The following is a 144,179-nucleotide window of genomic DNA, read 5'->3' on the forward strand; positions in this document are numbered from 1 at the left end:
ATTCCAAGAGTCTAGTGAAACAATCACATCATCCAATACACCCTCCATATTGATTTTAGATCTATCTGCTAATTCCAAAATGATGGGTGTATGGTGGAGGTAAAACAATTGTAATTTCTTCATGGTATGTCTAGTAATAACATTGATTGTGACCCACAGATCAATTAAAACATTAGGGACATGAGTGTCATTGATACAGAGAGAAACAATTGGATGACCATAGTTTGTATATTTTTCTACAAGGGCTCATCTTGTCATCAAATCAACTATTTTTCCAATGAATTAAATAGTTTGTGGTATTTCTCTCTTCCTCCTTGGTTTCTTTATGCATAGTTCCCTAATGGTTTTAGTGTAAATACAAATATACTTTACAACTTGTAGTAGGGGGACTTTAATACAAATGTTTCTAAGATCATAAACTAGGTCAAATTTAGGGTGTGGGTTAGATTTCTCCAAAGTTAACGTCTTTGAATAGGGAGGTGTACTATAAGATGGTAAAGGCTCTAAATTTCTAGAAGTGTGTTTTATTGCAACATCATTGTGTGTATTATCATTCATTTCCTTCATCATTTCCTCCTTGATGATGATAAAGGAATTTTTCTATTTTTCAAGAACCCTTCCCAATCTTAGTTGGTTCTCCTACAACCCAATTGGCATGAGTAGATATGTAGGAAAGGGAAACATATCAGCATTAAAAATATATTGAGTTTCCTTATTCTTAGAGTTGGGAACCAGTTGGGTAGGCAATTGTGTGGGTCTATGAGGTTTAGTAGGTAGTAGTTGAGATGGTGAGGGCTGCATTTGTTAAGGCAAAGAAATAGGTTGGGATTTTTGAATTTGTGAGTATAATGGATATCAAATGGGGTATAATTGGTGCGGTGGTATAGGGTAGGAAAAGGTTGGAATGTTTCCATAATTAGGTCTTGACCACCATTTTTCCCAAGGGTGACTCTGGACCTACTAATGAGGATATCCCTGCCAAGACATAGAGTAATTCCAATATTGAAAAGAATTTTACAGTCCAAGAAAATTAGAAGAATGAAGTGTAGTATTAGATTATATACCTCATCCCCCAGGCTAACAAGGCTTCTATATCCCATTGCACACAACTTCTCTGGTATTTGAATTTCTCCTTGGTATATTTCTTTCATGCTAGGCAATGATGGAGAATGCTCCATTTTATGATTCTCTACACAAATGACATACACATTACTTACATTTATAGGACATTCTCATAAGGGATTTTTTGGTCTACATTTAGGATAGAAATTAGAAAGCACTACAATATCTTCCTCTTGCTTCTTTTTAAATTTCAACACATCTAACTTCAATTTAAGGTTTTCAATAAATTCCCTCTTAGATATTTCTAATAAATGTCCTAATTCATTTTTAGTTACACCACTAATCATAGACATGGAATTTTTAGGGAGAACATCCCTACCTCCTTTGCCAGATGTTTCTTGACTACAAGAGTATGTCTTGCACAAATCACAAATATGATCAAAAGGTAATTGAGAAACAACATCAAATCCTAAAAGATTTAACACATTAATAGATTCATCTAAATGACCTCGCAGAAAAATAGTCCTAATAGTATCAAGGTCGGGTTTATGCTATTTGGATCTTTGAAGATTATACAAAAACCTTTTGATATAGTCTTCAAGACTCTCATCTTCTTCCTGTGTCATTTTAAAGATATCTTCTCTCAAAACTTAGGCTTTGTAATACTCTTGATATTTCTTAAGGAATATTCTACACATTCCATCATGTCAGGATAGTGTTCCTTCCCAACCCCATGACCCAGCACAATGTTGCGTCCTTAAGGTTAGAAGGAAAAAATAAGCTTTTGAGAATCAATCGACTAATCATAACTCTTTAAATAAAAAAAATTCAAGTAATAATGCATTAGGGTCCTCATGAACCTTACCATAAAAATGTAATAGGATGGATGGGGGAATGTTTTTCATCTGTGTTAATGCATCAGGATCTACGATAGGGAATCCGAAAGTTGTTTCCTATTCCACAATTTTTTCTCCTTATCCTTAACGATATCCTTCATTGAGCACTTCCTCTTCCTCTACCATCTTGTTGTATCTAAGCAAGCTGAAATCTATCTCCAAAGGTGGTGCCTGCATATGATCAAATTTTTCCCCTAGATTTGTCTTCCCTGCCAAATCATACAAGGAAAAAGAGTCGGTAGAGCCCACCCCTTTATCAACTGTAGATTTATATGCTCTAGAGGTGGCCTCCTTAGACTCCAAATGTAGGCTTGTGGCTCCATTTGTTGGGGTCTGCTTGGAGAATTTACCTACAACTAATCCAACATTAGAAAAAGGGATTTCAAAAATATCTGATTCACCCTTACCCTTAGCTTTACGCTTAGGACCTTTTCCCCTATTCATACATATTTGAAAAAAGAAAAAATTACAATAAGGAAAACAAGGTAAAAGAAGTAAACCAAGTTGTGAGTTTCTGTCGTTACTTTAGTTTTGCCTCTTCACCTAGTAAGCTCAACAAGAAAAACCTCACTTTCAAGAATAAAGAAAAATATGCATACCAACACGACATGGGTTTGTGGGGCTCACTAGAGGTGATTGCATAGGTTCTTACCGCCCCTCATCCTCTAAGACTTCAATGTTGGGGAATCAAATCAAAAAAGTCATATCACCAATGCTCTATATCTCGAGCTCCTTCTTGGCAATGGCACAAAAATTTTGGGTGGAATAATTGACAAACAAATACCCAACCTTAATTGTCAATCCATGATTGTACACTTTGAGACACTAGATTTTTTTATGCATATATTAAAAACTAGGGACTTAACCCACTGCCTAAAGAAAGTCTCACACAAGGAAAAGCATAAAAAACTTGCATTACCCTAGGCTTCTATTTCATAGTCATAACATGGAACAATCTCCAACTTCACTAGACATCACACATGAGACTTAAATAAATTATAATACCTTCAGTGATAGAATAACTCACATGACTAAATCAAGAAACCTATCTAAGAGACCACCCGATTCTTGTAACTAAGCCCTCCTAGATTGATTGACATAAATGTTCCCTCAAATTTCAGGTAGTCACAAAGCTCAAGAACTCACTATGAATTCAACACCAATCTACATGAATGGAGATTAAGGCATTGCAAAAATACAAGATCTATCACCTATGTAGTGCTTCCTATCGCACAATTAAAGGAAAACGATTAAGCCTAAATTTTCCCAAGGGTATAAAACTATTATCTACTCATCTTGTGATTTAAATGCAAGGTAAATAAAATCAATTGTGAGTTCTGCAACTATGGAATTAAACCCTATTTAAAAGTACTAATAATACTAATCAGATCTACATGTCATTCCTCTTTAAGCCAAATAAATATAACTAAAATTATTTTAATAAAAGAAACAATATTTTCATTCCTTAACCTTAAATCCTAAGTTAAATCAAGCTCACAACATGCAAACAACACATAAGCTTTAATGATTAGACACATACACAAGACATAAACAGATTTAATGCACACAAGCTGAGAGTTATCTTAATAAGAATAAATCATTTACATCAATATATGTAAGGAACAACTCGTGAATATGAAAGAAGTATTGTGAACCTACTCATTTTGACTTGCTTATATAATATAGGTTTATGATTGATCAATGAAATTGAAAAGTGGTAAACAAAATTAAGATACAACCCTGCAATCAATCATAGAGATAGTGATGTGCTCACAAACCCAACAATCCCCATATCAAATCACAATGGAATAAGGACTAAACTGAATGCGTGAGTGTTATATGTATTTTTTTCGCATACAAACAAATGGCCCTGAACCCAGATATATCGTCATCCATTGAAACATTGCATTCATCCCCTACAAAGCCAAAAACATCCTCTTTCCAAAATTTGCAAGAATCTTGGATTACATTGCTTAAAAACCTTAATTTTGTGGGTCATAATACTTATCTTTAGGACAAACTGCGTTGACCCAGGTTGTACACATAGAGACTACATTGTCCAACATAGGTTTCTTTCCCAAAAAGTGTGATGATAGCTGGAAATGAGTAAAAAAAAATTAAAAAAAAAATCAAAGTTTTTCTTTCTAGAAGCTTCAGAAGTGGTTTCAACCATTTAGTGTTGGATCACATATCGAATTGCTTCTATTGAGATATTATCCCTTATCTCCTAGAACTTACCTCTCTCTAATGTGGATTTAAGCCCTAGAATGGTAAATCCAAAACCATCTATTTTACCCTATACATTCACTGCCTCCCATAGAGTTTAGGTTGGCTTTTGGAGACTCTAAATAATGCCCTTATGCTCCTCATTTGTGTCTATAGGTCCATAATCCATCCATGTGCTTGAGGTGCGATTGAAGGCTTACTATTGTGGCAAAGCAAGGACAAGATAGCTGGGAGAGATCTACAAGGGCAAGGATTACAAGGGTTTAAATATTTTATTTCTTTTATTAATACAAAAATGCATTATTTTTCCTATACATTATGTCCCATTTATGCATATGTAGAACAATGTATCCTTGACTTCTTGTTTAGAGTTTTTTGTATTTTTTTGCTCTCTTGCTTGTTTTAGATGATTTTCAGGTTCCACTTATAGAAATTGGAGCTGGAGCTAACAAGCCAAGAGGAGGAAGCTTACATCAGATTCCAAGTAGGTATTCCTTCCATATTTCAAACATCTATAAGGAAAGCATTACAATTTTGTCTTGTCTGTCTCTAGATTAAGCCACTAGATCTAGGGAGATTTCTTATGTCCACAGAAGAAATTTATCCACAAAACAATGGGATTCGATATCAAATATGTCACAATAACATAGATATACACCAAATCCAAACCAAAGACATTCAACCAATCCCTGATCTGTTGATTTCAATCAAAATAAAGCAACTTATATACAAATAATTCATATATTAATCAATAAACCACACGACTTGTTCTATAAATGAATGGATCTACCAGAACATAGAATTACTATAATATCCAGCCAACACAATAAGTTAACATTAAATCACACAGAGATGGAGGGGAAATGAGATGAGTTGGTGGGCCCAGACCAACCAACAACATTTCCTCTTAAAAACGAACTAGATCACAAAAAGATTAAACACAATGGATATAACCTTGGCATCAACAATTTATATTGATAAATCCAGAACTTACATAGGAATAGTATAAAGAGGTTTGACCTAGTGGCCACACTATTCAATAGAAATATAGTTTTGAAACAAAATGTAACCTACTACCTTGTTGCTAACTTGGCCCAATGCTAGAGTTTGGTTTTTATGGAAAATGTAATACATAACAATATTGATACATACCATATTCAGATCTTATTTTGAGAAGATACTTGATAGATCTAATGGTCTCTCTAGATCTCGGATCAAAGAAACAATTAGAGCATATAAAATAAGAGTAATAAAGTATGATTCAGTTCAAGAAACTCAAACAAAAGAACCATAAATCTTAGCCTTAACACTGAATTTACTACTAGAGTGGAAAACCAACCAAGCACATAATGTTGTCTAGATATCAACTCTAATGGGTGATGGGGCATGTTGATGTTGTGTTCTGGAGAACCCATGTGTTTCTTTTCTATTGGAGGATTTTCACATAAACCAAACTTGGACTTCAAGTGCAAGACCATTTGAGGTTTGTAGGATCTGCATTACCTTCATTAGTTAACCCTAAGAATGATAATCAAGCCTAATAATGCATCCAAAACATATATTTTCAACATAAATTCAAGATGTACCTTATAAACCTCTAATTATCTTGATTCATCATGTTATCGCTTTGTTGTGTATGAAAGAGGTATGTATGAGGGTAAAAATTAGGGTTTGGAATGGGTCAAAAACAAGTATTTGACAACAAAAATCTCTTCAATTCCTAGCCTCATCACTAAGATTAAAAATATTATTATGCATATGATTTGATACCATAAAATACCATGTTTTAATGTGCATAACCTAAACCTCTGTAGATATGATTTTCTTACAAATTGAGCAAATATTTAATTATCTTGGCACTCAAAGGACTAGCATAAAAATGAATGTGCCTTTGAGACAAGTTAAAAATCAGTATTAGACACTATTTATCGACTTTATATTTGTGGATAGTTACTTCTTTAGTTTCTTTATAAAACAAATTTATTTTCCTCAATGGAACAATAGATAGGAAGAGAGAATAATCATTTACTTAGTCACTTGGATACTGTTTACATCAATGCACACTGTAAAAAAGTGGAAGAAAGCAACTAATAAAGAGTGATATTGTTATTGTTGTTTGTGCATCTCATGTACAATCTCTTTAGTGAGGTATTTTTGCTTCAAGTTGTATCCAAACTCATGTCTTTGTGTTTGAGATAATTTTATATGGCTTTAGAGAGCATATATTGGAAGTTGTACAAGGATTCTCTCAAATTTATAACAAGATGCCACCAAAAACAATGAAAGAAGAAATAGAAAAAGTCAGTCATTGAGGACTAAGGTTGCTTCTAGGTATGGGTTTTTGTATTGGATTACTAAGACCTTAGAGTTGATTAAAATATACTTGTTGCTATTAAATGTTCTTCTAAGATATTTTATTTTATAGCTTCCAACAAACATGGAGCTTTATTCCAAATTCTAAAACTCTTCTTAAAATAAGTTATATGTAGTCCCTTGATCTATCACCTCTAAAAAATGTACCAAATTTTGAGCTACATTTGGTAAATTTTGTGGTACACGTCTCCAATTAAACATTGCTTATCATTGTCAAATTTTTGGTAAAGAGAATAGGTGAATAAGTCAATTGGGACTGTCTCATAGTGTTTGGTCAAACATCAACCAAGAAAATGGGACTCAATCCTTTCTTGTGCTTCTATTTCACTAAACATTTAAGGATAAAGGGGATAAAGATGGTTTTGGAGACAACTGAAGGGACCCCCAAAATTCAAGGATGATCTAAGGGACAAAAATAAGAGACTCTAACAAGTATTATGATTTTCTCTTCCATGCCTTGAGGGATTTGGATGGGTGGAGTGTTTTAATGGGATAGGTTGGATTCAATAAAAAAATAAGTTTAAAATATAAATTATTTTTTTAATGTTGTCTTTCTTTCACTAGGGTTTAAGTCTTTCCAATGAAATTCCCATACTTGTATGTACATCTATGCTTGCAAAAACGAGTAAAACCTAAAAATCCTTAAATAATATGGTAGTATAGATATCCCTACTAGTAGCCTCTTAATAAAAGAAGCTTACTCATGTTGATTGTAAGTGCTCAGATATTGAACCACTTTTTGGAGATGCCCCATTATCCACATTTGGCAAGGACAAACCCTTGTCATTTTCGATGTCCCCTAGAAAATCCTCCATCATAGGGGGTATATCCAAGGAACTCTTAACAATAAATTCCACAAAGGATGACCCATTATTATAACCCTATTTTCCACTTCATTTCAGTGGGAGAGACGCTACTTCAACGTACGTCAGTTTCTAGCTAGAATGTTTTCAGAACCCTTTTTGTTACCCCTCTTCTAAATGTCAATGTGTATATTAATTCATGTAAATAATCTAGAAATGAAGGAAGACATATACCTTAGGGTTAAATCTTGTTGGCAAGGTTCTGAGGATCTTTCAGACAACAATTTTCGTTTCAATAGGTTCTCCCAGACATTCCAATGTATTTGTTGTTTCATAAAAAGGCTGAAAGTATGCAACAATATCTTCATCTTCCCTCATTTTTAGTTTCTCCAAATTTTCCCTGAAAAATTGAAGCTTTGCTTCTTTCACCTTTGAGTCACCTGCATATATATTTTCAAGCTTGAATATGTTGGCACAAAGGAAAAAATTTCTGACATCTTTACCAAATAATTACCTCATGAAGCATTTGAGTATCTTTTCCAAAAGCTTGGGATTCTCCCAAGTTCTCATTAGAATCTTTCTCTTATCTGACTAAGTAGAAAGGGGTAGCGGAGGTGTGTGCAGGTCTGTAGGATGACAATTTGTCAGGGGGAGTTACCCTTTTCCATTGATGACAAAGGGGGAGAGAACGTAGTAGGAAGATGTTTCATGATCATAGGGGGTGTACCTGTGTTTCCATCAATGCCAAAGGGGGAGATTGTTGATTAATGGTTGTTATTGATGTCAACCCAAGAGGAACCAGGGGCTACCCTGATATTGCATGGGAATTTTGACTTGATAATTGACTCTACTCTAAGTCAAGGATATTCTATATGGATTCTACTCGTCGATATGTTTCCGTTGATATATGGCACACCACGTAATTCTTAACGGTTTGAGAGATATTTGCGTTTAAAGTTAGTAACCCTAGTTAGTTGGCTAAAACCCTATGAGGATGTGGCATGAAACTCATAATTGGTTGTGGTAATTGAATAGTCAATAATTAATAATATTTTTTTTTCTCCTAAAATCCCTCCAATGTTCACTTGTTTAGGACCCTCTCAACTCAAGGCATTCATATAAATAGTGACCCTCATATCCCCCTCTAGTAGGGATTTTGTGGCTTCAAATAGGTCATCGTGGAATTTGTGCTATCAAAAAACTTTTTGCGAAGCTTCAGAAGTTGAAATTAACACCCATTGGATCTGAAATCTTGATGAAACTTGTGACTGAATTTCAGATCTTGGTTCTCTATATTTGCGGAGATATGATCTGAGGAAGTTAGGGTTTGTTTAGACTCCTGAATTCCATGTCAAACAGGTGACGTTGGGAAAATAGTCATAACTTTCTCTCTGAGAATTGGATTCAAATTTAGTAAAGAGTGACAAAAATAGGACGGACTGTAGTTTGTTTTGTATCTTTTTGAGGGGAGAAGGTTGAAACAGTAACACGTGGAACTTAGTACAAGTTCCCTCTACTAAACTAGTCTATAATCAGGTCATCGTGGGAGATTGGGCATAACTCTTTCTTGAAGAATCTAATAATGATCAGACCTATGAGGTTGGAAAGAAGACTCAGAGGACTACCACAGAACAAAATTTCCGACCTTGGAAATCCAAAATTACATAGATATAATAGATTCAATATCGAGCTCCTAGAAGCCAAGAAAAAGCATGCATTCAAGGATCATTGTAGTAAGGACCACACATCAATAGTCAAGGGTAAGTCTCCTATAGCAAGGTATGTATGATTAGTATTTACATTTGAATTTTTAGTATCATCTCTGACATATGTTTTTGCAGGACAACGTAAGTATATACAAGATCTCGATTATATCTCTATGTCTCTATATGTCATAGTTATTTTTGATACCACATTTCATATGTCCTATTCTTGATACTACACATTTGATGCTACATATTCTTGATGCTACACCAAGTTTGCTAAATCTATATGATGTTGTAATTTCACGTTATTTGTCTTGTCATAGTTGATAGAATGGTCTCTGTTTTTGTACTTAGAACTTGGTCCAACACAAGTCTAGGGCCTCTCATCAATTTTTATTGTATATATCTTTAGGTCAATTTTGGATATAGTCTTGCATAGAGTCCAGGCCTATATCAAGAGTTGGAGTTGTTGTCTACTGCTGCAACAAGTCAACAACAAAAGTGACAAGCACACTTTAGGTACGCATTGTAATTTTAATTTGTATTTATTCATTATTATGTACTTACATGTGTTTTGCAGGCATAGGTAAGTTGAAGGGTATTTTGTTTTGTTTTGGGATTGGTTTCGCCGAGCAAATTTTTCATGCAGGTAGAAGAAGATTCAAGTGCAACATGAAGCAAGAATTTAAGAGCATAAGTATCAAATCAAAGGAAGCATTGCAGCGGGACATCCTTGAACACATGACTACCATCCAGATATCGTGAAGTATTGTTAAGGCCAAGAGTCATCATTGTAAAGTCGTAAAAGAGTCATTTGTAAAAGAGTCATCATTATAAAGTTGTAAAAGAGTCATCATTGTAAATATTGTAAAACAGTCATTTGTGAAAGAGTCATTTTGCCTAGAGTTGAAGAGGTAATGTTGGGAGGTATAGGAGTTATTGTTGGGTTGATGTCATGGTTGGGTTTCAGGTCATAGAGTGATTGTGTATCTGGTCAAGTACACGAAAATAATTATTGTATCATGGATTGTTTTCCCTGGTTTGGGAATCCATAGTCTTGTCTTATTTCAATCATTATAGGGTGGCAGGGAGGTGCTAGGCAGGTGTATGAAGTCGCCTACAGGTTGGGGCCTATGAACACTTCAGGGTGGTAGGGTGGTGCTAGGGAAAGTTGTGGATCGCTAGGGTGTTGGGGCATCCATTCAGTTGATTACTAAAGAAACCAAAGCATTGGGGAGTCCTTCCAGTGGGAGATGGAGAAGAATGCTTTTCTAGAATTCTAGGAATTTTTTTCTTTCATTTCAATTGGGGCTGAAGATTAAAGAATTTATTAGAAAAGCGTTCGGTGGTTTTTGACCTGAAGGGGGTTTTCCATCTAAAATTCTTGTGCCTACTATGTTATTTTATTTATTTTTATTATTACATAAAGATTAACTAATGCTCTGAAAATATTTAAAAGTGATAATTGCTAAGGAATACTAATTTACCCCCCCCCCCCCCCTCAGTATTTCCAATAGTTCGTATGGTCAAAACACAAGAGGTAGGTAACTAGGCTGGCAACAAAATAGATTGATAGGAAGGAGAATGGGACACAATATGCTTAGATGTGTGTTACATAGTAATTTGTCACTGCCTTCATACCAGTCTTCCTAATGTGTCATGAGTCCAAATCATTTGTGCTCATGCTCTCTGATGTTGCCAAATGACCCACTTTGCTAAAGTTTTTCCATCATCGCGACTGTTGTAAAAATAAATGCGCTGATGAGCACTCCAAAATAGACCGAACGTGCTGCCATCACGGAAGTACACGTGATTTCCGCGATGGTCTAATTTCATGAGACAGCGTGACTGTTGCTTATATTTGATCGCGCTGACATGACTTTCTCCGTTATGCAGTAGCGATGTCAGCGCTCCAGTACAGTTATGCACCTGCGATGATCCAGTCTGGGCGAGTTTGTTCTAACAGCCGGCCTTCCAGATGACTCCAGACCTGGTTGTTGGCCTTGTACATGTCGCTCTCCCTTCTCTGGCATGTCTGTTTCGTCATTTGAGCCACCTTCCTTGGAGATAAGCTCATCTTCCCACCATTCATGGAGACTCCTTCTCTTATTTAAGCCTCCACCATTGCTATGAGCTGCTAGTTTGGAATTCATAGTGTTTGGAGTGTTGCTGATAGTGTGTGAGCTTGATAGGTAGCTGGTGTGACAAGTGTGGGATTGTTAGAGAGATTAAGGAAGGTTGTGAAGTGTTTTGATCTTGTGTAAACTTGTGAGTGAGAGAGTTTTGTCTTGGGAGATCTACCTTCAAGGGTGAATGCTTGAGGAACTTGCTCACTGGACCCTCTTGAGAAGGATTTGACATCAGAACTACGGTTGTATTCTTATTTTTTTATCAATAATAGACGACTATCATTATGGTTCCACTCTTATCGTCTTTATGATGGTGTTTGAGTTATATCCTTTTTGACTGATATATAGTTGCATCTATTGGATTTTATGCTTGTGTTTGTATCGTTCTTTGCATGTGCAGGTGTCTGTGCACGAGGATCATGGGGACTGTGACCAGCTGGAGCAAAGGAATGGGAGCGTCGACTCTTCTACAAGTACTAGCGTTGGAATCCAGGTAGGCCTTCATCATTGGTCTTTAATTTTCAATTAGGAACCTGCGTGCTAGCGTTGTTTGATTGTTGCTAGACCCTATTTGGACTATTAGGGATCGCCTCTATCCGCAGAGGGGATTTACCTCCACAACAATGTGAAAATGGGAAGTGCAAGGGAGCTCATAGAAGAGAAGGTCGATGCAAAGATCAGGGAATGTAGGAGTACATAGAGGATCATGGCATTAAGAGAAGACAAGAAAAGAGTAAGTGGATATAATTTGTGCTCTAGATTCCTATAGTGTTTGGCAGGTGGAGACACTATGTGCTCTAGATTCCTATAGTGCTTAGCAGGTGGAGATACCATGTGATCTAGATTCTTGTAGTGCTTAGTAGGTGTAGACAATGTGTGCTCTGGACTCCTTTGGTTCTTAGCAGGTGGAGACACTCTATGTTCTGTATTACTGTAGTGGTTAGCAGGTGGAGACATTGTGTTCTCTGGATTCCTATAGTGCTTAGTAGGTGGAGACATTATGTGCTTGAAATTCATCTTGTGGTTAGTAGGTGGAGACACTGTGTGCTCTAGATTCCTGTAGCAGTTAGCATGTGGAGACACTGTGTGCTTTGGATTCCTATAGTGGTTAGCAGGTGGAGACACTGTGTGCTTTAGATTATTGTAGTAATTGGCAGGTGGAGACACTGTGTGCTCTAGATTCCTGTTGTGTTTAGCAAGTGGAGACACTTTGTGCTTTGGATTCTTGTATTTCTTAGTGGGTAGAGACATTGTGTGCTTTGGATTCCTATGTGATTTGGTTGACTTGTATTAGTGTGAATTTACCTTGAGTACTTAAATCATTGGACTCTTAATCTAGCTCAGGGGTGGTTAGCTGCAAGAAAGATTGCAGTGTAGGTAGGCTATGGCTAGGTGGAGAGTTAAAGTCGCTCATTGAGTTCTTTGTCATTCAAGTTATATAGATAAGTGTATTTTCTTACATATGTGTTAGACAATGAATGATGAATACTATTTGATATATGTTATAGCAGTGAATGTGTCAGCATTGAAGGAATGTGATATTCCTATTTGTTTATGATGAGATGCTTTATATGTATGTTATCATGGTTATGAGGGGATTTGAGGCCTTTGTGTTTCATGATATGTCCATGAAGTGTAAATCTATATATATGGTCATGTGAGACTACAGGATGTGCCTAACTAAATTGTTATAGATTGTGATTTCATTTTCTAAAAAGTTGTGAATAACATGTTTGTGTGATTGTTTAAATAATTTGATTATCTTTCTTGAGAAAACACTATGTTTGGGGCAATAAATGATATATCAATAGATCTCAAAGCGTTTGTTTGGGACCCATTCTATGGTTTAATATGATTCTAATATATTCGAATGCACATAGTAGTGTTAGTTATGGCTTAACCTCTTTTAGTGCCTGATAGAGGGCATGTTGATAGGTCCATTGATTATATTATGGCTATGCATAATATTTGGTATTTTTAGTGTTTGAATAAAAATTTAATCTCTGTAAATGGGTGTTCTGAGAAATTCCTTGATTCAATAAGAATCTTGGTAAAGTACCTTAAAGATATAAAATTTTATAAATCTAAGTGTTATGAAAGTTGGATTTTATATCCAGGGCCGAATGAGTTATTGGCAGATTTTGTATTTGGGGTTGGATGTGTTTCTAGGGTTCGACACTTAGGTGCATACATATATAAAAAATGGTCAGATACTTAAAGGTATTACATATGTATCTAGGATCTAGAGTATCTGGGACTTTGCACTTGGGAAAAAAGTTGGCAAAGCTAGATTTTTGGAGAGGTCAGAATTTTTATGGAAATCTTGTTAGGACAAGATATGTGATGACCCAAATTTTGAAGCGGTACCATTTGGTGTATTATTGTTGCGAGGTTGTATTAACTTGTGAGTGAAATTTATATCCAGGCCATCTGGGGGTAAGGCATGGTCATGCTTACGAAAACCATAGATGGTGGGCTAGGAGTGGATATCCTTTGGAGTTGTGGTGATACAAAGTTCTAGGGGTTTGGGGGTGTCCCAAAGTGAAAAATCATGTACACCCAAATTTCCCCTAGAGTCAGATATAACATGAAAACATTGATTTGCATGAATGGGAAAGATTTAGTGAGGCCTGTAAATTAAGATGAGGTGGAAAGCACCACGAAGGTACGACTATGGTCACTTAGGTGCCATGATGGATCCATAAGTTACATGGAATATTTAGGGTGACATGGTAGAGCCATGTGGTCACACGTAGATGCCATGTGGCAGTTTCTTACTAATATGGAAAGATTTAATTGGGATAAACTTCAAATGGGTATAACTTTCAAGTTTGGAGTTGGATTGCGATAAAATTTACATTGTCAGAAATCTCTCGAAGAGTTGAACATGATGGTGGTGTTTATTTTGGCTTTTGAAAAGGTCAGAAAAGAGGATTTTTCTAACCCCGTATTCATAACATACCTTTATGGTGGGTTTATTTATAAAGTAACACATTCTGTAGCCCAAGGGAGAACAAGGGGGTCGGAGGGAGAATTATAGTGTGGTATCAAAGCACCCAGGTTCAACACTGGGATTGAATGGGCTTAGTGTTGGAATAAGGACTTACTGAGAGTGCGCGGGGGGGGTGAATCAGTAATAGTGAAGTTCTTTCAAATTTTAAGTATAAGTATTTAAGACTTTTCACCAAAGTCAGTTACTTGTGAGAGCTTTCATACACAATACAAATTATCAGCAAGATAAGGAATTCACATGTACATACAATCCATCACATGAGCAACATACACATATTGACACAGGTATTTTTACATGGAAACCCAAAGGCAAAAAACCACCAATTTGTTTGTTGTTATGATGTTAATTAAGCTCCTACTTAATTACAACAATTTTTTTTTAGCACCCGCTCACAGGAGGCACCAAACCCCTTAAGATAACAAGCACCTACTTTCTAAGAGGCACAAACCTCTTATGAATGCAGACCACCACCTGCTCTAGCTATTGTTCTACATTTCATACAATTTTCAAACTGAAAACAGGGGAAAATACAAATACAGGGAAGTAAAAATATGATCTACCACATTTCTCCTCTTAATTGTGCTCCTTGCTTCTCCCTCATCTCTTAATCAAAACTCTCTGCAACACTCTACCTCAGTTCAACACTTGGGCCATTTTCTCAACTTTCACATACTATGCTCCTCTCTCTTAAGCTTGCACAACAATACTGTATTCCCCACTTTGCTCAATTGTGATCCTCTGTTTTGTTGCACTATAGTGCTAGGAATGATTCTCTCTTTGTTGACTAATAACCTACCATTCACGTTCCCAAGAGCACTCTTCCATGGTTTTCCATGTTTCTATTGCATCAAAATTCTTGATGTCTTCAGCCACATTAAACATCGGGAATGGGCTCATGATATTTTTGATGTTGAGAAATAAATCCTCAGCCCACTTGCACACTCCAACGAGGCTCTCCATGCTTATTCATTTGATCGCAAAGATCAAAATGTACTCCAACCTGGATTTTTTCTTTTTGTAATCAATCTCTTGTCCCCAAGCGTATGGTCTTCATTCAATTCAATGAAGCGTGCATGAGGAGACCAAAGGTGGCTTACTTCTCAGCTCATAACATGATCCATTTAAATCATCCTTCACAATCATGGTCCTTGTCTCCTTGACCCAATTATCTATGTCTCTGTCTCCATTACTCCAGCCACCAACTCTTCTATATGCAGTTACTTCTTAGTTGTCAACTCATACCTCTTTCATACTCCTCTGTATTGCAATATTGGAGCTCCACATATCGTAACTTTTATTATTTTGATGTTACAAAAACACGAAATTTTGATCTTGGCCTTTAGCCCCTTCTGCTTCACCTCTTATTATTTTTCCTCCATAGGACCAAGTGTTATGACCGACAGCTTCATACACCACTGTATTGGAATTTTAGAGCTCCCACATATTTTAAATTTTTATTAATGTGAGCTTACAATATTACGAGATCCTGAAATCCTGAGCCTAGCCCTTAGTCCCTTTTTCTTAGCTCCTTATCGCATTTCCTCCATGGGATTGGGTGTTGTGACCGAAAACCACTTAGGTGCTAAGGCCTTCAGGATCCTACTGGGGACCTATATCCTTGTGTATTTTCTCTCCACCCTTGGTTCTCTTAGCTTCCGCGACCAAACTCCAACACATTAGAGCTACCTGGTATCAAAACTTTCTTCAAAGTTCAATTACAGAGGAGTTACAAAATATTCAGCCTTCGATACATGTGGCATATCCACAGTGCTGACTCGTGTCACCAGGATTTACCCCATTAGGCCACCCAATAATGTTGAATTTGACTGCCACGTGTCCTTCGTACTTCCATGTCATGATGAAATCATCTACCACCATCAACTCCTAAGCACTAATCAGTTGTTTCCATGTGTCTTGTCAGAGGAGAGAGAAAGGGTCCCTTGGTACTTGGTTTTGCAATTATTTCCTTTGTAATTCTAGCTCCTCGCAACCCTTGGTGCTTTTCAAAGAAATGAATTTATAATAAGTTATGAGGTTCTGAAAACTTGAAGTTTTGAACCTTTGAGGTTTTGATATGCTCACCTCTCAATATTTTAACCTTTCAAAATTTGGGGTTCTAATGTTCCACCTGCTCCCCGATATTATGCATGCTCTGATATTCTCCCTTTCGATATCTGACGTTCTGACAATCGACTCCCTGTTATCAGATCCAAACATTCTCAAAAGGAAATTATAGTGAGGTTATGAAATCTTTGATCTCCAATATTTTGACCTCCGAAAGTTCCCGAGACTCTGACGCTTTGAAATTTGGGATTATGAAATCTGGCCTGCTTCCTTGGTTCTGAATTTCGGCCTTCTCCTAAAGACTTCAAGATCCTTACCTCGGCTATCAATAACTTTTGATCCTGAGATATATTTATGGACTTCCACATACCATTGGAAATATTTTTCAAAGCAGTTTCCAGTGGAGAAGTTCCATTGCAATCCTTGAGCCCATTTGATACCTGAAATATGGCTGCAAACCCTCTTCCTAGAATCTGCCTCAATGCTAGTCTGGTTGACATCAATGTCAACATACCAAGTGCCACCAATCAACTAGACAATGTCAATTGTCCAACACCTAGGAGGATAATTTTAAAAGCTCTGTTACAATGTGTGACATCAGATGAAGAGTTCAATACTAAATCCTTGGGAAAATAAATTTGGTTTCTATTACAACATGGTATAAATCATAGAGTGTGATATATGAAGGATGATTGTGTGTCATATGCATATTTGTGTTGATATCATAATTGTGAAATGATAAAATGACTGACATGTTAGATTTTGATATGTTATCCTACTTCCTAATTGACATACTAACCTGAGATTTGATGTTTCAAGTAACCTCACATCAATATGCTTATTGCAAATATGCCAAGGTGATGGGTAAATATGTTTAATTATATATTTGGTTGTCTAACAATTATGTGTGTGTATTAACACATAAGAAGACACCAAGTGTAACCCACCCCTCCCTCATTTACCTAATTTCACCAGTCTGCCAGGGTAAACATGAGACAAAGAGTTACTATGACATGACCCAAACTCCTAGTTCGAGTTAAGGATGTGGGGCCTACAACTAACCACCAAATGATAGCTCAACACATCCCTCAGGGCTACATGACACTCAAGGGCCAAAGAACCACCCCAAGTGATGAAAACCTAAGTTGGGGCTCATTTTCTCAAAAATTAACCCCCAACCACATGCATGACAAGGCTTGGGTGTGTTTGAAGGTCTACAACCGCACACATAATATTGCCTGAGTGCGGTTGTGACCCAAAATGTCTAGTTAAGAGGGTGTGGTCTTGAGATTTGAGCCACAATTCCAGGTCAGCCTCCAGACAACTTCCCATAACTTCCTAAGACTTCTCATAATCATTAATGACATACCAACAAAGCTAACCAATCAAACTTAGAGGTAGAACTTGACCTATATTTCCTAGAACATGATAGACATTCTGTCAAACACATGGAAAACATGTAAGCTATAGGTCATGAATTCATATCTGATCATAGTTATCTGATATTCATCTGAGAATCACTAAGAAGGCTCTATTCCCTCTCCACATAGCTGCAATAACACTTATTAGTCCATATATTCACCAACCATTCAATAACTAGGCAGTTCAATGCAAGAGCCATAGATGATACACATCATATAAGCATCATATAACCATAAAATAACCAACATAGAAACCATGGAAAATCAATCATAATATCACCAATATAATCACTACAAGTATACATGAATCAAAGTAGAGAAATATATCTTATTAACATATGGAAATAACAAGCAAGTTAGGGACTTCCACATACCACCTGGCCATAGATTGTGTTGAACCAAATATCTCTTTTAGCCAATCATTCCCACGACATATTCCAAGCATGAATGTGGGATCTCATGGAATAACCAAACAAACCAAACCATGTCTTCCAGAGGCCAAACCAAATCAACCTTCAACCACTTATTTCACCTCATGGTTAGAGATCACTAACACTAAACAGAACGGTCTCTACCCAAGTCATCTAGGGCTCTAGGAACTAGTACTCAACCCACAACCTTCCAGGGCTCTAGAGCATTTGTCCAACCCAGCTCCAAGGACTAGTAACTCAACCCACCAAGGTCTCCATAGCGTTTGTCTCAACCTAGGATCTGGGACTAGCAACTCAACCGAAGTTGTACTGGGAATTCTAGAGCTTTTGTTCCAACCCACATCCTTAAGGAATTATGGGCACCAATCAGAAAACAATCAAGTGGAAAAAAAACCCACAACACCATGGCTATCTAGGAAATGGAAAGGCAAGGATAAAACGACTGTCAATCCAGGACACTCTCCATGCCAATGAAAACACAACCAACAAATCACATGCATCTAGAAATTATCAAGGAAATCACACATGCAACCTGTTAACTGCAAAGAAATCCAACTGTAGATGTTGATCCACCTATTCCCTTACACTTTCCTACTTTCCTTTTCCTTCTTTCTCCAAATCCAATGTATGCCAAATTTCTCGAAGAATGCTCCAAGAATACTCTAAGTGTTCAAGAGTATGAGAGAATGAGAGAATAGAAGAGAGATTCAAAACTGAATTGATAAAAGTCTATCCAACAAAAAGTTCTGAACCGATCCTCAGAAGCCTTTTTATCATTGATGCCTCCATTTTCTTCAATTTTATTCATTTTTCCTTCAATTTCCCTTTCGTGCAAATATGTGACCCTTCACCTTCCTTTTCTCTATTTCCTTCATTTTCATAAATAAATGCCAATAATACCACTTTCCCTTTGCCAATGCCTTTTCCAATATCCTTAGCCATAATTAATCACCAGTGATACCCATCACTTTGTTTTTCCCAACATTTAGCTTGGAATACGTGTCCCATGTAGGAATTTACAAGGTCAGATCCTCAGATAGAACACCAAAGGACACCGCTCACAAACAAGTCACAGATCAATACACCAGTATTCTTGACGTGGTTAAAACCCTCAAAGAGGGAAACAGTCCACGGCCTAAGCCAACGCAGCCACTTCAGGCAATTTATTAATGTAAAATAAAGAAAATTTACATAAGCTTCTCTCATGAACGGTCACCCTACAAATGACCCTCCATGCTCTTTAAATAGAGATCATGGACCAATCGGGTGTTAAGCCATGGATCATGTTTCAGTAATACCGAGGAGAGAATGAACCGTCAGGTCACTTCATGTCTAGAACATATCGTGACCATTAGATTGTAAGTTACAAAAGTACATAGTAAAGAAACACACTTTACCTAACTCTACACTAGACAAAGTTATACTTAACTATTTCCTATGTGTACAAATATGACACAATAGGAGAAGGAAGGAGGCATTAGAACCTATCCCCCCTTAGTGACAACTTCCTGAACTCCATCCATAAATCAAAGTTTAGTAAACTTCACCTCTGTGAGAGCCTTTATAAAGATGTCTGCAACTTGATCATCTGTTGAACAATATTGCACTTCAAGAACATAGTCATGAATGAGCTTTCTAATGAAGTGCATGTGTAGTTCAATGTGTTTACTGCTCTGATGTTGGACTGGATCTTTTCATAGTTGAATGGCACTTTGACTATCACACCAAAGTGTAGTCCGATGCTGCTGGTTAAAGCCAAACTCTAACAGGATCTCACGAAGCTACAAGACTTCCTTACTAGCTTCTACAACACCACGATACTCTGCTTTTGCTGAAGAAAGAGAAATGGCACTTTGTTTCTTGCAAGCCCATGTAATAGGTCCAGAATCAAAAGTGAAGATATAACCGGCAGTAGACTTCCGATCATCAGGGTTACCAGCGCAATCGGAATCAGTGAAACCAACCAATAGAGGAGATGCTTCTACACTATAATGAATCCCAAACTAAATTGTACCTCAAACATAACGAAGTATTCTTTTAGCTGCTTTCCAATGGATTTCATGTGGGCTTTGCATAAACCAAGCAATAAGGCCAACAACAAAGGAAATGTTAGGATGGGTATGGGTCAGACACAAAAGTTTTCCTACAAGATTACAGTATAAGGTAGCATCAACTTCAAGGCAAGTACAAGTGACTGAAAGTTTGGCTCCAGACTGAATGGAAGAAAGGGATGGCTTATAGTATTCCATGTGAAAGTGGCATAGAAGATCACAAGCATACTTGGATTGGGAAAGGGAAATACCTTCCTTGGATTGCAAGACTTGAAGACCAAGAAAATAATGTGAGTGTCCTAAGTCTGTCATTTCAAACTTTTTTTTAAGGCTCGACTTCACATGGTTTATAAGGTTGGGATCACTACCAGTAAGGATAAGATCATCAACAAAAAGAACAAGAATGATAAGAGACTTACCCACTTTATTGGTGTAGACAGTATTGTCAGAATGACACCTAGAAGAGCCAGTATCTAAAAGAAAGCTATCCATTTTGGCATACCAAGCCTGAGGGGCTTGCTTGAGACCATAACGGGATTTCTTAAGCTGACATACAAGGCTAGAGTCTATTTGTATAAAGCCAGGAGGTTGTTCCATATATATTTCTTCATGCAAGTCCCCATGCAAGAAGGTAGATTTAACATCCATATGATGGACTTCCCATTTGAAAGAGGTGGCAAGGGAAATAACAAGGCAGATAGAGTTCATTTTAGTAACAGGGGAGATGGTTTTAGTATAGTCAATGCCTTCAACTTGTGAAAAGACCTTAGCAACAAGACGATATTTATGTTTATCAACTTTTCCATTTGGTCCAAAATTGGTTCTAAAAATCCATTTACATCTAACAAGTTTTCGTCCCTTTGGAAGAGGAACAAGATCCCATGTATCATTCGCCAATAATGAACGATATTCTTCATTCATAGTTGCGTCCCAATCTAGATGGCATGAAGCTTCTACAAAGGTGTCAAGATCATAATTCACCGAAGCTTGAGCAAGTAAAGAAGAAGCTATATCAAACTGAGAATGTGTACGCCGTTGATCTGTAGGATCACTTGTAAGAGAACCCGTTGCATCGTGAGTAGCACGGACCCATTTTGGAAGCTGAGGAGCTAAAGGAGGATCCTGAGAAGGTGGGGGACAATTGTCATCCTCACTATCATCATCTGAAGAAGATATATTTTCAGAAGTAGAAGGGATAGAGAGAGGTGGCACATCTGCCGAACTAGGTTCGTAGGCCAATATATTTTCAGCAAACTTTACATCTCTTCTAATGATTACATTTTTGGACTTAAGTGTAATAAGTCTATATCCTTTGACATCTTCAGAATATCCAACAAAAATACATGTTTCACTCTTAGGTTCTAAAGCTTTATGTTTCTCATCTGGAATATGGGCCCATGCTTCACTTCCAAAAACACGAAAGTGACTTACATCTGGTTTAATTGAGCCCCATGCTTCTTCTGGAGTGATTTTCTTTAAAACCTTAGTAGGAGTGCGATTTACTATCTAATTTGCACATTTAATTGCTTATGCCAAAAAATTAAGACTAAGTCCTCTAGATTGAAGCATACAATTATCCATTTCCTTTAAGGTGCAATTCTTCCTTTTAGCTACACCATTTTGTTGTGGAGTATATGGAACAATATGTTGCATTTGAATTCCATGTTCAGTGCAAAAGTTGATGAATTTTTTGTTAACATATTCTCTACCATTATCAGATCTTGGCTTAATAATTTGATGTCCAGATTGTTTCTCAACAAAGGCCTTAAAGGCCAAGAACATGTTAAATACTTCACTCTTGAGTTTTAAGAAGTATACCCAAGTGCGTCTAGAGAAATCATCAATGAATGTTAAGAAATAATTGTAGCCAGAGAATGAAAAAACTGGAAGTGGACCACATAAATCACTATGCACAAGTTGTAAAGGGGTTGAGGCGTGCCAAGAGGCACGTTTTTCAAAACTACCCTGATGATGTTTTCCGAGTACACATCCGGAACTAACACCATCTCTGGAAGATACTATAGGAAGACCTGTCACCATATTTTTTTTACATAGATTTTGAAGGGAGCGATAGTTTAAGTGACCAAATCGCTCATGCCAAAGTTTGCTCACTTCATCATTATCAGCAACAAATATTGAGAGAAGAGTTGATGACCCAAAGTTGTTAAACTTATACAACCTTGTAGAATCATCAACAATGCCAGTAGCTAAAATCTGTCTAAGATCTCTTAGGTCCTTAATTACAACATCGTGAGGTGAAAATTCAACGGTTTTACCTTCACCTGAATGAGTTATTTGATATACAGATGGAAGGTTGCAGGATAAGTTTGGAACACATAATACATCATTAAATTGACCATTGTCTAGATGAACAGTTCCAGTCCCTACAACACTAAGAGATCTATCATCACCAACATATATATTTTTGGTGTTACAACCATTTAAAGAAGAAAACATGGCTTTGTTTTTGGCCATGTGATAAGAAGCTCCAGAATCAATGAAACACTCATGAGAATGAGAAAAAGAAGATACATTTAGTGCATAACTAGAGCTAGATGCTTGACAACCACATGCAGAAAGTGTTATCCCTGAAGATGAAGTTGAAGTTGAAGAGTGCTCCAAATGGATGTTATGCTTCTTTATTGCTACTTCCAAGGCTTCCATCTTCTTAAAGCATTTGGATTTTAAGTGGCCATCTTGATTACAAAGGTTGCAATGTCTATCAGTGTTCTTCCCTTTGTTTTTATTTTCCTTGTCATTTTGTTGAATTGATTTTTCATTTTGAAACTAAAATTACTTAGGACCCTTGTTTGATTTATGACCATTCTTTTTAGGATACTACTTCTTAGGATTCTATGAATGTGGTTGTTGTTGGACGGCTAAGGCTTTCATAGAAGAGTTTCCAAGATTAAGAAGACCAAGATGTAAGAGTTTTTCTTGTTCTCTTATTAAAGAATCACAAAAGGCATCAAAAGAGGGAGACTTGTAGTCTTGTCCTTTAGAAATAAAGGCTTCTCTAGTAGAATGGAAGGTGGAAACAAACAAAGAGTAGGTTGGTCCCAACTTAGTAAGAATGGAATAGAAAAGGCTACCATATTCTTTCTTAACCTTAACACCTTCCAAGAGAAGTCTAAGGGTTTCAAACTTGGACAAAAAAATCCAATGGAAGAAAAATTATTGGGGCCCAACATAAGCAACTCATTTTCGAGTTGATGGGCTCTAATCTCATTTTTAATTTCAAAGACTTTAGTGAGCTATTTCATTGCTTCATTAAGGGTATGAAGGTCTGTGATATGAAATCTGAGGTCTGGAAAGATAGACATCCCTATCAACCCATGTGCTTGATCTTGCCTATTTTTCCATTTGGTTTCATCTTCATCTTTTGGTTTAGTTTCTTGTCCTGAGACTATTCTGTAAAGAGCTTTACTTCTAAGTAAATCCACAATGTAGGGCCACCATTGGAAGTAGTTGGTGCTGTCAAGAATAACTTGGCATGAAATTTCCATTTTAACAGAAACTGAAGCTGTAGATGTTGAAACTAAGTGTCCCAGTGGAAATATCTCGAAAAATTAGGCCGATTAAAAAAAAACAGCTCAGAAAACGGCTTCCAGATGAAGAAGTTATGGCTTTTTGAAGAAAAAATGTTGAAGATGCCGACAAAGAGTGTGAATGTGCGGAAGTGAATGATAATGTTATATTTTAAAAAAAAATCACCCCCTTTCCAAAATTAATCTAATTAGCACAAAAAAAAATTATGTGACCCACTTTTATAAATAAGTGAAAGTCACTTTTACAACGGTACTTTATGAGCTACCCACTAAATTGTAAGTTAAATAAAAGATAAAGAGACTTTAGAATTATAAGTGACTCATTTTTTATAATGGGTGAGAAAACTTTTACATAAAGTAATTTTAAAACATAAGTTACATGTGCTTTTTGAAAAAGTAACTCAACAAAAAGGAAGACTTGAACTCAAGGCTTCTATTCTCATAAAGTAACGTTGGACCAAGTGAGCTAGTTTAAAAGGTTAGTAATTTTTAGAAAAGAGGAAGGGGTTTTTTTTTTTTTTTAGTCACTGAAGCTTTGGAGTGCATGCTTACTTGAAAACACTCTTTTTTCTTACAAAACAAAAAGCCACACAACCCAACACAGACATACAAAAAAAACCAAACCTTATGTCTTGAAGTTAGCTTTCGCCAAAAACTAAATATTTTCCTCAATGTTTCTGATTTTCCGAGATCACACTAAGGCGCAGTACAAAAGAGCATACGCAAGAGAAAAATCCTTCCTTTCTATTTCTAATTTTCCCAGTTCGCACAGAGTCATGGGACAAAGAGCATATGCAGAAATGAAAGGTATAGATCTACTAATAAAAAAAACAAAGAGATAAATAACTATAACTGCAAATAAAGATTGTATACCTCCAGATCTTAAGAATGACGTAGCTAGGGCTACCAGAAACCTTTTTGCATGAAATGAAAGGGGTTCCTCACTGCAACTAATGCTCCTAACACAATAGAGCAGTCCCCTCGGCTTGAAAGCAATCAGAAAAATAGATCTAGGAAACGACATTCAAATGCAATTGTATCAGCGTCCGATTTGGATCACCAATGGATGCAGCCCTCAAATAGCTTTGATACCATGTAAGAATTTACAGGGTAAGTTCCTCAGATAGAACACCAAAGGACACCGCTCACAAACAGATCACATATCAATACACCAGTATTATTGACGTGGTTAAAACCCTCAAAGAGGGAAACAGTGCACGGCCTAAGCCAACGCGGCCAATTTAGGAAATTTATTAATGTAAAAGAAAGAAAATTTACATAAGCTTCTTTCATGAACGGTAACCCTACAATGACCCTCCATGCTCTTTAAATAGATATTATGGACCAATCGGGTGTTAAGCCATGGATCAAGTTTCGGTAATACCGAGGAGAGAATAAATCGTCGGATCACTTCATGTATAGAACATATCATGACCTTCGGATTGTAAGTTACAAAAGTATATAGTAAATAAACACACTTTACCTAACTCTACACTAGACCAAGTGTTGGAATATCCTAAAATCCCATGACCTTGGTCTTAATTTTATTTACATAGGAAATCAATTAGGGGTTGTTACAAACCCCGCCTCCTTGGGGGAACACTGTCCTCGATGTTCAATGACACATAAACTAGCAAAAACACATGTTTCGCATGGAGCTTTATAACACACCTCAATGTAGTATTTACATCATATCATATGACCATCATACCATGAACACCATACCACTTATTGGAGCTTTATAACATAGCTTGATACAGTATTTACATACATATGCATATATATAGAACCAAAACACAACATCAAATACATATATCAAAGTGCATCTTCTCAACTAACGAATAAAAAAGGATACATATACTGCATCTGATCAACCATCTCCCATATAGCTTCATCGGGCATAAAGTGCTTCCACTGCACTTTAACCTCATCAATTGATTTACTCTGAAGCATGAGTTTTTTTCACTGCTATATTCATTGTGGTTCTGGCTCGAATTCTCCCTCTGGTTCCACCTACAATACAGATTAGTCAATCACATGATCAACATTCTTCACGTATATTTTAATAAATGAAACATAGAAAACATCATGGACTTTCATTGTCAGAGGCAGTGCAACTCTATTGGCCATTGGTCTAATCCTCTCAAGGATCTTGAAAGGTCCACAATACCGAGGTGCCAACTTGGCACATGATCCAATCCTCAAGGAGCTCCTCTTGGGCTTGATGTGCAAGTACACATGCTCCCCAACCTGAAGCCCCTTAAATGCCTTGTGTTGATCTGCATAGCTCTTGTTTCTGGGAATGTGCTTCCTTTAAATTCATTTTGATAATGTATTTCCTGTTCCATCTCTGCCAACATATCCGGTCCAATCAATACCATGTTCACTGGATCACTCCAACTAATAGGAGTATTACAACTCCGCCCATAAAGTGCCTCAAAGAGACTTATCTTCAAGGACTCCTGATATCTATTATTATAAGCAAACTTTACTAGTGGAAGATACTCTTCCTACTTCCTTTGCTGATGCATGGCATACATCCTCAACATGTCCTCAAGAATCATGTTGACCTTCTTTGTTTATCCATTTGTCTGTAGATGATAAGTTGTACTAAAAGATAACTCTATCCCCAAACCTGCAAACAACTCTTTCCAAAACCTAGAAGTGAAATTTTCATCTCTATCTGACACAATCTTCGTAGGAATACTATGCAACTTTATTATCTCCCTGATGAAAATCTGAGCTATGTCACTAGCTGAGTTCATTGACTTAATTGTAATGAAGTTCACTACCTTAGTCAATTTGTAAACCATAACCATAATAGAATCATGTTGCTTCGATGTCCTCGACAAACCTATGATAAATTCCATGGAAATGACCTTCCATTTCCACTCAAGAATCGTTATCGGTTGTAATAAACCACTTGGACGCTTACACCCTTCTTTTCCCTGCTGACAATCCAAACATTTTGCAACATACTAGCCACCTCTTTCTTCAAGTCCGTCTAGTGATAGAATTTTTTTAAATGTTGTCAATGTCTTTTGATATCCCGAGTGACCTGAATACAACTTGACATGAAATTCCCTCAAGATATGTTTCTTGAGCTTGTTGTTTTCCAACACATAAATCTTGTCACTAAATATCACCAAACATCAATCGTGAGATGATAATCCACATCTTGATCACCTGCACCCTGTTGTTGTAACCTGTGCTTAAGATGTTGGTAATTGTCATCTTGTTGTCTTGCCTATAAGACCTGCTCCTGCAGGTCTATCTTATAAGAACCCATTATTGTGATGTGATTCGCATGTACTCTTCTACTAAGAGCATTTGTGACCCTATTCAGCGATGCAAAAGGTGGGGTTATATGGACATGAAATGTTTGGCTCACCAGCATGGTTTTAACACTATATATATAATGTGCACAACGTGAAGTTGGTCTATTGAAAATAGGGAATATATGTTAGACATGCCACATAGGAAAGGGTCCCTAGGACAGTAGTCGAGTGTCATGCCACGTAGGTGTCACATGGCAGAAAAAATAAATGATAATTTAAAAATAAACAAAACTTTAAAGGAGTGTAACTTAAGAACCAGAAGCCCAAATTGAGTAAAATTTTATATCACCGGGGTGTGATGGTAACATTTATTTTAAGTTTTGAGGACTCGAAAGAAAGGTAATTTATTATTATTATTATTATACTAGGGAAGTTGGGTTAATATAGTGAGCACTTCACCAAGGAAAGGGTGAAGTGTTTACAAAATTTATCTCAAAGATAGTTATGCTCTTTTTACTTTTCAATTTAATTAAAAATTTGTTATAAAAATAAATTAAAATAAAATATTTGTAGTATGATATAAGTTATGATTTTTTAAACCAATAATAATAGTAACCCATAATATTGTCATAAACTCTATTTATAAATTAGAGATACTCCATAACCAAGTAGGAAAATTAGAAAATAATTTTCAAACTTGAAAATCTTGTTTTATATATAAAATTAATATATTAATTTCTTTTATAATTAATAAAAATAATAATTTAAAATAAAATTATAGCTCAATTAATTTTTATTGCTTTTTAAATTTTAACAAGTGTAATATGTAGAGTTGCTACTTAGCACCTGCCTCTTATGCAAAAAAGTATTAAGTTATTAAAACTAAGATAAAACTAATCCTATGATAGGAAAAAATAATATTATTATTTTTAAAACTTATTGGTCTCATAAGGATATTGGATGAGTTAAGAAAACATTAAAAATGTTTGTATTTTGTTGATTACTTGTAGTTTAAGGGTTGTCCTAGTTGTCAATTCCCTTAACTCACACATACAATAATGTTTAATAAGATTAAATTTGTTAAACAAAGTATTTTGGTAGAAATCACATGAGAGAATTTTTTGGCCGATGCGTTTCGAACCAACAAGTGTGGTTCATCATTAGGACCAGATGAAGAGGAAGACCATGTCAAAGGCTTAAATAGAGAGCAATGTAGAGATATAATTTCAAGTAACGGCTATATTTGAAGAATAATGTTTAAATTATAATATTAATTTATTAATATATTAAAAACAAATATTATTAAGTAATGGCTATATTAAACGGCTAGTTTTTGCAAAAAATATTTAAATAATGATATTATTTCATTAATTTATGAAAAATATTAATAGGTAACGGCTATATTAAACGGCTAGTTTTTGAAAAGTAATATTTAAATTAATTTATTAAAACCAAATATTACTAGTTCTTGAAAAATAATATTTAAATAATGATATTAGTTTATTAATTTATTAAAATATTAATATGTAACGGTTAGTTTATTAATTTATTAAAATATTAATATAGCTATTACATATTAATATTTTAATCAATTAACCCAAATGCAGGTGACAATCCAGGTATTTATAATGATTAGACTCATGGGCGGCGAGAGGATGGGCCACATGGTCGTCTGCGTTCCCTCCCATGCTAGCCTGAGCCAAATTCATGACGGCCTGCAAGCTTCATTTAATGGGTACTCTGGCCGAGAATTACCCATTATGCGCACAGGAATGGACTCCTCTCGCCATAATGCTGCTCTTACCCCCTGCTCCATTGCATTTTTCCGCCTCAGGTTGTTGAACCCTGTTCTCGCACTGTCATCGGGAGCCGTTGTTGGTTAGTAAGTTGTATAGACCTTGGCAATGGGTATCACTTCTCCCAAACCAGGTTTTGCAACTTGACTTCAGCCTAGCCTTCCCTTGCTCATCCTTTGCTCAATTCATCAGCCAACTCCCCCACTGATAGCACGGCTTGGCATTCTGCCATGGCATGCATTCATCACCAAATGCGAAGCCGAAGAGGAGGATGTCATGGTGGTAGTGTCCACCCTCCTGCGACGCCAAGCCCTAACTCCGCATCCCCCTCCCCTCCCCCTGACATTCCCAACTAATACGGTTCCTTCTCTGGTAGGCATCCTGATACCCGCAGTGCCCATGGATGCGTACAACTTCAAGGTGTGAGACGAAGAGATGCTGCGGTCCACACAGCCAACTTTCCTCTCCCCCCTCACCCGGCTCCCCACTCGACCCAATTTTGCTTCCGCAGCACTCTAAATAGACTTGTCATTACAGCCACCATCACCATCGTTTTCTCTGAAGAAAACAATCCACAGGATGCCCCGTCAGGGAGCACTAGAACACAGCAACAGGAGGCACACAGGCTCAGGAGTGATCGTGATTTAGGCAAGCAACCGATGGACGAGGAGATGGTCACCCTACATGGCAAGGCTCTGGGTGGTGGTCAGCATGCTGCATAAGGAAAATCTAGAGACACGTAACCACCTGATGGCAGAACGGTTGCCGCGACAAGACTGCATGTAGCTACTGGCAGCTCTGGTGGCGTTCAATCTTCTCGTGGGCCACATATCAGCGTTGCAGAGGAGGAGGATGAATGGTATCAGTATGCATGCCTCATCGAAGAGGAGCCCGCCCCGAATGACCTCAAGTGAAGACACGTGGTAGCCAAGTGTCACCCTTATGACAACTGGGGTCTCCTCTGCTAACTGGCTCTTTTCTATTATGTTTGTTCTGTTGAAACCTCTCTGGGATTATTACCATGTTTTGATATTTCCTACTTTTAAGACTGATAGCCTACATGTGGGTATTTTTTGCATTTGCGGACTGGTTTCCCCATCGATGTGGCAGTCAATTTATTTTTGGATAGATGATGTTCAGTACTGCTAAGGCCTGTGCCTCATTGTAAACATATTTTGTTTCATATTAATAGATTAAATTTACTTAGAAAAAAAAATTATTTTAATAAATTAATAAACTAACCGTTACATATTAATATTTTAATAAATTAATAAACTAATATCATTATTTAAATCTTATTTTTCAAGAACTAGTAATATTTGGTTTTAATAAATTAATTTAAATATTATTTTTCAAAAACTAGTCGCTTAATATAGCCGTTACCTATTAATATTTTTAATAAATTAATGAAATAATATCATTACTTAAATATTTTTTCAAAAACTAGCCGTTTAATATAGTCGTTACCTATTAATATTTTTAATAAAATATGAAATAGTATCATTACTTAAATATTTTTTCAAAAACTAGCCGTTTAATATAGCCGTTACATATTAATATTTTAATATTTTAATAAATTAATAAACTAATATCATTATTTAAATATTATTTTTCAAAAACTTTAATATAGCCGTTACCTATTAATATTTTTAATAAATTAATGAAATAATATCATTATTTAATTTATTTTTTTCAAAAACTAGCTGTTTAATATAGTCGTTACTTAATAATATTTGTTTTTAATATATTAATAAATTAATATTATAATTTAAACATTATTCTTCAAATATAGTTGTTACTTGAAATTATGTCTCTACATTGCTCTCTATTTAAGCCTTTACCATGATCTGCCTCTTCATCTAGTCCTGATGATGAACCACACTTGTTGGTTCGAAACCCGTCGGCCAAAAAATTCTCTCATGTGATTTCTACCGAAAGACTTTGTTTAATTCATTATGGATCACAGAAGCTTGAATACAAAGATTAAATTTGGTTGATGGAATTTTTAAAAAGGTAAAAAAATTGCTTGATTTGCTTTAATTTCTAACATACACTTTTAAATTGGTTGATTTGATTTTTTTTAATAAATCTAATCATAAATCATTTTGATTTTTTATGAGCTTAGAGGTTTAGAAGTTGGTATTGTAACAAATATTTTTGAATTATGATTTTGGCCCTTTTAGAGGTGCATTTGGCGATCAATTTTATCATATATCCAACAGGGAATTGTAATCAAAATAACATAAAAGATGTTATTTTAATTCCATTGGAAATATCAACAAGTGAATTTGATCAACCAACTTAATATACGATTGAGTACTTAATAATGTAATTAATCTTTATTATATTAAAAATAATTTTTGAAAAAGATCATAAAAGAGATCACATTCATTTGTAATAACAACTTTCTATATACTTACTAATTATATAATTCATATAATTCTATTTATTTTGATGATTAAAATATTTTACAAATAATTTTTTATTTTTTTAAAATTAGATTTTGAGATATAGTAATAATTAATTATGAAAATTTTAATTTTTAATATTATTTTAAATAATTATACTTTATGAAAATATTTTTTGATATTGATATAAAAAATAATTAATTATAAAATTAAAACATAGTCGTATATAAAATATAAAATGAAAAAATATTAACCTTTAATTACTTAATTAATTAAAAAAAGTATTTACATATTTGTATATTTTTTAAATAAATACATATAAGTTTAACCAAATGTATAAGTTTAAGGAAAACGATAAAATGAAAAAGTTAATATTAAGTATCTTAGAAATTAAAATAAAATAAATTTTACCATTGAAATGATAAATTTTATATATACTCAACAATGAAAGTGTATGTTAGAAATTAAAATCCTTTGAAAACCTTATAAAGGTATTTAGCCTTGTCTCTTTTTTAAAAAATTTGTGTTGGTATATAATATTAATAAATTATATACATAGTACCTAGAAATCAAAATCCTTTGACAAACTTATAAAGACATTAACCCGCCATGCATAATATTAATAAAATATATATACTAAAGAAATATATGTAGGCATCATATGGTCCTTTTTGTTAAGTGATAAAGCGTCCCTCTTGTGGAAATTGAGTGACAAGGCTTTTATCTTGCTTCCACTTGATGTTTAGGTTGAAACATGTGTAAAATTAAAATATTATTTGGCAATTCGACCATTTCAATGGGTGTCTAAGTCAAGTAATTTTGTGTAAATTTAATATTCTTTAGGGTTTCTTCTTCACAAAGATCAAAAGTTATTTTCACAAATGTGTTAGTGAAACTAGTAGACTACCCTCTTGTTTACACATCAATGCATGATGGATCAAAGTTAAAATGGATTTACATTAATTCTTAGTATGTGAGTCTAAACATGGGCAAGTGCATATGCACACATGTCAACCCCTTGTTAACCATGATAAAATGTATTCCTCACTTATGTTAAAAATGCACCAAGTCTATTTCATATTGATTTGTAGAAAATACATTTTGACCGAAAAAACATAAACAAAATTATTTTAACTACAAAATAGTTTAATAATAACATGTCAAATCAAAAAAAGTTGTTTATGACATTTTAATTATAAAATATGTTAATGATAATATGTCAAATCAAATATTCACAACTCATAAGATTTGATTGAAATTTGGTCATAAATATTGACAGGAGCCCCTGCTTAAAATTGGTGCCAAAAGGCATTAGGTTCCTTTGAGCAGCATTCTTCTTCTAATTGTTTGTCCAAAGCTCTGTATTCCCTCAGAAGTATATAGTGACCTTTCAGCTTTCCATTTGATAGCCGCTACTAGAATAAGCATTAAAGAGTCTATAAGCCAAATTCAGGAGAATTCAGATAATATACAGACTATATCTATGTTAAAACCTAAAGAATTACAGGCAGAGGCAAAGAAATTAAAGAAAAACTATTTGCACTTAGGATGCATTTGAGTAGGGATCAATGCCTTAACCCATAAAGGCCTAAATACTTTTGTGCTTGCTACTGTTAGGATATGACGCACAATAAGTATACAGATTCTCTAATAGGCGGGATTGTTGCTCCCCTCTCTGATGGCCCAGTCTATTTCTACTGTTACCCAAATTTCTCTATTTATACCTTTGACGAAACCATAGACCAGATTCTGCAACTCCAAATTCATACTACTGGTTTTGATATGAAAAATAAGAGAAATAATATCGCCATCCAGACCAAAGGTTGTTTCCGTCACACCAATACCCTTTGGCCAGCCATCCGCCATACACCCAATAGACACTCAAAGTCAAGCATAGTTGTCCTCACAAATGCCAAAAACTAGAAGATTCAGCATCAGACCATCCGTTGCGAAGACTTGATGTTTCTAGAACACTAGGTTGTAAATAATCCTAAGCCTCTCATTCTGAAGAATATTACCTCCGCTGATATTACAGAAAATATGTCTTCTGCAGTTATATCATTCCCCAGAAGATCTACCATTGACAGACGAGGTATAGAGTTAGCCTGTAATCAATCTAAGTATTACAGAGATCCTTCCACTATAGATACAACTTGTTCTACTTCATCTTCTTGTAGACATAATTCTTTGTATGAATTAGCCCAACTTGTAAATTATTGTTCTTTAGAGGTCAAATGCCCAGACTGTCAAGAACATGTAAATTTGCTTACTCTGGTAGAATCTGACATCCATGCAAATCATAATCCAAGGACTGGTACAGCCCCACCTTCCACATCTATAAATTCATGCCCAAATCCCAAATGCTCAGACATCCCTTTCCCGCATGAACCAGATGCTGATCATGTACTCATGATGCATGAAATTGTTACTGTAGAAGGAGAACATCCAAGGATGACTAAAATGATGTGTTCAATGAGACCAGCCAAGCCCAGATATGGATTGGGATACCTTGAGCAGGCACATGGCCTAATTTGAGATTGCAGATTTCGCCCTGTTCTTTCTGACTGTAAAAAGCCTGCAGTAATGGAAATATATAAATTCTTCTCTCTTATGGATGGATGCTTGAAATCCGAGATTAGTGCCCAATGGATGAAAGCTGTGTTAAATTGGGATCTATACACTAATCCTCAGGCTGATGAGTTTGATCAAAATTATACCCCCATAGAGAAGAAATAGTTTGCTGAAGATTGGAAGCGTTATATGGAGATGAATAACACTTGGATATCTTTCTATTCATGGAAAGATAATATTGCTCCATTAAATGTTCTTACTGGTTCTACTAGCACTTCAACAAGCAAACATGCTTGGACTGCACTAGATGGATCTAAAGTTGAAACCCCTACGACCTTTCCTCCTTACAAAGTAATTGTCATAGGAGAAAATCAAAATGTAGCCAAAGCTATCCCTTTAGTCCAAAAAGATGACAATGCTTTAGGCATTGATGGCCAGATACAGAAAGCTAGTGAACAGCTAAACTGGACAAATACTGCAGTAAAAGGCTTAGAAATGAATGTTGCAAAATCTGTAGAAGTCAAGGAACAAATTGATACTGTTCAAGTATCAATTAATGATGTGAATAAATGTTTAAACAATGTACAGTTTGAATCTAGTATGATTCGTTCTTATGCAAGAGATTCTTTGAATAAAATAGAAGGAGTCGAAGAAAAGTTGGTTGATCATTTGGATACAACTAAACAGCTTATAACTGGTTTAACAGACAAAGTTGAAAAGTTGAATCTGTCTAAAACTGAGAAACCAGTTCCAAATTCCTTTCTTGTAAAAAGAAGCATAAGAATCCAGGATCCTGTGAAATCTGTAGATAAGTTTCCTGCTTTATTTCCTAAAGAGGTAGCCATGTCATCTTCTGATACTGAGGCTACAAATAAAATCACAATAGCATCCTTATTCAAGGATGAAGAACCAGAAAAAGGGAAAGAACACAAAGACCAGGATACACAAATCTTTCCTATATATGAACCACTTGAACATAGGTTCACCAGATATCCAGCACCTGACATAGAAGGAAAAGGAAAACTTCCTGAAGCACACACATTCTTTGCAGATTCCCACAGAGAGTGGAATATAGATAACATGAGTGTTGGCCAAATACGCCAAATGATTGACATGATGTATACAGAATATAAACTCATGTGTCTTAGGGGCAAATCTGAAATAGATGCTTGCAGGACCATTATTCAGTGTTTTACAGGGACACTCCTCAGGTGGTGGGAGACAGAGTCATCTCCGAAGCTCATAGAAACAATGGAAGCAGAAGTTCTTAAAGATGAGAAAGGAGATGTAATACATAATTCTGATGGCTCAGTTATCAGCAACATGATAGGGGCATTAACTTCAATGATTCTGGAACATTGGTGTGGAAGTGAAACAGAAATTTCTGATAAAAATGAAGTTATTTTGATGAATTTAAAGTGCCATAAAATGTCTCAATATGATGACTTCCATAGGGATTGGATGCAGAGGATATATGAAGTAAAAGACTCAAAGAACCTGTTATGGAAACAAGTATATCTTGCAGCTCTGCCATCTAAATTTGTTGATTATATAAGAATGCAGGAAGTCTTTCAATTACCTTTTGAGTCATATACATGGGGAGAGATTTATGCTCTCATTACAAAGACACTGGTTAGTCTTTGTACTAGCTCAAAGGTAAATAAGTCTCTGGAAAAACATTCCAGATTGCCTGACAGAAAATCCATATGCAGCAAGTATGGATTAACATTAGATGATCCTTTGGTAAAAGGAAGGAAGGCTAAGAAAAGAGCCAAAAGAGAGTTTAAAGAAACTTTCTACAAAAATCGAAGAAATTATCAAAAAACAAAAAGAAGATATTCAAAGCCGAGGCAAAGTCAAGCCTCCAGACCAAAAAGAGGGTATTATGAATACATTCCCATGACACATTATTATAATCCCTTAGATATTCACTTGCACACCACTAAGAAGGAAAAATGGAACAAAATTACTTGATGGCTATGTGGGAAAACTGGACACACTTCCTCCTGATGTCCAGAGGGTGAAGAGACAAAGCTAAACAAGGGAAAGAAATCCCAAATCTTTTCCCAAAGAAACAAACAAGTAAAATAGGAAGGAAGAAGACCAATCGTGTGCATGAAATGTGTTTCTCATGCTCACAGCACAGAACACTGCCCGAATGTCACAATCAGAGATATAGCTCAGCAGCACCAAATAGAGGAGAATCTTCTTATGATTCTTTCAGTTCTTCATCTGCGGAAGAACTCCATGCTTATATGGAAAAATATTCATACTCTGGTTCTTTAGATTGTTTATGTTCTGACTCTGAAGAATGTGCTTGTCAAATTCAATATAATTCTGATTCTGAATATTTCAGTGAATCCAGTTATGAAGAAGGGGAAAAGCCTAAGCCCCAAAAATAAAAAGTCCTTATGGCCGCGATGGAAGAAGAAGAATTGAAGATTCTGTCACAGATCCGTGCCATGGAGGATGGAGAGATGAAAAATCGCCTGACAGAAGCTTTTATGGATCAGCTCAAAGCAAAAGCTTCAAATAGTTCAGGTAAGAAATCTTTGTTTGTTGATGCTTCATTTGAACGTAACACAAAATCATTTCAAAGGCATCAACAGAAACTTGATAGAGTAAGATCACTTACTCTAGGAGAAGTCAGTCGAGAAATTCATAATCTCAAGATAGAAATTTTTGCATTAAAAACACAAATTGCAGAAATGAGAAGAGAAAAACAAGTAGCAAAAGGAGAAGATGATGATCAGCCATTGAATACTGCTTCATACAACAATAATCAAGAAGTTCAAATTGCTGAAGGTATGAAGGATCCAAATTTTGGATTCAAGGATATGAGATTGTTAACTTTCTCATACCAACAGCACCATGTTCTGATAAATATCTACATAAAAGGGAAAATGTTTGAAATGATTGCTCTCATTGACTCAGGAGCAGATATTAACATTCTAAATATGAAAAATATTCCGGCAAAATATTGGGTGACTGTAGAAAGAGAAGTGGTAGGTTTGGGTAATAAAAACTCAGATATGAAGTACCCAAAGCATCTGTTTGTTTTGACAACCACTATATTTATTTCAAATTTGCAGTAGCGGACATTCCAGTAGACTGCATACTTGGTAATGTCTTTCTCGCAGCAATAGAACCTCACGGGTCACTCAGACTCAAAGGAGGAAAAGTTGGATATTTTATTTCTGTCCCCACTTCCAAAGGGACAAGAAAGAAAATTGAACTTCCATATATCTCCAATCCTAGAATTTCTACAATGGTACACACTGTGCAAGATCTGGATAGAGCCGAAGCCAGACTAACAGATCTAAAAGATCTGAAATCAACTCTAAGAGTAGAAGAATAGCTTAAATCGCCCCAGGTCAAGACCAGAATTGGAGAATTGAAGAAACAATTAGAAGAAGAATGCTGCTCAGAGGAACCTAATGCCTTTTGGCATAGGAAGCAGCACACAGTCGAACTCCCTTACAAGGAATGATATGCTGGTAAGCCTTGTAAGAGTAGAGCTATCCCAATGAGCCAAGAATACAGAAATCTCTACGAGAAAGAAATTCAGCAGCTCCTCAGCAGAAGATTGATCAAAGAATCTGACAGTCCTTGGAACTGTTATGGGTTCTATGTGAACAAAAGAGCTGAACAAATCAGAGGCATCCCAAGGTTAGTCATCAATTATAAGCCCCTAAATTCAGTCTTAGCTGATGACACCTATCCAATACCACACAAAGGAGATCTAATCAGAAGGATAGCTGGAGCTAAGATCTTCTCAAAGTTCGACCTGAAAGCAGGATTTTGGCAAGTAGCCATTGCTGAAAAAGATAAATTCAAAACTGCCTTCAGTATACCAGCAGGACATTATGAATGGAATGTTATGCCTTTTGGGCTTAAGAATGCACCATGAAAATTTCAAAAGGTAATGGACAGTGTTTTCAGGCCATACTTTGACTGGCTGATTGTATATATTGATGATGTATTAATATTTTCCAAAAATATTCAAGAACATTTTAAACATGTAAATATATTTAAGAATTTAGTTAAGCACAATGGCTTGGTGCTTAGCAAGAAGAAGATAGAGGTCTTTCAGACCACTATCAAATTTTTGGGTCATACAATCTGCAATGGGCAGATATCTCTGTAGAAACATGCTTTAGAGTTTGCAAACAAGTTTCCAGATGTCATAATAGATAAGAACCAACTGCAAAGGTTCTTAGGCTACCTCAACTATGTTAGCAATTTTTACCAGGACTGTGCCAGTGATAGAAGGATATTGAACAAAAGGCTAAAGAAGAATCCTCCAGAATGGACAGAAGTCCATACAAGAGCATTCCAGAACATCAAAGCAAAGGTAAAATCCTTGCCTATCTTGTATGTTGCTGATGATCTTGCTTACAAAATTGTTGAATCAGATGCAAGTAATATTGGATGGGGTGGAGTCTTGAAGCAAAAAGTTGGAAAAGATGAACAAGTTTTTCAGTTTGCTTCTAGAGTATGGAACCCAGCCGAATTAAATTACTCCACAATAGAGAAAGAGGTCAAGGCAGCATGGAACTGCATCAGTAAGTTTTAAGTTTATCTTATTAATAAACCTTTTTTATTAAGGACTGATGCATCTGCTCTGCAAAAGGTGTTAACAAAAGACATCAAGAAGGCTGGAGAAGCCAAGTTTGCTAGATGGCAAGCTTTATTTGCAAACTTTGATTTTCAGGTAGAGCATATCAAAGGTAAAGACAATAATCTCCCTGACTTTTTAAGCAGAGAATACATTGAACCAAGAGATCATGTCATGATGATCATCACTGAGTGGGACCAACACCAGAAACAAGAAGTCTTAAGGACTATCCCAGATGACCAAGACTGGGAGACCTATAAGAGAAACTGGAGACCCACTTGGCAGCTGAGAAACACAAAAGTCTTGGACGCCAACTTGCAGCCTCATACTGACATTCAACACTTTGTCCCAGAAAGAAAAGTGTACCCTAAAGGAGGCAAGTGGATTCATGATATGATATATGACAAAGCAAGACGAGATGCTGACATTGCACAACGGGCATTGGAACAAAACTTTCATGAAATTTCCACTATTTGGTACCATGGTGGACCCAGCGCAAGAATTCATGAAAGATATGTCTGCATATACAGGACAAGAGATCTCTTGAATGAGCCAGGACATATCAGAACACAACCTACTACTAGATGGCCAAGAAATGATCCCAAGATCATTTTTCTAGACACGGTGTACAATTTTGCAGAATACAAGCAGCTCTGGTGGGATTTCCTGAATGTCGATGATAAGGTAGGAACCCACTACACCAAATTAAAATTCAGTACCATTGGCCATTATCAAGGATATCAACAATGTAAGTGGTTCAGAGACTGGTGGACTGATTATGGTGTAAGTAGGACCGCAATGGACCCAGTATGGCATGAAAAATATTGTAAGACCCATTGTAATATATGTAATCATCAAAATACAAAATGTATGCATCCTGCTTACAATACTATCAAAGAAATGACAGAAAGAGAATGGACGACCTACAGGTCATCTCCCTATAATAAATCCCTAGAAGAATATATGAGAGAACATATGGAGTGGCTTGTATTAACTAAAGTCCAATACCAGATTGTACTAGGGAAACCGATGATTGTCTGCAGGATTTACACAAAAGCTTGGGACGAAATGTTGCATAAAAGAGGTAGATTCCCTGATTTAACAGTATTTTGATGGTTCTCATGGGCTTTCCGATAAACGTATCCATATTGTAAACACAAGTACCAGTCACAACGGCTTAATTGTGACCAGATTTCTCGTGGGCTTTGCTATACTAAAGCTTCCACTATGTAAATAATTCATGCATTATTTTCCCGTGGGCTTTTACGAAAAGCATCCACTTTGTCTTGTCGGGTCTATCTTTTCTCATGGGCTTTGGATGCCAAGGCCATTGTTAGGCGAGGAAGCCGTTGTTGAGGCCATAAGAGCGTGAAAGTTCAGAGTAGGTTCACCACTGGTTCACCACTGGTTCACAAGGAGTTGGCTATCAGAGCCGAACGAAGAGACGCAGCAAGTAGCAAGCTCGTGACAGGAGCCCCTGCTTAAAATTGGTATCAGAGCCAGTAACGTCTGGTTCATAAGGTCGGTATTCAAATCCTTATACTCATATAGAATGGAATCTTTCCGGAAATCTGTGTCTTTCCGAGAATTAGAAGAAAGAGATTCTAAGGCTGAAGAAAACCCTTTACGGGATATGTTTGCTACTAGTTCCAGTAGAGTTTTAAATTCTGCTGAACTTTCATATGAAGAACCCCAGCCTTCGGCCCGATGGGAACTACCAGCTATAGCTCCCTCAGAAGTATATAGTGACCTTTCAGCTTTCCATTTGATAGCCGCTACTAGAATAAGCATCAAAGAGTCTGTAAGCCAAATTCAGGAGAATTCAGATAATATACAGACTATATCTCTGTTGAAACCTAAAGAATTACAAACAGAGGAAAAGAAACTAAAGACAAACTATTTGCACCTAGGATGCATTCGAGTAGGGATCAATGCCTTAACCCATAAAGGCCTAAATACTTTTGTGCTTGCTACTGTCAGGGATATGACGCACAATAAGTATACAAATTCTCTAATAGGCGGGATTGTTGCTCCTCTCTCTAATGGCCTAGTCTATTTCGACTGTTACCCAAATATCTTTTTTTATACCTTTGACGAAACCATAGATTAGCGTTTGCAACTCCAAATTCAGACTACTGGTTTTGATATGAAAAAGAAGAGAAATAATATCGCCATCCAGACCAAAGGTTGTTTCCATCACACCAATACCCTTTGGCCAGCCATCTGCCATACACCCAACAGAGACTCAAAGTCAAGCATAGTTGTCCTCACAGATGCAAAAAACCAGAAGGTTGAGCATCAGACCATCCATTGGCAAAACTTGACGTTTCCAGAACACTGGGTTGTAAATAATCCTAAGCCTCTCATTTTGAAGAATATTACCTCCGCTGATATTACAGAAAATATGTCTTCTGCAGTTATATCATTCCCCAGAAGATCTACCATTGACAGACGAGGTATAGAGTTATCCTGTAATCAATCTAAGTATTACAGAGATCCTTCCACTATAGATACAACTTGTTCTACTTCATCTTCTTGTAGACACAATTCTTTGTATGAATTAGCCCAACTTGTAAATTATTGTTCTTTAGAGGTCAAATGCCCAGATTGTCAAGAACATGTAAATTTTCTTACTCTGATAGAATCTGACATCCATGCAAATCATAATCCAAGGACTGGTACAGCCCCACCTTCCACATCTATAAATTCATGCCCAAATCCCAAATGCTCAGACATCCCTTTCCCGCATGAACCGGATGCTGATCATGTACTCATGATGCATGAAATTGTTACTGTAGAAGGAGAACATCCAAGGATGACTGAAATGATGTGTTCAATGAGACCAGCCAAGCCCAGATATGGATTGGGATACCTTGAGCAGGCACATGGCCTGATTCCAGATTGCAGATTTCGCCCTGTTCCTTCTGACTGTAAAAAGCCTGCAGTAATGGAAATACATAAATTTTTCTCTCTTATGGATGGATGCTTGAAATCCGAGATTAGTGCCCAATGGATGAAAGCTATGTTAAATTGGGATCTATACACTAATCCTCAGGCTGATGAGTTTGATCAAAATTATACACCCATAGAGAAGAAATAGTTTGCTGAAGATTGGAAGCATTATATGGAGATGAATAACACTTGGATATCTTTCTATTCATGGAAAGATAATATTGCTCCATTAAATGTTTTTACTGGTTCTACTAGCACTTCAACAAGCAAACATGCTTGGATTGCACTAGATGGATCTAAAGTTGAAACCCCTACGACATTTCCTCCTTACAAAGGAATTGTCATAGGAGAAAATCAAAATGCAACCAAAGCTATCCCTTTAGTTCAGAAAGACGACAATGCTTTAGGAATTGATGGCCGGATACAGAAAGCTAGTGAACAGCTGAACTGGACAAATACTACAGTAAAAGGCTTAGAAATGAATGTTTGAAAATCTATAGAAGTCAAGGAACAAATTGATACTGTTCAAGTATCAATTAATGATGTGAATAAATGTTTAAACAATGTACAGTTTGAATCTAGTACGATTCGTTCTTATGCAACTGATTACCTGAATAAAATAGAAGGAGTCGAAGAAAAGTTGGTTGATCATTTGGATACAACTAAACAGCTTATAACTGGTTTAACAGACAATGTTGAAAAGTTGAATCTATCTAAAACTGAGAAACCAGTTCCAAATTCCTTTCTTGTAAAAAGAAGCATAAGAATTCAGGATCCTGTGAAATCTGTAGATAAGTTTCCTGCTTTATTTCCTAAAGAAGTAGCCACGTCATCTTCTGATACTGAGGCTACAAAAAAAATTACAATAGCATCCTTATTCAAGGATGAAGAACCAGAAAAAGGGAAAGAACACAAAGACTAGGATACACAAATCTTTCCTATATATGAACCACTTGAACATAGGTTCACCAGATATCCAGCACCTGACATAGAAGGAAAAGGAAAACTTCCTGAAGCACACACATTCTTTGCAGATTCCCATAGAGAGTGGAATATAGATAACATGAGTGTTGGCCAAATACGCCAAATGATTGACATGATGTATACAGAATATAAACTCATGTGTCTCAGGGGAAAATCTGAAATAGATGCTTGCAGGACCATTATTCAGTGTTTTACAGGGACACTCCTCAAGTCGTGGGAGAGAGTCATCTCCGAAGCTCATAGAAACAGTGGAAGCAGAAGTTCTTAAAGATGAGAAAGGAGATGTAATACATAATTCTGATGGCTCAGTTATCAGCAACATGATAGGGGCATTAACATCAATGATTCTGGAACATTGGTGTGGAAGTGAAACAGAAATTGCTGATAAAAATGAAGTTATTTTGATGAATTTAAAGTGCTATAAAATGTCTCAATATGATGACTTCCATAGGGATTGGATACAGAGGATATATGAAGTAAAAGACTCAAAGAACCTGTTATGGAAACAAGTATATATTGCAGCTCTTCCATCTAAATTTTTTGATTATATGAGAATGCAATGAGTCTTTCAATTACCTTTTGAGTCATATACATGGGGAGAGATTTATGCTCTCATTACAAAGACACTGGTTAGTCTTTTTACTAGCTCAAAGCTAAATAAGTCTCTGAAAAAACTTTCTAGATTGTCTGACAGAAAATCCATATGCAGCAAGTATGGATTAACATTGGATGATCCTTTGGTAAAAAGAAGGAAGGCTAAGAAAAGAGCCAAAAGAGAGTTTAAAGAAACTTTCTACAAAAACCGAAGAAATTATCCAAAAACCAAAAGAAGATATTCAAAGTCGAGGCAAAGTCAAGCCTCCAGACCAAAAAGATGGTATTATAAATGCATTCCCAGAACACATTATTATAATCCCTCAGATATTAACTTGCACAGCACTAAGCAGGAAAAATGGAACAAAATTACTTGTTGGCTATGTGGGAAAACTGGACACACTTCCTCTCGATGTCCAGAGGGTGAAGAGTCAAAGCTAAACAAGGGAAAGAAATCCAAAATCTTTGCCCAAAGAAACAAACAAGTAAAACAGGAAGGAAGAAGACCAATCGTGTGCATGAAATGTGGTTCTCATGCTCACAGCACAGAACTCTGCCCGAATGTCACAATCAGAGATATATCTCAGCAGCACAAAATAGAAGAATCTTCTTATGATTCTTTCATATGTTCATCTGCAGAAGAACTCCATGCTTATATGGAAAAATATTCAGACTCTAGTTCTTCAAATTGTTTATGTTTTGACTGTGAAGAATGTGCTTGTCAAATTCAATATAATTTTGATTCTGAATATTTCAGTGAATCCAGTTATGAAGAAGGGGAAAAGCCTAAACCCCAAAAATAAAAATTCCTTATGGTCGCGACAGAAGAATAAGAATTGAAGATTCTGTCATAGATCCGTGCCATGGAGGATGGAGAGATGAAAAATCGCCTGACAGAAGCTTTTATGGATCAGCTTAAAGCAAAAGCTTCAAATAGTTCAGGTAAGAAATCTTTGTTTGTTGATGCTTCATTTGAACGTAACACAAAATCATTTCAAAGGCATCAACAGAAACCTGATAGAGTAAGATCACTTACTCTAGGAGAAGTCAGTCGAGAAATTCGTAATCTCAAGACATAAATTTTTGCAATAAAAACTCAAATTGCAGAAATGAGAATAGAAAAACATGTAGCAAAAGGAGAAGATGATGATCAGCCATGGAATACTACTTCATACAACAGTAATCAAGAATTTCAAATTGCTGAAGGTATGAAGGATCCAAATTTTGGATTCAGGGATATGAGATTGTTAACTATCTCATACCAACAGCACCATGTTCTGATAAATATATGCATAAAAGGGCAAATGTTTGAAATGATTGCTTTCATTGACTTAGGAGCAGATATTAACATTCTAAATATGAAAAATATTCCAGCAAAATATTGGGTGACTGCAGAAAGAGAAGTGGTAGGTTTGGGTAATAAAAAACTCAGATATGAAGTACCCAAAGCATTTGTTTGTTTTTACAGCCACTGTATTTATTTGAAATATGCAGTAGCTGACATTCCAGTAGACTGCATACTTGGTAATGTCTTTCTTGTAGCAGTAGAACCTCATGGGTCACTCATACTCAAAGGAGGCAAAGTTGGATATTTTATTTCTGCCCCCACTTCCAAAGGGACAAGAAAGAAAATTGAACTTCCATATATCTCCAATCCCAGAATTTCTACAATAGTACACACTGTACAAGATCTGGATAGATTCAAAGCCAGACTAACCGATCTAAAAGATCTGAAATCAACTTTAAGAGTAGAAGAAAATATTAAATCGCCCCAGGTCAAGACCAGAATTGGAGAATTGAAGAAACAATTAGAATAAGAATGCTGCTCAGAGGAACCTAATGCCTTTTGGCACAGGAAGTAGCACACAGTCGAACTCCTTACAAGGAAGGATATGCTGGTAAGCCTTGTAAGAGCAGAGCTATCCCAATGAACCAAGAATACAGAAATCTCTGCGAGAAAGAAATTCAGCAGCTCCTCAGCAGAAGATTGATCAGAGAATCTGACAGTCCTTGGAACTGTTATGGGTTCTATGTGAACAAAAGAGTTGAATAAATCAGAGGCATCCCAAGGTTAGTCACCAATTATAAGCCCTTAAATTTAGTCTTAGCTGATGACACCTATCCAATACCACACAAAGGATATCTAATCAGAAGGATAGTTGGAGCTAAGATCTTCTCAAAGTTCGACCTGAAAGCAGGATTTTGGCAAGTATACTAGCAGGACATTATGAATGGAATGTTATGCCTTTTGGGCTCAAAAACACACCATCAAAATTTCAAAAGGTAATGGACAGTATTTTCAAGCCATACTTTGACTGGCTGATTGTATATATTGATGATGTATTATTATTTTCCAAGAATATTCAGGAACATTTTAAACATGTAAATATATTTAAGAATTTAGTTAAGCACAATGGCCTGGTGCTTAGCAAGAAGAAGATAGAGGTCTTTCAGACCACTATCAAATTTTTGGGTCATATAATCTGCAATGGGTAGATATCTCTACTGAAACATACTTTAGAGTTTGCAGACAAGTTTCCAGATGTCATAACAGATAAGAACCAACTGCAAATTTTCTTAGGCTGCCTCAACTATGTTAGCAATTTTTACTAGGACTGTGCCAGTGACAGAAGGATACTGAACAAAAGGCTAAAGAAGAATCCTCCAGAATGGACAGAAGTCCATACAAGAGCAGTCCAAAACATCAAAGCAAAGGTAAAATCCTTGCCTATCTTGTATGTTGTTGATGATCTTGCTTACAAAATTGTTGAATCAGATGCAAGTAATATTGGATGGGGTGGAGTCTTGAAGCAAAAAGTTGGAAAAGATGAACAAGTTGTTCAGTTTGCTTCTGGAGTATGGAACCCAGCCGAATTAAATTACTCCACAATAGAGAAAGAGGTCAAGGCAGCATGGAACTGCATCAGTAAGTTTGAAGTTTATCTTATTAATAAACCTTTTTTATTAAGGACTGATGCATCTGCTCTACAGAAGGTGTTAACAAAAGACATCAAGAAGGCTGGAGAAGCCAAGTTTGCCAGATGGCAAGCTTTATTTGCAAACTTTGATTTTCAGGTAGAGCATATCAAAGGTAAAGACAATAATCTCCCTGACTTTTTAAGCAGAGAATACATTGAACCAAGAGATCATGTCATGATGATCATCACTGAGTGGGACCAGCACCAGAAACAAGAAGTCTTAAGGACTATCCCAGATGACCAAGACTGGGAGACCTATAAGAGAAATTGGAGACCCACTTGGCAGCTGAGAAACACAAAAGTCTTGGATGCCAACTTGCAGCCTCATACTGACATTCAACACTTTGTCCCAGAAAGAAAAGTGCACCCTAAAGAAAGTAGGTGGATTCATGATATGATATATGATAAAGCAAGACGAGATGCTGACATTGCACAATGGGCATTGGAACAAAACTTTCATGACATTGCCACTATTTGGTACCATGGTGGACCCAGCGCAGGAATTCATGAAAGATACATCTACATATACAGGACAAGAGATCTCTGGAATGAGCGAGGACATATCAGAACACAACCTACTGCTAGATGGCCAAGAAATGATCCCAAGATCATTTTTCCAGACACGGTGTACAATTTTTCAGAATACAAGCAGCTCTGGTGGGATTTCCTGAATGTCGATGATAAGGTAGGAACCCACTACACATAATTAAAATTCAATACCATTGGCCATTATCAAGGATATCAACAATGTAAGTGGTTCAGAGACTGGTGGACTAATTATGGAGTAAGTAGGACCGCAATGGACCCAATATGGCATGAAAAATATTGTAAGACCCATTGTCATATATGTAATCATCAAAATACAGAATGTATGCATCCTGCTTACAATACTATCAAAGAAATGACAGAAAGAGAATGGACGACCTATAGGTCATCTCCCTATAATAAATCCCTAGAAGAATATATGAGAGAACATATGGAGTGGCTTGTATTAACTAAAGTCCAATACCAGATTGTACTAGGGAAACCGATGATTGTCCGCAGGATTTACATAAAAGCTTGGGACGAAATGTTGTATAAAAGAGGTAGATTCCCTGATTTAACAGTATTTTGACGGTCCTCATGGGCTTTCCGATAAAAGTATCCATATTGTAAACACAAGTACCTGTCACAAGGGCTTATTTGTGACTAGATTTCTCGTGGGCTTTGTTGTGCTAAAGCCTCCACTATGTAAATAATTCATGCATTATTTTCCCATGGGATTTTATGAAAAAAATCCACTTTGTCTTGTCGAGTCTATATTTTCTCGTGGGCTTTGTTAAAAGTATCCACTGTGTTCTGTCAAAATTATTTTCCATAAGATTTACTTTTCGGATGAGAATCTATATTCAGATGATGCTCTGGCATTACCCGAAAGCAATCATTCCATCCATTGGATTGGAATATTTGTGCGGACATTGCCTTAGCACTATCCGAAAAGAAATGATTCCACCATCCATTTTTAGGATCTTTCACGGATGACCTACAGTAATGCTTGTCCCCCCCTCATTTCCTATAAAAGGAGGGTAAGGCTCATGACTAAGGCATTCACATTTTGAGTCAGTAAGAGTTTTTGTGTGTTTGGAGTCGAGTGCCTCTCCTGTTCTGCATCTGCGGACATTCTGTATGATCTGCTTGCAACACAAGAAGAACTCAAGTCCTTAGGTGATTTGGGAGCCTGCGCATCAGTGTGTTCAGCACTGGTGAGAACCTAAAGTGGCCAAATCATTTAGAGAGTCGTCCAGTCTATAAATGAGTTGTGTCATATTCTGAGGCAGAGCCTATCTATCGCCAGGTAGCCTTCGGTAATGCTTGTTCCTTGAATGGCTTAAATTCTGATAAATGCGAAGATAGTCTATCTCTGTATAAAATCTCTTTGTAATCAGTTTATCCATTCTGAAATAAAATGAGTACACCATTCTGCATCTGAATACCTTGTATGCGCTTTAGCATTGTTTGTTGCAGTAGTAGTTGTCTCTGTGCTTTCATCCAAAGTTCGCAAGAAGTTCGCAGGAAGTTCGCCAAAGGAACGAAGGGACGCCAAGGCCGTTGTTAGGCGAGGAAGTCGTTGTTGAGGCCGTAAGAGCGTGAAAGTTCTGAGTAGGTTCACCACTGGTTCACAAGGAGTTGGCTATCAGAGCCGAACGAAGAGACGCAGCAAGTAGCAAGCTCGTGACAGGAGCCCCTGCTTAAAATTGAGTCATCCAGTCTATAAATGAGTTGTGTCATATTCTGAGGCAGAGCCTATCTATCGCTAGGTAGCCTTCGGTAATGCTTGTTCCTTGAGAACGGCATAAATTCCGATAAATGCGAAGATAGTCTATCTCTATAAAGAATCTCTTTGTAATCAGTTTATCCATTCTGAAATAAAATGAGTACACTATTCTGCATCTGAATACCTTCTCTGCACTTTAGCATTGTCTGCTACGGTAGTAGTTGTCTCTGTGCTTTCATCCGAAGTTCGCAGGAAGTTCACAGGGAGTTTGCCAAAGGAATGAAGGGATGCCAAGGCCATTGTTAGGCGAGGAAGCCGTTGTTGAGGCCATAAGAGCGTGAAAGTTCTGAGTAGGCTCACCACTGGTTCATAAGGAGTTGGCTATCAGAGCCGAATGAAGAGACGCAGCAAGTAGCAAGCTCATGACAGGATCCCCTACTTAAAATTGGTATCAGAGACAGTAACGTCTTGTTCATAAGGTTGGTATTCAAATCCTTATACTCATATAGAATGGAACCTTTCCGGAAATCTGTGTCTTTTCGAGAATTAGAAGAAAGAGATTCTAAGGCTGAAGAAAACCCTTTACGGGATATGTTTGCTATTAGTTCCAGTAGAATTTTAAATTATGCTGAACTTTCATATGAAGAACTCCAGCCTTCGGCCCGATGGGAACTACTAGCTATAGCTCCCTCAGAAGTATATAGTGACCTTTCAGCTTTCCATTTGATAGCCGCTACTAGAATAAGCATCAAAGAGTCTGTAAGCCAAATTCAGGAGAATTCAGATAATATACAGACTATATCTCTGTTGAAACCTAAAGAATTGCAGGCAATGGCAAAGAAACTAAAGACAAACTATTTGCACTTAGGATGCATTCAAGTAGGGATCAATGCCTTAAACCATAAAGGCCTAAATACTTTTGTGCTTGCTACTGTGAGGGATATGACACACAATAAGTATACAGATTCCCTAATAGGCGGGATTGTTGCTCCTCTCTCTGATGGCCCAGTCTATTTTGACTGTTACCCAAATTTCTCTGTTTATACCTTTGACAAAACCATAGACTAGATTCTGCAACTCCAAATTCAGACTACTGGTTTCGATATGAAAAAGAAGAGAAATAATATCGCCATCTAGACCAAAGGTTGTTTCTGTCACACCAATACCCTTTGGCCAGCGATCTACCATACACCTAGCAGAGACTCAAAGTCAAGCATAGTTGTCCTCACAGATGCCAAAAACCAGAAGATTGAGCATCAGACCATCCATTGGGAAGACTTGACGTTTCTAGAACATTGGGTTGTAAATAATCCTAAGCCTCTCATTCCGAAGAATATTACCTACGCTGATATTACAGAAAATATGTCTTATGCAGTTATATCATTCCCCAGAAGATCTGCCATTGACAGATGAGGTATAGAGTTAGCCTATAAACAATCTAACTATTACAGAGATCCTTCCACTGTAGATACAGCTTGTTCTACTTCATTTTCTTGTAGACATAATTCTTTGTATGAATTAGCCCAGCTTGTAAATTACTGTTCTTTAGAGGTCAAATGCCCGGATTGTCAAGAACATGTAAATATGCTTACTCTGGTAGAATCTGACATCCATGCAAATCATAATCCAAGGACTGGTATAGCCCCACCTTCCACATCTGTAAATTCATGCCCAAATCCCAAATGCTCAGACATCCCTTTCCTGCATGAACCGGATGCTGATCATGTACTCATGATGCATGAAATTGTTATTGTAGAAGCAGAACATCCAAGGATGACTAAAATGATGCGTTCAATGAGACCAGCCAAGCGCAGATATGGATTGGGATACCTTGAGCAGGCACATGGCCTGATTCCATACTGCAGATTTCGCCCTGTTCCTTCTGACTGTAAAAAGCCTACAATAATGCAAATACATAAATTCTTCTCTCTTATGGATGGATGCTTGAAATCCGATATTAGTGCCCAATGGATAAAAGCTATGTTAAATTGGGATCTATACACTAATCCTCAAGCTAATGAGTTTGATCAAAATTATACTCCCATAGAGAAGAAACAATTTGCTGGAGATTGGAAGCATTATATGGAGATGAATAACACTTGGATATCTTTCTATTCATGGAAAGATAATATTGCTCCATTAAATGTTCTTACTGGTTCTATTAGCACTTCAGCAAGCAAACATGCTTGGACTGCACTAGATGGATCTAAAGTAGAAACCCCTACGACCTTTCCTCCTTACAAAGGAATTGCCATAGGATAAAATCAAAATGCAGCCAAAGCCATCCCTTTAGTCCAGAAAGATGACAATGCTTTAGGCATTGATGGCCAGATACAGAAAGCTAGTGAACAACTGATATGGACAAATACTGCAGTAAAAGGCTTAGAAAAAAATGAAAAAAATGAAAAAAACAGAGATACAATCTAAGGTCAAATGAAAAAAATGTCAAGGAGAATCCTGCCCAAAGAGCTGCTGTCCAAATAGGGTCACAGAATATCAGGCAGAGAAGACCAGCAACTAACCCAGTCATCCTCAAAGCTCCAGTTCAAGAGGTAAGAGGTTCTGATAAGTTACCTCCCTCTTTCAGCTTTGATTCAGAGGTCCAGAAGTTAAAAATATCTGTAACTCTAATAGAGTTGATAAAGAGTGAAGTATTTAGAAAGCCTATCCTTGAAGCCTTTGAGTTGGAAACCACACAAACCTCCACTGATTCCGTCAATTTGCAAGATGATAAGCCTGCTATTGTGCTTAGCCCCATGATTGAACCTGTTGATAATCATTCTCCATCTTTTTATCTCTCCTTGACTATTCATGACAAAATCCTCCACAATTGCCTGCTAGACACTGGGGCCAGCCACAATTTGATGCCTAAAGCTGTCATGGAAGAGTTAGGCCTTGATATCACTAGACTATATCATGATTTATTCTTATTTGATTCAAGGAAAGTTAAATGCCTAGGATTGATCAAAGATTTAGCTATTACCCTAACTCAGCTGCCCATGAAGAGTATGATGATGGATATTGTGGTAGCAGATGTCCCTCCCAAGTTTGGCATGTTGTTGTCCAGAGGATGGATTAAGAGACTAGGTGGTACATTACAGAATGATCTATCTTATGCCACTGTCCTAGTTTTTGGAGGAGAGAGCAGGAGATTGTACAGAGAAGCACAACTGGCATACATAATCAGTGATGAGAAGAATCCTACTAATCATCCCATATATGCTATGGACACTGATTTTGGAGCATGTATCCTCCAAATAGAAGAATCTCAGAAGGCCTCAATGTAGCTCAGGAAACCAACAGTTCAGGCCGAAGAAGAGCAAGGTAGTCAGGTTTTGGAGATGTTCTTTGATGGAGCATGTTCTAGGGAGACTGCAGGAGCAGGGGTGGTGCCTCCCAGACTAGTTTATGAAGTGAAAATGAAATATAGACCATCATTGCCTGACAATGTCCAGCATTGGAAAGTTTTCGATGATGATGATGAAATAAATAGGTTTCTGCAAGTTATTGATAAGTTTTCTGAAATGCAAATTGACCAAGAAAACATAGTCTTGGAAGAAAAACCCTAGTCCCAGCTCAGAAATAAAATTGGCAAAGATAGCATTGTCCAGCTTCCTAGCAATCATATTCCTAAGGGTTTAATTCCTCTAGAAATATTTTTTGACCAGAATGATGTGCCTTACAAGGCTGCCCAGAAAGAAGAACAATATTCAGTCTGTAAGCATGACATAGGAAGTCTAGATCAGCCTAGATATGTAAATTTGTCTTCCCATCTGTCTGCTGACCAAAGTTCTGAGTACTGCAAATTAATGAAGCAATTTGCTGATGTGTTTGCCTAGGAGTATAGTGATTTGAAAACGTATGATAAGAACATAATACAGCATCAAATCCCTCTGGAGAAAGACACCATACCTTTCAAACAGAAGCTGAGACCAATAAACCCTATGCTCCTTCCTCTAATTGAAAAGAAATTCAAAAGTTGTTGGATACCAAAATCATAGTCCCTCTCAGATATTCAAAATGGGTAGGCAATTTGGTGGTAGTGAGGAAGAAAAGTGGAGAAATTAGACTGTGTGTTGATTTCAGAAACTTAAACAAATGCTCTAAGAAAGACAACTATCCTCTACCCAAGATGGAGCATTTGTTGCAGACGGTCTCAGGAGCCAAAGTAATGTCTTTGCTGGATGGATTTTCAGGCTTTAATCAGATTGCTGTGAATCGAGATGACCAAGAGAAAACTGCATTCACCACTCCTTGGGGCACTTTTATGTATGCCAAGATGCCTTTTGGGTTGATGAATGCTGGAGCCACCTTTCAGAGAGCTATGGATGTAGCATTCGTGGGAGAGGAGGATAAATTCATCCTTATCTACCTTGATGACATAACAGTATACTCCACTAGCCATCAAGATCATTTGCAGCATTTGGAAAAAGTGTTTCTGAAGTGCAGGAGGTTTGGGATTTCAGTCAATCCTAAAAAATCTCAATTTGCTTTAAAAGAAGGCAAGATGTTGGGACATGTTTTTTCTACTGCAGGTGTCCGAGTTGACCTAGAAAGAGTAAAAGCAATATAGAATTTGTCTATCCTGAGATCAAAGAAGGATATTTAGTCCTTTCTGGGCAAAATTAATTTTGTGAGGAGGTTTATACCAAATTTTGCAGAACTGGTGAAGCATGTTACCTCCATGTTGAAGAAAGGATCAGAGGTCAGATGGACTAATGCAGCAAGAAAATCATTTGAGTCTATTAAAAAGGCCATTATGAATCTCCCACTCTAAGCAGCCCAGATTACAGTAAGGAGTTCCATATATTTTCATTTGCCTCTGAAGACACCATTGCAGCAGTTTTATTGCAAACAGATGAAGAAGGCTCAGAGCGTCCAGTGGCATTTTTCAGCAAAAACTTAAGGGATGTTGAACTAAGGTATGACATTATGGAAAAACAAGCATATGCTCTTATCAAATCCTTGAAAGCTTTCAGAGTTTACATTTTGCATTCCAAGATAATTGCATATGTACCCTCTGTTGCAGTAAAAGATGTTTTAACGCAACCTGACGCTGATGGAAGAAGGGCTAAATGGATTGCAAAGTTGATTGAATTTAATATAGAACTGAAGCCCACCAAACTTGTCAGAGGTCAAGGTCTTGCCAGATTGTTAGCTGAAGAAAATTGCAGGTCATTGGATATAGATTTCCTATGCACAATTGCGGAAATTGGTTAGACAGATGAAAAAGAGGAAGCAATTAAACCAAAGAGAAAGCAGTCAGTGGCAGAAAATCTAGCTTCTTGTGATTGGTATTTTGCAATAATTTATTTCTTGTTGAAGCTAGAGATCCCTCCAGGCTTAAGCATAAGTCAAACTAGAACTATAAAGCTTAGGGTAGCTAAATATTGCATTAATGAAAATCTGCTCTACTAGAGGGATCCATCTGGAGTGCTTTTGAAGTGTCTGGACAAAGAAAAGTCAGTAGAAGTTATGCACCAGCTTCACTCCAACATGTGTGGAGGACACCATTATTGGAAGACTACAGCCCATAAAATCCTCAGAGCTGAATATTGCTGGCCCTCCTTATTTTCTGATGTATTTTCATTTGTTAAATCTTGTGACAGGTGCTAAAGATTTGAAGGAAAATAGCAGTTGAAGTCCCCGCCCTTAAAACCAATACATGCAAAAGGACCTTTTCAGTAGTGGGGCTTGATTTTATTGGAGAAATCAATCCATGTTCCAGTGGCCAGCACAAATGGATATTAGTAGCCACTGATTATTTTACTAAGTGGATTGAAGCAATCCCTATCAGGAAGGCTGATCATAATGTGGTCATGAAGTTTTTAATTGAAAATATCTTTACCAGATTTGGGTGTCCACATAAATTAGTCACAGACAATGCAGCAGCCTTCAGAGCAAAAGAATTGGTGGAAATGTGTTACTCAATGGACATCAAACTAGTTCATTCCACCTCATATTACCCTCAAGGAAATGGTCTAGCAGAATCCTCTAACAAAAGTCTAATAAGGATAATAAAAAAGTTGTTGGAGGACAACAAAAAGAATTGGGATTCTAAGCTCAAATATGCACTGTGGGCTCACAAAGTAACCATTAAGAAATCCACACGAGTTTCTCCTTTCAGGCTAGTATATGGCACTGAAGTTGTATTCCCAATTCAGTTAACTCTCCCTGTGGCAAAATTTCTTCAAGAAGAAAAGAATGAGGAAGAAGACATGGCAAAAAGGATCACTGATTTAGCAGAGGTACATCAGATTAGAGAACAGCTGGTTGAAAAAGCTGTAGCACATCAGAAAAATATCAAGGAAGCCTTTAACAAGAAGGCAAAAATAGATAATTTTCAGGTTGGAGACTTGGTTCTGAAGTGGGATGCATTGAAGGAAAAGAAGGGCAATCATGGGAAGTTTGATGCTTTTTGGACATGTCCTTTCATCATTTCTCATATTCAAGGGAACAACACCTTCATACTGAAAAGTATGGAAGGAGAAGTAGTTTTTTATGGCCCAGTTAATGGATGTTTTCTGAAAATTTATGTGATTTAATGTTTCTGGCCTCAAAAGTTGTAAATATTTTGTTTTATCAGTTTTAGTGTAGGTTTAGTCAGACTCCATGCCCAATGGAACACCAGGAATTTTGGCTAATTTGTTTTCATCAGAAAGGCAATGGTCTGCAGGTTCTTGAAACCTCACAGGAAGGATCTCATCCCCAGAAGGAGCCAGTGTTAGCTCTGCTATGCGCTTGTGCATTTGAAGAACCAAATTACTACCGTGGCTGTGTGTTTTTGCAAGAAGAGAGCTCGCAGCATTCTATTTCATCCTTCCCCTTTCATTTGCTTTATACCCTTATAACCCTATTATCCATGTTTTCCTCCCAAAACCCTCTATAAAGCCATTTTCCCCAGGCCCCTATGCGCTAATGGCGTTAAATCCATATAACTACGCCTTCACAAAAAGCGCTACCCGCGGCTGTCGCTATCACATCACTCCCACCAAATGTGTGCATTTAGTCCGCATCATCCAATCAACCCCTGCCGCGATCAGACGGCATTCGCAGCTTCTGCTCCAGTAACCTACACGCTTGTTAGCCAGCGGAGAAAGTGGTTTCCCACGAGTCACATCCGCCACGCGTCGTCTCTTGAATGGAATCATTCCCCCCACTGTTATAGACATTTTTGGGCACTACAACCCCAAGCATGAAATGTCCATAAACCAAGGGCTCCTAAGTCCCTAAAAGTGTTGTTCTAACCCCTAAAGGAACAAGGTCAACTGATTACAGCTTCTCCCAGAATTTCTCCATGAAAAACTGCTCAGAACTGGTCAAAACAGGATCATTTCAGCTGCCCCATAGGAAAAGTGCGTTGCATCTCACCTAAATACACTGTGTGGGTGCGTTGCATTTCAAAAATCCCTTCTATGGGGTGCGATGAGTGAGAAGTGACAAATGGCAGTGTAATTCCGCGAGGTGGAGAGGCATGGAAACTTCCAGAAACTTCTCCTGTGACACTTGCCTCTCTGAATTCGACCAAGGATGAGTAAGAGATCATCAATCTCCAAGTGGAAGCAAGAACTATCAGAGGGAAGACACTAATCAAGTCACAAGCTGACTCATCTCCCTTACAAATATCTATATATGGATCCCTCATCCCAGAGATCCAGAGGCTGGAATTTTGCATATTGTAAGGAGTTGTTGTTGGTTTCTTGAGACAACATCAGATTGTTGGGTGATCTAAGCTTTGTATGAGGTGAAGAGGGGCTTCCTTGTTGAGAGGATGATGCTGGGTCAGAACAACTGGTTGTAACTCCCTTGGCTCTTTCTTGTTTATCAATAAAAGCTATTCAAGTTTTCCTCCATACTCTTGTGTAATTTATGTTTTATGCATTTGTATGGTCAATTTACATCTGATCCTAGATTGTTTATGATTATAGATCCATGTTCTTGTATAGTGCTATGCTACTATGATCTTACAGGTACTCTGTGAAGCTGGGCGTGCAAGGGAACAAGCAGCGAAAGACTATCAAGAGAGAGAGGAATCGAACTAGGAGATTAGCGCAAGACAGAGGTTGGTCTTCTTTGTTCTTCTCTCATCTATACCTCATAAAGGAAAAACAAAAGTAGCTTTACTTTGTTTGTTTCTAAGGTAGCTATCACACCTTAGTGGGATAAGCAGTTATGTGTAGACACTTTTCCTTGTAACAAAATGGCGACTCCACTGGGGACGAATTAGTTTGGTTGTTTATCTTCCTTGTTGTCTGTTTTATAAACTTACAGACGGAGCCTGAAGTTGAGCCAGGTAGCTTTCGAACTGCATTTGCTATGCAAATGCAAAGTAGATAAATGTCGCTTCAGTCAATCTCCAGGATTTGTTTATAAATTAAACAACTGATTTACAAACTCTCTTATTGCCCTTGTGATAGCTCTTAGATCCTCCTTAGATCTACCCCTGATTGTTGCATTACTGATTATCATTTGCTCGGCCAAAACCCATGAACTGAACTGCAAACAGTGACTGGAACCCAAGAAAAGTCTTGTCTCTGGCCCAGTGCAGGTACTGTTCTGTGAATCTGAAATTCAGCGCACTTCCCGAGTGTAGTAGGTGCGCTGCATTTCAAATTCCCTGTGTTACAGGTGCGTTGATCAGACTAGGCATTGTTCAGTTTTGGTTTCTGTGATTCATTCTTTCCAGTTATATTCATGAATTTTGCTGCCTGTGATCAGTATATCTCTGTTTGAAACCCCTTTTCCTTGTTGTTATTCCGCCTCCTTTGTACAAAAGAACTGTAAATGTTTTTGTGTATTTGTTGAGTCATTTTCAGTTCTCCTTTGCAAAAGTAACGTAATCGTACTGTCGTCCTTTGATTTGAAAGCGTCGCAAGTGTCATTTTCAGCCATAGGAAAGAGTTTGGTTGCTGTAGATAGTCGATTATCCTGTTACTATTGTATTTGGTCTGAATTTGTAATTTTTCTAGTGTCGAAAGCAAGTATTCATTTCCAAATAGTAAAGTGTTGTGATTGTCTCCATTTTTGATTTCGAAAAGAAACTTGTTGGTAATTGTCGCTTGAAAAGTAATTCAGATTTGTGCATTAGCTTTCTTTTCTCCATTCACATACTAAGAAAGCCGAAAAAAAATACATGCATGTGCATTTGCATTTAGACTGTTTGATTGGTTTGATTTAGGAAAGTGCATCTATAGTGTGCTCTTTGCTCTTTGTGAAAGAATATTGTCTCTATTTCCTTAGTAGCTAGGATTTTCATTGCACAAAGAAGATAAAAGACTGTTTATCATCTTAGATTGCATTTTAGGAATTACACATCTACATCTCGCGGTGAACCTGAAAGGCAAACTTCATAAACAAGATTAACTATAAAATAAATTCAATGAATCTAAGAACGCTTTGGAACCTAACACACAACATTTAGAAGTCTAGGCTAGAGACATATTCTGGCGTCGTAAAGCCAGGTAACTGTTGTTCTCACTGATGGTTGGGTGATTCCTCCAGTTTGAGACGATAAGTGCTAGTACGGACTTGTGCTCCCACGTACCGTCGAGTATATTTTGGGAGACCACAATAGGCTTAATCCTTTATCCATAGGAAGCCGTGTCTGCCACCCTATCAATCACAATGCACTAAACAGAGCATTCGGGAAGATTGACTGCCGTACCGTAAAAAGTATTCTGCAGTTTTGCGATTGGTTTGGTAATCCCTCTACCTAGATTTCAGAGCAGTCCCTTTTGTTCCTTTTCAGACTCCTTAACGGAAAAGGTCCATCTTGTTATCACTCAGGTTGTCCTTAAGCTCTGGAAAAGGATACGACCGAAGTAACCACAGACCAACTTTGGACTACAGGTTCTAGCCAACCTGCAATCAGAGAGGGCTCTCTCTTTAAGATTTAGCTTTGTTGAAAAGGAGTTTAGGCTAGGTCTCGAGTTCAGAGGGTTTTTGTTTTGTTTTTGGTGGGAAAATTGATGTTTTCAGACAGAGAGGTAAGGCATAGTCTGGAAGTTTCAAACCATTGGGCGTGGAGTCAAGGAGGAGAACTGCTGGTGCGTTTCTTTGGTCACAAGAGAGGGAAAGTGGAGCAAGATAGTTGTGCATGAAACAATATCTCAGGTTAAAATGATGGGAAAAATGCTAAGTGATGAGAGGCAGTTAAGAATCTCTCAATCAGCTTAACAGAGGAGGTAACAGAGCGCTACCTAGGGGCAGTAAAGAATCCCTAGATAATTGGCAAACACAGGTGAATTGGGGTAAACATGAGCCAGGAGGAATTCATATTCATAACCAATTCAATCAGAGGAAAACATAAAGAAATAGCAGAAATTGAGCATAGAGAGTATTTAAACTAATTCTAGGCTATTCTTTCTTTCTGCTATTTAGATAGTGGTAAACAATAAACAGAGGTAAGATGCACTTATTGCTTCAGGCTGCAGCACAAGAATTCCATCTTCATATCTCCAAAAACATTCATTTACAACAGTCAGTTTGCTCTCCAAGCTTTCAACAATCTTTGATTATAGAAAAAACTCAGGTATACAATGCGAGTCTCTAGTGAAAATTCTCAATCAACCAACCCTTGAAACAATGTAGAGGGCGGTATATATAGGGCAAAACTATCTACAGAGTTCCTTTATTACATCTTGACCTAATCAGGTCTGAAAGAAAAATGATTACTTAACCTAATCCTATCCAGAAATAAATGCAAAAATATCTCGAGCTGCGCTCAGGGCCGCCGTATCAAAATTGAATAAATGATGTTGTCCTTGGTGGCTTGCTGCAGTGTTTTCTGAAATAAATGTGTATGGGTTTCTGCATCTCTGCTGTCTGTCTGCATTTAAAGCTTTAACTGTGATTTGAGGGCAAGGATAGGCTTACGCTTCTTGATTTGACTTTCTGGGGGGGGCTCATCAATGTTCAGGTGCTTCGAGCCCCTAAAAAATCTTGACTGACACTCTTTGGTTCTTCTTCTTCCTCTGATACTCTTTGGCAATAAATTGATGTTGTTCTGACGTGATTTGGGTCTTATTCACAAATTAATGGCCGTTGTTCGGCCTCTGTTTCCTTCAAAACTTTTTTCTGCTCCTTCCGGCAAGCTTCGCGAAGAAAAATGGGTCATTCGGCGCCTTTCGGGTCTGCTAGGGGCCGCAGAATAAAAAGATTCCCTAAAGATTCCCCATTCAGGCCCAAAATCATCAAAACCTGCCTCAGAATTTGATTCTGGGGCTCCGAAGTGTGATTTTTTTCCCTTCGCGCCAAAAAGTGCTGATGACGTCAGCATGATGTCAGCATGACGTGACGTTGTACGGCGGGTGATGTGAGCGATGATGTGGCGGGATGACGTCAGCATGACATAATCATGTACGGACGGTGACGTGGCATGACACGTGGCAAGGGGCCACGTAGGCAGATGACTCGACATGTGACTGGGCAGAGGGGGGTGACGTAAGCAGTGACTGTGCAGGGGGTGACGTAAGCAGTGACGTCACCGGACAGGAGGCGGTAAGTGGTTTGTGGCGCACCACCTTTGGGGGGGGAGCGGTTTTGTCAGAGGGGGCTCCGGCACAGCCCAGGAGTTGACGCGTGGCGGGAGGTACGGCGGTAATACCGCCCATCTCTCGGACGCTAAAGCTCGGGCGTTTTGGAGATGGGACGGCCCGCCCACCGTCGATCTGCAGGGCGGACGATCGGACGGCTGGCGGGAAGGACGAGGCGACGGCTGGTTAGGGCGGGGAATATGCGCAGAATATTCCCTTTTAAATATAGCGCGTGGTGGGTTTAAAACTTAGGTTTATGTGGGTTATGGGGGTTATATGGGTTTAATATGCGCGGGTAAATGTATTTGTGCACAAAACTTTGGTTTAGGGGCGGAAAAGGGGGTTTTTGAGGCTTTAGGGCTAGGGGAGAGGTTATTAATCTAGCCAGGTGTCGGATTAATCCCTTTTAAGACACGGATGGGCTAAAAACAGCCCCGGATGGACCGTTTTTTCCCGAACTTATAAAAATATGGCTATATTGCCAGGGAGGGGATATTCACATAGGGGAATTTTATATACAAAGTTTTAATAGGGGAAAGGGAAAAACTGATATGGAGCTATATAATACTGTTAGTAGTTAATATGAAGGTGACCAGCAAGCACTAAGGTCAGGGATCTTAGGCTAAATTTGGGGAAAAGAACTTGTAGAGAACTGAGATCCTTGAGTGAAGCAGATCTTCACCAAGGCAACTGATATGGAGTATGATGAGACTAAGAGGCTCAAGCAGATCTTGACCTCTTTGGGGAGTTAGTAAGTGACTTTGGGGAATTAGAAGAAGGGGGAGTTAGTGATGTCCAACTCTGAGCTCTTCTGAATGAAAAACTGCCTGCACTGTGATCTGTAAAAATATAACACTTTGCACCACAAAATTGATCATAAATTATCATTCTGCAACCACACAGCTACCTACCCAACCTACTCTCCTAACATTTTTTCTTCTTTTTGGTTTGGGTGCACTTAGACTTGCAGACCCAGATTTACCATTTTTCTTTTTGAATCTTTCCTATCTAAATCTACACTTATTTCTGCCAGGGCCCAGATTAAACAGTTGGTTCCCTTTGATTCTCTACCTATCTACAAATCTGCCAAGATTAAACTGTTTGGACAGATATCATTCTCTATATTCTAAAACAGGAAATTGAAACCTAAGGAGACCAAGATTAAACTGTTTGGACCTCCCTTAAATGAAAACTCTTCAAAACTGGAACAACTCATCAAAAATTGGAATCAGCAGTGGCATTTGGACTAGCACACTTCATGGCTTTCTTCTTTGGTCTCATCTGGAAATATGGAACACTGCAGCTTGCAAAGTATGACATATTTGGCATGTAAAAATGTCAATCATGAAAAATGATACCCTATTGCAACAGGAGGCTAACAGTGGCTCCACTTGGGGATGGCTTTTCCTTGTGAAAAGCCGAGAACAGCAGGTCATATTGCCTTGATCTTATGTGGTTGTTGTAGACTGGAAACATTTGTTCTAGCTGCTAAAAATATAAACTTTGGACTATAAACAACCTCCTCCTCAACTGAATTACTGTGAACTGTACAGCATCGCCTGCTTTCTTCTGCGTGCTTGATAATTATGTACAACATTGTTTGAGCATTATGCCTCTGAAAGTCATGGGCCAAAACTGATGTGTCTTCTCTGACTCTGGTCCTGAACAGTTACTGACTAATTTCTTCTTCCTTGTCAACACTCTTTTGGCTGAAGATTACACTCTGCAACAGCTTGCCTTTACCATGATATATTATGATGTGTCTGTGCTATTCTTCGTTGTTGTGCTGAAATTAGTGCAGAGACGGGGCCTTTAAAACTGGAATACTTGCATCGGCTGGATCTTCACAAATTTACTGCTGCTTCTTAAATAATCGGCTTGCTTAAAAAAAATGAAAACAAAGTGCTGATATATACAACTAAGACTGTACAAAGATATATACAAAGCTGCATTGTGTCCCTTTAAAAGGGGCCATGGTAATGCTTCAGCATACGGCCATTGAAAGGGCCTTCTTCAGCAGAACAGTCCTCTACAGATCTAAGAAAATAAGTGTTATTTCCCTGAACAGCAGAAATAACCAATGGACCTCTCCATAGAAAATCAAACTTGGCATGTTTGCCCTTGTCTTCCCTTCTTGAGTCCCATCTTAGAACTTTGTCACCAACATTGAAATCTTCAGCCTTAGCTCTCTTATCAAACATCTTTTTGAGCTTTTCTTGCACAATTTGAGCTCTGTTGTAAACTTGTTCTCTGGTTTGCTGCAGATGGATGGTCTGGTTGATTCTTCTTTGAATGTCATTCGGTTCAGCCTGAATCTCTTGTAACAGCTTGATAGTAGGAATGCCCAGGGATGAAGGAAATCTAGCCTCCATGCCATATACTAGCTCATAAGGGCTCATCCCAATGGTTCTTTTGCTTGACAGTCTGTCTGCCCATAGGGCATTTACCAGCTTTTTGTGCCAGTTCTTCTTGTTTTCTTCCAGAACTTTCTTTATGATGTTGATGAGGCTTTTGTTAGATGATTCGGCCAAGCCATTGCCTTGAGGGTAATAGGTTGTGGAGTGGCCCAAGGTAATATGAAATTTGTGGCAAAAATTGATCATCTTTTTGGACTTAAAGGCAGCGGCATTATCAGTGATAATTTTCTCAGGGTAGCCAAATCTGGAAAGGATATTGCACTCAAGGAATTGGATAATGATGGTGTCATTGGCTTGTCTACAGGGAATGGCTTCAACCCACTTAGTGAAATAGTCGGTGGCTGTTAGGATCCATTTGTGCTGGCCTGAGGAAGAGGGATGGATTTCTCCAATGAAGTCAAGACCCCATTGTTGAAAAGGTTTTTCTGTGGAGATGGGTTTAAGGGGCAGGGGCAATAACTTTCTCTTGCCCTAAAAAATTTGGCATTTATGACATGACATGGCAAACTTCTTTACATCTGCAAAAAGAGAGGGCCAGTAAAAACCAGCCCTTAGAATTTTATCAGCAGTGGACTTCCAATATAGATGTCCTCCACAGTCACCTGCATGGAATTCTTTCATGACATTGTTAGTTTCATTCATGGTTAAACAATTAAGCAATATACCTTCATGGTTTCTCCAAAATAATGCACCATCTATAACACAAAACTTTAAGGCCTTCATTTTCAAAAATATTTTCTTGGTTCTGGACAATCCTGGGGGAGCACACAGGTTTGACAATACAAAGCATATATCAGTGTACCATGGGGATTGTAAAAAGATTTCACTGATCTGTGGAGTCGCCAGCTCCGGTTCATTGTCCAGCTGGTTAATCTCTAAGGCTTGAAAATTCGTCTCGGACATCAGTTTAGCTAAACCTTGTCCCTTTACCAGCTTGGTTGGTTTTATTTCTATGTCATATTCAAGGATGTTTGCAATCCACTTGTCTCTTTTGCCTTCTAATCCCTCTTGGGTCAATATGTCTTTACAGCAGCATGTGGGACATAGGCAATCACGTGTGAATATAATATGTACACACTGAAATCCTTGATGGCCTTAACAAGTGCATAGGCCTGCTTTTCCATTATTGGGTACTTCAAAGGGGCATCTCTTAATGCTCGGCTGAAAAAAGAAATTGGTTTTTCAGTTCCTTGTTCATCCTTTTGCAAAATGACAGCGGCTATGGTGTGATCAGATGTAAACGAAAATATGATAAAATCTTTGTCAAACTGTGGGCTAGTTAGGACAGGGGTTTGTGTTAAGGCTGATTTGATACTCCCAAATGCTTGCTTGGTTTCAAGAGACCATTTTACCTTGGCATCCTTCTTTAACATGTTGATTAACAATCTTATCAGCTCAGCTAGATTTGGAATAAATCTTCTCAAGAAGTTGATTTTCCCAAGGAATGCTTGTAGCTCTTTAATGTTTCTTGGAAATGGGATTTGGAGGATGGCTTGTATTCTTTTAGGATCAATTCTGATCCCATCCTTTGATATGATGTGGCCAAGTAATTTGCCTTCTTCAAGGCCAAACAGAGACTTCTTGGGGTTCAAGGAAATGCCATATTTCCTACATGTCATGAAAAATTTCCTAAGATGCTTGAGGTGTTCTTCATCAGATTTGGAAAATGGGGTTAAGTCATCAAGGTAGACAACTAGGAAGTCATGTATTTCTTTGGCGAAAGCAATATCCATTGCTCGTTGAAAGGTAGCACCAGCGTTTTTAAGACCAAATGGCATCTTTACATACTTGAATGTTCCCCAGGGTGTAGTAAAAGCAGTTTTGTCTTGGTCGTCTGGGTGAACAAGTATTTGGTTGAAACCTAAAAAACCATCTAGCAAAGAGATTCTAGATGATCCCACTACTCTTTGCAAGATGTGGTCCATTTTAGGCAAAGGGTAATGGTCTTTTAGGGAGACTTGGTTTAAATTTCTGAGATCTACACAAAGTCTGATTTCACCTGTCTTTTTTCTCATAGGAACAAGATTGGACACCCATTTGGAAAATCTGATGGGTGCTATGATGCCTGCTTCAAACATCCTCTTTACTTCCTTCTCAATCGGGGGAAGAAGCATAGGGTTAATTCTTCTAAGTTTCTGCTTGAAGGGTTTCTGGTTTGGTTTTAAAGGAATGGTGTGTTGGATCACCGAAGTGTCATAGGATTTCAGATCCTCATAGCTCCAGGCAAATACATCTTGGAACTCTTTGAATAAGTCAATATACTTGGGCTTTTGATCAGGTGGTAAGTTTTTGGATAGTTTGATCATTTTTGGCTTTTCTACTATCCCAATGTTGTGTTCCTCTATCTCGGTGTTTATGGGCTGCAATTTTGGCTTTCTTGGTACGTCATTAGCATCAAACATATCTTCTAATGGGGTTAGGCCAGCAGGTAGAAAGTTATCCTTTAAGTCAATGATGTCTGCCTCTGTTTTGGCTATATCTTCCAAGTGTATTTGTTTCAGCTGTTCTATGTTTTCTTTGTCAAAAATAGTTGGTTTCAGGATTTGCTTGACTGTTGGGGTTGTTACATCTTGCTGAGTTTCATTTGTTTGGTGTTCCGTATCTATCATAGCATCCATGTCGATGTTAATATTCGAAAACTCATGCTCAAGGGTGAGGAAATTATTAATCTGGGCATCATTTTCGAATACTTGCCAATATTTAACGTTATTTGGGACTGCGGGCCTATGTTTTATTTCAGCTGTGAAGTGATGGTTTGGGTCAAAAGGAAGCTTGCATGTACTAGCAAAAGTAGCTAGGCTGTGTGCATGAATGTTGTGATTTCTTGAAATCTTGTCAAGCTTGAATTCAGTGAATGCCTGGAGTATATTAGTAGCAGCGGTCCTATAGGCTCTCATTCTGTTGTCGTTGGTTACAAAATTGCCTTTCATCTGTTGTATAATTAAATCAGAGTCTCCTAAAATAGAGACTTTTGCAGCTCCTAGAGTTTTGAGGAGTTTAAGGCCTAAAAGCAGAGCCTCATACTCTGCCATGTTATTTGTGCATTTAAAATTCAGTCTGTAGGCATGTCCTTCTGCATGGTTGTTATGTGTGTTGTGAATCCAGACACCTGCCCCTGCTCCTAACTTGTTGACAGAGCCATCAAACTCTAAATACCATGTGATTTCTCGCTTATGGTCAGTATCAAGAGATTGAGCTGTTTTAGGATTGGGCAGATTTAAAATTTCTGTTTGGGGAACTTCTTTTGGTAGGCTGGTTGCATCAATTGCTGTGACAGTTTCGTGGGTATTTGCAACCGACTCTTCGTTGATGTGTGCTTGTTGCTCTAGAGTGAAGGGCTCATTATCAATTGAAACATTTGTATCATCATTAAACAAAATAAAAGAATCCATATCAGAGTGGATTGAGTAAATGGGAAAATTTTCAGGCTTGCTCTCACTACTTACCACATATTTCATGAGCGTTTCTCTATACAGTCTCTTTGGTTGCCCAAAGACTGAAATGGTGGCATAGGAAAGGTCTAATTGAAGGGATCCTTGGAGTTTTGCTCCCCATGATCTTGATAGGAGCATACCGTACTTTGGTGGAATGTCAACAACCACTACATCCATGAGGATGGTCTTGTTGGGATATTGGACTAAGGAGACACACAAGTCTTTGATGAGGCCTAGACATTTCACTTGACTTGAGTCAAATGATTACAGATCTTTGTAAGGTCTTGTAACATCAAGATTCAGTTTTTCCATAACTGCTATGGGCATAAGATTGTGTGATGCCCCTGAGTCAAACATAGCATTGTGCAAAACCTTATCATGTATATGCAAACTGACATAAAAGGGTGGGACAGGTCCATGTGTTCATTTTCCTTTAACTTCTGGGCCAAATAGCAGCGCCGGGGTGTCACCTAAAACATTTACATCATCCTTAACCTCTGGCATTTGAAGTGATTTTTGAATTTGCTCCCTATATACATCGTGTTTGGCCAATTCTGAGAGGGGGATGGATATTTTTAACTTAGCTATTTCTGCTTCTAAATTAAATGGTTTTTCCAGTGGAGTCTTGGTGTTGATAATAGCAGTTTTTTCTGTTTCATTTGAATTGTCTACGTTTTGATCTTGTTTATCAGCATTATGGGAAGTTTTTGCTTGCGGTTTTTCAACTTCAGGAAAGTTTTTTGGAACCCTGTTCGAGCTTTCTTTTGAGGAAGAAGGTGGCAAAGGCTGATATTTGGAAGGCTGCATTTCTGTTATGTCTTCTACAGTGACTTGATGAGGGTTTGGAATAGGTATATCAGCTGGTTCTGTTATGACAGCCTTGCCTTTAGTCTTGCTGGGTTGTTTGCCTTCCTTTGTTTTACTAGGTTCGGGAATGTCAATGGTCCTAGTTCTTAGCTTATATTGTTTGTGTACTTCATACACAGCAGTATCATAACCTTGTTTAAAATCAAAAGACTCGCCAGACCTAATCTGAAACTGTTTGTAATCGGGTTCATTTTGGTCTTCTTGGGATAGGACAGTTTGGTGCTCACCTTTTAGATCCATTAAGTTCATGTGAGTGTCCTCTATGGGTTCAGTAGATGTAGATCTTTCAACATAATTATCTTGGAAAGGGGGTCTTATATCATGGTCTTGGTTAGGCCTACCAGCATTTGTGTTCTGCGTTTTTCTAAAATTTGGGTTCCTTATGGTATTAGACTGTTGTCCTTCCCATGATGCTTTTCTCTCAACATTTTCTACTCTTTCTCCTAGCCTTTGCAGGCCATTGATGATAGCATCAAGCTTTTGATCAAAAGTTGAGGGTTCTTCCTTAAAGGTGGTTCTTCTTTCCATTCTAGCTCTGTTTCTTTTGGCAATTAAATTGGCTTCTACGCTAACAGCAACATTTTGCATGTCCGCAAGGGTTTGAGGAGCTCTTTCTTTTAACTGGTATGCCATATCCGGGTCGAATCCATCGGGAAATTTGTACAAGGCCAGATCAGGTGGAGGCCTTAAGTTCTGTGGTATTGTGTTATATACATTATTGAATCTTGCACAGTACTCCAAAACAGTCTCTTGAGGACCTCGTTTGATCGTATCATATTCAGCTAGTATGTGCAAGGGGTCTTTCTTTTTCTCCCATCTGTTGGTAAAGGATTGGTAAAGCTCATCTGGGGTGGTTATGGAATTTGCAGCAAGTGATCTGAACCAAGTTCTTACATCACCTGTCAAACTCTGAACAAAAATTCTCATTCTTACACGATCATCATCTATCTCATAGTTTTCAAAATAGTCTTGCATCTTTTTGGTGTGCTGAAGGGTTGTGAAAGGACCGGTGGAATCAAAATATGTGATTTTTTATTGGTCCTCTTGAGGTAAAGCCCCAACATTAGCAGGTAATTGCAGGGGTGCATATCTGTTAGCCATATTGGCAGGTATAAGTGGAACAATGGGGATAAGTAGAACAACTGGAGCAACGGGGATCACAGGAGTAACTGGAACGCTGGAAACAACAGTAATGCTATTATGTGCAGTGAATGAAGGTGTGGAAGGAGTACTACGGGATGTAGATGATGAACTAAGGGAAATAGGGGTTGAATGGAACAAAACCTTGACAGGAGTTGGAATACTGCTAGGGTAAGCTGTTTCAGGGCTCAAATCAGCAAAATTTTCCTGTCTTTCTTGCTTCCTAATGATTTTGGGGATTATGTTAGGGTTTTCAAAAACAGTTGGAGGGTTGGGATCTGGATTTGACCTTGTATATCGTGAATTTTTCTTGGGAGCCAGCTTCCGAATTGTTTTTTGGGTAGTTTTCCGGGAAATGTTTTTGTAATCAACAAGGGACTAATTAAAATATGAGACAGCTCGTTTGTAACTTAAAACTAACATGAAGATTGACTGAAGCAGCATTTATTTACTCCTGTTAATGCAAATCAAAAAAAAGTCTCAAAGGCTTCCTGGCTGACCTTCAGGCTTCATCTGTAGTTTTAAGAGATAAACATCAATTGGAAAGTTTGATTTATGGTCTCAGTAGAGATTTCTTACCTTCTTCATGAAACTATTTGAGGAAGTTCCCCAGTCGAGTCGCCATTATGTTATCACTCAGGTTGTCCTTAAGCTCTGGAAAAGGATACGGCCGAGGTAACCACAGACCAACTTTGGACTGCAGGTTCTAGCCAACCTGCAATCAGAGAGGGCTCTCTCTTTAAGATTTAGCTTTGTTGAAAATGATTTTAGGCTAGGTCTCGAGTTCAGAGGGTTTTTGTTTTTTTTTTGGTGGGAAAATTGATGTTTTCAGACAGAGAGGCAAGGCATAGTCTGGAAGTTTCAAACCATTGGGCGTGGAGTCAAGGAGGAGAACTGCTGGTGCGTTTCTTCGGTCACAAGAGAGGGAAAGTGGAGCAAGATAGTTGTGCATGAAACAATATCTCAGGTTAAAATGATGGGAAAAATGCTAAGTGATGAGAGGCAGTTAAGAATCTCTCAATCAGCTTAACAGAGGAGGTAACAGAGCGCTACCTAGGGGCAGTAAAGAATCCCTAGATAATTGGCAAACACAGGTGAATTGGGGTAAACATGAGCTAGGAGGAATTCATATTCATAACCAATTCAATCAGAGGAAAACATAAAGAAATAGCAGAAATTGAGCATAGAGAGTATTTAAACTAATTCTAGGCTATTCTTTCTTTCTGCTATTTAGATAGTGGTAAACAACAAACAGAGGTAAGATGCACTTATTGCTTCAGGCTGCAGCACAAGAATTCCATCTTCATATCTCCAAAAACATTCATTTACAACAATCAGTTTGCTCTCCAAGTTTTCAGCAATCTTTGATTATAGAAAAACTCAGGTATACAATGCGAGTCTCTAGTGAAAATTCTCAATCAACCAACCCTTGAAACAATGTAGATGGCGGTATATATAGGGCAAAACTATCTACAGAGTTCCTTTATTACATCTTGACCTAATCATGTCTGAAAGAAAAATGATTACTTAACCTAATCCTATCCAGAAATAAATGCAAAAATATCTCGGGCTGCGCTCAGGGCCGTTGTATCAAAATTGAATAAATGATGTTGTCCTTGGTGGCTTGCTGCAGTGTTTTCTGAAATAAATGTGTATGGGTTTCTGCATCTCTGCTGTCTGTCTGCATTTAAAGCTTTAACTGTGATTTGAGGGCAAGGATAGGCTTACGCTTCTTGATTTGACTTTCTGGGGGGGCTCATCAATGTTCAGGTGCTTCGAGCCCCTAAAAAATCTTGACTGATACTCTTTGGCTCTTCTTCTTCCTCTGATACTCTTTGGCAATAAATTGATGTTGTTCTGACGTGCTGTGGGTCTTATTCACAAATTAATGGCCGTTTTCCGACCTCTGTTTCCTTCAAAACTGTTTTCTGCTCCTTCCGGCAAGCTTCGCGAAGAAAAATGGGTCATTCGGCGCCTCTTGGGCCTGCTGGGGGCCGCAGAATAAAAAGATTCCCTAAAGATTCCCCATTCAGGCCCAAAAAATCTAGCGATGAGCGATTTGCGCTAGGCTCATCAAAAACTGCCTCAGAATCTGATTCCGTGGCTCCAAAGTGCGATTTTTTGCCCTTCGCGCCAAAAAGTGCTGATGACGTCAGCATGATGTGACGTTGTACGACGGGTGACATCAGCGATGACGTCAGCATGATGATGTGGCAGGATGATGTCAGCATGATGTCATCATGTACGAACGGTGACGTGGCATGACACGTGGCAAGGGGCCACGCAGGCAGATGACTCGACATGTGACTCGGCAGAGGGGGGTGACGTAAGCAGTGACTGTGCAGGGGGGTGACGTAAGCAGTGACATCACCGGGCAGGAGGCAGTAAGTGGTTTTGTGGCACACCACCTTTGGGGGGGGTGCGGTTTTGTCAGAGGGGGCTCCGCCACAGCCCAGGAGCTGACGCGTGGCGGGAGGTACGGCGGTAATACCGCCCATCTCCCGGACGCTAAAGCTCGGGTGTTTTGGAGATGGGACAGCCCACCCACCGTCGATCTGCGGGGCGGACGATCGGACGGCTGGTGGGAAGGACGAGGCGATGCTGGTTAGGGCAGGGAATATGCGCAGAATATTCCCTTTTAAATATAGCGCACGGTGGGTTTAAAACTTAGGTTTATGTGGGTTATGGGGGTTATATGGGTTTAATACGCGCGGGTCAATGTATTTGTGCACAAAACTTTGGTTTAGGGGCGGAAAAGGGGGTTTTTGAGGGTTTAGGGCTAGGGGAGAGGTTATTAATCTGGCCAGGTGTCGGATTAATCCCTTTTAAGACATGGATGGGCTAAAAACAGCCCCGGATGGACCGTTTTTTCCCGGACTTATAAAAATATGGCTATATTGCCAGGGAGGGGATATTCACATAGGGGAATTTTATATACAAAGTTTTAATAGGGGAAAGGGGAAAACTGATAGGGAGCTATATAATACTGTTAGTAGTTAATATGAAGGTGACCAGCAAGCGCTAAGGTCAGGGATCTTAGGCTAAATTTGGGGAAAAGAACTTGTAGAGAACTGAGATCCTTAAGTGAAGCAGATCTTCACCAAGGCAACTGATATGGATTATGATGAGACTAAGAGGCTCAAGCAGATCTTGACCTCTTTGGGGAGTTAGTAAGTGACTTTGGGGAATTAGAAGAAGGGGGAGTTAGTGATGTCCAGCTCTGAGCTCTTCTGAATGAAAAACTGCCTGCACTGTGATCTGTAAAAATATAACACTTTGTACCACAAAATTGATCATAAATTATCATTCTGCAACCACACAGCTACCTACCCAGCCTACTCTCCTAACATTTTTTCTTCTTTTTGGTTTGGGTGCACTTAGACTTGCAGACCCAGATTTACCATTTTTCTTTTTGAATCTTTCCTATCTAAATCTACACTTATTTCTGCCAGGGCCGAGATTAAACAGTTGGTTCCCTTTGATTCTCTACCTATCTACAAATCTGCCAAGATTAAACTGTTTGGACAGATATCATTCTCTATATTCTAAAACAGGAAATTGAAACCTAGGGAGACCAAGATTAAACTGTTTGGACCTCCCTTAAATGAAAACTCTTCAAAACTGGAACAACTCATCAAAAATTGGAATCAGCAGTGGCATTTGGACTAGCACACTTCACGGCCTTCTTCTTTGGTCTCATCTAGAAATATGGAACACTGCAGCTTGCAAAGTATGACATATTTGGCATGTAAAAATGTCAATCATGAAAAATGATACCTTGTTGCAACAGGAGGCTAACACATCTGAGCACTTGTCACTTCAGGCTCATTAAAAATCGAAGGAGACTAGAGTCATCTTTTGTTTTTTCTCGACTCTTAAAAATTGAAAAAACAAGTTGTGTCAAAGCGTCTAAAATTCATCTAATTCGGAAACATACTTCCCCTTTATTTTTAGTTGATCGAGTAATCCGCAATCGTGGAAGAAAGTCAATTGAAACCTCGTCGTTCACGGAGGCTTACGAGTCAACAGTCTTTGTCTCTGGAATCGAAGCTAGTACGGACAAAGCGAACTCGTTTAACCGGTTCGAAATCTCCTGTTAAAGTTAGAACAAGTGTTCCAACAACATCAGAGATTCCGGTTACTCCAAACATTTCTGGTATCCATTCCTTTACAGAAGAAGTTCAGCAGCCAAGGAAGGATAGTGGTACTGATCCTAGTCTGAGGGTAAACACTTATATCATTGAACTAGTTCCATCTACAACTGGTTCGGAGAGTGTTGCTCCCCAAACATCTGTCGCTGTAGATTCCATATCTTCTTCAGCACCATAAATATTCTATGGACCTGACGGTCTCCCCCTTCCACCTGGTCTGATTGCTATAGAAGAGATTGTGGAAGATCCTCCATCTAGTACTCCATCGCAATTTGGAGTCGGGATCACTCTGTATCCTTCTTCATTGGAATTTAGTCTACTGCCAGCAGAAGCTCCTGTAGAAACGCTAGGTAATCTTTTGGATAGACTAGAAATGTCTGAACAACCATCAACATCTAGGACTGTGTCGTCTGACACAATGACGGCAGAACTCCCTACTATCACTCCAACAATGTTCGCTGGTATACCATCTGTCCCAACTAGCTCTCAATCGCTAGAAGGAGCCCACTCAGGGGCCATTTTGACGGTATGGTCTGTTCCTGTTTGTTCATCCGGAATAATATCCGGAAACTCTTATGTTCAGTCTCAACAAATTGATCCATTTAGAGGTCAATTTGGGCAGTCCGGCCCTCAAGGGCAAACCATTCCCTTAAGTACCGGATTGCCACCGTATGGGGGGTAGTATGCCCTTTCATTATCCCCTCCGCGAGGACAGCCATATGGGAGTTCACAACAAAATTCGGGTTATGCTGGAATTACTTCAAGTGGTTGGGTACCGATACTACCTCAACAACCAAGATTTGTATATTCGATGCAACAATGCTTACCTATGTCAAGTATACCAACTACGCCATCTATTGTGACGGTGTCGCAAGTTCAAGCGCTGCCTGTTGTATGCCAACCTCAGGTTTCTCAGGTTGTAATGCAATAGCCCCTTGACCCTACAACTCAACCACAATCACCGGCTGGTGGAATGACACTGGTTCAAACGGGTACACTTACCCCTAATCTTGGTCAAATAGTTAGTATCGGGGAACAACACATGGCTTCACAACCATGGCTAGTGCAATACCAACAACCGCAGTTCCAACAAGTATATCAAGTTTCTGAACAACAAATCTTTGCGAATAGTGTGCAACCGTATATTCAAAACGATCAAAATCAACCATTTTACAATGGTCATGCCCACCAACCTTACCAAAGTTACCAGCATCAAATGCATTATGCTGGTATGCAAAGACCAACTGCTCAGGCAATCCCATCTTATCCTGGGTATGCTTCACCTAACCTGAATCAACAGTTACCCTTCGTGGCAACTTTAGAGTTACCTGATTTAAATCAGTTAACAAACGATCCAATCGCTTACGCCCCTTGGTGGCCAGCGATTCCACATAAACTTATATCAGATATTCCTAAATTTAATGGAAATACGGGTGAAGATCCGTCGAATCATGTGATGACCTTTCATCTGTGGTGTTCATCAAACACCCTAAACGATGATTCGATTAGGCTTCGCCTTTTTTAGAGGACGTTAACTGGTCCAGCAGCAAAATGGTATATCGAATTGCCTAGAGCTTCATTCGACAACTTCAGTACCCTAGCCACAACCTTTTTAACCCATTTTCAATTACCGATAAGGTACGAAATGGGAACAGAACTTCTTACCAACTTCAAACAAACGACGGCCACTCACATATCTGATCATATACATGAGTGGTGACGTCGTCGTAGAATGGTGAAAACGTATGTTCCCGATCAGCTCTTAGCTGAATGGTTTATCAAGTCATTACTGCCTTCCATCTCGGAAGATGTGGCAAAAGGGGGAGTCATCACCGAAGAGCAGGTTATCGCTCGCGCGCAATATTTGGACTTGATTTACACTCAGTCCAGCATGCTCTACAATAAAATACCTGACGCTCCTAGACCGGATTTCTCAGTTCCTCCTCCTCCTAAATCAAATAATGACTCTCATGCCGGCGATGGCGTGATTGGCGCAACAGACATGAAATTGACAAAGGCTACATCTAAAAAGGCCCGTAAGATTTCCGGTCAAAATGCAAATGAGGAACTTCTTGCCTCGGAAGTAAATGTCGTATCGACAGATAAAGGCAAAGAAACCAAGCAACCAGGGGGCAAGAAGAAAGGCAAAGGGAAGAAGAAGAAACAGGAAGAATCATCACCTGAAAAATCTTCTGCAAACCCTCCTGGAAATAGAAAACCAAAAAATCCATGCTTTATATGCGATGAGGATCGTCGGACTGCAGATTTTCCACACAAAGCTGAGCTTAAAAAATTCTTCAAGAATTCAAAAACCTCGGCAGTATTAATTGATCCGTTTCCAAATCCAGGGACAAATCTAGTTGACAGTGGAAATGCTTCCTCGTCTCAAGTGCTAATGTTGTCAGTTTCCAAACAGAAAAATGATGCTTTGATATCGACAAGAAACAAAGATTATGGGAATCCACAGCTGTCGAACAACAAGGATAAAGATCAACCTAGTAGTTCGACAACAACTTCGATAGAAGTTGCGCCACCCATCATTTCTGAGTTGACAATAAAACTGCCAAAGGGAGTAGTACACAAGTCGACGTTTAATCCTCGTGCTAGAGCAGCACAGCATTATAATATAGTCGAAGATTTGGCCCAATCGCCATCCGCTATGTCGACTCTTGAGGTACTACAAAATTGCCCATCCCAAAAGCAGGCTTTATTATCAGCCATTGGTGGGATAGACCCAAAGGATTCCAATCTTGTATCCTTCAATCATAAAGGATACGATCCTCAGCTACTAGCTCAACTAGCTTTCCTCATTCAAGTGAAAGCCCTCAACAAAACTGTTCATCGAACAATTATTGATGAGGGGGCATCTACATGTATTATGTCGATGAGTTGCTGGAAAACTTTAGGATCTCCAACCTTGTCGCGATCTTCGACGACATTAAAAGCATTTGATGGATGAACATATACCCCATATGGTATTCTAAGTAACTTGAAGGTTGAACTAGGAGGGAAAACAGTAGAAATAGATGTTGAGGTAATCGACGGAAATCTCGATTACAACATCCTACTGGGAAGACCATGGATATATGCCATGGCTGCCGTTGTGTCAACCTATTTTAGGAAGATTGCATTTCCATTTCAAGGAGGGATTATAATCGTCGATCAACAAAACTTCCTCCCCAATGGTTCTCAAGTTACGGGAAGCATTCCAATGATCCATGGAAACCCCCATTCGCTTCAAAATATCAGAGTAGGCCTACTAAAAGATCCTATATTAATGGGAAATTTCGCCCTTCCACCTCCAATCAATTTGGCGGAAGTAGCGTTCGTAGGAACATGCCATATGATATCTTCTAAAAAGATCTCAGAAAACGATATCAACATGGATCATGCGCAGGTTTTGCCTCCAAGCCCAACATAAATATTGTAGCAATCAATGTTCCTAGCATGGGAGGCAAACCCAAATCAACGCTCATCAAGTGTTTGGATAGATAGGTTTGAGGAATATGATACCCCTTCAGATCCTTGGTCGCGAGTGCATGTCACCGATGAAGGAATTGTTCAATCAATGGTAGTTGAAGGGGCACCATGGGATGATTACCACCATCGTTCCCTTCTTCTGGATTGTGAAGAAAATACTCCTGAAGACCTTTATCATCCTTCAGTTTTTGATTTCCTATCAAATACTGTAAACACGGTGGATTCCGATTGAAACTTTTCCAACGTTGAAGATACTATCGCCACAAATATCTCGACCAAAACAGATGTTGTAGAGAATATTTATGTTGGCAAATGTTGTTCTCCTTCAGAACTGGAAATATATAACGCTCTTTTTCGCGAATTCAGAGATGTCTTTGCTTGGTCATATAGTGAAATGCCAAGCATTGACTTGAGTATCGTTGAACATGAAATCAAGATGTATCCAGATGTCAAACCAGTAAGACAACGGCTACAGCAGGTGCACCCCAAGAAAGCCGCTGCCATTAAGGCAGAAGTTGAAAAACTTCTCCATGCTGGTTTCATTTACTCGGTTCCTCTAACTGATTGGGTATCGAATATTGTCCCTGTTATGAAAAAACAAGGAACAATTAAAGTGTGTGTCGATTATAGGGATGTAAATCAAGCTTGTCCAAAAGACAACTACCCTACACCCTTCATCGACCAGATAATTGATGAATGCGCCGGATGCGAAATCTTTTCATTCATGGATGGATTCTCCGGGTATAATCAAATAAATATCCGCCCACATGACTAGTCAAAGACTGCATTTATTTGTCCATGGGGCACAATCGCATATCGAAAATTACCCTTTGGTTTAAAGAACACAGGGGCAACATTTCAGAGGGCAATGAATTATGCCTTCCATGACATCAAAAACATCATTCAACCATACCTCGACGACCTTCCGGCTCATTCGCAAAAGCGGACTGATCATCCGCAGCATTTAAGAGCGATATTTCTACATTGCCAACACTACAAAATACGACTCAATCCACACAAATGTGTATTTTGTGTCAGTTCTGGTCGTTTACTTGGCTTTGTAGTCTCGAAAGATGGGATTCATCTCGACCCATGTGTTGTGGCCACCAACAACCCCCCTCTTTTTTTGGTATGAGCAATAACACCAAGCAAATGGGGACCCTTAATAAAAAATCCAAAAAACATTTTATGAAAATTTTTGTATTCGACTCCTTAAAACTGTATCGCATCGCGAGAAGAGAATAAAACATTTTCTTATGAGCATAATAAACTGCGAAGAAGCGACGCGAAATTCATCGCATCGCATACATTATGAAGCGCTCTTAAATGAAAAATCTTAAGAAATCTCCGACGGCCGATATGCGACGTCGCATATCGCAACATCGCGTAAGCAGCACACAATGATTGAATGACTAAGCGTGATCTGCGATACCGCAATGCTGCGAACTGCGATAAATGCGATATGCGATAAATGCGATTTGCGATAAATGCGATCATGAATTTCTGCGATGACACATCTTGACGACGTGATCCTCGATGCTGCGATGCGAGTCGCAGAAATCAACCATCGCAAATTTTCCTCGGCGCAGTATTCAAGGAAAGCTGTCCATAAACCAAAATTGGTCGTGCGCCTTAAAAGAAATTAATGAATGTATGCCAAAGTATTCAAGAAGGACAGTTTTGTGTTTTTTGAAGAGTCAGTTCGCTATGGGTGTCATGATTTCATACATTCATAAGAGCTTAAAGCTTTCATGTCAATCTTTATTATCATTACTCTTTTCCTTTGCGTAAACTGTAAGACAGGAAATAACATGAAGCAATGTGCAGGAAACATCTAAGGAAAAGGTGAAAGCGTCAATGCTCGGAGAACAGAGAAGAGATGCCTTCATAAACGGATGCCGCATGCAACAGGACCACAGATTCCAGAGTATCACTCAACAGATGCTGATGTCAATAGGCCATCCAACGCTCAGAGTCAAAAGCGCACAAAAGTAGCATGTTTACAAAATATCCTGAAGCTTATGCCCGGTAAAGGAAAAAAGGCGCTAAAGAAGGAAAACGCACCAGAAAAGCCCGGAACAAAGAATGGAGGCAGCATCGCTAAGAAAATTGTTCAGAGAGCAAAGTCCCTAACTTGTTCAGTCATTCACAAGGCCGGAAACCGAAATAGCAAAAGCAGAATCAATTTGAGAGAAATTTGGGTTATTACCAAGTATACACGCAGTGAATACACCCAGCCAGAGGAAGATTCTCGAAAATATCTTCTAGTTTACCAGAAAGTGGTGCTAGCGCTTGTTATTTCTATTTTCATAGCTCAAACGAAAGCAGAAGGCGACCAACCGACTCTTCCCAGGCGAATGTTGCATGCTTGCAGCACTAAGGAGCAAATACAGAAATGGTTGGGAATTAGATTCAATTTTTAGAAATAGTTTTGCTTTAGCAGAAGGGCGGTCATTTAAAACCGTATCCTAAATTTATGTAATTAAGTTAACTAGTTAGCAGTATTTAAACCCTTCTTAGGCATTTGGAGAAGGGTCCAGAAATTTGTCAAAAAACTTGTCCTCAGAACATGCACTTTTGCACCCTCGGAGGGGGTTTTGATGAATGGATGGATCAAGGTTTATTAATGTTTGCATTTGATATCTGCTACTAATGTTGCACTTCTATACTCTTAGTAGATGTTAGAGCAAGGAGAGATAAATCATTGTTGCTTGAAGCTTATGAGTGGAACCAGTCATAAATGGTACTTTTATCTCTTGACCGTTTCTGTTTATATTCTTAAAGTGATATACAGTTTTTAGTTGTTTATATGTTACTGCATGAATGTGTGAGTTACCATTTGGCACTTTTGTACGGTGGAGTCATTTATTTATGTTTGATATATGAATAACTTATTATGCGATATGTTGTTCACAACTGTTTTGCCTAACTTTTTTTGCAAAGTGGTTTATCTTAATTGATTTCTATTCTTATGATAGCTGAATGATCTTTGTTACCAGTTATTTTTTGAAATCTCTTTAGATCGCATAATAGAAGAAATACACCCCGGGTTAGCGTAGATTAGATGTGTTGTTTCTCATTAGATTACAATAGCATAGAGTTAGTTTAAAAGTTTGAATTAAATTAGCTTTAAGTACTCTTAGATCAGCATCATCCAACTCTGCACACACACACACACCCTTAAATTGGGAAACTGGTCCCATTATCCCCAGTCGGACCCGCTATACCAAACGGATAAGGAGCTGCCAACCAAGGTCCGGACCGGGTGGGTATCCCCCTTGTTGTCGACCCGATTTTCAGGGCTTCAACATATTTGGCGCTAGAAGGAGGGCCCGAACTATGAATGGCACCTAAATCAAAATCTAAATACCATTCTGAGAGTAAATTGCCCTCATCAACTCCCCCGACTTCCCCAGTACGTTTAAATCCAGAGTCAGAAGTCGCTCGAGTATTAACCGCTACTACATACCCTAATATTTCAGACCAATCTACCATTGAACCCCCTGAAGTTCAAACTCTGATTCGCAAACTCCAGGGATTTTCTATTTCTACACAGAGGTCTGATAAATCTCAAAGCAGTGTGACTTCGCAGTACAATCCTGCTCATCCCCTGACCAGATTAAAGAGTGAAAAATTTGGCATCCAGCCAACTGAATTCCCTCTCCCCACCAGGAAAAGAGCAAGGAAAACACCACAAGAGTCTGACAGTGAGACTCTTTCATCTACATCGTCCATTTCAACTCCCTCACCGCGAAGTCAGCCACCCACATCTTCATTCCAAGCCACCCATCCATCTTCCACAATCCCTCTTCTTCAATCATCTAAGATCATAATATCTTCATCTTCCCAGCCTCAGGGATCATCCTCTGCACTTTCATTTACTAGCAGCTCAACGATGGCCCAGTCTCCATGGAACAATCCTGGGGTAGTTTTAATGCCTCCACCCCTGAGCCAAATACCGATCCATCCTGAGAAATGGCTACCCAAATTCAATCCAAAAGCAGGCATGCTAACTAAAGAGCACATTAACAATTTCATGCTTTCTGTCAATCTCAACGGAGTTACCAACGAGGATGTTGTTGTCCGGCTTTTTCCCTATACAATGCAAGGAACAGCCGGGTCATGGTACTTTTCTTTACCCTCCGGGTCTATCACAAGTTGGGACATTTTTCAAAGTCAATTCCTTACCAAGTTTGGTGATGACAGATCAACTGCAACGTTAATCAATGACCTATCCAATCTTAAAGCCGAGGCTAGAGAACCCATCAAAGATTTCAATTTACGGTTCAATAAAATCCTCAACAAAATTCCCACTGCTTCCCAACCCAGCGAAGAAGTACGATGTGAATGGTATATTACGGCCTTACCATCAAACTTAGCAATCTACGTGGATAGGGCAAATAAAACAACCTTAGTTGAAAACCTGACAGAGGCGATAGCAGTAGAGAAACACGTAGTAGCCCTGGAAAAGAGATCTGTGATAGAGGAACGCAAATCTAAAAAAGTCACCTTCAAGGAAGACTCCAAGAAGAAACAAATGAAAGACCCTTTCGATTTGGAAGGATTGCAAAAAGTATTAAAGACCATGTCCAATGAGATGATTGGCATAAAAAAACAAGTAGCAAAAACTTCTTCAAAAAAGCCCTACATAGCTTTTAAAAGAGGCCCTTCAATGGATGTGAAACCACCCAACGCTATCTCAAATGTTGAATCCGAAGAAGAGGAAGAAGAAGAGAGTACCACTGAAGGGCAGACCAATGACGAAGAAGTTGTGGAACTACAAGGAATGTGGGATTTCATCCTCCCACAAGAAGAAGATCAAGAAGCATTTCCAGTTAGCACATGAAGCAAAAATCAACCTGATCCTCCCCAAACTACCCCTAAGAAGAAGGGCGCAAGCCCTGCAACAAAAGATAAAGTCGCAACAAAGAAAACGACCGCTAAAGCGACTCAATCTAGCCCAATCCAACCAGATCAAACAACTCCATCAAGAACACTGATAGTGTCGGATGAAATGGAATACAATATTATTGATGACATGAAAAAGACTAGGGCTAATATCACTCTTTATGAATTGAGCAAATTGAAGCATCAACAGAAGATAATGATGAAAGAATTACATGTCGTGCCTACTACATCTTTGCCTACAGCTGTAGCTTCCCACAACATGGGAAGACCTCCAACCAACACGATCAATAAGATTGATCCAAATGACATCGCCTTGATTGGAGGAAGATCAAGGTCTCACACTCCCCCTTTTCTTCTCACTTATGAAATTTTCAATAAAAATGTGCATAATTGTTTGGTAGATTCTGGTGCTTCAACGAATATTTTACCCAGATCAATATGTGCCAAGTTGAATGTTCAACCACAAAAATCCGCAGTGCACATAGTTCAGCTTGATCGATCTCAATTCGAAGTGATTGGTGAACTTAATCAAGTAACCATAAGATTGTCGTCCAACCCGAAGGTATGTCAAGTTATTGACATTCTAGTAGCTGATATCCCAGAATTCTATGGCTTGATTCTTAGCAGGGATTGGTCTGAAAAACTCCATGGATACTTCTCAACCGACTGGTCGCACATGTGGTTACCCTACAATGGTAAACCGAATCAAATAAAGGTTGAACGAGAGTTACACCAGAAGTACATAGTAACGGAATTGGAGGGAGAAAATGAAGCAATAGCATATAACAGCAGTATCATAGGCAATTACTCGGTAGATTCTTTCCTCGGCAATTTCAATGCTCATACATCACCTTACTTAGAAAATTCAGTTTTGTCCCAAGTCGAAAATTTTTCCCAAACTGATAATTCAAAGTGTGTTAATTTTGTAGATAAACCTGTAAATACATCTTTGTTTTGGAAATTATATTTTGATGGCTCTAAATCTAACGAAGGAGCAGGAGCAAGATGCGTTCTGATTAGTCCAGAAGGAAATAAGACCATGCTTACGTGCAGACTTGAATTCGATTGCACAAACAATACAGCAGAATATGAGGCCTTGGTGCAAGGCCTATACAAAGCAATCGGGTTGAACGTCAAGTATCTTCAAGTCTTCGGAGACTCTGAGATTGTCGTCAAACAAGTACGTAACACCATACATTGCCTATCAGGTCATTTGAAACACTATCAATCTTTAGTACAAGATCTGACTGAGCATTTCATAGCATTCAATATTTCGTCAATCCCAAGACTCCAAAACGCGAGTGCAGACCTTTTAGCTAACGTAGCCTCTAGACTTATTCCCTCCGAAGATTTTAATCCAGATAGATTCTCAATAGAATTAATCTTTAGACCGTCCATCCCTGACAACATTACAAATTGGAGAGTATTCAATGACGATCCTGATATTGTAAATTTCCTCACTTCTGAAGGATCCTACTCCAATCAAATAATTGACGAAGACCATCACGATCGACAAATACAACAAGATAGCACTGATAATGCTATACCTAAATCGGTGGTTAAGTTGGAAGACTTATACGATTTGAAAAGTCGGTTTAAAAGGTCTACCAATTCTAAGCTCTACAGTTCAACTCTGAACTACGAATTAGTAAACCTAGGAACCGATGATAAACCACAAAACATTAATCTAGGCCACGGCCTAGCCCCTGAACAAAAACTAGCGTATATTCGTCTTTTGAGACAATACAAAAATGTTTTTGCCTGGAATTACGATGAGCTGAAGACATACGACACTTCTATCATTCAACATACTATCCCTATGATTGACAACGAAAAACCTGTCCAACAGAAACTCAGAAAAATCCACCCCAATTTAGAAAATCAGATAAAAACTGAGCTAAATAAGTTATTAAAAGCCAAAATAATTTTACCCGTCAGACATTCCAAATGGGTCTCCAATATGGTACCTGTTAGAAAGAAAAACGGAGATATTAGAATCTGCATCGATTTTCGGAATCTCAACAAAGACTGTCAAAAAGACAATTTTCCCCTCCCACCTATGGAGCAGATATTACAGGCAGTAGCAGGCTCAGAACTAATGTCTTTTTTGGATGGATTTTCAGGATACAATCAAGTGCTGGTACATCCCGATGATCAGTTAAAAACCACATTCCGAACTAAATGGGGCACATACGCATATTGGAAGATGCCATTTGGTTTGATCAATGCCGGCGCTACATTTCAGAGAGCCATGGACATCGCATTCAAGGGTTTAGTCAATAAATCTGTAGTAATTTATTTGGATGATATAACAGTGTACTCCAAGAAGCGAAGCGACCATCTCAAAGACTTGAAACAAATCTTTCAACGATGCTTAAGGTATGGGATTTCACTTAACCCAAAGAAATCTTTTTTCGCATTAAGTGAAGGAAAACTTCTAGGATTCATAGTGTCAAAATCTGGTATTCACATTGAGCCTGACAGAATCAAAGAAATTTCTGAAATATCCCTACCTCATAATAAAAAAGCCATGCAATCTTTCCTTGGTCAAATCAATTTTGTGAAGATATTTTTCCCAGATTTTTCACGAATTGTTTCTCCTTTACAAACCATGATTAAAAAGAATTCAAATTTTAAATGGGGTCAAGATGAGCATGAAGCATTCAACCTGATCAAACAAGCTATCATTAACGCTCCATCTTTAGCAACCCCGAGTTTTTCAGAATCTTTTATCTTATACACATTTGCCTCAGAGAAATCATATGCTGCAATTCTAACTCAAGCAAATCAAGAGAAAGCAGAAGCTCCAATCGCATTTTTTAGCTCGAATTTACAAGGTGTTGAACTCAACTATTCAGACGTGGAGAAACAGGCATATGCTGTTTTCAAAGCAGTCAAATATTTCAGACCTTTCTTACTTAAAACCCATACTAAGGTCATAGTACCATTTCCAGCGGTAAGAAATCTTCTAGTACAGAAGGATGTGGGTGAAAAAAGAGCAAATTGGATCACTGCTTTACAAGAATACGACCTTGAGATCAAACCAACAAGCATTGTAAGAGCTCAAGGCTTCTGCAAAATGTTGGATGGAGCATCGCAAATTCCTGAAAATTCATCTGAAGAGGTACAAATGTATGAGGTAAGCCTAAACGATGCAGAATCATTATATGCTGACACCATTTATTATCTTAAGAATGGGTATGCTCCATCACACCTGGATCACACTAAGAAAAGAGCTTTGAGATTGAAAGCTAAACAATACCAGCTCATAAATGATGTTCTGTTTAAAAAGAATTACGATTCTGTTCTTCTTAGGTGTCTTGAGAAAATTGAAGCCGAAAAGGTTTTGCAGGAACTCCACGATGGACCAGCAGGCGGACACTATGCTGGAGATGCTACTGCACATAAAATCTTACGTGTAGGATATTATTGGCCCACACTGTTCAAAGACTCACACAGTTACGTGAGGAAATGTTAAGTCTGCCAAACTACTGCAGGGAGACAAAAGAAACCGTCCATGCCACTACAGCCGGTAAACATCGAACAACCATTCAGTCAGTGGGGCTTGGACATAATAGTTGAGATCGTTCCTCACTCTTCTAAGCAGCATAGATACATCCTCATGGCAACTGATTATTTTACTAAATGGGTAGAAGCAGTTCCTCTCAAGACAGCTAATTCTGATAACATCATTGATTTTATATATCAATTTATACTCACTAGGTTTGGATTGCCAACGGCTTTAATGTTTGATAATGCCTCATACTTTTCTGGGAATGCAATGACCGAGTTTGCACTTAAAAGAGGGTTCAAACTGAAATATTCGGCCAACTACTATCCGCAAGGTAATGGATTGGCTGAGTCAACAAATAAAAACCTAATCAGGATTATTAAAAGAACAGTTGACCAGAACCAAAAGAATTGGCACAAAACTTTGGTAAATGCTTTATGGGCAGATAGAATAACGAAGAAAGCTTCAATCGGCACTTCTCCCTTTAATTTAGTTTATGGGAAGGAAGTGGTTCTCCCAACTCACTTAGTGATCCCCTCCTTGTCTTTAGTACAATACATCGATGAAGTATCTACTTCCTCCTTACAATTAAGACAAATGGAAATAATTAAATTAGAAGAACGACGAGAACAAGCTAAGAAAACCCATGCTCATCACCAAGCGCTAATAAAATCCTCTTTTGATTCAAGCATAATGACCAGAAAAAATTTTCAGATGGGAGATCTAGTTTTGAAATGGGATAAGGCTCATGAAGAAAAGGGCAAACATACAAAATTTTAGAAGATGTGGCTTGGTCCTTTTCAAATTGTAGAAGTCATAGGCCCATCAACGTTTGTGTTGCAGGATTTAGTAGGTAGAAGGGATTCTTTGCCTGTTAATGGACAGATCCTTAAAATATATTTTCCATAGAAGATTATTCTTCTATTTTGTAGGATAGTTTTAGTTTTTCTTTTCTTCCTTATAAATAAAACCAGTTGTAGATGGTTACTACAGGGGTTCACGAAAAAGACACCAATTCTCTATCATATTTTGATTTTTTTTCGCTTGTAAAAATAGTAAAATTTTTCGAAAAATATGATCTTTATTATTGACAAATAGAGTTAAAAAAAAAAAAAAAAACTTTAGCCTAGATATGATACTAGTTTCAACTTCAAAAAATTTGATGAAAGCAACCTTTGGCAAAAAATTGTTTTATATCAGCACAATGAAAGGTATCAATAATAAAATAAAGATTCTCTGTAAAACTGCTGTTTTCAAACTCTATTATTGTCGTCCAGAGCTTTCTTAAGGAAAAACAATGATTTCCTCCCTGCTAAAGAAAATCGCAGCATTCAGAGGAACAATCCGAGAAAACACTATATCTCAAAGAATAAGAGGTCTCATCACGAGCCGGCTTATCATGATCACAGATATTATAACTTGCTGACTTTGCCAATACTGTCTACCAAAACAGGGCAACGACTCAAGATAACTGCAATCAAAAGACAAGGGGTCTCATCACGAGCCAGCTTATTCAGCAAAAGTGTAAATCAAGTGAATGACTGTGTCATAATTTGGCCACCAAACCAAGACATTGTTCTTTAGAGAATAAAAAAGGAAAAAAGTGTCAAAATGGGTTTTTCTCTGAAAAGTTGTAAATAGCCTTAAGCAGGATAAAGTATCATTGTTGGGTAACAGGTAACCCTGTCGAGGCTATGGACGCCTGCTGGCAGAAGAGGCTCTACCTACAACAAATGAGCATATTTTAAAAGCCAGCACACAGAGAAGACCTTATTTTATCTTTAAAAGACCAAGTAATGGCTGATGTAAATACAAGGACAAAGCCTGAGTAAGTAAACAATTGGAATAGAAAAAGGTTGAAACAAAATATCATTGATAGGATAAGGCATAATGTACTCTATCTGTCCATAACAAAATTTAGACTTATGAAAATTTTTCTGCTTTGGAAGTTAAAATTCAATAGAAAAGCAGAGATAACTGGTTCTTCCCAGTGAATCGCCATTGTTCTGGCCACCAACAACCCCCCTCTCTATTTGGTATTAGCAATAACACCAAGCAAATGGGGACCCTTAATAAAAAATCCAAAAAACATTTTATGAAAATTTTTGTATTCGACTCCTTAAAACTGTATCGCGTCGCGAGAAGAGAATAAAACATTTTCTTATGAGCATAATAAACTGCGAAGAAGTGACGCGAAATTCATCGCATCGCATACATTATGAAGCGCTCTTAAATGAAAAATCTTAAGAAATCTCCGACGGCCGATATGCGATGTCGCTTATCACAACATCGCGTAAGCAGCACACAATGATTGAATGACTAAGCGCGATCTGCGATACCGCAATGCTGCGAACTGTGATAAATGCGATATGCGATAAATGCGATATGCGATAAATGCGATTTGCGATAAATGTGATCATGAATTTCTGCAATGACACATCTTGACGACGCGATCCGCGATGCTGCGATGCGAGTCGCAGAAATCACCCATTGCAAATTTTCCTCGGCGCAGTATTCAAGGAAAGCTGTCCGTAAACCAAAATTAGGCGTGCGCCTTAAAAGAAATTAATGAATGTACGCCAAAGTATTCAAGAAGGACAGTTTTGTGTTTTTCGAAGAGTCAGTTCGCTATGGGTGTCATGATTTCATACATTCATAAGAGCTTAAAGCTTTCATGTCAATCTTTATTATCATTACTCTTTTCCTTTGCGTAAACTGTAAGACAGGAAATAACATGAAGCAATGTGCAGGAAACATCTAAGAAAAAGGCGAAAGCGTCAATGCTCGGAGAACAGAGAAGAAATGCCTTCATAAACAGATGCCGCATGCAACAGGACCACATATTCCAGGGTATCACTCAACAGATGCTGATGTCAATAGGCCATCCAACGCTCAGAGTCAAAAGCGCACAAAAGCAGCATGTTTACAAAAGATCCTGAAGCTTATGCCCGGTAAAGGAAAAAAAGGCGCTAAAGAAGGAAAATGCACCAGAAAAGCCCGAAACAAAGAACGGAGGCAGCATCGCTAAGAAAATTGTTCAGAGAGCAAAGTCCCTAACTTGTTCAGTCATTCACAAGGCCGAAAACTGAAATAGCAAAAGCAGAATCCGTTTGAGAGAAATTTGGGTTATTATCAAGTATACACGCAGTGAATACACCCAGCCAGAGGAAGATTCTCGAAAATATCTTCTAGTTTACCAGAAAGTGGTGCCAGCGCTTGTTATTTCTATTTTCGTAGCTCAAACGAAAGCAGAAGGCAACCAGCCGACTCTTCCCAGGCGAATGTAGCATGCTTGTAGCACTAAGGAGCAAATACAGAAATGGTTAGGAATTAGATTCAATTTTTAGAAATAGTTTTGCTTTAGCAGAAGGGCGGTCATTTAAAACCGTATCCTAAATTTATGTAATTAAGTTAATTAGTTAGCAGTATTTAAACCCTTCTCAGGCATTTGCAGAAGGGTCCAGAAATTTGTCAAAAAACTTGTCCTCAGAACATGCACTTTTGCACCCTCGGAGGGGGTTTTGATGAATGGATGGATCAAGGTTTATTAATGTTTGCATTTGATATCCGCTACTGATGTTGCACTTCTGTACTCTTAGTAGATGTTAGAGCAAGGAGAGATAAATCATTGTTGCTTGAAGCTTATGAGTGGAACCATTCATAAATGGTACTTTTATCTCTTGACCGTTTCTGTTTATATTCTTAAAGTGATATACAGTTTTTAGTTGTTTATATGTTACTGCATGAATGTGTAAGTTACCATTTGGCACTTTTGTACGGTGGAGTCATTTATTTATGTTTGATATATGAATAACTTATTATGCGATATGCTGTTCACAACTGTTTTGCCTAACTTTTTATGCAAAGTGGTTTATCTTAATTGATTTATATTCTTATGATAGCTGAATGATCTTTATTACCAGTTATTGTTTGAAATCTCTTTAGATCGCATAATAGAAGAAATACACCTCGGGTTAGCGTAGATTAGATGTGTTGTTTCTCATTAGATTACAATAGCATAGAGTTAGTTTAAAAGTTTGAATTAAATTAGCTTTAAGTACTCTTAGATCAGCATCATCCAACTCTGCACACACACACACCCTTAAATTGGGAAACTAGTCCCATTATCCCCAGTCGGACCCGCTATACCAAACGGATAAGGAGCTACCAACCAAGGTCCAGACCGGGTGGGTATCCCCCTTGTTGTCAACCCGATTTTTGGGGCTTCAACACCATGTAAGGTTCAGGCAGTCATAAATTTGCCTCCACCTTCAAATTTGCTTCAGATTCAGAAACTCCAAGGGAAAGCAAACTTTCTAAGGAGGTTCATTCCAAATTACGCCGAACTTGCTAAAGGTTACACGCGTCTTTTGAAAAAGGAAGTACCCTTTGTCTGGGATCAGGTTGTGCAAGCTTCCTTTGATGCTTTAAAAGAATCCCTAATGAAAGCATCATTAATGTACGCTCCTGATTATCAAAAAGACTTTAACCTATATCTGGCTACAGCGGATACAACCATCGCAATGGTTTTAGTTCAAGAAGACAACGGAATTGAACATCCTATATACTATTTAAGTAAGAACTTAAATGATACAGAAAGCAAATATTCTTATGTTGAAAAGCTAGCGCTCACAGCTGTTCAAGCGATACAGAGATTTCGACACTATGTCCACTTTCGAAAAACTACCATTCTGTCAGATTGCAACCCCATGACTTATATATTGTCGCGACAGTTGCTGGGGGGCAAATATTCAAAATGGATAGCAATTCTACAAGAGTTTGATCTGGAATTTGTAAAATCCAAGTTAAAGAAAGCTCTGGTTTTCGCGGAATTATTATGCAATCTCCCATCGTCGTCTAATGATGAAACATCCGAAGAAACAATCGTGGACGAAAATTTGTTTTTGATATCTTCAAGCAACCTGTGGTATGGGGATATAATCATTTATCTCCAAACCCATAAATATAGGCCAAATACCTCTCGATCCGAACAAAAACGTATTTGATACCAAGCAAAAGACTACATGATCGTCGGTGATACACTATACCATCGTGGTATCGATACGGTTCTAAGAAGGTGCCTCGCCCATGAGGAGGCCGAAAAAGTCCTGAATGATTGCCATTCAGGCGCGTGTGGGGGGCATCAATCCAGTTATGATACAACACAAAAAATTCTACGAGCAGGATACTTCTGGCCAACAATGTTCAAAGATTGCATAACCGCAGTCAGAATTTGCCATGCTTGTCAAATTTTCGATAGCAAAACCAGAAGACCACCCGCACCTCTGCAGCCAATAGTTGCGTCGGGCCATTCGCCAAATGGGGCATCGATTTCATGACATGTAACCCCACCTCGACCGGGGGGCATGGGTATATCATAGTCGCAGTTGACTATTTTACCAAATGGGCTGAGGCGATGCCTACATTAGATAATACTGGTGAAACAGCTCCCCTCTTCTTTTTTAATCATGTAGTCGCCAGATTCAGCGTCCCACAAGCTATAGTCACAGATGATGGATCACATTTTCGCAATCACATGATGGTCGAATTAGCTGCCAAACTAGGGTTGTCTCACGACAGCTCTACTCCATATTACCCGCAAGCCAACGGACAAGTTGAAGCAATCAACAAGGTCCTAAAGTGCATGCTGCAAAGGATGATTGGAGTTCACAAAAGAAGTTGTCACCTAATCCTGTACTCAGCCTTGTGGGCTTATCGAACATCGGTAAGGAGTGCGACCGGGTTTACACCTTTCCAACTGGTATATGGCCTAGAACCAATCTTACCAATCCAGTGTGAAATCTCGTCCCTCAAACTCGCAATTGACCTTCTCCCTGGAACTTCAGAAGAGGAGGCTCGTTTCTTGGAACTAATCCAATTGGATGAAACCCGTCGTGATGCCTCTTTGGCTAATGAAGCCCATAAGAAACGAGTCAAAGCGCAGTTCGACAAGAATGTCAAACCCCGTGTCTTCTCAGAAGGTGACTTGGTCTTGCTTTATGACCAAGAATCCGATAAATTGGGGGCAGTTAAATTCAAGTCTTTATGGATGGACCCCTATATTGTTAAATGAGTGTTAGCAAAAGGAGCCTACGAGTTAATGGATTATGACGGCATTCCACTGGCACAACCTCGTAACGGGTTGTACCTCAAGCGTTACTATGCATGATTCAGTATAGTAACCTGTATGATTTTGTTATGTTTTTGTTTTCGCTAAAGTGTTTGTTTTGGTCAAGTAATCCACTTTTTACATTTATTGCAGATGTCAAACCTATTGGAGTCATGTGTAGGATATGCCGATGGAGCGAGTCGTAGTTCACGGAACCTATCTTCCGCGGCTTGGGCCATTTTTGATCCAAGCGGCAAGTTATTAAGTTTCAGAGGGGTATGTATTGGTCGATCAACGAATAACATCACTGAATATAGCGCATTGATAGAACTTCTCTCTGATGCCATCACACATGGTATACGCCGACTGATTGTCAGGCTAGACTCACAACTCGTCATACTACAACTCACTGGTATCTACTCTGTCCAAAATCCAGTTATTTATCGCATGTTCCTAAGGGTTAAAATTTTGGAAAGACAATTTGATTTTATTCAATATCAACATATTTCCAGAACCTTAAACACATTAACCGACTCATTGGCAAATTATGTGTTAGATAGACATTTGCAACATTTATAAAAAGAAGCATACCATCAATATTTGCATTTGGATCATGTAACTTAACCAAAATAAAGCTTCAAAAATCAAAAATATATGTATAATTGTTTATGGTTTACACATAATGTTCTGTAACCAAGACAAAATTGGTCAAATGACCCAAAACTCAAAACGCTAGGGGGCACCCTAGTCTAATGATGCTCGTGATAGCAAGTCACAGCCTGTGCGATCATGTGTAAGAGCCGAGTCCATCGTCTTGGCACACCAGTAGTATGTCGCTGCAGCCTCAAGGACAGCTCATCAGTCATCACATCTGGAATACCAAGAGTGAGGCCCTCAACCTGTTCCTGTAATGCTGTGAGAGTCTCGGCCACATCGAGGTTGCGAAGGATAGCCCTTCCAACAGCCTCTCCTGCTGGGGCGGCAGCTGGCACTCTCAGGCGTACTACTGGCTGAAGGGGACCAACATCTGCATGAACACATGAGTTTGGTTAAGTCTTGACAGAATAAAGCATAAGGACATTATAAAAGAAAAATGATAAACAGGGATATGGTCAAAGAATTTACCAATGGCGCCCCACTGTTCGCCAGCCGGCAGTACTAAATCTGGATCACCCCGGAAGTCCATACCGGCATATGGATACTCAGAATAAACCATCTCCTGATGATCAAACCACCCGAAGAAGGTATCAGAAAAGGAAATATGAGACTGACCAGCATGCCTAGACATATGGTCGACCCATCTCTGCATACATGGTTCAGTCGGTGAAGGTAAATCGAGTGCAATATACTGCGGCTGCATCAGTGGTATCTTCTCCAAGGCAAAGAAGGTTAAGATAGAACCATAACCAAATTTCTTCAACCTCCCACTCTTCACCTTGGTCAACTGTTCTTTCATCACAAGAAGTACTGCGTCGCACCAGTTGAACACCTTCGGTTGGAGACATTCCAAGGCATACTGCATATAAGATCGGTTGGCTACATGAAGAGCCGCACCACCAGCCATCCTACCAAAAGTGAACAGAATAGTCCTGAGAGACCTGTCAGTGACATCATGGATGATGATCTTGCCGTCCTTACTCGGCTGAGATCCCTCTCTGCAATACCGGCGAACATAATCTCTCACAGATTCACCTCCTCGGGCCGAACCTGATAAAGAGATGGGGGCACCCCGCCTCGACAAGCCAGTCAAGAAATAGATGTCCACTACAGTCAAGGGGATGGATTTGCCCCTAATCTGGAACACCTGGTTGGTAGGATCCCAAGCATCGAGCAAATATTGCAGCAAGTTGATCTGTTGTCTCATGCTAGAAATGCGGAAAAACTTCAGCAAGCCACAGTTCCGCAGTGCATTTACTGTAACCGGATCATGTAAAGCAAGCATGTCCTCTTCTTCATGCTCACGTTCTCGCCATGTAATAGTCATATTGCTCCAAAGATCTATGAAAACAAACAAGAGAATAGTTAGATCCTGATTTTGGTAAGAAACAGGCAAAATTTCCATCAAAAACTGTGCATAAAATTTCTTCCTTGCGCCCATCACACCTACAGTAGTGCTCTGGGTGCATTTCATGTCAGATGGCCAGTAGACAGGCCAACATCCAACGCACCTTTCGATACACAAAGGGTGTGCTGAAGCCAGGACGAGTTTTTCAAACCCTAGAGGCTCAGAAAAACCAGGAATCAAGCTCAGAATGCAAAATGGAAAGCATGAAATGAAAGAGCTCAAGTTTAGCTCCTACCTGGTCCAGACGGCACCGAGAATCGTCCACAGAATCTCCCGAAATCAACTGATGAAAATCAAGGGGGGAAAGCACCTCCAAAGCTCCAACAAACCAAAGTTCAAATGAAATGGTAAAATGAGAGGTAAAAGCACTTTTACATTACTTTTTATGTAGTTCGAAGTAAAATATTAGTGTTCTAACTCATTTTTCAAACATATATTGTTCATTTCTGACTAGTTTGATGAAGCAATTGAAAACGCAGTACAATCTTTGAAAGAATAAAGCTATTTATGGTAAAGTCAAGAAGTGACCATTGTATCGAGCAGTTTTAGCGCATAGTTCAAGCTCGTTAAAAAATAAACATAAGCCATGAGCAAATGTTTCCCCCCGCGTTTAAGCTCATTAAAAAATGAACTATTTCTCGGTAAATAACCATCGTGAATGTAGTACTTCAGCCTTTAAAAGCCTTGGTCATGTTCTCATCATCACCTCCACTCTGTATTGGCCGATCATTCACCTCCATTTGATTGTTTACCCCTTTTGAGGAACAGTTGCGAAGAGTGATCTCACTAGCCATCCTTGTAACACTGTCGTGATTGGAACATTCCAAACCTTACCTGGAATCAACTCCTACCCAATTTTATCACTCGTTCCTCAAAAGACGAGTCTCCTTTAAGCTCTTTTCAACTGACTCGTAAAATATTAAAAGATTGCCGAGCCATTGGCCTCTCCAGCTCGTTAAAGGGACCGGAAGTGCTATCCCTCCTCTAAATTTTAATCTTTTTGGACCTGAGGGATTATTACACAAAAAGATCGAGCACTTGTTTTGTTCAGCTCGTTAAAAGTATCGAAAATTCATCCCTTCTGTATTATTTTATACTTTTTCGGACTTAAGGGATTAGATGATGAAAAATGAATTTTGGAGTTTCCTTTACGTTCCTTTTCAGACTCTCTAAAATTGAAAAGGACCAAGTTATCTTTGTCATTAAACTCGTTAAAACTTAATAGCGACAAACTTGTCCATAGCAGACAAGAACGAGTTTCACTATCGCTAGGCTCGTTAAAACATAGCGATGGGTTTTCCCAAAGGGCAAATTATAGAACAAGCATATGTTATCCTCCTCAAGCTTGACAAAAATAAAGAGGTACTGGTCAGCAATGACTGGGGAAAATTGGGAAGAAAACTTGAAGAAACTTTGTTGGTAGCAAGTCGCTCTTGAACATGACACTTTCACTCCACATCCAAGTCGAGTTGGGTTATTTCATTCACCGGTCACATCACCATGGTCCCATCACGCCATCCACATTTGGGGTAATTCTACCAATCCATCATGTCAGTGTCGCCAATATGTTCAAGAGAAGTCATTCAAAGAATTCACCTGTGTCTCACCTGCTATAATACATTTACACTCCATTCTTTCATGACCGCCACCCTGAACCATATTTCATCAGATCGTTTTCACCTTCATTAAAATCATTTGCTCTGTTCCGTGTCATTGATGTGGGATTCATTAAGGCCCTCCTGTGACGGATCGCTTCTTGTCGACATCAGCTCATTATCCAAGAAGTCGATCTAGGAACACCCCGTTCAGTACTTTGAAGCTTGCATGCCTCAATGGCAAGTTTCTCACTTCCGGCTACAGGTTTACATCAATGGCCTTCGACCGAAATATTTTGCGTGGTGTTCGACGCCAAGTCCTTTATTCACACCACATTAATTGTACTGCAGTGCCTTGAGGGTCATTATCATTATCATTGATTCCTCTCGCGCCTGTTAACAGCTTACATCATTGGCTGGTAATCAGGCGATGTCTTTCCATGTTCGACTCCAGAACATCTCTCACATGGATAGACTTGTACTTCGAGTGAAGATCAAACGAGATTGAAGACCCCGGATCTAGTTTCATCCATCCGGGCTGCGATATATATTCAGGGGAATAAAGACATCAAATGTACATCATTGTTGCACAGATAATCATCCAATCAAAGGGATGATGACTCTACCAGAATCATTAGTCTACACTTAGATGATTGTCTGTCCTATGTACATGAAAATGAATTTATAAAGCTGAGCATGGGAATTCCCGCCTCAGCTAGATCATGAAAATATTATGAAGATAATGTATTGTATTGTATCTTATTATAGGTCTCCTCCCAACTTGAAAGAACTTCGGATCCCCATAATAAAGCATTTCACCTGACATCAAAAGATTAACGACCTCATGCTTTAGGGGGCAACTGTTATAGACATTTTTGGGCACTACAACCCCAAGCATGAAATGTCCATAAACCAAGGGCTCCTAAGTCCCTAAAAGTGTTGTTCTAACCCCTAAAGGAACAAGGTCAACTGATTACAGCTTCTCCCAGAAGTTCTCCATGAAAAACTACTCAGAACTGGTCAAAACAGGATCATTTCAGCTGCCCCATAGGCAAAGTGCGTTGCATCTCACCTAAATACACTGTGTGGGTGCATTGCATTTCAAAAATCCCTTCTATGGGGTGCGATGAGCGAGAAGTGACAAATGGTAGTGTCATTCCGTGAGGTGGAGAGGCATGGAAACTTCCAGAAACTTCTCCTGTGACACTTGCCTCTCTGAATTCGACCAAGGATGAGTAAGAGATCATCAATCTCCAAGTGGAAGCAAGAACTATCAGAGGGAAGAAACTAATCAAGTCACAAGCTGACTCATCTCCCTTACAGATATCTATATATGGATCCCTCATCCCAGAGATCCAGAGGCTGGAATTTTGCATATTGTAAGGAGTTGTTGTTGGTTTCTTGAGACAACATCAGATTGTTGGGTGATCTAAGCTTTGTATGAGGTGAAGAGGGGCTTCCTTGTTGTGAGGATGATGCTGGGTCAGAACAACTGGTTGTAACTCCCTTGGCTCTTTCTTGTTTATCAATAAAAGCTATTCAAGTTTTCCTCCATACTCTTGTGTAATTTATGTTTTATGCATTTGTATGGTCAATTTACATCTGATCCTAGATTGTTTATGATTATAGATCCATGTTCTTGTATAGTGCTATGCTACTGTGATCTTACAGGTACTCTGTGAAGCTGGGCGTGCAAGGGAACAAGTAGCGAAACACTATCAAGAGAGAGAGGAATCGAACTACGAGATTAGCACAAGACAGAGGTTGGCCTTCTTTGTTCTTCTCTCATCTATACTTCATAAAGGAAAAACAGAAGTAGTTTTACTTTGTTTGTTTCTAAGGTAGCTATCACACCTTAGTGGGATAAGCAGTTCTATGTAGACACTTTTCCCTGTAACACCCGCGTACGTTTACCGCCCTCCTCCATAAGCAGTGCGGGGAAACCACTTACCGTCGTCCCGCCCGTTCCCCCACTCGTTATCATCCGCGCAGCTCCCGCCCCCGATCACCGTTGGATCTGCCCGCCCGTGATCCAACGGCCCTCATCTGTTCGCCTCCCGTTCCTGTCTGATACCTCCCGCCGGAAGATCTCCGCTGCTCGATTGTTTGATCTAACGACTGATATTGTTTCCCGTCGCGCCCATGCATCCGCCATGCAGTCCTTGGGCCCCCGACCTCTACCATGTTTCCGAAGGAAGAAGAAGGCAAGAATCTGGTACCCTGCGCCATTACTCCTCAGCAACCGCGTTCAAAGAGCAGCATGGCCGAGAAAGAAAGGACAATCCTCGAGCAATTCAACGCCTTCAGCAGTTATGGAAATTTATTCTTACAACACTCCACCTGCTCGAGGAGTACAACAAAGTACCAGAGAATGTCAAATTCACTTATTGAAGCAGCAGATTATATCAGAGATCCGTATTAAATAGTTAATTTGGTTGGTGGTAAGTTATGACTACTCCATGCGTAGGATAGCAGAGCAATTTTGTAAACAAACTCCATATATGCCCAAAAATAAGATGTAATGTGGGTTGATGAATGTTATTTTGATGTAAGGTTCAACTTCTGGAGACTATAACTACTGTGATACCTGCAACGTCTGGTCTTCATTTTCAGCTAATACAAGCTTCTTTTATTGTTAATTGCTCACTTTCCACTTCTTCTTTGTTCCAGGTTGTGCCTGTTATGCATTTTTCATGTGCTCTTGAAGTTTAGCATCAGAGGGGCTGTCATACCACCTCTGTGTTAGAATCTACTATGTATCATTGAATGTGTTATGTAGGTTTCTGTTATTTTAGTGCTCAGAGAGTTGTCATCCTATTTGTGCATTAGGAAATAGATTTACAGACAGTCTTACTGGTTGTAGCCGGCCATCACATGGTCTTGTGTATCTTCTGGTGTGGTCAGTTTTCTTCATGTTCACCTAATCCTCAAGTTGTGAGTAATTGGTGGTCTAAATCCTTGTAGTCTGGGGGTGTTCACCCATGTCCGGGGTTAAGCATAGTAGAAGTGTTTATCTAGATTGAATATGCATCATTCCTTCCATTCATCCACCCATTTCCAACATTTTTGTTGAGTTTGTAATGTTCCCGAGCATCTCTGAGATACAACCCAAGAGAGTTTCTTGGGGTGTTAACACTGACATTCAACACTTTTTCCCAGAAAGAAAAGTGTACCCTAAAGGAAGCAAGTGGATTCATCATATGATATATGACAAAGCAAAACGAGATGTTGACATTGCACAGAGGGCATTGGAACAAAACTTTCATGACATTGCCACTATTTGGTACCATGGTGGACCCAACATAGGAATTCATGAAAGATATGTCTACATATACAGGACAAGAGATCTCTGGAATGATCCAGGACATATCAGAACACAACCTGCTACTAGATGGCCAAGAAATGATCCCAAGATAATTTTTCCAGACACGGTGTATAATTTTGATGAATACAAGCAGCTCTGGTGGGATTTCCTAAATGTCGATGATAAGGTAGGAACCCACTACACCAAATTAAAATTCAGTACCATTGGCCATTATCAAGGATATCAACAATGTAAGTGGTTCAGAGATTGGTGGACTGATTATGGAGTAAGTAGGACTACAATGGACCCAGTATGGCATGAAAATATTATAAGACCCATTGTAATATATGTAATCATCAAAATACAGAATGTATGCATCCTGCTTACAATACTATCAAAGAAATGACAGAAATAGAATGGACGACCTACAGGTCATCTCCCTATAATAAATTCCTAGAAGAATATATGAGATAACATATGGAGTGGCTTGTATTAACTAAATTCCAATACCATATTGTACTAGGGAAACCGATGATTGTCCGTAGGATTTACACAAAACCCTGGGATGAAATGTTGTATAAAAGAGGTAGATTCCCTGATTTAAAAATATTTTGACGGTTCTCATGGGCTTTCCGATAAAAGTATCCATATTGTAAACACAAGAATCAGTCACAATGGCTTAATTGTGACCAGATTTCTCGTGGGCTTTGCTATACTAAAGCCTCCACTATGTACATAATTCATGCATTATTTTCCCACGGGCTTTTATGAAAAAGCATCCACTTTGTCTTGTCGGGTCTATCTTTTCTCGTGGGCTTTGATAAAAGTATCCACTGTGTTCTGTCAAAATTATTTTCCGTAAGATTTACTTTTCAGATGAGAATCTATATTCAGATGATGCTCTAGCATTACCCGAAAGCAATCATTCCATCCATTGGATTGGAATCTTTGTGCGGACGTTGCCTTAGCACTATCCGAAAAGAAATGATTCCACCATCCATTTTTAGGACAGTTCACAGATGACCTACAGTAATGCTTGTCCCCCCCTCATTTCCTATAAAAGGAGGGTAAGGCTCATGACTAAGGCATTCGCATTTTGAGTCAGTAAGAGTCTTTGTGTGTTTGGAGTCGAGTGCCTCTCCTGCTCTGCATCTGCGGACATTCTGTCTGATCTGCTTGCAACACGAGAAGAACTCAAGTCCTTAGGTGATTTGGGAGCCTGCGCATTAGTGTGCTCGGCACTGGTGAGAACCTAAAGTGGCCGAATCATTTAGAGAGTTGTCCAGTCTGTAAATGAGTTGTGTCATATTCTGAGGCAGAGCCTATCTATCGCCAAGTAGCCTTCGGTAATTCTTGTTCCTTGAGAACGACATAAAGTCCGATAAATGCGAAGATAGTCTATCTCTGTAAAGAATCTATTTGTAATCAGTTTATCCATTCTAAAATAAAATGAGTACACCATTCTGCATCTGAGTACCTTGTCTGTGCCTTAGCATTGTCTGCTGCGGTAGTAGTTGTCTCTGTGCTTTCATCCGAAGTTCGCAAGAAGTTCGCAGGAAGTTCGCCAAAGGAACGAAGGGACACCAAGGTTGTTGTTCAGCGAGGAAGCCGTTGTTGAGGCCGTAAGAGCATGAAAGTTCTGAGTAGGTTCACCACTGGTTCACAAGGAGTTGGCTATCAGAGCCAAATGAAGAGACGCAGCAAGTAGAAAGCTCGTGATAGGAGCCCTTACTTAAAATTTCCAGCATATCCTTCCTTGTAAGGGAGTTCGACTGTGCGCTGCTTCATGTGCCAAAAGGCATTAGGTTCCTCTGAGCAGCATTCTTCTTCTAATTGTTTCTTCAATTCTCCAATTCTGGTCTTGACCTGGGGCGATTTAAGTTGTTCTTCTACTCTTAGAGTTGATTTCAGATCTTTTAGATCTGTTAGTCTGGCTTCGGCTCTATCCAGATCTTGCACAGTGTGTACCATTGTAGAAATTCTGGGATTGGAGATATATGGAAGTTCAATTTTCTTTCTTGTCCCTTTGGAAGTGGGGACAGAAATAAAATATCCAGCTTTGCCTCCTTTGAGTCTGAGTGACCCATGAGGTTCTACTGCTGCAAGAAAGACATTACCAAGTATGCAGTCTACTGGAATGTCAGCTACTGCAAATTTCAAATAAATACAGTGGCTATCAAAACAAACAGATGCTTTGGGTACTTCATATCTGAGTTTTTTATTACCCAAACCTACCACTTCTCTTTCTGCAGTCACCCAATATTTTGCTGGAATATTTTTCATATTTAGAATGTTAATATCTGCTCCTGAGTCAATGAGAGCAATCATTTCAAACATTTTCCCTTTTATGCAGATATTTATCAGAACATGGTGCTGTTGGTATGAGATAGTTAACAATCTCGTATCCCTGAATCCAAAATTTGGATCCTTCATACATTCAGCAATTTGAACTTCTTGATTACTGTTGTATGAAGCAGTATTCCATGGCTGATCATCATCTTCTCCTTTTGCTACATGTTTTTCTCTTCTCATTTCTGCAATTTGAGTTTTTATTGCAGAAATTTCTATCTTGAGATTATGAATTTCTCGACTGAATTCTCCTAGAGTAAGTGATCTTACTCTATCAGGTTTCTGTTGATGAATCTGAAATGATTTTGTGTTATGTTCAAATGAAGCATCAACAAACAAAGATTTCTTACCTGAACTATTTGAAGCTTTTGCTTTGAGCTGATTCATAAAAGCTTCTGTTAGGCGATTTTTCATCTCTCCATCCTCCATGGCATGGATCTCTGACAGAATCTTCAATTCTTCTTCTTCCGTCGCAGCCAAAAGGACTTTTTATTTTTGGGGCTTAGGCTTTTCCCCTTCTTCATAACTAGATTCACTGAAATATTCATAATCAGAATTATATTGAATTTGACAAGCACATTCCTCAGAGTCAGAACATAAACAATCTGAAGAACCAGAGTCTGAATATCTTTCCATATAAGCATGGAGTTCTTCTGCAGATGAAGAACTAAAAGAATCCTAAGAAGATTCTTCTATTTGGTGCTGCTGAGCTATATCTCTGATTGTGACATTCGGGCAGCGTTCTGTGCTATGAGCATGAGAACCACATTTCATGCACACGATTGGTCTTCTTCCTTCCTATTTTACTTGTTTGTTTCTTTGGGCAAAGATTTGGGATTTCTTTCCCTTGTTTAGCTTTGACTCTTCACCCTCTGGACATCGGGAGGAAGTGTGTCCATTTGCCCACATAGCCAACAAGTAATTTTGTTCCATATTTCCTGCTTAGTGGTGTGCAGGTGAATATCTGAGGGATTATAATAATGTGTCCTGGGAATGTATTTATAATACCCTCTTTTTGGTCTATAGGCTTGACTTTGCCTCGGCTTTGAATATCTTCTTTTGGTTTTTGGATAATTTCTTCGGTTTTAGTAGAAAGTTTCTTTAAACTCTATTTTGGCTCTTTTCTTAGCCTTCCTTCTTTTTACCAAAGGATCATCCAATGTTAATCCATACTTGCTGCATATGGATTTTCTGTCAGGCAATCTGGAAATTTTTTCCAGAGAATTATTTACCTTTGAGCTAGTACAAAGACTAACCAGTGTCTTTGTAATGAGAGCATAAATCTCTCCCCATGTATATGACTCAAAAGGTAATTGAAAGACTTCTTGCATTCTTATATAATTAACAAATTTAGATGGCAAAGCTGCAAGATATACTTGTTTCCATAATAGGTTCTTTGAGTCTTTTACTTCGTATATCCTCTGCATCCAATCCCTATGGAAGTCATCATATTGAGACATTTTATGGCACTTTAAATTCATCAAAATAACTTCATTTTTATCAGCAATTTCTGTTTCACTTCCACTCCAATGTTCCAAAATCATTGATGTTAATGCCCCTATCATGTTGCTGATAATTGAGCCATCAAAATTATGTATTACATCTCCTTTCTCATCTTTAAGAGCTTCTACTTCCATTGTTTCTATGAGCTTCGGAGATGACTCTATCTCCCACCACCTGAGGAGTGTCCCTGTAAAACACTGAATAATGGTCCTGCAAGCATCTATTTCAGATTTGCCCCTGAGACATATGGGTTTATATTCTGTATACATCATGTCAATCATTTTGCATATTTGGCCAACACTCGTTTTATCTATATTCCACTCTCTATGGGAATCTGCAAAGAATGTGTGTGCTTCAGGAAGTTTTCCTTTTCCTTCTATGTCAGGTGTTGGATATCTGGTGAACCTATGTTCAAGTGGTTCATATATAGGAAAGATTTGTGTATCCTGGTCTTTGTTTTCTTTACCTTTTTCTGGTTCTTCATCCTTGAATAAGGATGCTATTGTAATTTTATTTGTAGCCTCAGTATCAGAAGATGACGTGGCTACTTCTTTAGGAAATAAAGCAGGAAACTTATCTACAGATTTCATAGGATCCTGAATTCTTATGCTTCCTTTTACAAGAAAGGAATTTGGAACTGGTTTCTCATTTTTAGACAGATTCAACTTTTCAACATTGTCTATTAAACCAGTTATAAGCTGTTTAGTTGTATCCAAATGATCAACCAACTTTTCTTCGAATCCTTCTATTTTATTCAAGGAATCTCTTACATAAGAACGAATCATACTAGATTCAAATTTTACATTGTTTAAAAATTTATTCACATCATTAATTGATACTTGAACAATATAAATTTGTTCCTTGACTTCTACAGATTTTGCAACATTCATTTCTAAGCCTTTTACTGCAGTATTTGTCCAGTTCAGCTGTTCACTAGCTTTCTGTATCCGGCCATCAATGCCTAAAGCATTATCATCTTTCTGGACTAAAGGGATAGCATTGGCTGCATTTTGATTTTCTCCTATGACAATTCCTTTGTAAGGAGGAAAGGTCGTAGGGGTTTCAACTTTAGATCCATCTAGTGTAGTCCAAGCATGTTTGCTTGCTGAAGTGCTAGTAGAACCAGTAAAAACATTTAATGGAGCAATATTATCTTTCCATGAACAGAAAGATATCCAAGTGTTATTCATTTCCATATAATGCTTCCAATCTTCAGCAAACTGTTTCTTCTCTATGGGGGTATAATTTTCATCAAACTCATCAGCCTCAGGAATAGTGTATAGATCCCAATTTAACATAGCTTTCATCCTTTGGGCACTAATCTCGGATTTCAAGCATCCATCCATAAGAGAGAAGAATTTATGTATTTCCATTACTGTAGGCTTTTACAGTTAGAAGGAACAGGGCGAAATCTGCAATTTGGAATCAGGCCATGTGCCTGCTCAAGGTATCCCAATCCATATCTGGGCTTGGCTGGTCTCGTTGAACACATCATTTCAATCATCCTTGGATGTTCTCCTTCTACAGTAACAATTTCATGCATCATGAGTACATGATCAGCATCCTATTCATGCGGGAAAGGGATGTCTGAGCATTTGGGATTTGGGCATGAATTTATAGATGTGGAAGGTGGGGTTGTACCAGTCCTTGGATTATGATTTGCATCGATGTCAGATTCTACTAGAGTAAGCAGATTTACATGTTCTTGACAATCTAGGCATTTGACCTCTAAAGAACAATAAGTTACAAGCTGGGCTAATTCATACAAAGAATTATGTCTACAAGAAGATGAAGTAGAAAAAGTTGTATCTACAGTGGAAGGATCTCTATAATACTTAGATTTTTTACAGGCTAACTCTATACCTCGTCTGTCAATGGTAGATCTTCTTGTCGGGTCAAAGATAGACCCGAGAAGACAAAGTGGATGCTTTTCGTAAAAGCCCACGGGAAAATAATGCATGAATTATTTACATAGTGGAGGCTTTAGTACAGCAAAGCCCAAGAGAAATCTGGTCATAATTAAGCCCTTGTGACAGGTACTTGTGTTTACAATATGGATACTTTTATCAGAAAGCCCATGAGAACCATCAAAATACTGTTAAATCAGAGAATCTACCTCTTTTATACAACATTTCGTCCTGGGCTTTTGTGTAAATCCTATGGACAATCATCGGTTTCCCTAGTATAATCTGGTATTGGACTTTAGTTAATACAAGCCACTCCATATGTTCTCTCATATATTCTTCTAGGGATTTATTATAGGGAGATGACCTGTAGGTCGTCCATTCTCTTTCTGTCATTTCTTTGACAGTATTGTAAGCAGGATGCATACATTCTATATTTTGATGATTACATATATTACAATGGGTCTTACAATATTTTTCATGCCATACTGGGTCCATTGCGGTCCTACTTACTCCATAATCAGTCCACCAGTCTCTGAACCACTTACATTGTTGATATCCTTGATAATGGCCAATGGTACTGAATTTTAATTTGGTGTAGTGGGTTCCTACCTTATCATCAACATACAGGAAATCCCACCACAGCTACTTGTATTCTGCAAAATTGTACACCGTGTCTGGAAAAATGATCTTGGGATCATTTCTTGTCCATCTAGCAGTAGGTTGTGTTCTGATATGTCCTGGCTCATTTTAGAGATCTCTTGTCCTGTAAATGCAGACATATCTTTCATGAATTCCTGTGCTGGGTCCACCATGGTACCAAATAGCAGCAATGTCATGAAAGTTTTTTTCCAATGCCCATTGTGCAATGTCAGCATCTCGTCTTGTTTTGTCATATATCATATCATGAATCCACTTGCTTCCTTTAGGGTACACTTTTCTTTCTGGGACAAAGTGTTGAATGTTAGTATGAGGCTGCAAGTTGGCATCCAAGAATATTACCTACACTGATATTACTGAAAATATGTCTTATCCAGTTATATCATTCCCCAGAATATCTACCATTGACAGATGAGGTATAGAGTTAGACTATAAACAATCTAACTATTACAGAGATCCTTCCACTGTAGATACAACTTGTTCTACTTCATTTTCTTGTAGACATAATTCTTTGTATGAATTAGCCCAGCTTGTAAATTATTGTTCTTTAGAGGTCAAATGCCCAGATTGTCAAGAACATGTAAATCTGCTTACTCTGGTAGAATCTGACATCCATGCAAATCATAATCCAAGGACTGGTATAGCCCCACCTTCCACATCTGTAAATTCATGCCCAAATCCCAAATGCTCAGACATCCCTTTCCTGCATGAACCAGATGTTGATCATGTACTCATGATGCATGAAATTGTTACTGTAGAAGGAGAACATCCAAGGATGACTAAAATGATGTGTTCAATGAGACTAGCCAAGCCCAGATATGGATTGGGATACCTTGAGCAGGCACATGGCCTGATTCCAGATTGCAGATTTCGCCCTGTTCCTTCTGACTGTAAAAAGCCTACAGTAATGGAAATACATAAATTATTCTTCATTATGGATGGATGCTTGAAATCCGATATTAGTGCCCAATGGATAAAAGCTATGTTAAATTGGGATCTATACACTAATCCTCAAGCTGATGAGTTTGATCAAAATTATACACCCATAGAGAAGAAACAATTTGCTGAAGATTGGAAGCATTATATGGAGATGAATAACACTTGGATATCTTTCTATTCATGGAAAGATAATATTGCTCCATTAAATGTTTTTACTGGTTCTACTAGCACTTCAGCAAGCAAACATGCTTGGACTGCACTAGATGGATCTAAAGTTGAAACCCCTACGACCTTTCCTCCTTACAAAGGAATTGTCATAGGAGAAAATCAAAATGCAGCCAAAGCTATCCCTTTGGTCCAGAAAGATGACAATGCTTTAGGCATTGATGGTCGGATACAGAAAGCTAGTGAACAACTGAACTGGACAAATACTGCAGTAAAAGGCTTAGAAATGAATGTTGCAAAATCTGTAGAAGTCAAGGAACAAATTGATACTGTTCAAGTATCAATTAATGATGTGAATAAATGTTTAAACAATGTACAGTTTGAATCTAGTATGATTTGTTCTTATGCAAGAGATTCTTTGAATAAAATAGAAGGAGTCGAAGAAAAGTTGGTTGATCATTTGGATACAATTAAACAGCTTATAACTGGTTTAACAAACAAAGTTGAAAAGTTGAATCTGTCTAAAACTGAGATATGCAGTGGGTCCAGCTGGAATTCACTGCATGGAAGATAAAAGTAGTGCTGCCTTTTTGACATTGGCTGCGTATGAAGAATCACTGCTACAGGTGTTACACTAAAATTTGTCACCATGACTATTTGCAGTCAGTATGGCTCCATCAATAACCATATTGTCCTCCTTGGCAAGTCTTATACCTCTGCTCCTCATGTCAAACTCAAAAAAAGAGAGAAAGCCTTTAAAAGTCAATATAACTCTAGTTATGCAGTTTCTCTTACTCTTACCTGCGTGTACGCACCTCAAGTACATAATACCTGCGTACTTGTATGCTCTGTCTGTAAAAGGGTGAGTGCGTATTCCTGTAAAAGTCAAAAGGCGCAAGTTTTACTTCAAAAAACTTACTTGTGGTCGATTCTAGAGCATTCTAGAAGATGGTTTGACGTGGATTGAGCGCCTCCAGATGGTTCATGCATCCCAATGAAAGAGGAACTTATCCCATGAAGAGGGGAGCTATCCCTTCTAAAGAGGGGCTTATCCCATTGATGGTGGACCTGTTTAACTTCCTCCAAAGCATTATAAATACAGGCATTGGGCCAGAGGGAAGGGAGGTTGAAAGCTGACCATTCCTAAGGGTAGATGCTGCTGAAATTAGACTCCCTTATAGAGCTTGAGAGGAGAGATTCCAATCCTTTCTTAGCTTCATTTGGAAGTGGGTGAGCTGATCAAAGTAGAGGAGAACTCTTGCTGGACCCTGGGAGGGACCTGCACAACACCAAGGCACTGGTTGTAAGGTTTCTTTTGTTTCCAATTAGTACAATTAAGTTCATTTTTCTCACCAAGTTGTTATATATAATTTGTTTCATAAACTCCTTGGTCTTTATGATGAATATGTTTTATTATATGAGTTATTCAGGTGCTATGTAATCGTTTGCTTGTTAGTGAATGCAGGCTTCAAGGAGAAGGAGCTCATCTGGATCGGAGAGGCTGGGCTGCTACAAACAGCGTTGGATTAAAGGTAAGCCTTAAACACCTGGTTGCTTTTATTTTAAATGCATATTTAGGGAAAGATAATGCTTGATTGTTTTGTTTGTCACTAGAAAAGCCTTGTTTTCTAGGGAGGTCGGTTTTGTCCGCAAAATTGACTCTTTCCACATGACAAAATGGCGACTCCGCTAGGGAATCCATGGATTTGATTGATTTCTCTTTTAATTGATACTTTGATTTGAGAAAAGTTGATTTCTTTCTGGTTTTTGACTGATTGACTGTGAATTTGGGTAGAATAGCTTAGGGTTGAGTTAGTTTTTTATTTTTCTTGTTTTTGAGAGTAGTACGCACCCTCTGCGTTAAGCACAGTGCGTACCTGTATGCACTTCTGCTTTGTACACAGAGTGTGGCCGCACCTGTGCAAACAGGTTGCCTGCGTACCCTATCAAAAGTCTAGAAAATTTCCATTTTTTCCTTTTTACCTTTTAGATTTTGTTTATAGTTTATTTATTGTTGCCCAAATCCACTGGTTACCTATCAAAAGTTCTCATCTAAGCTTGTTTCATTAACATCAAGGGTTTTAGTGAAGTTCATAGAAATTCTAGCCCTAGGTTTGATTTTTGTATTGGTCTTGTAGTGACTCTGGCTTTAGAAGTTGTAAAAACCTTGGATATCCCTGGTCTTTTCAGTCTTCTTAGGAGTTAGACCTTTCGTAAAATCACCTTTGTTTGAGAAACCTACCGTTGTGTTGTCTCTTTGCGGAATTTCGAGAAGGCTTGTTTGTTAAGCTGTGAATTTCATTCTTAAGAAAAAGAAAAAAAGCTTTTTATTTTTGTTTTTGACTGATTTATGATTCTGCATGAATTAGTCCTTGGTTGAATTGTAACTAAGTAAAACAACCTGGAATTATATTTTGTAGGCTTTTACCTCATTAGATTTGCTTTTAGGTAAATTTCTCTTAGATTTTCATAGATCTTAAAATTGATTTTTGTTAAGTAGTTTTACATGCTTTGTTAAAATAGGAAAAAATACAAAATCTCTTTTGAAGAAAGTTTGTTTTAGTAGCGTTTGAAGTCTTTGAAAAGAGAAAGGAATTTTTCGTGAAATAATTAGTGGTCTTGTGTTGTGTGCTTTGGAAAAGATAAAGAAATTGTTTCTTTGATTTTCATTGCCAAGAAAGTTGTCTTTATAAATTTTGCATTCTCCAACTCTCTTAGCTAGGGAATTCATTGAAAAGGAAAGATTGTTTTTTCATCCTAGGTGCATCTTTTTAGTGGATTTGAGTCGGGTCTACACATCATAAGTTTCATCTCCGCTACCTTTTGTCCTAAAGAAAAGCCATAAAAATTAACGCTTAAATTAAAATTAACTTAGTAACTTTTTATTTACTAGGGCTCTGATACACCAACATAGATCAAGCTAGTGTCTTGGAGTAGGAGAGTAATTAAATCTCCAAGACAGTAAAAACAAACAAGTAGCTTATCTTGCGGTAGGATAAATCCAATTGTTACATTTATGCTCTGGGAAAGCTCCTCTTAAAGGAGAAGCACGAGATCGTGTCCGAACCAGTGAGGGGATCAATCCTCCTTCATTGGGAACGACACCAGATATGCACGTACTACAAACGGTAAACCTCGGATTAACCATTGTCGAGGAGCCTGGGGTCACTTGTCGGTAAACCTTGGATTATTTTCAAGGAGCTGGCAAGGGGATTGAGCTTGTTACTCTGCCCTTGCGTGTGTATCGGATCGTAGACTGTTCCCCCAGGTATATTTGTTGCTGTTGGTGACCTTAGTGACTATTATCTTTAGGATTCTACCTAAGGTGACGGTGGAGGGAAGATCCCACTGTACCTGGAGCAGACGTCGGCTAGACTCACTTGGATTTTCTGGGGGGTTCACTTCACTCGAGACGGTTAAAGTGGAGGAACTTGGTCCAGTCTATTCATTAAGCAGGTTGTCGGGGTAACTGTTCCACCCGCCACTTCTGTACTAAATTCTGCGATGTTGGATTTCATCACCAACTAGTGTTTTCGGTCCAGAAGGTTACTGTTTGTGTGTGGTTTGACGCCCTAGATTCTTTAGGCGTGTGATTCGAATTTGTTTGGTTCTTTATAGACTTTAGGCGGTTTGCTTTGAGATTTTACTTTGTTTGCGTGTGCAGTAGTTAAAAGTTTTAACTGTGGTTGAATTACCGAGACAGTCCCGTAGACTTCGGGGCCAGTCTCCTGAGGTTGTAACCGTGGCCGATTTGTTGAGGAAGTCCCGTAGACTTCGGGGCCAACCTCCTGAAGATGTCCCGGGCCATTACAAAGGTTTGAAAGTCCTCGTAACTCCTAGTGGCAGTAAAGTAGGTTCACCTGAAGAAGGAGAGTCTTCGTTGGTTGTTCATCCTGATTACCAAACTCTAGAAACAGGTTATAATCCTGAAGCTATTTCGGTTTCCGAACTTGCTGGTAGCTTTTCATCTACTAGTGATATAGGCGAAGAACCTGAGATATCTGAACCTGTTACTCCAACATCGGGGTTAGTCTCTCCAACTTCTAGTGTTCCTGATTCACCTAGGGTAGAAAGAGTAATCACCGAAAATCTTCCTTCTGGTTTGATAGCTATTGAAGAACTTGCTCCAGAAGAAGAAATAGGCATCCCTATCCCTGAAAATCAACCTACTATTGATCTAAGGGAGCGTGAATCAATTTTTTACAGTCCACCTAGAAGTACTACTTGGTATCTTTCTTTAACTAATTATTTGGACAACTCAGGGTTAAGTTTTTCACCACCTCGTACTCCTTATCCACCTAGGGGTTTTTATACTCCCGTAAATATGTCAGGTCAGTCGTCCATGTTTACTCAATTGCCTGAATCTTTTTTGTACGACGGTCCTTCTGTTCCCTCTGGGTATCAGTCTCTTTCTGGTACTTTTTCGGGAGCATCTCCTCAACCCATTGAACAAGGATTATTCACTGGAAGCAATGGTGCAAAGCCGTTGAGCGTAGAAGGCATTCTTATGATGTCAGGTTCTATTCCCAATTGTCAACCTCAAGGTGGCCAGTTACCGCCTGGGGGGCAGCCTAAATTAACGTCTGGGGGGCAACCTCAAGGTACTCAATTTGCATCTGGGGGGCAACCTCAAGGACATTACGTGCCTACGGTACAATACATTCCTCAAGGTCAACCCCAGACTCAATATGTACCCCAAGGTCAACCCCAGTATCAATTTATACCTCAAGGTCAACCCCAGTAGCAGTACATGCCTCAAGGGTATCTACCCCAAGGTCAGTACTCGAATCAAGGTTTCCAACTACCCCAAGGTCAATCTTATGTTCAAGGAACGGGGAATGTACCTTTAAATTATCAATCCTACCCTCAACCCGGTTATGGATCTCAATATCCTCAACCTGTTATGGGTCAATACCCCGGAATGAACATAGTGTGGGATCCATCGCAAATTCAACAGGTGTTGCAGCCAAATGTACAATTGTCATCTCAAATTGGACAACCCTTAGTTTCTGGTTCACCCCAGCAACCAGTCCAGTCTAATATTCAAACTTCTGTACCTTTGGTAGTTTCTCAGTCTGGGCCTATTTCGCCTCGTACTCCATCTCAAACGACTGCTGCAACTGCCGCAACATCTGTTCAATCTACCCCACTTACTTCTGGAGTATCGACAGCTCTGGTTTCTACTGTTCATGTATCTACTCCTCAGACATCTTTACCATCGTCTGGATCCACGATTCAAACTACAGTTCAGATGCTTGTAGGACAACCTGGTTTAAGTACGGTTGTCACAAGTCAACCACAATTCACTTATCAACCATACCAGGGACAGTACCAATTCAGTCCTGCTGTCCAGTAGCCAGTTTACCAGTGTCAACCGTATCTAGGGTACACTTATCAACAACCACAACAACCCCAGTACGGTCCGGTTAATCCTGGTTTTCCAGGAGGATACAATATCCCGAACGCGATTCCTATTCCTAGTTATCCTGGATATCCTCCTCCTGGGACTGGTCTCATGACCCAGAGTTTTAGGGATCCTAATCGGCAGCTACCGTTTATCGCAACTTTAGACTTACCAGACTTGTCGCGCCTAACGAACGATCCAATTAATTATCTTCCGTTTTGGCCGCCAATGCCAAATAAGTTGCCCAGTGACATTCCCAAGTTCGAAGGTAAGTCTGGAGAGGACCCGTCGAATCATGTGATGACTTACCACCTCTGGTGTGCCTCTAATTCCATCTCGGATGATTCGATCCGCTTACGTCTTTTCCAGCGCACTCTCATTGGTCTTGCGGCCAAGTGGTATATTGAGTTACCACGGGCCTCTTTTTATAATTTTAGCCAGTTAGCTGCCTCGTTTTTAACTCATTTTCAGTTGCCGGTCAGGTATGATAATGGCACGGAGTTACTAACTTCATTAAATAAATCGACGTCCACTTATATTTCTGATCATATTCATGAAAGGAGACGTCGAAGGCGATTAGTGAAAGTTTTTATCCCGGACCAGATCTTAGCTGAATGGTTTGTTAAATCATTGTTACCAAAGATTACTGAAAACGTAGCTAAGGCCGGAGTAGTTACTGAGGAGAAAGTGATTGCTCAAGCGCAGTACTTTGACTTAGTTTATACTCAGTCAGGTACGTTACACGAAAAGATCCCTGATCTTCCTAAGTCAAATCAAATCGCTGCTGCTCCGTCAGGGTCTCATGTTGCTGATGGCATGATTGGTACGGTGAACACTAAAAGTAAGAAGAAGTCTTCCAAGAATTTTTCTCCTATCATAACCTTGCCTGATTCCCCGACAGGAGATTCTTCTGCTGAGGTTTCCGCCGATATTCACGCTATAGAGTCATCTACAACTAAATCAAAATCCGGTGGGAAAAAGAAAGGGAAGAAGAAGAATAAAGCAGACAAAACTCCAAAGGAGAAAACTGAAAAGGCGGAATCCAATGATGAAAAGCGCAAACCTCGTTATCCATGTCTTATTTGTGAAGAGGAACACTTTACAAGAGACTGCCCTCATCGAGCAGAGGTTGCGAAAATCGTCAAAGGTTCCCAAACTCCTGCTGTTTTGAAGGATCCATTTCCAAAGCAGGATAGTAAGATGATAGGTTCTTCCTCGAGTGCCAGTGAAGAACCCATATTGATGATGTCTCATGTAAGGATTGCAACTCGATCACAAGATTATGGTAGTAAAAGTCCTGTTGATGGCAAAGAAGCAGAATCTTCTCATTCTAATCCATCAACCTCAGCTCCCGGTTCCGATCCACTACAGATCGAGAAGCCTAATCCAAACTTAGTAATCAAACCGCCCGCCAAGGGTATACTTTGAAAGTCTGCTTTCAATCCACATGCGAGAGCGGCCCAGAATTATAACATTGTTGAGGACTTCGTTGTTTCACCCTCAGCAATGTCGGCTTTGGAAGTGCTGCAATCATGCCCAGCACAGCGCAAATTACTTTTGTCGGCTATCGGAGCTGTTGATGTTCAGGACCCGAACCTAATAATATTTGATCTAGAAAATAGTACACCGCGTTTGCCTCATCAAATGGCTTTCCAGATCCCAGTGATAGTCAAAAACAGGCCTATTCATCGGACTGTAATTGATGAGGGAGCTTCAACGTGTATTATGTCGATACAGTGTTGGAGATCGCTTGGTTCTCCTTCACTAAATCAATCCTCGACAATTCTTAAGGCCTTTGATGGCCGTGGGTTTCATCCTTTTGGCATTCTACAGGATTTGCCTATAGGGGTTGAAGGAAAAACCGTTAGTCTAAACGTGGAGGTGGTTGATGCCCCTCTAGACTACAACCTTCTTTTGGGTAGAAGTTGGTCTTACGCTATGACAGTGGTCGTTTCATCGGTCTTCCGAGTAATAAAGTTCCCACATAATGGAAAGATCGTAACAATAGACCAGCTGGCTTACTTTTCATCCGACCCAGCCTCTTCGGAGAGTATTCAACATGTCGGTAAAACGACTATCCCATATAAGGATGTTGGAGTAGGATTAGTTAAAGATGCCAGTTTACTGGGAACTTTTCCTTTTCCTCCAATCAACGCATTGTCTTCATTTGCATCCATTCATATGATTACATCAGACACCATTGTTTATGAAGATCCTTGGATTGTTCCTTCTGAATCTGAGATAGACTCATTTGGTGATGTTATGCCTTTGAGTCCATATGAAATTTCCTATGAAGTCGTGCAGTCTTTTACCGACCCGTGTTCAACCAAAAAAGACTTAATGAATGTGGTCCGTGAGGAATCACTTTTCACATCAACCTCGGAGTTAATAGCGTTTCCCGAAGTTGTTTCATCTGACGAGAAACTTCGTGAAGTCCTATGTATAGATGATTTACCATGGGAAGATCTCCATCACAGATCTTCGTTTTTACCTGAGGATGATCGTTTTGAAAATGATTTCTCATCAATCTTTACAGCTGAATATGTCAAGGAAGCTCAGAATCCCATGAAACATCCTGATTCAGAGCTGAATTTGGGAAATATCTCTCAAACTATTCCCATTGACATTTCGGTTAAGCCTGGAATTGTTGAGAACATTCATATAGGTGCCTCGTGTATAGATGACGAAATTCAGACATACAAGACCCTATTTCAAGAATTCCGCGACGTGTTTGCCTGGTTCTATGAGGAAATGCCAGGAATTGATCCCGCGATTGTTGTTCATGAGATCAAAACTTACCCGGATGCTAAACCCGTCCGGCAACGTTTGTGTCAGATTCACCCACGAAAAGCGGCTGCAATCAAAGCAGAAGTTGAAAAACTGTTGAAAGCAGGTTTCATTTATCCGATCCCGTTAACGGATTGGGTATCGAATATTGTTCTGGTTAACAAAAAACAGGGAACAATAAGAATATGCATCGATTATAGGGACATTAATCGAGCTTGTCCAAAGGACAACTACCCAACACCCTATATCGATCAAATAATTGATGATTGTGCCGGCAATGAAATATTTTCCTTTATGGAAGGTTTTTCCGGTTACAATCAAATCAATATTCTACCTGCCGATCAACCAAAAACGGCTTTCATTTGTCCATGGGGGACATTTTCTTATTGCAAATTGCCTTTTGGGCTCAAGAATGCCAGAGCAACTTTTCAAAGGGCGATGTCTTATGCGTTTCATGACATCAAGCACATTGTGCAACCGTATCTCGATGATTTGCCTGCTCATTCGTTACATCGAGCTGATCACCTTGTCCATTTACGAGCAATCTTTATGAGGTGTAGGCATTATCGTATTCGGTTGAACCCACACAAATGTGTCTTCTGTATAGAAACGGGTCGATTACTGGGATTTGTAGTTTCGAAAGCCGGCATTCGCGTCGATCCCTCGAAGGTAGAAGCTATCATCAAATTGCCTCCTCCTTCGAGTCTTCGCCAACTCCAAAGTTTACAGGGGAAAGCAAACTTTTTACGACGATTCATTCCTAACTACGTCGAGGTTACAAAGGGTTTTACACGGTTGTTGAAACAGAACGCTCAATTCTCTTGGGATGAGATAGCTCAGAAATCTTTTGATGCACTCAAACACGCGTTGACCCATGCACCGTTGCTGCATCCTCCCAACTACAACCAGGATTACTTTTTGTATCTCGCCGCCTCCCATTCCACCATTGGAATGGTCTTAGTTCAGGAAGATGAATTTGGAATGGAACATGTGATATATTACCTTAGTCGGACGTTAAATCCAACTGAGCTCAAATATTCACATGTGGAGAAATTGGCATTAGCAGCTGTTCAAGCTGTCCAACGTTTTCGTCACTACATTTTACTACGTAAAACTACAGTCATTTCGGATTGCAACCCTATGATCTACATTTTGACCAAACAATTGCTAGGGGGCAAGTACTCTAAATGGATTGTTATCCTGCAGGAGTTCGACTTGGAGTTTGAGAAATCTAAGTCTAAGAAATCTTTAGTTTTCGCGGAGTTAATGTGTGACTTCCCGCGTGCTGACACGGAAACTGTGGTAGAGGAGCCCATTGCGGACGAATCTTTGTTTCTAATCAGCACTTTAGATCTGTGGTATGGGGATATCATCGTCTATCTCCAGACCCAATCCTTTCGGCCCGAAGTTTCAAAGTCGGAACGTCGAAAAATTCGATTCCAGTCCCAACAGTACAAAATAATTGGAGATACTCTTTATCGCCATGGGGCGGACTCTATTTTTCAACGTTGCTTAACTCACGAAGAGGCTGAAAGGGTTCTAAATGACTGTCACTCTGGAGCGTGTGGCGGTCATATGTTTGGGTATGCCACAGCCCAAAAGATATTGCGCGCTGGCTACTTCTGGCCGTCCTTGTTTAAAGATTGTATTATTGCGGTCCGAAAATGCCACAACTGTCAAGTGTTTGATCGAAAGATGCGCGCTCCACCTGCTCCTCTCCACCCTATAATTTCCGTTGGTCCTTTTGCCAAATGGGGTATCGATTTTATTACATGTAACCCTCACTCGGCGGGGGGCATGCGTATATCATCCTTGCGGTAGATTATTTTACTAAGTGGGCCGAGGCGATGCCTACATTTGAGGCAGACGGAAAGATAGCTGCAATTTTCGTGTTCAATCATATAATTGCTAGGTTTGGTGTCCCACAAGCAATAATCACTGACCATGGGCGCCATTTTCGAAACGTTATGATGACAGAACTTACAGGCCAGCTTGGTTTGCGTCACGATAGTTCAACTCCTTATTATGCACAGGCGAATGGTCTGGTTGAGTCCATCAACAAAGTTTTAGTTATCATGATCCGACGAATCATTGGTATTCATCGGTCGAATTGGCACAACATGTTATTTTCAGCGCTTTGGGCGTACCGAACCTCAGTGAAAACATCAACAGGGTTCACTCCTTTCCAACTAGTTTATGGTTTGGAAGCTGTGCTACCCATTGAATGCGAAATCTCGTCACTACAAATGGCCATCGAGTTACTTCCAGCTACTTCCGAAGAGGAAAAGCGTTTATTATACTTAGCTCAATTAGATGAGAATCGACGTGATGCTGCATTGGCGATCGAGACTCATGCAAAACGTATGAAAGCTCAGTATGATCGAAATGTGACCACTCGAAATTTTTCGGAAGGAGACCTAGTGTTATTGTATGATCAAGCTAATGATAAATTAGGTGCTGGAAAATTCGTTCCTATGTGGCATGGGCCCTATATTGTCAAGCGAAAGCTAGCAAAAGGGGCCTATGAGTTGGTAGACTTTGACGGGGACTCTTTAGGTAAACCCAGAAATGGTCTTTACTTGAAGAGGTATTATGCTTAAAAGGATGGGTATGGAGATTTTTAGTTAGGTTAGTTTTTCTTTCTAGCTGGTGTGTTTGTTAGTTTAGACAGTGTGCTTAGCTTAGAGAGTGTGTTTTTCGTCATTATTTTGGCTTATCTTGGTTTTACTCTTGATATTGCAGATGTCGATGACTCTCCAAACATACATTGGTTTCGCTGATGGTGCTTGTCATAGTACACGGAATATCTCTTCCGCAGCTTGGGTTATCTATTCGGCCTCTGACGAGTTAGTATCTATGCATGGGGTAAGCCTCGGTCAAACAACGAACAACATTGCCGAATACAGTGCAGTGATTGAGTTATTGTCTGAATCTATTTCATTTGGGATTCGGAGTTTGATAGTGAGGTTAGATTCTGAACTCGTTGTATTACAACTTAATAGAGTGTATGCCATTAGAAATCCAGTGTTATTAAGGTTATTTTTGAGAGTGCGTCTCTTGGAACGTGAGTTTGATTACATTGAATATCAGCATATTCCAAGGTCTTTAAATACATTAGCAGATGCAATTGCTTCTCGAATGTTAAATAGACATTTGCAATAATCATACATGTAAATTTAAAACCATTCCATAACATGATTTACAAGATAAGCCGGTAATAATGATATATATATATAGGAGTGTGTCAAAAAATACATCGTCTTCGATCATAGGTTGAAAAACACCTTATGATCAGCAAAAATGATAAGTACAAAAAACCAAAATGTCACATGTGTCTACAAAACGACCATCCAATCACTGGTGATGATCTCTATATGACACCACTGCACGGGCCACCCTACACAAGAACCTCCTAAAAGGTCCTGGGACCCCAACTACATAGCGCTGAAGTCGGATTGGAATGTCATCTATGGTAGTCTCCGGTATATCTGCTGTAAGACGCTCCAGGTCACTTTCCAACTCAGCCAAAGTCTCTGTGGCCTCGTCCTGTGGGGCCGGTGCCGCTGCAACTGGTAGTCTCCTCTCGTAAGGCCGGAGATTGGCTGGACGACGTGGGCCTACATCTGCATTTTGAAAATTATTACTATTAGTTTTGAGACGATATAAAACAAACAAAAAAATAGATAGTTTAAAAAACTTGTGGAAAATGAAGTTACCTGTATCATCCCATTGTTCTCCCGGTGGAAGAACCATGTCTGGATCTCCACGAAAATCAACTCCGGCATAAGGAAAATCCTGTATAGAAAAGACCTGGTCTTCTAACCAGTGAAAGTACTCCGGATTAAATCGGACAACCTCCGTCCCCTCATCAGGATGACGGGCCATAACTGCAACCCATCGCATCAATTTGGGCTCTCGAGGAAGCCCAACCTCAACAGTGAGTTGTTGTGGGATCAGCATCGGAACCCTCTCTAAGCCAAAACTCCCAACTAAAGCCCCATATCCAAAGGTCTTTAGCTGTCCATTTTTGGCTCTAGCCAGTTGGCCTTTTACATTGGCCAACACAGCATCACACCAGTTGAAAATGGTACCTCGATAGCAATCAATAGCCATCTGCATCTGGGATCCAGTGGCAATGTGTAAAGCGGCAGCCCCGCAAAGTCTGGTAACTGTAAAGGCAATCACCATAAGTTCAGGACGGGATATAGTTTTGATCTCTATCCCCTTCTCCTGAGTCTGAGTGTTACACCACTCTAGTCGGAGACTAGCGATAGACTGGCCACCTACCTTAGTCCTGAATAGAGTCAAGTGTTCGCCTCTCTTGGGAAAACCAGTGAGAAAGTAGATATCTACCGGCTCCATCTCAAGCTGGTGCCCTCCAATATAAAAACACTGGTCCTGAACGTTCCATCTTTCTACCAGCCACTCTAGAAAGCTCACTTGGGCCCTCATGCCAGGTATGGCCCAATATTTATAAAGACCGCATGCCTTCAAAGCATCAATTGATGGTTGATGATTAATGGCGGCCAAATCAACATCTTCGTGCTCTCTCTCGCGCCAATCAAGCATGGTGAACAATCTACACACCATAAAACATCCATTAGAGTTCATAAAATCAAAAATTTTGGTCCATTTTGGAGAATTTAGGGTTTAAAAACTTGTTGCGCGGAGTACGCACCCCGCCTTTAGGAACAGAGCGTGGGTACGCAGGGTCTCTGAAGGCAAGGTGCATACCCCCGACATTTTTCCAAATGAGAAAATGTCGGGGTACGCGGGTCCCTAGTGTGGTGCTTGCGTACGCCGAGAGGCGGTCTTTGAAACCCCAAAACCTCCCAAAAATGAAATCTGGGGCCTAAAAAAGAATTCTAAATGGATGAAATTGAAGAGGAGGATGTTGAAAATTACCTGGAAGAGACGGCGTTCGGTTTCGACGGTTGGATTCTCCGCAATGTCCATGGGAAGTTTCTTGCCAAAAGCCCTTTTTCTCTCCTCAACAGTAAAATGGTAAAAATGAATTGGTAAAAGCCCTTTTTATAGGTTTTTTGGGTAAATAAATGGTAAATTTGTTTATTTTTCACCATGAAAAGGTATTTTTCAAAGTATTTTTATCTATCTTTAAACAGATATGAGTAACGTGTTGGTTTTTGTGCAGGATAAAGGATTTTCAGGGAAAATTGTCATTTTTTACAAACAAAAACATCAGAGTCATCTTTAAGCCCTTTTCTGACTCCTAAAACATGAAAAGATTGCCGAGCGTTTCTTTTACACTCGTTAAAACGGAATTAAAAGACGGTCCTCTTATAGCCCTTTTCTGACCGTAAAAACATGAAAAGATAGCCGAATTTTTGTCGTTTCAAATTCGATATTGGAAATAAAACGACGTGTCCTTGATCGCTTTTTACTTTTCAGATCAGAGACACTAATCATGAAAGTACTCCTTGGTCGTAAAGATCATGCGGTTCTCTCAAGTATTATTTTATACTTTTTCGGGCTTGGGAGACACAAATTTACGAAAAAGGTCAACCCTGGAGTCTTCTTAAGTTTTTTCAGACTCTCTAAAATTGAAAAACGCCGAGTTTCTCCTATACTGGACTCGTTAAAATTTCAAAGTAAAGGACCTGTTCGATTACAAACAGGAACGGACCACTCCTTCTTAGGGTTCGAATCTAAACTAAGTTGGACTCATCCGAAGGATGAGCTTATAATCAAGCAAATGTTATCCTCCTCAAGCTTGTAAAAAATAAAGAGGTACTTGCCAGAAATGGTGGGGGAAAAGAGAGAAAAATGAGCCTATTTGTTATCCTTTGTCTCAGAAAAACCTTATTACCACTCTTGAACACGACACTTTTCATTCACCTAGGTTGGGAAATCCTTTGCCTAACAGTTGATCAAACCACATTGAAAGTCTTCAGCCGGTTTCTGGGTATTAACTTTGGGTCACTTGTCACCAAGCCATTTGTTGTGTCGTTATGTGTTCAAGAGGTCACTGCAAATAAACCATTCATCTGCAAAATGCCTGTCATCCATCTTGACCATCCCTGAGTCAGTCCTTACAGCTACATTTCTTCAACTTGATCTATGATTTCGTGTTGTGGGCTTGCCTGCAACGGATCGGTTTCTATCGACATCAGCACATTATCTAGAAAGATGATCTAGGAATCGTCAGTACCTTGAGATCTGCATGCCTCAATGGCAGGTTTCTCGCCTTTGACAACAGTTTACATCATTGACTTTCGATCGAAGGATTCCGTGACATGTTCGACATCAACACATTCATTCACATCTCACGAATTGTACTGGGTACTTTGAGAGCCATTGACATCACTGGTGGTTTCTCTCACACTTGTTAACAGTTTACATCATTGACTGGTAATCAAATGGTTTCTACCATGTTCGACATCAACTCATTTATTCGCATGGATAGAATCTTACTATTTCGGGAAGTAGAAATGAAGACCCTGGATCTAGTCTCTGCCATCCAGGCTGCGAGGAGTTTTGTATTCATTATACAGTAGACTAATTATAAACAGATGGCTGCGTTCATACTGTGTCTACAAGTGTCTATGATTATGATGTATTGCAAAATCATTCCTATATCAGAGCAGTAGTTAGTTTGTTAGTTAAGTTTTCAATCTGAGTATGGGAATGCCTACCTCAGCGATGATATGATCTCATATATCTATTTTGTGTTGAATATTTGCAGGTTCCGACTGGGCTCTCCACAAGATAATCCTCGAAATGATAAAGTGCTTCACCCTTCCTAGATGATATAAAACCCTAATCTACTACAGACTTCGCACTTTAGGGGGCAACCTGTTACACTAAAATTTGTCACCATGACTATTTGCAGTTAGTATGGCTCCATCAATAACCATACTGTCCTCCTTGGCAAGTCTTATACCTCTGCTCCTCATGTCAAACTCCAAAAAAGAGAGAAAGCCTTTAAAAGTCAATATAACTCTGGTTATGCAGTTTCTCTTACTCTTACCTGCGTGTACGCACCTCAAGTACATAATACCTGCGTACTTGTACGCTCTGTCTGTAAAAGGGTGAGTGCGTATTCCTGTAAAAGTCAAAAGGCACAAGTTTTACTTCAAAAAACTTACTTGTGGTCGATTCTAGAGCATTCTAGAAGATGGTTTGACGTGGATTGAGCGCCTCCAGATGGTTCATGCATCCCAATGAAAGAGGAACTTATCCCATGAAGAGGGGAGCTATCCCTTCTAAAGAGGGGCTTATCCCATTGATGGTGGACCTATTTAACTTCCTCCAAAGCATTATAAATACAGGCATTGGGCCAGAGGGAAAGGAGGTTGAAAGCTGAACATTCCTAAGGGTAGATGCTGCTGAAATTAGGACTCCCTTATAGAGATTGAGAGGAGAGATTCCAATCCTTTATTAGCTTCATTTGGAAGTGGGTGAGCTGATCAAAGTAGAGGAGAACTCTTGCTGGACCCTGGGAGGGACCTGCACAACACCAAGGCACTGGCTGTAAGGTTTCTTTTGTTTCCAATTAATACAATTAAGTTCATTTTTCTCAACAAGTTGTTATATATAATTTGTTTCATAAACTCCTTGGTCTTTATGATGAATATGTTTTATTATATGAGTTATTCAGGTGCTATGTAATCGTTTGCTTGTTAGTGAATACAGGCTTCAAGGAGAAGGAGCTCATCTGGATCGAAGAGGCTTGGCTGCTACAAACAGCGTTGGATTAAAGGTAAGCCTTAAACACCTGGTTGCTTTTATTTTAAATGCATATTTAGGGAAAGATAGTGCTTGATTGTTTTGTTTGTCACTAGAAAAGCCTTGTTTTCTAGGGAGGTCGGTTTTGTCCGCAAAATTGACTCTTTCCGCATGACAACAGGACCAAATAAGTCAAGAATGGGATAGAGAGGCTGTTCTGCAGACTGGTGGACAACAAAGATACAATCTGAGGTCAAATGAAAAAAATGTCAAGGAGAATCCTGCCCAAAGAGCTGTTGTCCAAACAGGGTCACAAAATATCAGGCAGAGAAGACCAGCAACTGACCCAGTCATCCTCAAAGCTCCAGTTCAAGAGGTAAGAGGTTCTGATAAGTTACCTCCCTCTTTCAGCTTTGATTCATAGGTCCAGAAGTTAAAAATATCTGTGCCTCTAATAGAGTTGATAAAGAGTGAAGTATTTAGAAAGCCTATCCTTGAAGCCTTTGAGTTGGAAACCACACAAACCTCCACTGATTCCATCAATTTGCAAGATGATAAGCCTACTATTGTGATTAGCCCCATGATTGAACCTGTTGATAATAATTCTCCATCTTTTTATCTCTCCTTGACCATTCATGACAAAATCCTCCACAATTTCCTGCTAGACACTGGGGCCAGCCACAATTTCATGCCTAAAGCTGTCATGGAAGAGTTAGGCCTTGATATCACTAGACTATATCATGATTTATTCTCATTTGATTCAAGGAAAGTGAAATGCCTAAGATTGATCAAAGATTTAGCTATTACCCTAACTCAGCTGCCCATGAAGAGTATGATGATGGATATTGTGGTAGTAGACGTCCCTCCCAAGTTTGGCATGTTGTTGTCCAGAGGATGGATTAAGAGACTAGGTGGGACATTACAGAATGATCTATCTTATGCCACTGTCCCAGTTTTTGGAGGAGAGAGCAGGAGATTGTACAAAGAATCACAGCTAGCATACATAATCAGTGATGAGAAGAATCCTACTAATCATCCCATATATGCTATGGACACTGATTTTGGAGCATGTATCTTCCAAATAGAAGAATCTCAAAAGGCCTCAATGTAGCTCAGGAAACCAACAGTTCAGGCCGAAGAAGAGCAAGGTAGTCAGGTTTTGGAGATGTTCTTTGATGGAGCATGTTTTAGGGAGACTGCAGGAGCAGGGGTGGTGCTAATATCTCCAGAACAAAAAACCACACAACTGTATTTTAAGCTGGCTTTTCAAGTCACAAACAATATAGCAGAATATGAGGCTTTGCTATTGGGCCTTAATGCAGCAAAAGACAAAGGAATCAAGAACATAAAGGTGTTTGGAGATGCTGATTTGATCATTCAGCAAGTAAATAAAACATTTTAGGCAAAGCACCCAAGGCTGAAAGCGTACAGAGATGAGGTATGGAGACTCAAAGATTCCTTTGAAAATTTCTGTATTTCATATATCCCTAGAGCCAAAAATCAGCTTGCTGATTCCCTTGCTGTGTCTGCTAGTCTGTTTATTCCTCCCATGCCTCCCAGACTAGTTTATGAAGTGAAAATGAAATATAGACCATCCTTGCCTGACAATGTCCAGCATTGGAAAGTTTTCGATGATGATGATGAAATAAATAGGTTTCTGCAAGTTATTGATAAGTTTTCTGAAATGAAAATTGACCAAGAAAACGTAGTCTTGGAAGAAAAACCCTAGTCCTAGCTTAGAAATAAAATTGGCAAAGATAACATTGTCCAGCTTCCCAGCAATCATATTCCTAAGGGTTTAATTCCTCTAGAAATACTGTTTGACCAGAATGATGTGCCTTACAAGGCTGCCTAGAAAGAAGACCAATCTGTAGTCTGTAAGCATGACATAGGAAGTCTAGATCAGCCTAGATATGTAAATTTGTCTTCTCATCTGTCTGCTGACCAAAGTTCTGAGTACTGCAAATTAATGAAGAAATTTGCTAATGTGTTTGCCTAGGAGTATAGTGATCTGAAAACGTATGATAAGAAGATAATACAGCATCAAATCCCTCTCGAGAAAGACACTATACCTTTCAAACAGAAGCTGAGACCAATAAACCCTATGCTCCTTCCTCTGATTGAAAAGAAATTCAAAATTTGTTGGCTAGCAAAATCATAGTCCCTCTCAGATATTCAAAATGGGTAGCCAATTTGGTGGTAGTGAGGAAGAAAAGTGGAGAAATTAGACTATGTGTTGATTTCAGAAACTTAAACAAATGCTCTAAGAAAGACAACTATCCTCTACCCAAGATGGAGCATTTGTTGCAGAAGGTCTCAGGAGCCAAAGTAATGTCTTTCCTGGACGGATTTTCAGGCTTTAATCAGATTGTTGTGCATCCAGATGACCAAGAGAAAATTGCATTCACCACTCCTTGGGGCACTTTTATGTATGCCAAGATGCCTTTTGGGTTGATGAATGCTGGAGCCACCTTTCAGAGAGCTATGGATGTAGCATTTGTGGGAGAGAAGGATAAATTCGTCCTTATCTACCTTGATGACATAACAGTATACTCCAGTAGCCATCAAGATCATTTGTAGCATTGGAAAAAGTGTTTCTGAAGTGCAGGAGGTTTGGGATTTCAGTCAATCCTAAAAAATCTCAATTTGCTTTAAAAGAAGGCAAGATGTTGGGACATGTTGTTTTTGCTGCAGGTGTCCGAATTGACCTAGAAAGAGTAAAAGCAATATAGACTTTGTCTATCCCGAGATCAAAGAAGGATATTTAGTCCTTTCTGGGCAAAATTAATTTTGTGAGGAGGTTTATACCAAATTTTGCAGAACTGGTAAAGCATGTTACCTCCATGTTGAAGAAAGGATCAGAGGTCAGATGGACTGAGGCAGCAAGAAAATCATTTGAGTCTATTAAAAAGGCCATTATGGAAGCTCCCACTCTAAGCAGCCCAGATTACAGCAAGGAGTTCCATATATTTTCATTTGCCTCTGAAGACACCATTGCAGCAGTTTTATTGCAAACAGATGAAGAAGGCTCAGAGCGTCCAGTGGCATTTTTCAGCAAAAACTTAAGGGATGTTGAACTAAGGTATGACATTATGGAAAAACAAGCATATGCTCTTATCAAATCCTTGAAAGCTTTCAGAGTTTACATTTTGCATTCCAAGATAATTGCATATGTATCCTCTGCTGCAGTAAAAGATGTTTTAACGCAAAGTGACGCTGATGGAAGAAGGGCTAAATGGATTGCAAATTTGATTGAATTTAATATAGAACTGAAGCCCACCAAACTTGTCAGAGGTCAGGGTCTTGCCAGATTGTTAGCTAAAGAAAATTGCAGGTCATTGGATATAGATTTCTTGTGCACAATTGCGGAAATTGGTCAGACAGATGAAAAAGAAAAAGGAGCTAAACCAAAGAGAAAGCAGTCAGTGGCAGAAAATCTAGCTTCTTGTGATTGGTATTCTCCAATAATTAATTTCTTGCTGAAGCTAGAGATCCCTCCAGGCCTAAGCATAAGTCAAACTAGAACTATAAAGCTTAGGGTAGCTAAATATTGCATTAATGAAAATCTGCTCTACTAGAGGGATCCATCTAGAGTGCTTTTGAGGTGTCTGGACAAAGAACAATCAGTAGAAGTTATGCAGCAACTTCACTCCAACATGTGTGGAGGACACCATTATTGGAAGACTACAACCCATAAAATCCTCAGAGCTGGATATTGCTGGCCCTCCTTATTTTCTAATGTATTTTCATTTGTTAAATCTTGTGACAGGTGCCAAAGATTTGAAGGAAAATAGCAGTTGAAGTCCCTGCCCTTAAAACCAATACATGCAAAAGGACCTTTTCAGTAGTGGGGCTTGGATTTTATTGGAGAAATCAATCCACATTCCAGTGGCCAGCACAAATGGATATTAGTAGCCACTGATTATTTTACTAAGTGGATTGAAGCAATCCCTACCAGGAAGGTTGATCATAATGTGGTCATGAAGTTTTTAATTGAAAATATCTTTACCAGATTTGGATGTCCACATAAATTAGTCACAGACAATGCAGCAGCCTTCAGAGCAAAAGAATTGGTGGAAATGTGTTACTCAATGTACATCAAACTAGTTCATTCCACCTCATATTACCCTCAAGGAAATGGTCTAGCAGAATCCTCTAACAAAAGTTTGATAAGGATAATCAAAAAGCTGTTGGAGGACAACAAAAAGAATTGGGATTCTAAGCTCAAATATGCACTGTGAGCTCACAGAGTAACCATTAAGAAATACATAGGCAATTCTCCTTTCAGGCTGGTATATGGCACTGAAGTTGTATTCCCAATTCAGCTAACTCTCCCTGTGGAAACATTTCTTCAAGAAGAAAAGAATGAGGAAGAAGACATGGCAAAAAGGATCATTGATTTAGCAAAGGTACATCAGATTAGAGAACAGCTGGTTGAAAACGCTGTAGCACATCAGAAAAATATCAAGGAAGCCTTTGACAAGAAGGCAAAAATATAGACAATTTTCAGGTTGGAGACTTGGTTCTGAAGTGGGATGCATTGAAGGAAAAGAAGGGCAATCATGGGAAGTTTGATGCTTTCTGGACAGGTCCTTCCATCATTTCTCATATTCAAGGGAACAACACCTTCATACTGAAAAGTATGGGAGGAGAACTAGTTTTTGATGGCCCAGTTAATGGATGTTTTCTGAAAATTTATGTGATTTAAGGTTTCTGGCCTCAAAAGTTGTAAATATTTTGTTTTATCAGTTTTAGTGTAGGTTTAGTCAGACTCCATGCCCAATGGAACACCAGGAATTTTGGCTAATTTGTTTTCATCAGAAAGGCAATGGTTTACAGGTTCTTGAAACCTCACAGGAAGGATCTCATCCCCAGAAGGAGCCAGTGTTAGCTCTGATATGCGCTTGTGCGTTTGAAGAACCAAATTACTACCGTGGTTGTGTGTTTTTGCAAGAAGGGAGTTCGCAACATTCTATTTCATCCTTCCCCTTTCATTTGCTTTATACCCTTATAACCTCGTTATCCCTGTTTTCCTCCCAAAACCCTATATAAAGCCATTTTCCCCAGGCCCCTAGGCACTAATGGCGTTAAACCCATATAACTGCGCCTTCGCAAAAAGCGCTACCCGTGGATGTCCCTATCACATCAGTCCCACCAAATGTGTGCATTTAGTCCGCGTTGTCCAATCAACCCCCGCCGCGATCGGACGGCATTCGCAGCTTCTCCTCCAGTAACCTGCACGCTTGTTAGCCAGCAGGGAAAGTGGTTTCCCACGAGTCATTGTGCTAAGCACCAAGCCATTGTGCTTAACTAAATTCTTAAATATATTTACATGTTTAAAATGTTCTTGAACATTCTTGGAAAATACTAATACATCATCAATATATACAATCAGCCAGTCAAATTATGGCTTGAAAATACTGTCCATTACCTTTTGAAATTTTGATGGTGCATTCTTGAGCCCAAAAGGCATAACATTCCATTCATAATGTCCTGCTGGTATACTGAAGGAAGTTTTGAATTTATCTTTTTCAGCAATGGCTACTTGCTAAAATCCTGCTTTCAGGTCGAACTTTGAGAAGATCTTAGCTCTAGCTATCCTTCTGATTAGATCTCCTTTGTGTGGTATTGGATAGGTGTCATCAGCTAAGACTGAATTTAGGGGCTTATAATTGATGACTAACCTTGGGATGCCTCTGATTTGTTCAACTCTTTTGTTCACATAGAACCCATAACAGTTCCAAGGACTGTCAGATTCTCTGATCAATCTTCTGTTGAGGAGCTACTGAATTTCTTTCTCGCAAAGATTTCTATATTCTTGGCTCATTGGGATAGCTCTGCTCTTACAAGGCTTACCAGCATATCCTTCCTTGTAAGGGAGTTCGACTGTGTGCTGCTTCCTGTGCCAAAAGGCATTAGGTTCCTCTGAGCAGCATTCTTCTTCTAATTATTTCTTCAATTCTCCAATTCTGGTCTTGACCTGGGGCGATTTACGCTGTTCTTCTACTCTTAGAGTTGATTTCAAATCTTTTAGATCGGTTAGTATGGCTTCGGCTCTATCCAGATCTTGCACAGTGTGTACCATTGTAGAAATTCTAGGATCATATGGAAGTTCAATTTTCTTTCTTGTCCCTTTGGAAGTGGGGACAGAAATAAAATATCCAGCGTTGCCTCCTTTGAGTCTAAGTGACCCATGAGGTTCTACTGCTGCAAGAAATACATTACCAAGTATGTTGTCTACTGGAATGTCAGCTACTGCAAATTTCAAATAAATACAGTGGCTGTCAAAACAAACATATGCTTTGGGTACTTCATATATGAGTTTTTTATTACCCAAACCTACCACTTCTCTTTCTGTAGTCACCCAATATTTTGCTGGAATATTTTTCATATTTAGAATGTTAATATCTGCTCCTGAGTCAATGAGAGCAATCATTTCAAACATTTTCCCTTTTATGCAGATATTTATCAAAACATGGTGTTGTTGGTATGAGATAGTTAACAATCTCATATCCCTGAATCCAAAATTTGGATCCTTCATACCTTCAACAATTTGAACTTCTTGATTACTGCTGTATGAAGTAGTATTCCATGGCTGATCATCATCTTCTCCTTTTGCTACATGTTTTTCTCTTCTCATTTCTGCAATTTGAGTTTTTATTGCAGAAATTTTTGTCTTGAGATTATGAATTTCTCAACTGACTTCTCCTAGAGTAAGTGATCTTACTCTATCAGGTTTCTGTTGATGCCTTTGAAATGATTTTGTGTTACGTTCAAATGAAGCATCAACAAACGAAGATTTCTTACCTGAACTATTTGAAGCTTTTGCTTTGAGCTAATTCATAAAAGCTTCTGTTAGGCGATATTTCATCTCTCCATCCTCCATGGCACGGATCTGTGACAGAATATTCAATTCTTCTTCTTCCATCGTGGCCATAAGGACTTTTTCTTTTTGGGGCTTAGGCTTTTCCCCTTCTTCATAATTGGATTCACTGAAATATTCAGAATCAGAATTATATTGAATTTGACAAGCACATTCTTCAGAGTCAGAACATAAACAATCTGAAGAACCAGAGTCTGAATATTTTTCCATATAAGCATGGAGTTCTTCTACAGATGAAGAACTGAAAGAATCATAAGAAGATTCTTCTATTTGGTGTTGCTGAGCTATATCTCTGATTGTGACATTCGGGCAGCGTTCTGTGCTGTGAGCATGAGAACCACATTTCATGCACACGATTGGTCTTCTTCCTTCCTGTTTTACTTGTTTGTTTCTTTGGGCAAAGATTTGGGATTTCTTTCCCTTGTTTATCTTTGACTCTTCACCCTCTGGACATCAGGAGGAAGTGTGTCCAGTTTTCCCACATAGCCAACAAGTAATTTTGTTCCATTTTTCCTGCTTACTGGTGTGCAGGTGAATATTTGAAGGATTATAATAATGTGTTCTGGGAATGTATTTATAATACCCTCTTTTTGGTTTGGAGGCTTGACTTTGCCTCAGCTTTGAATATCTTCTTTTGGTTTTTGGATAATTTCTTCGGTTTTTGTAGAAAGTTTCTTTAAACTCTCTTTTGGCTCTTTTCTTAGCCTTCCTTCTTTTTACCAAAGGATCATCCAATGTTAATCCATACTTGCTGCATATGGATTTTCTGTCAGGCAATCTGGAAAGTTTTTCCAGAGACTTATTTACCTTTGAGCTAGTACAAAGACTGACCAGTGTCTTTGTAATGAGAGCATAAATCTCTCCCCATGTATATGACTCAAAAGGTAATTGAAAGACTTCCTGCATTCTTATATAATCAACAAATTTAGATGGCAGAGCTGCAAGATATACTTGTTTCCATAATAGGTTCTTTGAGTCTTTTACTTCATATATCCTTTGCATCCAATCCCTATGGAAGTCATCATATTGAGACATTTTATGGCACTTTAAATTCATCAAAATAACTTCATTTTTATCAGCAATTTCTGTTTCACTTCCACACCAATGTTCCAGAATCATTGATGTTAATGCCTCTATCATGTTGCTGGTAACTGAGCCATCAGAATTATGTATTACATCTCCTTTCTCATCCTTAAGAACTTATGCTTCCATTGTTTCTATGAGCTTCGGAGATGACTCTGTCTCCCACCACCTGAGGAGTGTCCCTGTAAAACACTGAATAATGGTCCTGCAAGCATCTATTTTAGATTTTCCCCTGAGAAATATGAGTTTATATTTTTTATACATCATGTCAATCATTTGGCGTATTTGGCCAACACTCATATTATATATATTCCACTCTCTGTGGGAATCTGCAAGGAATGTGTGTGCTTCATGAATTTTTCATTTTCCTTCTATGTCAGGTGTTGGATATCTGGTGAACCTATGTTCAAGTGGTTCATATATAGGAAAGATTTGTGTATCCTAGTCTTTCTGTTCTTTCCCTTTTTTTGGTTCTTCATCCTTGAATAAGGATGCTATTGTAATTTTATTTGTAGCCTTAGTATCAGAAGATGACGTGGCTACTTCTTTAGGAAATAAAGCAGGAAACTTATCTACAGATTTCACAAGATCCTGAATTCTTATGCTTCTTTTTACAAGAAAGGAATTTGGAACTGGTTTCTCAGTTTTAGACAGATTCAACTTTTCAACTTTGTTTATTAAACCAGTTATAAGCTGTTTAATTGTATCCAAATGATCAACCAACTTTTCTTCGACTCCTTCTATTTTATTCAAAGAATCTCTTGCATAAGAACAAATCATACTAGATTCAAACTGTACATTGTTTAAACATTTATTCACATCATTAATTGATACTTGAACAATATCAATTTGTTCCTTGACTTATACAGATTTTGCAACATTCATTTCTAAGCCTTTTACTGCAGTATTTGTCCATATCAGTTGTTCACTAGCTTTCTGTATCCGGCCATCAATGCCTAAAGCATTGTCATCTTTCTAGACTAAAGGGATAGCTTTGGCTGCATTTTGATTTTCTCCTATGACAATTCCTTTGTAACGAGGAAAGGTCGTAGGGGTTTCAACTTTAGATCCATCTAGTGCAGTCCAAGCATGTTTGCTTGTTGAAGTGCTAGTAGAACCAGTAAGAACATTTATGGAGCAATATTATCTTTCCATGAATAGAAAGATATCCAAGTGTTATTCATCTCCATATAATGCTTCCAATCTTCAGCAAACTGTTTCTTCTTTATGGGGGTATAATTTTGATCAAACTCATCAGCCTGAGGATTAGTGTATAGATCCCAATTTAACATAGCTTTCATCCATTGGACACTAATCTCGGATTTCAAGCATCCATCCATAAGAGAGAATAATTTATGTATTTCCATTACTGCAGGCTTTTTACAGTCAGAAGGAACAGGGCGAAATTTGCAATCTGGAATCAGGCCATGTGCCTACTCAAGGTATCCCAATCCATATTTGGGCTTGGCTGGTCTCATTAAACACATCATTTTAGTCATCCTTGGATGTTCTCCTTCTACAGTAACAATTTCATGCATCATGAGTACATGATCAGCATCTGGTTCATGTGGGAAAGGGATGTCTGAGCATTTGGGATTTGGGCATGAATTTACAGATGTGGAAGGTGGGGCTATACCAGTCCTTGGATTATGATTTGCATGGATGTCAGATTCTACCAAAGTAAGCAGATTTACATGTTCTTGACAATCTGGGCATTTGACCTCTAAAGAACAATAATTTACAAGCTAGGCTAATTCATACAAAGAATTATGTCTACAAGAAGATGAAGTAGAACAAGTTGTATCTACAGTGGAAGGATCTCTGTAATACTTAGATTGTTTACAGGCTAACTCTATACCTCGTCTGTCAATGGTAGATCTTCTGGGGAATGATATAACTGCAGAAGACATATTTTCTGTAATATCAGCGGAGGTAATATTCTTCGGAATGAGAGGCTTAGGATTATTTACAACCCAGTGTTCTGGAAATGTCAAGTCTTCCCAACGGATGGTCTGATGCTCAATCTTCTGGTTTTTGGCATTTGTGAGGACAACTATGCTTGACTTTGAGTCTCTGCTGGGTGTATGGCAGATGGCTGGCCAAAGGGTATTGGTGTGACGGAAACAACCTTTGGTCTAGATGGCGATATTATTTCTCTTCTTTTTCATATCAAAACCAGTAGTCTGAATTTGGAGTTGCAGAATCTGGTCTATGGTTTCGTCAAAGGTATAAACAGAGAAATTTGGGTAACAGTCGAAATAGACTGGGCCATCAGAGAGAGGAGCAAAAATCCCACCTATTAGAGAATCTATATACTTATTGTGCATCATATCCCTGACAGTAGCAAGCACAAAAGTATTTAGGCCTTTATGGGTTAAGGCATTGATCCCTACTCGAATGCATCCTAAGTGCAAATAGTTTGTCTTTAGTTTCTTTGCCTCTGCCTGTAATTCTTTAGGTTTCAACAGAGATATAGTCTGTATATTATCTGAATTCTCCTGAATTTGGCTTACAGACTCTTTGATGCTTATTCTAGTAGCGGCTATTAAATGGAAAGCTGAAAGGTCACTATATACTTCTGAGGGAGCTATAGCTGGTAGTTCCCATCGGGCCGAAGGCTGGGGTTCTTCATACGAAAGTTCAGCAGAATTTAAAACTCTACTGGAACTAATAGCAAACATATCCCGTAAAGGGTTTTCTTCAACCTTAGAATTGCTTTCTTCTAATTCTCAAAAAGACACAGATTTCCGGAAAGATTCCATTCTATATGAGTATAAGGATTTGAATACCGACCTTATGAACCAGACGTTACTGGCTCTGATACCAATTTTAAGCAGGAGCTCCTGTCACGAGCTTGCTACTTGCTGCGTCTCTTCGTTTGGCTCTGATAGCCAACTCCTTGTGAACCAGTGGTGAACTAGTGGTGAACCTACTCAGAACTTTCACGCTCTTACGGCCTCAACAACGGCTTCCTTGCCTAACAATGGCCTTGGCGTCCCTTCGTTCCTTTGGTGAACTTCCTACGAACTTCGAATGAAAGCACAGAGACAACTACTATCGCAGCAGACAATGCTAAAGCGCAGACAAGGTATTCAGATGCAGAATGGTGTACTCATTTTATTTCAGAATGGATAAACTGATTACAAAGAGATTCTTTACAGAGATAGACTATCTTCGCATTTATCGGACTTTATGTCGTTCTCAAGGAACAAGCATTACCAAAGGCTACCTGGCGATAGATAGGCTCTGCCTCAGAATATGACACAACTCATTTATAGACTGGACGACTCTCTAAATGATTCAGCCACTTTAGGTTCTCACCAGTTTATGATGACACTTGGTAGTATATAATTTTTTTTCAACAACACTTCATCTCTATGAACCAATAAAAAAATAGAAATTTAAATTTAAAGAATTTCAAAATCTATTTTTAGTTTTCAAAATATTAATTTTAATATTTAATTTTTTTCAAACTTTTAATAGACTTTATAAAATCTATTTAAACATTTCAAAACTAATTGAAAATCAATTATTTTTACTAAAAATGAAAACAATATAAATGTTTTAATATTCATATTAATATTAATATTAATATTCATATTAATATTAATATTAATATTAATATATCACATACTTTTAAAATATATAAATATTTATTTTTTTTAATTTTTTTTTTTATCAGTAAAACTAAATCTATTAAGAGAACATATAGTACAATGCAAGATTACAAACAAGAGAAGCAAGAACAAAGGCAGCCGGAAAGGATTGGTGGTCCACCTCGGCTCCTAAGAGAGAAAGAGTAGAGATCATTGCTGAGCAAGAAGAAACAAGATGAACAAAAGAGCAGGATCTGAACAGAGGATTCTACCCAACATGTGCAGAATCCACTATTCTGCATTTTTTCCCTTTCTTTTTACCAACTTTGACCCACTCAGGAGGACTTTGCTGAGCTGGCCTGATTTGCAAACTGAGAGGAGCTGACGGAGAGGTCTCCTTGTCTGAGTCCGAGGTGGAGGATTCATGGTTCCTTTTCTGTGAGGCTGGTATGACGGACGAATCCACTGGACCTGCCGGGGACGGATCCGGTTCCGACGCTGCTGCCACACCTTCCATATTCTCTTCCTCTTCATCGGAGCTGAAGTCAAAATCGTCCATGGGAGGAGGATCATGAGGCTTCCAGCTTTTGGATTTCTGCTTAGTATTGGCTTTCTTCTTTTGGGCTGGCATCGAGGGACAAGAGCTCTGAAGGTGACCTGTATGATGGCAGTTGCGGCAACGAAAGGCTGTATTCTCGTAATCCAAAATTTGGGTCCAATGAAAATCTCCAATTTTGAGATTGATCTGGTCCGGGAGGCCTTTGCTTATGTCTATTTCTGCACAAATCCTGGCAAAAGTGTATAAGCCCTTTTCCCCTCTAGAGATGTCTATGTCTAGAAGGCGGCCTAGTGAGTTGCCAATCCCTTGGAATACCACAAAGTGCCATAGATTTGCTGGGAGGTTTGGAAGTCTGACCCAGATGGGGAGTTTGGTGATAACTGCTGTAGAGGGATCGAAATCTGGGAACCAAGGAGTAAGGAATAAAATAGCTGCTCCCCAGAACCATGGGCCACCAGTTAAGGCTTTTTGATAGTCCTCATCGAAGGCAAACACTACGATGAAAAATCCCTTTGAGCATAGCAGTACCTTGCAGTTGTTGGTCCAGTTAGAGTGGATCCATTGGTAGAGGTCTGTTGTGCGTGGCCATAGCCCATTAAACCTGCATATAATGCCATGATCCGCAAAATGCTGGGTTTGCTCATCCAGCGAAGGATGCATAATTTCTATGGAGGGGGTTTCCTCCATTTTATCCACCAGAAAAGGCTTGGGAGCTTGAGCAGGTGGAGCTGATCTCTTAGGCAGCTTCGCATGGACAGCGTCCTTGTAAGAAAACGCTTTAGCTGAGGATGACTGTCCTGCAGCGCCCCCTCTTAGACGAAGGGTAAGAGCAATGGAGGTATTTCTCTGAATGCTGTAAAAAGATAGGGGGTAAAGATCCTCGAGTTGTTTACCTTCGTGGAGAAGTCGTTGTGCTGCAGAGGGTATCCCCAGCTTGATTTCCAGAGCCTGCTTGAGGTCTTGCACTTGATCCGACGCTCTCACCCATTGTAGCAGGGTTTTGCCAGATATAAGCTTGATCAGGATCTGGAATGAGGCAGAGAGTCCAGAATTCTGCTTGCCTCTGCAGATCTGAGACAACAGGCGGCTGGAGCTTTGCAGGGCCTTCTTTTCCTGCGATTGCCGCAGGGGATAGAGAGGAGAGGAGGCGGGCGTCCTAGGGACGCCAGATCTGACTTTGCGATCCGCCCACAAGAGCGTCCAGACGCAGTTTGGGGGGGAAAAAAAAGAAGAAAACAAAAGAGAGCATCCTTCCAGGGTGAAGAAATAATTTCCATGAGCTACCGCTTGGAGAAAACTGAATGTATGTTCTGCAGGTTCGCGCTTGACGAGGGCGTCTCCAATCTGATGGGGGTAGCTGTGGTCGAATGCATCGGCAGAAGACTGAGAGCCGGCGTCCCCAAAGTCCTGAGCGGAGAGGCACAGGGGGCGAGGAGCTATCGAAATAGTCCTGAAGACAGACGGAGCCGCGGAGAGGTTGTAGATCTGCAAACCCTCGCGATCTGCAAACCCTCTGCTGGATCGGTGCATAGAACCACCGATCAGCTGCCTGAGCTCCTGGAGGTCTTGACTCTTGCGCGTATTAGAGAGATCCGGCCTGGATCTACAAGTTTTGGGCCATGCAGGAGTGTACATAGGCGGATCTGCCCCATGCAGCCCTTCATCTTTGCATTCATGTATCGACTGTAGAGGTGTGAGCCCGACGCTCCCTAGGCTGACAGATCCTGTATAGGTCAGTCCGATTTCTGAGGGTAGATCCGGCTTGTGACTACAAAGAATGATCCATGCAGTTGTGCAATGGGGCAGATCTGCAACATGCAGATCCCAAACCTTGCATACAAGAGACGTCAGTTTGGAGGTAAGCCGAATGGGCGGCAGGCTGTCGGATCCTGCATAGAGCAAGCCAGAACCTAAAGGTTTTCCTCCCCCTAGGTGAGATCTAAGACCAGAAAACCAAATTTTCCGCGGATCGCTGATCTCTTGCCGCTTCACGGACTTCACCAACAGATCCTCCTTTAATAAGTTTTGTCCTGCAAGCAAAGCTGCTGCTTGAGGGGATTCAATGAGATCTCGCGTCGCGTTCTTGAGGCCGCCCCTGTAAAAAGCTGTGGCCGTAATCGACCCTGCCTCGCCGCCTCCAAATCCTGTATTGTCGTTGAAACCCTTCCCGTGGCTGGAGAGGTTTGCTGCGGTTGCCATTTTCTCCCCGATACAAAACCTCCCGGGCATGAGCAATGTTACCTCAGGGTTCAAGATCGTTTCTATTTATTTTAATTTTAAAAATATAAATGTATTATTAATATTTATATATTTTAATTTTAAAAATATAAATGTATTAAAGAAAGTGTTTTGATATTTACATAGGTGGTGTTCCTCTAACGACTTTGGGTGAGTAAATTCCACCCATCAAGTCTTTCCATTTTCGTCATTCGTCTAATCAATTTTTAGCACATGGCAGGTTGGAGCCTATGCTGGCGCTGATAGTTTGCCTGCCCTTGCTCAAGTTCGAGCCTACGCTGGCGTTGATACTTTGCTTGCCCACGTTCAATCTGTACATGGTCTGCAGAGCATCCGTTCGCCGCTTCATATTTCTTCTAAATTCTCATGGTATGAAAAGTCTAGTTTCCCAATTTTTTTTTCAAGTACGAAAAAAGCTTAATATATTATATTATATAATCAATATATTCAGGTTATACACAATATCTACAAAGTATTCCATCATACAGACCATCTGGAAATGCATATCCAGCAACCCATCCAAATAATGTCACAACAAACATATTACTGAAATAACAAAACAGTCCATAGACCCAGATCTATTCCAGAATAAATATAAAGGACATAGATATTTACATCAAAACCAACCAAAAAAATATGCACATGGCATATTTGCTACTCCACCATACCATCTACCTGAGCGACTAAACAAATAGCATGACCTTCCATCCAAGTGAGTGACCTGACAAGTATTAGGACTAGTAGACATACAAAAATATACAAAAAAAGAGGGGGTATAGGAATTACCTAGGAAATGGAAAATCTCCGACATCTAAAACATTTTGATTTAGAATTATTTCCATGTTCATATTACTGAAATTTCCTAGTAGTCCCCTCTTCGAAAGTTCATCAGCTTCCTTGTTCTCTTCTCTACCAATATGCATAATAGTAGAATTTTTGAGTTGATTCCATAGAAGACCAATTCTCCCTAGCCAACCAAGTAGCAAGGGATTGTTGATATTTACCCTATCCATGATCTGATCTATGATAATCTTGGAATCCCCATAGATATGTATAGCAGGGATACCAAGAAAGTTGGTGAACCATAGTAGGCCCCATAGAGCCATTGCTTCATCTCTAGTGTTAGTGCCACTTCCCCCATACTAGTGAGTCTTGTGTGCCAATTTGTTTGAAATGGAAATCCAAAATCCACAATCACATGTGTTCCGTTGAGCAGCACCATTAAAAAAACCCATTGGATATTCCATTTGAAGACCTGTCTGCTGGTGTTGTGGTATTTTGGAGCATGTTCCAATAGAAGTGTATATGGAAAGTTTAGAGAAAGTACTTTCAAAAACCTTATAGAAATCTCCTGTGGAGTTCTGAAATATGCATTTATTCCTCCACTTCCTTATATCCCAGAAAAGTATGAGTGGAATGGATCTCCAAACTGTCTTTTGAGTACTCCACCACTCCATGCAATCCACAATGCAGTGATGTTGAATATAAGGAAAATCGATATGTGATGACAACCTTTTCCATACCTGAATTGTATGTTGACACTTGAGGAACATGTGGTTGTTGTTTTCCACTTCCATTCTGCAAATAGAACAAATACTGGGACCATTCCACTACCTCTTCTGCAAGTTCTCCCATGTGACATTTTTATTATGGAAAACCAACCATGAAAAAAGGATAACTTTGATTGGGATTTTGGTCTTCCAAAAGGCATATAAAACATGTTTCTCCCCTTGCTGAGCATCCTCGTAACAAAGAGAAAGATATGTATCAACAACAATGATGTTTCTAGACTTCATCTTCCCTGTCCAAATTAGGTTGTCTTGTAATCCCTCACGACAGATCCCAAGATGCTTCATACCAACAACAATCTAGTTCCATTCATGGCCCCATTGCCCAAATAGACCCATCTACTGTGCATTTTTCAAAACTGGGCAGGGACCCCTCCATTGTGTAATGGCTTAACTCCAAAAATATATGCCTCGTCTATTTAAGAACTGAATGAGCCCCGCAGAGATGTTACAATCATTGCCAGCCCCAGAATATGGTCAATTCCGATAAGGATTCTGTGACCCGATCCCATGGTCCATGCCAAATGTTGTAAAAAGATATTGCCCCCTTTGAGAAAGCTAAGCCAGATTGTCGATCCATGAATGGATCCAATAGTGCCTTTTCAGTACCAATTTAAGAAATCATGGTCCTTAATATATTTATGTCTGATAACACGAATCCGTGACCCAGGCCCAAATATACCCCTCCATATGGATTTGATCAATAACGACCTTCCAAAGTGACATAGATCTAGTACCCCCCAACACCCCATGACATTTGGCAATGTTATGTTGGACAACTTTGCCAAATGATATTTCGAAAGCCCATGACTCCCCCCAATATGAAGTTAGCCATAATATGGTTAAGACTGTGAATAATGGAGACATGGATACGATAAAGGTGAGCCCAGTAAACCCCCAGTTGGTTAAGGACAACTTGGGTAAGGATGACCCAATCCCCCAGTGACAAACATCTAAATTCCCACCCAGATATCCTCTTAAAAAATCTATCCACAAGCCAATGCCAGTCAGTATCTATGTAATTACAAGGTTTGATATGGTACCCTGGGTACTTCATACCATTTACCATCATCTCTGCCTCAATACCAAACAAATTTTTTATATATGCAATGATATCCAGATCACAATCTCCATGAAAGATAATAGACTTATGCACATTCATATGCAAGCCAGTGGCATTAGCAAATTTCCTGAAAATATGAAAAAGGCACAACCATGCAAATCAATTTAACATACCCATGATGAGGACGTCATCCACAAAGAAACCATGTGATATTTTGATGTTGTTACCCATCTGCAGTGCTTGGAATTGGTCGAGATCCACCGCTTTTTTAATATGCAAGCTCAGTTTGTCCATTGCCAAAATGAATAAAAGCAGAGAGTTTGAGCAACCCTATCGAAGTCCACGTCCAACCTGAAAAAAATGTGTTGGGTAGTCGTTTATAATCACAGAAAAATTTACATTAATAACACATGCCATAATCCAATCAATACATCTGGGTTGAATTCCAATTTTGTAAAGGACCATTCTGAGGTATCCTCAATCCAGGCAATCGTATGCCTTCTACGGATCCACTTGCAAAATGGCAACATTGAGATGTTTTGTATGAATCGAATCCATACATCCTTGGGCATTTGCAACGACCTCATGTATTTGTTTGTCTTGTAGTAACCCATGTTGTTCCGGAGATATATGGCGTGATAGAATAACCCACATACGCCCGACAACGGTTGTTGAGATGACTTTATAAATGAGGTTACACAGTGAAATGGGCCTGAAATCTGCGAAACAGGTTGTTGGGCAATGCTTTGAGATTAATGCAATATATGTGGAATTAATAAGATGGTGTATATTCCCATTGATCTTCGACTCCTCCACCGTGTCCAACAGAGTTTTAAGTTCTCTACAAGATTATCCAACTGAAGAATTTTATGTTTGCATTAAAGATTAGGAATACCCAAATAACAATTTCAATTACCAAGTTTTAGTGAGCCCACATTGCTTCCCTTCTGATTGTAGAGCTCCTTGCTTTCTTTTCTCGATAACCTGAGCTTTAATCACATAGAGATGTTGTCGATGTTGAATTCTCGATTGCGGGTGGCCGTCAATAACACGCATTAAAAATTTAGAGATGTTGAATAGGAATTGAAATTGAAATTTATATTAATGTCTAGAAAAAAATCAAATTGGTTCTGAGAGACCTCAAGAACTTGAGAATTGGTTTCCCCCACCAGCATAAATCTATCAAATTTCTTCACTCGAAAACTTATTTAGAATACAAAATACAATGCTTTCTTTTTTATTGTTTAAATTGCATTTATGAATGGTAAATAAAGTATACATAATACCAAATAAACTTCTTAACCATGAAAACTTAATTTTTTCAAAAAAAAAAATATATATATATATATATATATTGACACTAAAATATTTTACATAAAATGTACATCCAAACATTTTATCACCCAAATTAAAATGATTTTTTATTATTAATATATTTTTAAATATATGTGAATATTAATTTGTGTTAAAATGTTTTATTGATAACCCACATTCAATATTGTTTTATATACAACATTAAAATATTTTATTTTAACAAATTTGTATTAACATAGACATAAATTAGTTAACATAGATTTTCAAATAATTTATTTAAATTTATTATTAAAATATTTTTGAAAAGTATAAGATATAAGCATCTTACTCACATTTTTTTTTACTTCTAATTAATTTACAACATATTTTTTATTTATTGTACTTGATATTATTTTTCTATTTAAAACATAATTTTTATTTTTTATTTTTATTTTAAAGTGGAAATGGACAAACTTACACATCCCCTTATACTGGGCTGTCGAATGAGCCTCTAGGCTCAACAAAGCACTCGTGAATAAAATACATAAAATCCCAAAAGGCTATGGGAAGAAAGGACATATTTAGAATTTTTATATTTAGTGATTTAATTTTTCAAAATAATATTCCCAAATCTTTTGTTCCTTTTGTGTATTTTTGCACTTTTAGGAACAATTGTTAGTGTATGCTAAAGATTCATTTTAAGTACAGATCTAACATAAACCCAGAGAGATCAAATTTCTTTACATGAAAATTTCTTGACAGTGGAAAATACAATGTGTTAATTTTCATTAACAAATATATTTGATTAATAACAAACCAAATATAAGATTTAAAGATGTTACTCACACATTTTTTTAATTTTAATTATTTTACAACACATTCCTTTTTTTATTATAACTCACCTTCATTTTTTTATAGCTTACATTATTTTTCTATTTAGAAAATTTAGAACATAATTTTTATTTTAAAAGATAATTGATGAATAAACTAACTTACACATCCCTTCTTACTAAAATGTAAAATAAATCTTTCGTACTAAATTGTAAAATAAATCTTTCAGCTCAATAATTACAACTAGAAAATACACTTTGTTTTTAGCAGGCTGTAAAGTACCCATTGCTTTTGCCATTCATTTATATCTATATCATGCGAGTATCCACGTGTTATTCGTCAATCCATCATTGACTTTATTAAAAATGAAAAGCGAATTTGGAGGATGACCAACGACAACGGTAACTTAACCACATGCGCACGGTAACTATTTCCAAGGATTGTATCAAAAGCTCGGATAGACACAGTACAAATTGAACGCCTTAACAATTTGAGAACATCATGACAATCTTTAACCTGAAATATTCTCAATATAATCGAAACAGAGTAAAACTTGAAGTCACAGGCAGTGGGCTATCGTCACAATCTTTAACCTGAAATATTCTCAATATAATCGAAACAGAGTAAAACTTGAAGTCATGGGCCGGGGGCTTATTAATCTCGAATAATAAAAAAAATGAAGTTCCAGTTAATTTGCGAAGGCACAGTGTCTTCGGATTTGCCCTGCAGTGCCTGTTAGCACGCGGATTCTGCCCATCTTCTCCATAGACACTGCGAAATCTGAGAAGAACGACAGGTACTGCAATTGCTGGTTGATATATGATTGTGCTTCGTTGTCGGTTAGAAGAGCAGCATCGGATTGAAAGAGGCCTCTATTCTTCTTTACATTCACGAAATAATTGGTGTCAAATGTTCGAAAGCTACCTGGATCCATCTCTACTATTGTCTTATTGTCCCCGGGCTTACATTTTATCTTGAGCTGAGCTGCATAATTTTTATCCAATGACGGATCCATATCTCCTTTTCCTGTAAAATTGTACAGCCTGCCGCTAAAGGAGTTGCAGTGAGATATCCCTATTGTGTGTCCGCCTGCACCCAGTATTGAACTATATATAAATCTTGATGGAATAATTAAATTCAATCTACTTTTGACATAGAAGATAACAGCTGTGGAATATGGATTATAGTTGATTACTGACCAGACAACACAACCAAATCCTTAACATCAAGACCATTGCTGGCAAATATTGATTTCAGTTTCGAGAAAGTTGCATTGGGAGGAGCAAGTTTTGCGACAGCTTCGTTCTGGATAGATACCACTCCATCTCTGCGTCCAGTTGGAACGTTCCAGAATGGTCCACCCAACTAATATTTGCATGAATTAAATATCATCTTAGAGATTGGCGAGCAAAACGGATGATTAAACAGGAAAGAAAACCAAGGCATATATTGAGTGATTTGTAATTACCATATGAACAGCATCTCGTGCAACGAGTGCAAGAATATCAGCGCATGACACCACTCCCGGGCACACCTTCTCCACTGCAGCTTTGGCTGCATCAATGACTTGGAATCCTCTGAGAGTCACATTCGGAGGCGCATCCTTTTCTGCCTTGCTTGATTTTGTTGAATTCAAGAGCACCGATCCATCACAACCCTGCACCAATCAAGTTCACGTCCTTGTCAAAAATGTCAAAAGTATCAATTTACTGAGCCTCTAAATGCTATGCTCTAGTCTCAATGGAATAGGTTGGTTGAGGATTTCCAGAATATTTCAAGATGGGAGTATAGGTTGACTGAGGATTTCCAGAATATTTCTAAGATGGGAGTATATGAGGGAGGTCAAATAATTAATTTTTCTAGTTTATTTTATTTTATTAGCTATATATTCCTGGAATCTGCAATCTCAGAGGTAAAATATTCCAAAAATCTGCAATCTCAAATATAATACATATATATAAAAAAGTGGTTAAACTTAAAAAACTATACTCACTCTGACAAAGCAGTCATGAAAATGCATTCTGAGAAGAGCCGCGGCCAGAGTTGGGGCTCTGGATATGTAGCTTGCAACTACTTCTTCTACAACATTGGAAACTCCGGGGCATGTCTGGTCATAGAAGTTCAGTTGCAGTCCTCCAGCTGCACTTGTCGAGGCACATGCAAATATCAAAAAACTTGCAGGAAGTTCGCCAAAGGAACGAAGGGACACCAAGGCCGTTGTTAGGCAAGGAAGCCATTGTTGAGGCCGTAAGAGCATCAAAGTTCTGAGTAGGTTCAACACTAGTTCACAAGGAGTTGGCTATCAGAGCCGAACGAAGAGATGCAGCAAGTAGCAAGCTCGTGAGAGGAGCCCCTACTTAAAATTGGTAACTGAGCCATCAGAATTATGTATTACATCTCCTTTCTCATCTTTAAGAACTTTTTTGTTTCTCAGCTGCCAAGTGGGTCTCCAGTTTCTCTTATAGTTCTCCCAGTCTTGGTCGTCTGGGTAGTCCTTAAGACTTCTTGTTTTTGGTGCTGGTCCCACTCAGTGATGATCATCATGACATGATCTCTTGTTTCAATGTATTCTTTGCTTAAAAAGTCAAGGAGCTTATTGTCTTTACCTTTGATATGCTCTACCTGAAAATCAAAGTTTGCAAATAAAGCTTGCCATCTGGCAAACTTGGCTTCTCCAGCCTTCTTGATGTCTTTTGTTAGCACCTTTTGCAGAGCAGATGCATCAGTCCTTAATAAAAAAGGTTTATTAATAAGATAAAATTCAAACTTATGCTGCCTTGACCCCTTTCTCTATTGTGGAGTAATTTAATTCGGCTAGGTTCCATACTCCATAAGCAAATTGAACAACTTGTTCAACTTTTCCAACTTTTTTCTTCAAGACTCCACCCCATCCAATATTATTTGCATCTGATTCAACAATTTTGTAAGCAAGATCATCAGAAACATACAATATAGGCAAGGATTTTACCTTTGCTTTGATGTTCTGGACTGCTCTTGTATGGACTTCTGTCCATTCTGGAGGATTCTTCTTTAGCCTTTTGTTCAGTATTCTTCTGTCACTGGCACAGTCCTGGTAAAAAATTCTAACATAGTTGTGGCAGCCTAAGAACCTTTGCAGTTGGTTCTTATTTGTTATGACATCTGGAAACTTGTCTGCAAACTCTAAAGCATGTTTCTGTAGAGATATCTTCCCATTGCAGATTGTATGACCCAAAAATTTGATAGTGGTCTAAAAGACCTCTATCTTCTTCTTGCTAAGCACCAAGCCATTGTGCTTAACTAAATTCTTAAATATATTTACATGTTTAAAATGTTCCTGAATATTCTTGGAAAATATTAATACATCATCAATATATACAATCAGCCAATCAAAGTATGGCTTGAAAATATTGTCCATTACCTTTTGAAATTTTTATGGTGTGTTCTTGAGCCCAAAAGGCATAACATTCCATTCATAATGTCCTGCTGGTATATTGAAGGCAGTTTTGAATTTATCTTTTTCAGCAATGGCTACTTTCCAAAATCCTGCTTTCGGGTCGAACTTTGAGAAGATCTTAGCTCTAGCTATCCTTCTGATTAGATCTCCTTTGTGTGGTATTGGATAGGTGGCATCAGCTAAGACTGAATTTAGGGGCTTATAATTGATGACCAACCTTGGGATGCCTCTGATTTGTTCAACTCTTTTGTTCACATAGAACCCATAACAGTTCCAAGGACTGTCAGATTCTCTGATCAATCTTCTGTTGAGGAGCTGCTGAATTTCTTTCTCGCAGAGATTTCTGTATTCTTGGCTCATCGGGATAGCTCTGCTCTTACAAGGCTTACTAGCATATCCTTCCTTGTAAGGGAGTTCGACTGTGTGCTGCTTCCTGTGCCAAAAGGCATTAGGTTCCTCTGAGCAGCATTCTTCTTCTAATTGTTTCTTCAATTCTCCAATTCTGGTCTTGACCTGGGGCGATTTAAGCTGTTCTTCTACTCTTAGAGTTGATTTCAAATCTTTTAGATCGGTTAGTCTGGCTTCGGCTCTATCCAGATCTTGCACAGTGTGTACCATTGTAGAAATTCTAGGATCATATGGAAGTTCAATTTTCTTTCTTGTCCCTTTGGAAGTGGGGACAGAAATAAAATATCCAGCTTTGCCTCCTTTGAGTCTGAGTGACCCATGAGGTTCTACTGCTGCAAGAAAGACATTACCAAGTATGCAATCTACTGGAATGTCAGCTACTGTAAATTTCAAATAAATACAGTGGCTGTCAAAACAAATAGATGCTTTGGGTACTTCATATATGAGTTTTTTATTACCCAAACCTACCACTTCTCTTTATGCAGTCACCCAATATTTTGTTGGAATATTTTTCATATTTAGAATGTTAATATTTGCTCCTGATTCAATGAGAGCAATCATTTCAAACATTTGCCCTTTTATGCAGATATTTATTAGAATATGGTGTTGTTGTTATGAGATAGTTAACAATCTCATATCCCTGAATCCAAAATTTGGATCCTTCATACCTTCAGCAATTTGAACTTCTTGATTACTATAGTATGAAGCAGTATTCCATGGCTGATCATCATCTTCTCCTTTTGCTACATGTTTTTCTCTTCTCATTTCTGCAATTTGAGTTTTTATTGCAGAAATTTCTATCTTGACATTATGAATTTCTCGACTGACTTCTCCTAGAGTAAGTGATCTTACTCTATTAGGTTTTTATTGATGCCTTTGAAATGATTTTGTGTTACGTTCAAATGAAGCATCAACAAACAAAGATTTCTTACCTGAACTATTTGAAGCTTTTGCTTTGAACTGGTCCATAAAAGCTTTTGTCAGGCGATTTTTCATCTCTCCATCCTCCATGGCACGGATCTGTGATAGAATCTTCAATTCTTCTTCTTCTGTCCTGGCCATAAGGACTTTTTCTTTTTGGGGCTTAGACTTTTCCCCTTCTTCATAACTGGATTCACTGAAATATTCAGAATCAGAATTATATTGAATTTGA

The 144,179-nt window shown here is 38.8% G+C and overlaps 1 protein-coding gene across 1 annotated transcript; it reads right to left on the reverse strand.

Moving 5' to 3' along the window:
* Positions 1 to 139,461: 139,461 nt before the first annotated feature.
* On the reverse strand, positions 139,462 to 141,439 carry LOC149252662 (peroxidase 3-like). Its single transcript, XM_089454227.1, has 4 exons — positions 141,176 to 141,439; positions 140,651 to 140,839; positions 140,382 to 140,547; positions 139,462 to 140,271 (listed from the first exon to the last, which is right to left on the reverse strand). The coding sequence occupies exons 1-4, from the start codon at positions 141,437 to 141,439 to the stop codon at positions 139,871 to 139,873; spliced, it is 1,020 nt and encodes a 339-aa protein (XP_089310353.1). The 3' UTR covers positions 139,462 to 139,870.
* Between the last annotated feature and the right edge of the window lie 2,740 nt (positions 141,440 to 144,179).

This window comes from Pinus tabuliformis, chromosome 7 (genome assembly GCF_031772625.1).
Source record: "Pinus tabuliformis cultivar Carrire ecotype Pingquan chromosome 7, CPIR1, whole genome shotgun sequence".
In the NCBI taxonomy this organism is placed as follows: Eukaryota; Viridiplantae; Streptophyta; class Pinopsida; order Pinales; family Pinaceae; genus Pinus; species Pinus tabuliformis.

What these genes read in the sequence shown, in the direction of transcription:
- LOC149252662 (XM_089454227.1), bottom strand. Translation starts at nt 141,439, where the DNA reads ATGCTCTTACGGCCTCAACAATGGCTTCCTTGCCTAACAACGGCCTTG. An exon ending in CACGAGATGCTGTTCATATG is followed by an intron (nt 140,548 to 140,650) that starts GTAATTACAAAT and finishes TGCAAATATTAG; the next exon opens with TTGGGTGGACCATTCTGGAA. An exon ending in GGATTTGGTTGTGTTGTCTG is followed by an intron (nt 140,272 to 140,381) that starts GTCAGTAATCAA and finishes TACTGGGTGCAG; the next exon opens with GCGGACACACAATAGGGATA.